This window comes from Oreochromis aureus, linkage group 1 (assembly GCF_013358895.1).
Source record: "Oreochromis aureus strain Israel breed Guangdong linkage group 1, ZZ_aureus, whole genome shotgun sequence".
Lineage (NCBI taxonomy): Eukaryota > Metazoa > Chordata > Actinopteri > Cichliformes > Cichlidae > Oreochromis > Oreochromis aureus.
Genome location: NC_052942.1, coordinates 28504872 through 28617752, shown reverse-complemented (window position 1 = coordinate 28617752; position 112881 = coordinate 28504872). Strand labels below are relative to the sequence as shown.

General features: G+C 38.6%; 7 protein-coding genes and 1 long non-coding RNA gene across 15 annotated transcripts; 3 read left to right on the top strand and 5 right to left on the bottom strand.

The window, feature by feature from the left end:
• Window positions 1–1741: 1741 nt before the first annotated feature.
• On the bottom strand, window positions 1742–5886 carry LOC116313257. 2 transcript variants are annotated; one of them, XR_005613028.1, is made up of 4 exons: window positions 5827–5886; window positions 5283–5431; window positions 4793–5179; window positions 1742–3031 (listed from the first exon to the last, which is right to left on the bottom strand). It is a non-coding gene; the product is annotated as an uncharacterized LOC116313257 (long non-coding RNA). The 2 variants fall into 2 exon arrangements; XR_005613027.1 differs by lacking the exon at window positions 5827–5886 and having other exon boundaries at window positions 5283–5624.
• An 8360-nt stretch (window positions 5887–14246) lies between these two features.
• LOC116313258 lies at window positions 14247–18860 on the bottom strand. 3 transcript variants are annotated; one of them, XM_031730877.2, is made up of 10 exons: window positions 18722–18860; window positions 18566–18633; window positions 18337–18460; window positions 17691–17839; window positions 17439–17581; window positions 17190–17355; window positions 16347–16440; window positions 16156–16243; window positions 15341–15414; window positions 14247–15248 (listed from the first exon to the last, which is right to left on the bottom strand). In XM_031730877.2, exons 1-10 carry the CDS (start codon window positions 18733–18735, stop codon window positions 14432–14434), a joined length of 1737 nt encoding a protein of 578 aa, XP_031586737.2. In that variant the 5' UTR covers window positions 18736–18860; the 3' UTR covers window positions 14247–14431. The 3 variants fall into 3 exon arrangements, with proteins under 3 accessions (XP_031586737.2, XP_039467907.1, XP_031586738.2); XM_039611973.1 differs by having other exon boundaries at window positions 16165–16243; XM_031730878.2 differs by having other exon boundaries at window positions 18346–18460.
• Window positions 18861–21977: 3117 nt separating this feature from the next.
• On the top strand, window positions 21978–25901 carry si:zfos-1056e6.1 (uncharacterized protein LOC107988029 homolog). The gene is made up of 9 exons (XM_039609698.1): window positions 21978–22150; window positions 22906–22973; window positions 23315–23362; window positions 23500–23564; window positions 23638–23675; window positions 24284–24363; window positions 24511–24573; window positions 24870–24920; window positions 25403–25901. Exons 1-9 carry the CDS (start codon window positions 22075–22077, stop codon window positions 25454–25456), a joined length of 543 nt encoding a protein of 180 aa, XP_039465632.1. The 5' UTR covers window positions 21978–22074; the 3' UTR covers window positions 25457–25901.
• A 735-nt stretch (window positions 25902–26636) lies between these two features.
• ddias (DNA damage-induced apoptosis suppressor) lies at window positions 26637–32587 on the top strand. Its single transcript, XM_031730879.2, has 5 exons — window positions 26637–26993; window positions 27198–27359; window positions 27868–27976; window positions 28438–28751; window positions 29003–32587. Exons 1-5 carry the CDS (start codon window positions 26872–26874, stop codon window positions 30675–30677), a joined length of 2382 nt encoding a protein of 793 aa, XP_031586739.1. The 5' UTR covers window positions 26637–26871; the 3' UTR covers window positions 30678–32587.
• A 2335-nt stretch (window positions 32588–34922) lies between these two features.
• LOC116313298 (zinc finger and BTB domain-containing protein 43-like) lies at window positions 34923–37429 on the top strand. Its single transcript, XM_031730928.2, has 4 exons — window positions 34923–34978; window positions 35820–35959; window positions 36110–37104; window positions 37377–37429. The coding sequence occupies exons 1-4, from the start codon at window positions 34973–34975 to the stop codon at window positions 37394–37396; spliced, it is 1161 nt and encodes a 386-aa protein (XP_031586788.2). The 5' UTR covers window positions 34923–34972; the 3' UTR covers window positions 37397–37429.
• Window positions 37430–40820: 3391 nt separating this feature from the next.
• LOC116313261 (membrane-spanning 4-domains subfamily A member 15-like) lies at window positions 40821–45673 on the bottom strand. 3 transcript variants are annotated; one of them, XR_005613019.1, is made up of 8 exons: window positions 45573–45673; window positions 44775–44897; window positions 44512–44625; window positions 44247–44303; window positions 43146–43301; window positions 42657–42770; window positions 41948–42530; window positions 40821–41809 (listed from the first exon to the last, which is right to left on the bottom strand). XR_005613019.1 is itself a non-coding variant. In XM_031730880.2 (7 exons), the coding sequence occupies exons 2-7, from the start codon at window positions 44895–44897 to the stop codon at window positions 42483–42485; spliced, it is 612 nt and encodes a 203-aa protein (XP_031586740.1). In that variant the 5' UTR covers window positions 45573–45673; the 3' UTR covers window positions 40821–42482. The 3 variants fall into 3 exon arrangements, 1 of the variants encoding a protein (XP_031586740.1); XR_005613021.1 differs by having other exon boundaries at window positions 40821–42530; window positions 43146–43390; XM_031730880.2 differs by having other exon boundaries at window positions 40821–42530.
• An 891-nt stretch (window positions 45674–46564) lies between these two features.
• Window positions 46565–64367, bottom strand: lpin1a (lipin 1a). Of its 3 annotated transcripts, none has more exons than XM_031730881.2 (23): window positions 64204–64367; window positions 61444–61644; window positions 60971–61066; window positions 57478–57574; window positions 57165–57390; window positions 55621–55695; window positions 55301–55393; window positions 55028–55142; window positions 54236–54410; window positions 53985–54131; window positions 53789–53882; window positions 53115–53311; window positions 52695–52788; window positions 52473–52542; window positions 51209–51301; window positions 50996–51060; window positions 50752–50890; window positions 50346–50494; window positions 50124–50210; window positions 49861–50013; window positions 49504–49618; window positions 49304–49407; window positions 46565–49182 (listed from the first exon to the last, which is right to left on the bottom strand). In XM_031730881.2, the coding sequence occupies exons 2-23, from the start codon at window positions 61633–61635 to the stop codon at window positions 49011–49013; spliced, it is 2748 nt and encodes a 915-aa protein (XP_031586741.1). In that variant the 5' UTR covers window positions 61636–61644; window positions 64204–64367; the 3' UTR covers window positions 46565–49010. The 3 variants fall into 3 exon arrangements, with proteins under 3 accessions (XP_031586741.1, XP_039467872.1, XP_039467878.1); XM_039611938.1 differs by having other exon boundaries at window positions 55028–55139; XM_039611944.1 differs by lacking the exon at window positions 55301–55393.
• Window positions 64368–69916: 5549 nt separating this feature from the next.
• greb1 (growth regulating estrogen receptor binding 1) lies at window positions 69917–93160 on the bottom strand. The gene is made up of 34 exons (XM_031730883.2): window positions 93006–93160; window positions 86599–86759; window positions 86343–86432; window positions 85734–85910; window positions 85390–85572; window positions 83802–83915; window positions 83359–83481; window positions 82262–82423; window positions 81996–82118; window positions 79988–80173; window positions 79721–79857; window positions 79198–79474; window positions 78986–79114; window positions 78709–78906; window positions 78421–78618; window positions 78104–78287; window positions 77766–77949; window positions 77516–77652; window positions 77047–77398; window positions 76812–76927; window positions 76396–76601; window positions 75714–76266; window positions 75383–75539; window positions 75188–75290; window positions 74865–75020; window positions 74570–74706; window positions 74313–74474; window positions 73485–73689; window positions 72805–72967; window positions 72571–72689; window positions 71826–72058; window positions 71465–71665; window positions 71208–71346; window positions 69917–70834 (listed from the first exon to the last, which is right to left on the bottom strand). Exons 2-34 carry the CDS (start codon window positions 86750–86752, stop codon window positions 70671–70673), a joined length of 5922 nt encoding a protein of 1973 aa, XP_031586743.1. The 5' UTR covers window positions 86753–86759; window positions 93006–93160; the 3' UTR covers window positions 69917–70670.
• Between the last annotated feature and the right edge of the window lie 19721 nt (window positions 93161–112881).

Here is a 112881-nt window from a genome sequence, read left to right as displayed (position 1 = left end):
TTCCTTTAGTTATATGAAGCATGCAAGTGACGTTCTGAAAAAGAGCCTCACACCATGATATGCAGTGCCTTTTGACCTCCAATGTTTGTAGTATGGGATCCAAAGAGTTTAATTTTTTGGTCTCATCTGGCCAGATTATATGCTTCGAGTATTTCACAGGCTTATCTAAATGTTGTTCCTTAAAATTGAAAAAATGCTTCAACATGCTTTTTCTTTAGCAATAGTCTTGTGTGGTGAACGTGCACACAGGCCATGGCAGTTGAGTGCATTACTTATAGTTTTCTTTGAAACCATTGTACCTCCTGGTTCCAGGTCTTTCTGTAGCTCTCCACCAGTGGCTTTTGGCTCTTTGACAACTCTTTTGATAATTTGTTTCACTCGATCTCTTAAATCTTGCAGGGAGCACTTGGTCATGGCTGGTTTATGGTGAAGTGATGTTCTTTCCACTTCTGAATTATGGCCCCAACAATGTTCACTGGAACCATGAGTAGTTTTGAAATTCTTCTGTAACCATTGTTTGTATCCTTTGTAGGTTTGTTTTGCAATAATAGGGTTGCGAAGGTCGTGAGAGCGCTCACCATGTTTACTCATCATGTTTACCCATGATGCTTTTTGTGTGACAGTGTTAATGAGAAACCTTTTTATAGACTATATGTTTGGACTGAACCAGCTGATCTTAATTTGTACTAAGTCGGAGTATTGCTTTCTAACTACTGATAGATTTCAGCTGGCGTTATGAAATTCCATGCTTTTTTTTGCTTGCACCTCTCGTTCTTCCTGTGTTGAATACTTTTTCCCTTCGTTATTTGTCATCATTACACATAACATTATGTGTGTTGGATTGGATGGGCTGCCTCTCTCACTCTCTCTCTCTCTACATATATATATAAGGAGAAATCTTTAAAATGAAATGAACATGATGTACAGAATTTAAATAGAGGTATTTAGTGGTTAGACTCTGATGGCGCGTCTCAGCTGAACGGTATCCCAGTGGTGATAGGGATTACATCAGGACCACCTGGGGTTTAGACACTGGTGGGCGAGAGTACTAGTACTACTAGTACTAGTAGCTAACTAAAATACTTGATGATGTGATGGTAGGTGCTAAACTTTGCCAAGATGGATCAGACAGAAAAAAAGTTTTAGTTTTATTTTTCTGATTCATTTATTAGACCAGATGTAATGTTGACAAGAATTTGTGATCACATTTAAAAGGGAACACTTTTCAACTTCAGATGTACGGTTCGCACAAAGGATATCTACTCTACTGCATCATTTTGTACACTTTTAGTCAATATATTTATGACTGTCATAAAATAAAATGTAACATTTTGTTTTGATGGGATCTTTATTTGAAAAAAGAAAACAACAACCAAAATACATATTAATAGACGTGTTATAATGCTCCCTGTGCTCCCTTTCTTTCTTTCTTTTTTAACTGAATGCACTCTCAGTGACGTTTCCTTGTTTGAAGACCAAATACATCTTGTACTGTTCTTGTCCAAGAGTTGACCTGAGTTAAACTGGAAGTGTTTTGGTAGTGTGGTGCAGTTTGGATAACACATTAACTGTTGTGTTGAACTGTCAGTAAAAAGGACCATAAAGATCTAGTCTAAGAGTATACTGCCCATGATTGCAAAGATATATATAACAATCAATTATTTTAAATTTAAGACTGTATGTCTTTGGACTGTTCATTAAGCAACTATGGCTTTAAGAGAAGGATCCAAGATGCAGGCACTGTCTTTGATGCAATTGAGCTTTATTAACAGGAGGTGAAAACAAGCAAAAGCGAGGATGGCGAGGACAGAACTAAGAAATAACCTGAACTGGGAAAACTAGTGAACTAGTGAACAAACCTGAAACCATAACATGCATAACATGCAGGGAGAAACACAGGATGATGAGCAGACGGACCGACAACGAGCAAAGGCAAACACACACTTATCTATACACGGAGGGAAACAAGGAATGGCAAACATGAGGGAGACACGGCTGAACCTAATTAACATGACGAAACAGGGAGGGCGGAAAACTGAATACAGTGACACCAGACATGGACCTTTAAAATAAAACAGGAAATACACAGACTGAACTTACAGACACAGACTCAGAGACACGAAACAGAGAGAGCACAGAGTACAGGGACCAGAGTGACATGAGGAGCAAAGGAATCCAAAACCTACGAACTAGAAATACAAAACAGAAACCAAAACACTAGTAAACACGAACCAAGAAGAAACCACAGACTAATAAAAAATAATAATACAAAATCAAAACACCTGTTCACATACCCAGAACCCTGACAGCAACCCTGCAAACTGTGATTTTGCATTTATCTCAGATTACAAAGTGTTAGCAGGCACCACTGTGACAGAGGAGCATCTTCCATTTTCTAAAAATGTAATGATTCACGGTACACTGGATTAAGCAATATGTTTATGAAAAAGTGTTAGCATAATCTTACTGTATTTGTCCTAAACATTTACATTTTAGGAAGTGGTTTTGTTTATTTCAAATAAAATCAGATGCTTTTTATATGATTTTAGCTTAGCTTGTGTAATTTTACACTACACAGACAGCTTAATTTTCAAAGATGCTTCTGTCATAACAGCTCTGCATGGCACATGACAAGACAAGAAACAACAACAGCTAGTTATTCTGTAAATTTGACAGTTGATGAAAGATGAAAATTAGTGATTATAAGGTGCAAGTCTGTGTTTGCTTTGCTCTTCTGTGCAAATATTTTTAAGGTGATTCTTTCACATTAAACATGAAGCAGCGATTCATCGAATGAGTGAGTGTGACACACTTTGACTTTCCTTTAGCATTAGGTGAGTATGGATATTGCAAGTGCTTAGACAACATAAAGAAAGTAAGTTGAAGCATGGCATGGTGGCAGGCGGGCAGGTGCATGAGAGGCAGAACGACGTGCCAGCCACAGCTATATAATCGGGGAACAGAGAGCCGAGGACTTCTCAGATGACACTGATGGCACTGATGAGCCTTTCCCCGGCAGGGGCCATCAAACCTGTCAGTAGACATTGCAGAGAAAAGGATGGTTGGATTGTATTATGGGTGTGGATAATTCAACCTGGTGAACCTGACTGGGCTTAAGAGGCTTTGAGCAATAATGGTGAACTATGATGTAAATGTTTCACATTAACAAGAAACCCATCATTCACATGTAATATTCTTCTTTTGGCTGCCTCATGAAGGGGGCCACAATGGCTCATCTGCCTCCATCTCCTGCTGTTGTTTGAATACTCCTCTCTCATACTAGTCTTCTGCATGTCCTTCTTCACATCATCCACACTTTTCATCTCCATATTACACATTCTTTGTCCAACATATAACCTCCTTTCACTATCGCTCCCCTAAACATGCCTAAACCATCTCAGCCTTGCTGCTCAAATTTTGTCTCCAAAAAACTTATATCAAAGAAGTATTTTTTATTGGCACACTTTATGTATAAAATAATAAGGGTGTGATATCTTGTTGTATCTTTTAACATATACAGCATAAAAAGTAACGAGAAGATGTGTTGTAAACTTCCACTTACAATTTAATTGGTGGTAAATGTTGAGAAAGAAAGTGTTGCAATGTGGCATAATTATGCTAGGCTGTGGTTGCTCCTGTACAAATAAACAAAAAAGTTTCAGTTATTTTTCTCCCTTTTTCATATATTATATTATCTGTTGTTACACTGTGAATGTGTTCCTTTACTTTTTTTAAAGCGTAGCCTGAAACATATGAAAAAGAGTCCCACAAATTTAGGAGGGGAATTTAAAGGAGCTCAGTTTTTGTTTGTGATTTGTCCGGTGCTGTAATATATATAAAGAATACACACTGCAGTCAGAAGTTTGGACATACCTTTTCATTTATTTGTTTATTTTTTTACTACTTTCTACATTGTAGATACATACTGAAGACATCAAAGATATGAAGAAAGATATATGGAATTATGTAGCAAAGAAAAAATAAATAAATAACTTTAAATATGTTTTATATTTTAGATTCCTCAATGGAGCCACCTTTTACTTTGTTGGCAGTGCTGCAAACCCTTGGCCTTTCTCTCAACGAGCTTCATGATGTAGTCACCTGAAATGGTTTTCACTCTACAGGTGTGGCTTTAGGGTTCATTTGTGGAATTTCTTGCCTTCTTAAAAGGGTTGAGAACATCAGTTGTGCTGTGCAACAGTTAATGGTTAACTATTGGATATATTTGAAAGGTCATAAAAAAGTCAATCTGTTAAGAAAGTGTTAGGAAATTGTTGGGAGAGGGGAAAGTATTTTAAAAATAGTTTTGGGTGGGTTGGGGATGATAGAGCTGGAGCATTTAAAGTATATGACAAAGAATTTAGTCAGACATTATTGTTGCCTTTAAGGCCTTCATGGACATGGAAATACATTAAGGTAAATAGATCATTATATATTAAGAATATTAAGAAGAGGAAATTTACAACAGATATTTGTCAAGAAATTTATAATAGATTGGAGAACAAGTACAGTGACTATTACAGATGTATACAGATGGATCGAAAGATCCAAAAACTAGTGTGGTAAAATTAAAGTTAAATAAATAAATAATGTTTGTTTAGCTTTAATGTTACAATCTAAGGAGCTCATCTCCACTTTTCTCTGGAGACAGCAGCTTTCATGAAAGTTAGTTTGAGAGTTAATATTAAAACTCATATTATTTTTCAGCTGAATGTGTAATAGAAATGTAATTCGGGCCTCTTAACACAGTTAAGAAATACAGAATTTACAACTGAAAAAAGACAATACTTACCAGTTTGAAATTCCCACTCTTTGCTACTGTCACTGAACTTGCCACTCAGACTAAAGAAGCTTTTCACGCTGACCACATATGTTGAACTGGGATCCAGGTCTTGACCTTCATAGTAATTTAGTCCATCAGCTGTGGTAACTGGTTTGAAAATTTCAGATGTCTAGTATGGAGGTACAAAAATGAGTTTAACAGCTGCCCATGTTTACATCTCCAGAACAAATAGTTACTGTGGCATTGTTCCTACTTTTTTGGTTTCTCCTTTTTTATAGTAAGTCATCTGAGCAGTCATGTAATTGTTTATAAATCCCACCATGTTTGACGTCCACTTGACTTCAAAATTCCCTTCGGATTCAGTGACTGATTTGATTGTTGGAGTTTTTGGTTTTACTGTACAGAAACAGAAACAAGAGCATTAAAGTGAATGTTTGTTCCACCTGTCTCTCTAGCAGATGCAGAGTTATGGGCTGTAGTTTAAAAGAAGTCAACGTACAGCTCTCTGTGACACCGAAAACTTTTGACTCCATGATGTTGCCATCTTTCCAGATAGATGCTGTGTGAGTTTCTCCAAGCACGAGTATCAGTCAAAAGGAGCAACAACATTGTCCAGTGCCACACTGTTGTAAAATGCAATTCTTCTGACTGCAGGAAATAATAATACAAAATGTTTAAAACAAATGATATTTATGACTGACTGTCCAAAGACATACAATTTGTGGGGATAGGTTAATTGGATAATCCAAATTGCCACTAGGTGCAGAGATGGGCAGTAAGTAATCCGATTACTTTTTTCAAGTAACGAGTAATGTAAGGGATTACCATTGCAAAAACGGTAATTAGATTACCGTTACTTTCCCGTAGGAACGCTGCGTTACTGCGTTACTAAAACCGTGAGTTTTTTGCGAGAATGTCTCATGACAGTGACGAAAGCGAGTGCGACGTTCGTGACAACAGCTGTCTGCAGATCAACAATGGATAATATATCAAGTACGGGAGAGAGTATGAGCGTGCAGCGTTTAAAGCGTGGAAGTACTGACCTTATTTTGAGTTTGATTCCATAAAAAGTGACAAAAACATTAGCGTCTGTTGTGCGTGGGAAGAAAACTTCTTTTTACAGCGAAAAAAACCCCTTAACTTCCAAGCAAGCGCCGAGTGCGCTACGACTGTAATGTGAAATTCATAGAGAAACTCGCGGATTCTTCCACTGACCGCTGCAGCACACCTGCACCAGGGTAAACCTCCGCCTACCCCAGTCCTGCTTTACAGGTGAAAATAGAGCAACTAGCCTTTGACTTTATTTATTTTCTGCTGTGTTTTACTTGCATCTATTTGAAAGAGTGAGTGTAAACACAAAAAATATTTTATTTTATGTGCTGGAATGTGCAGAAAATAGGTTTAAATGTTAAACAAATTTCTTCCAGTCAGAGAATGTTGCATATAATTTAATTTTTGCTTGATGCACAAAGTTAAAAGATTAAAACTAATAAAACAAGTTTTAAAAAGAGAGTTTTCCATTTGATTACATTTTGTATGATGGATTATGCAGAAAAAGTAGAATTGGGCTGAAAGATCTATCACTTTATCACCTATTCAGGTTGTAAATTGTGTTTTTAAAAAGTAACTAAGTAACTAAGTAATTAATTACTTTTGAAAATAAGTAATCAGTAAAGTAACGGGATTACTTTTGGGGGGAAGTAATCAGTAATTAGTTACTGATTACTTTTTTCAAGTAACTTGACCAACACTGACTAGGTGTGAATGTGAGTGTGAATGGTTGTCTGTCCCTGTGTGTTGGCCCTGCGACAGACTGGCGACCTGTCCAGGGTGTACCCCGCCTCTCGCCCTATGACAGCTGGGATAGGCTCCAGCGCCCCCCGCGACCCTGGAAAGGATAAGCGGAAGCGAATGGATGGATGATATTTATGACATCTTATGCTGATTAAGCTAATATTACATTTTTATGTACAGCATTTTCACCCAATGCCTCCATCCCACATACCCGTCTACACTCTGGAGAGTCAAACTGTACTCAGTGCATTTTTGTAGCTCCAGCTGACACAACATCAATTCGCCAAAGTCGTTGGTACAGTCAAGACTGAAGTCAGTTGTCTGATTGTTTCCTGCACGAAACATAAACTATAAATTGTGGCTCCTTAAGAATTTGCATATAGAATAATCCATTACAGCATTTGTTCACTGTAATGTACATACCAGAGAGAACTGCCGCAGTCGCGATGTGTGCTAAAAGAAGCACGATAACAGAGATCCTGATGCAGACTTGTCTGGAAAAGAAAAGGGGAAACGCAAAAGGAGATCTTTTCTTTCAACAAACATGACAGATTCAGGAGGAAAGACAACTTCAAGTTATTCGGGTTACCTATTTGAATCCATTATGAGACGACTTAGTGCATTTTTTCTGCTATGGAAAACACTCAGCTACGGTCTATATCCTGGGAATGCGAATGCTGCTTACGCCCAAGTCTCACAGTCTCCCGAGTCTTCCTGTTATGGGAGCGATAGAAGGATATATTGCGTCACATTAGAGGAAGTCAGTCCTACTCACATTTCTTTAGGAAGATAGAACCGTGTGCATAAAGCCCACAGTAGTAGCCAGGGTGGGGGAAGTAGACTCAAAACAACTACTGAAATCCCAGTGTATGTATAGAGTGAGAAATTGGGTATGCATTACCTGACACAGCCGTATTGAGTAGGCTTAATAAGATCTATTTAATACTTCAACAAAAGTATTATCACCTTTGTTGGTAATACTTTTGGTGTCTGGTGTCGGTGTCTTGTGTGGCCCGTTGTTCCACACAAACACTCTTCAAATCATGAAGTTCTGTGGGCCTCTTTGATGAACTCTGAGCTTTCCACTGATTGTAAGTTGGATTCAGGTCAGGTGATTGGCTGGGCTATTCTAGCAGATTTATTTTCTTTTTCTTGTTATATATATATCTATATAGCCTATATATATTGATGTACAGAATTTAAACCTGGCAAACTTGACTAACTTAAGAGGCCTTGAGCGATAATGTAAATGTTTAGAAAGAAACCCATCATTGACATTTAATATTCTTCTCTATCGCTCCCCAACACATGCCTAAACCATCTCAGCCTTGCTGCTCAAATTTCGTCCCCAAAACACTTATATCCAGTAAGTATTTTTTTTACTGGCATACTTTATGCACAAAATAATAAGTGTGTGATATCTTGTTGCATCTTACAGCAGAGATATACAGCATATACAGCAGAAAAAGTGACGAGAAGATGTGTTGTAAACTTCCTTTCACAATTTAGATTGGTGGTAAATGTTGAGAAAGAAAGTGTTGCAAGAGTTGTAGATCTTGTTCATGTGGCATAATCATGCTAGGCTGTGGTTGCTGCTGTACAAAAAAAGAAAAAAGATTCAGTTATTGTCTCCCCTTTTGATAAGCTTGAAAGTATAACATACCCATGCACTGGCTCCTAAAACCACAACTTCATACAATTCTTTCTTTTGAAATATTTATTAATGTAAAACAAAAGATGTGAGTCAACATTTTTAAAATATCTTAACATAATTTTTTTGGAAAACTTAATTTATCTTATTTTTAATAAGTTCTATTAGTTGTATTATTATCAGAATTAGTTAATAATAGAATTAGCATTTTGTGATAGTGTTTATTGATTGTCCGAATGATGCAGGGGAATAAGCTGTTTGTGAGCCTGGAAGTGTGGGACCTGATCTACCTGAGGCATCGACCAGAGGGTCAAACAGGTGGTAAGCGGGGTTCAAGGAGTCACCTGTGATGGCTCTGCACTGAGAGAGGAAAATTGGTGGCAAAGGGCAGCCAGTGATTAATTACTCTCCACGCAGCCTTCCTGTTCTCGGTAGTGGCCCCTGTGTACCAAACACCCAGCCAATAGGAGAGCAGTAGAAAACCAGCAGCAGCTTCTGGTCCAGGTTAGTCTTCCTCGGAGGAAGTGCAGACGCTGTTGGGCCTTCTTTAGGTGGCTCACATGAGGACCGCCCCAGGAAAGGAAGAGCAAGAGTCACCTCTGCTGCTGAGGATAATTCATGCAAGTCACCAGCCTCAGAAATCATTCCGAAAGTTAACAGATTACTAGGGACTATTAAGAAAAAGCAACAAGCAGAAGAGATTTGTTTGAGCCAAGAAACGCAAGGAATGGATATTAGACTAATGGAAATCTGTTCTTTGGTCTGATGAGTCCACCCGCCTTGTCTTCGCATGACACAGAAAAGGTGAACGTGGGTCTCTACATACATGGTTCCCACTGTGAAGCATGCAGGTGAGTGCATTTTCCTCTGTGCTGTGTGAGGCTGGAGGTTGACCTATTCTGAACAGCTCATGAGCAGATATACAATGGTTAATTTAAAAAGACAATGGAAAAAATACATGTACATGTACATAAATGATATTTTTGAGGTTTCTCAAGTACTTAAACTCATACTGTTCGCAGATGACACCAACATATTTTTCAGCAGCGATGATTACACTGATCTTGTAATGACCGTAAACAGGGAGCTAAAATTAATAAAAAAATGGATGGATATAAATAAATTATCATTAAATATAAGTAAAACTAAAGCAATGTTTTTTGGTAATTTAAAATATAATATAGAATTACCAATCATCATTGAAGGTGTACCAATTGATAATGTGAGTGAAAACAAATTTTTGGGAGTCGTAATTGATAACAAAATTTCATGGAAACCCCACGTCAGACACATAAAAACCAAAATTTCCAGAAGCCTCGCAGTTTTGAACAAAGTGAAACCATACCTTGATAAAGATGCACTTCGTACTCTGTACTGTACCCTGGTTCTTCCATATTTCACATATTGTGTGGAAGTGTGGGGAAACACATATAAAAATACAACTAATCCATTAGTCACAGTACAGAAACGAGCACTGCGTATTATTCACAAGGCTGGTTATCTAGATCATACTCACAAACTCTTTCTTCAGGCAAAGTTACTTAAATTCCAGGATCTGATTAATTACAATACATCCATAATCTTATACAAAGCCTTTAATAAACTTCTACCTGCAAATTTACAATCTATATTTGAAATTCGAGAAAGAGGTTATAATGTGAGAGGCTTCGAAAAATTCAAATTACCCAGAATTCGAACAACCCGTAAAGGTTTTTTGTGTGTCTGTATGTGGTGAAAATCTGGAACAGTCTGAGTTTACAACTGAAACAATGCAAAAATATTCATAGATTTAAATTCCTCTACAAGCAGTTGGTCTGGTCACAGTATACTCAATAATGGTGTTAGTGTGCTCTGTAATGTCTTTTCTCTTACCATTGCTGGTATATATTCAAAAAAAAAAAAAAAAAAAAAAAAAAGTGTATGTATGTACATATATGTCCATGTGTGTGTAGATATATATGTATGTATGTATATGTATGATGCTTTGCAACGATGGGCGTAGCTGTGGGAAGCTTATTGTTTTTGTTGATGAGTGAGTATAGGGGTGGGATTTAATAAGTTTTCTTCGTCCCACTCCTTTTCAGGTAATTTTTGTTTGTTTTTTTTTGTTTTGTGCACTTTATGTTCAACATATGTATTTTGTTGTGCCTGAAATGAACAAATAAATGAAATGAAATGAATGAAAATTATGTGTTTAGAATGATAGTTATTCCATTGTAAATATCTACATCCCTCCTAAGTTTTGAAAAATCCTAAAAAGTATAATCTAGATTTTCTATGACATCAATGCTCAAAATTTCACTTGACAATCTAGAATAAATGAATATAGAAATATTTTTCACTGTAAAAAAGTTAAATATGAAATCAGAATTTACTCTAGTTCAAAGATCTTATGTGCACTTGAAATTTGAATTTCTCATCACACTAAGTCATAGACTGCTGTTTATTCTTTATTAAGACATAACTTTTAACCACCTGAGGCAAGAGCCTTCTACAGCCATCAAACTCTGCATATACTCAACACTATGATGTCAAAAACAAATGTCTGTTTATAAACGTATTACAATGAAGTCGGAGTTCTCAGTGTAATACTGTAATACTGATCTTGCCCACAGCCCACAACAATTTTTTGTTTTTGTGCCGGTGCCTCTAAGGCGATACCGAGTTTCGCCAGTAGGTGGCAGTAGCGACTCAGACAAACGAGTGACTGGCAACGTAATCCCTTACAAAAGTAACGCAGGCCAGTTATGGTAATAGAAGCCTTCAGTAACAAAGAACTGCTGTTTTGCTGTATTTCAGGTAAGAGCAGTATGCGAGCACTATATACATTTATATAAACTCGATACGTATTTCAAGCAACATGTTTAGAATGTAATTCCTGTTTATAAGGCGTTTAATGTGAGAAATTCCAAGTATGGGACATAATTCAGGTTATCCGTGATCACTAACGTGTGGGTGCGCTAGCTAAATGATGTTAGTCTCCTGCATTAGACTTTGTAACGTGTTGTTCCTTTAGAAATATGCTAAAAAGCAATTAGCTGGTTTCAGTGAAAGTATAAGAAACGTTGTTGTAAGTCACCCAGTACATCTAATGTTGTGTGTTGTTTATTGGTTTATTGTCTCTCAGTTACTCTGTTTACTAAGGGCTGATTACTAAAGGGCCATTACACATAGGCTACGTTCACACTGCAGGTCTTAATGCTCAATTCCGATTTTTTTTTTATCAAATCCGATTTTTTTGTCTGCTTGTTCACACTACAAATAAAATGCGACAGCAAACGCGCTCTAGCGTGAACGCTCAAAGCGGCCCGCATGCGCAAAAGAAGACGTCACACACAACGCGCTCTGTTTAGACCCAGAGCAAACAATATTGTTTGACTGATGGCCCTTAATATAAAGACTTCGGACTTTACGTTTCCCAATTTTTGCTTTAAGTTATTTTGTTATTTACATAATATTGTAAATAACCTAATAATGATCCTTATTGCAGTTTTAGAGAGGAGCGGTGCTTCAAAGGATAGTTGCAGATTTCTGTCAGAATCTGCAGATTATACAGTACAAATAAAATGTTCACGTTGTCTTCCCAACAGTTTCACTGACATCTACACTGGATGGCCAGGAAGCGTTCACGATGTCTTCTCCGGCGCTGATAATTGGCGTGTGTCCTGTGTCAGTGACGTAAAAGAGGGATTTAATGCGACATGACCGTTCAAACAGCAGTCGCTTTCTAAAACATCGGTTATGTATCGGATTCAGTACCACATACGAAAGTGACCCACATCGGATTTGAAAATATCGGATTTGTGCCGTTCACACTGTCATACCATGATCGGATATGGGTCGCATAGGGTAAAAAAAAAAATCGGATTTGATGCGCTTTCGCCTGCAGTGTGAACGTAGCCTTTATCTCTTCCTAAAAGTAACACAGGCCAGTTATGATAATAGAAGCCAACTGTAACACCTAACTGCTGTTTTGCTGTGTTTCAGAGCAATAAACCTCAATGTGCACCTGGATGAACCTTCAGCGTGTAACAGTAACATAAAGTTATTCTGGGTTGTGATCAACTTGTAAGTGATTTATGAGTCGGTTATGAGACTAATTAACCCCTACTAAATCTACTATTATATGCTATTGTTTATTATTAGTACATTTTCTATATACTACACCATACCAATAGGAAAAACTCTGGGCCAGACAAAAACAAACAAATGCTTCTGGCATGCTCACCCACTGCAGGTGAGTCTATTTTGGTCATGCGATTTCATACAAATTCACAGTGCAGAGGCGACAGTGTCTGCTCATGCTGAGACCACAATATAGAGGCGGAACCTGATAGACATCCAGCCTCCAATTAACACTGAACGAAGCCAACATTAAATATCTGAATTAAACAACATGAACAGAAAAGAGCTACATCATCAGGAGTATTGACTAAGTACTGAAAAGTTTATAATTTACTATTTGTATGACTCAGTGTAGCTGCAACTGTATTTTGTTTTTCATTACTATATGCACATTAGTCAAGCTTTCAGATATGTGACCCCCTCCATTGTCATTAAAAGGATTACATTCTTCTTTGTTGTTTTTTTGCTACTGGTTTTGTGCTCACATTTTTTAACGAATTTGATTTGAAGTACCAATCTCTAAAGTGAGCCACTGAATTGGGATCCAAGTTACAAATGATATGCCATGATGCTTGAAGAATTTGATATTAAATTGTTTGTACAGACTGTACAAAGTAACTGAATGCAGCATACTGTAGCTCATTAAAAGTCTTCAGCAATGTCTGTTTGAAGCAAACACATCTCAGAGTAATTCACTTCACTTTTTTTTACTCAGGAAAAGCAAAGAGATTAAAACGGTTCTCATTAAAGCTCACTAGTTCAACATTTGTGACAAATTCAACATATTTTGGTCTTATCGGTATTTATACCTTCAAGTAATACATTTCATATATCCATTCGCTTCCGCTTATCCTGTTCAGGGTTGCTGGAGCTTATCCCAGCTGTCATAGGACTACACCCCGGACAAGTTGCCAGTCTAACACACAGACAGACAACCATTCACACTCACGGGCAATTTAGATTAATCAGTTAACCAATCCCCACAAACTGCTTGTCTTTGGAGTACCCGGAGGGAACCCACGCAAACACAGAGAGAACATGCACACAGAACTCCACATAGAAAAACATTGGAATTGAACTCAGGACCTTCTTGTTGTACAGCAACAGTACCAACCACCGTGCCATCGTGCTGCCTCGTTTCAAATGTGTTATTTACAATTAAGTGAAGACAAAACAAAAGACAATAACTTGAATTTTGGATATAAAACAACATGACAAATAAAACTTTTTTCCTAAACATTTGTTGAAAACAAACACTTAATAAATTACGGTTATAATTATAGTCATATAATATCTGAAAATTCTTCAGCAATCTTTCTTTGAAACAAACAGCTCAGGGTAATTCACTTTGATTGAAAAGCATTCTAATGGCAACATGTACATCACTTATACCCTAAATATCACAGTTTGTTTTTATTTGAGATCGTACGCCATAACTGGAACCCCATTTCAAACCTACACAACAACCTTCCACGTAACTGATGTGCACTTCCCGAGAAAAATAACTACTGTTCAGTCGACACATACCACAACGACTTGAATGGTGTGGAAGGCTGTGGTGTAGGGATAAATGGAGTTTCTAGTTCCAGCGTCATGTATGATGTAGATTTATCGCAGAAGTCCAAATAGAGCTTAAGATTTACCCTCTGGTGAATGCATCCAGAAACTTGCCCAAGGATATATTGGCATGCAGACTGAAGTAGCCAAGGATTAAACCAGTAACCTTACATTAGTAGATGACCTGCTCTACCTCCTGAGCTACAACCACCCCTCAAATCCACCGGTTAGGTTAAACTCAGTCAGACCTTAAAGGGCCGGGTCTCCCTGGCAAAAGAGATCTTTAATCTCAATGGGACTAAAGTGTAAAATCAAAGTTAAATAAATAAAATAATGTTTGTTATGAGCACAATTTAAATATGTTGAACTTAAGTGTTCTCACAGTGCAAATCTTTGGCTTACTATATAGAATAATTTCCAAATGACAGCAGGATCATATTCTTTAAGAAACAGTTATCATGAGATCATTTTCATGCATCCATGTATAAGAATGAACTAAAGCTGAAGTTATGGTCATAATACTACACACTTTGATAGCCACTTTCTGTGATTATTGGCACAGAGCAGTTAGTAGATGTAAAGCAAAAGGTTGGTACTTGGAGTTCAGAGACACGCTGCCCATCCTGAACTGGAACAACTGGGCTTAAGATGCTTTCAGGGCTCTTTCTAAGTGACTCCTCCTCCAACTTGTCCAAATGTTCCTTATGCTCAGTATTTCTGTGCTCTAAAAGCGAAACATCAGGCTCCCTCACCAGACTTGGAATTTCCTGATAGTCGTCATCCACTGCAAGAACACTGTGTGACCCTATGGGCACACATATGGGGACCTCTTGATAGGACATGGCTGTTGATAGAAGAGGTGAAACCGCTGATGGTGAAATACCACTTAGTTGTGCAGGAACTTGACAAGCTGGTACCTGGTGATCCGGACATCTCTCCATGCCACTGTTACTGGGATGGTAATTAGAGTCACAAAGCATTTCAGCCGTCCCCTGGGTCTTTAACTTGTCTGTCATAGTCTGATGTAAACAGCCAGGAATGAGGAAGGAATAGGTTTTATTTTCAAATGCAGATACTCCAGGACCCGTTTCAGACAATAATTCACTTCCTTGTGTATTGTTTGACTGTGCCGGGAGACTGGTGCTCACTGGTAATATTGGGCAAATATTTGGGAATATTTTACACAGCTCATTCTTAGCAGCTTTAGCAATAGAAGGTTCTCCATTCACAGCAACGGGGCTTTCAGTATTTGTATAACTGAGATCAGAGGAGCCCGTGCTGATCCCACTGCTTTGCTGAAGGCTTCCACAGCTTGTGTCTGTCAGTGACATCTTCGACCTGAATACAAAGAACAATTACTGAAACTGCCAGATATAAAGCCTCAAGGAAATGTCTTGTAATGGTGATGCATCAATGCAGTCAATACTAACCCCAGTTCACTGTCATCTGGAATAAGGGTCTCAACACATATGGGGGTGGTAATGAAGTCTTCAAGTTTCAAGACCTAAGCAAAAGGGACGAACGGTCTTAAACATTTCAGTTAAAGGAGAAAAATCTTTTGGAACTTTGGTATGTTTCTCAAAGTGCCTTTTGTACTCCTTAAGATATCATTCCTGGTTGACTTAGTTTGCCCTGTTATTGGGACAATGGGATTTAGTGACGGATTTTACCGTAGAAAAACCCTGTTAAACTGCTACTTTGCCTATAGAGGGATAACTGGTTTGTCTGTTTACAGAGCAGTTAAAACATGTCCTGTTGTATTTTTTAAAAATGCAGAGCTGGATTCTGATTTCAGCACAAGTAGTTTTTAAATTACATTGTGCACAATTTCTGTTCAATCCTAGCGTTTGTGAAGGCCATTTGACTCCAGGGCTGATTATGCCATGAACAATGAAAATTAAATATAGTGTCACTTAAGACAGACCACAATTTCAAGTTCAGCTGTAGTCCCTGCAGATCAGCTGATTTTTACTGCCAGTCTTCATCAGCTGATGGCTAAGCAGATACATGTCTATTCTAATCGCCAAATGTTGTTTATTAGATGCATTAGATTTTCTTTTGACTATAACAGTCCTGATAAAACTGCTATTTATAGACCAAATGTAAATCCAATTATGGCAAATTATGAAAAAGTGATGCAATATAATGATTTAATGAAAATCACCAAAAGATTTTAAATTGTTAATAATTATTAATAATAAAGTAAATGAATGCAACCATTGGAGTTAGAAGTTTTTGACCTCACCTGTCTCACCTTCTGCTCACTTGGATTAATATTAAGAAAAGAGGGATTTGTAGCTTTCGGAACTGCATCGTAATATATTTTTCTCAACCTAAAAGGAAATATAGGAAAAAAATGACAACCCCATTCAAGTATTTAGGGGAAATATGCACTGACCAAGGCACAAGAAAAACTTGTTAATCTACATGACTCACTTTGCATAACAGCCATATTTAGCAACGCTGAGGATGACTGCAGCAATGCTGAGGGTGATGATGATAACCAACATCAGGTTGTGGTGGGAAGGACCTGTGAAATAACATGTATGAAATAAGTTTAATAATTGCAGTGTTTGTACAGATGTTATACAGGAGAGAGATATAGTAGGATAAAGTGCATAACATATGCTTATATGTCTGCTAACAGACTTGTATTATGTGTTAGATGTGTTGTGTTGATGACATCGTGTGTCACTACTTAATGCTATATAATTCCCAAACAGTTTCTTCAAATTGCCTCAAAAGGATTGTTTTTAGTTATTTATTTATACCAATGATAGTGTCCCATTGCATTTGTTTATACTCTATGCACCCTCCAAAATGTAAGTTACAAAGATAAAATATACATTTTTAAAAAAGTCTTCATACTGTATCTTATGCTATACACGGTATGAATGTTCAGATCGATACTACTTAAAACAGGACATAGCATCATAATTTATTGATTTATTGTTGCTTTGTTGTTCAGGAGATTAAAAAAGAGAAATTAAAACTGTGCATATTATACATACAAACTATTTATCTCTTTCCTTTTGAGGTTTTCACAGATCCTCTATATTCGAATACACTTCTAAATTCACTTTTAATGTTACAATCTAAGGAGCTCATTTTCACTTTTCTCTGGAGACAACGGCTTACATTAAAGTTAATTTGAGAGTTAATATTAAAACTCATATTATTTTTCAGCTGAATGTGTAATAGAAATATAATTAGGGCCTCTTAACACAGTTAAGAAATACAGAATTTACTGTTTCACAACTGAAAAAAGACAATACTTACCAGTTTCAAATTCCCACTCTTCGCTACTGTCACTGAACTTGTCACTCAGACTTAAGAAGCTTTTCACGCTGACCACATATGCTGAACTTGGATCAAGGTCTTGACCTTTTATTACATAGTAATTTAGTCCATCAGTTGTGGTAACTGGTTTGAAATGTTCAGATGTCTAGTAAGGAGGAACAAAATGAGTTTAACAGTTGTCCATGTTTACATCTCCAGAACAAATAGTTACTGTGGCATTGTTCCTACCTTTTCTGTTTCTCCTTTTTTATAGTAAGTCAGCTCAGCTGTCATGTAATCGTTTAGAAATCCCGTTATGTTTGACGTCCACCTGACTTCAAAATTCCCTTCGGATTCAGTGACTGATTTGATTTCTGGAGTTTTTGGTTTTACTGTACAGAAACAGAAACAAGAGCATTAAAGGGAATGTTTGTTCACCTCCAGAGAGTCTTTCTGGCAGATGCAGAGTTATGGGCAATAATTTGAAAGAAGCCAACGTACTGCTCTCTGTGACATTGATAGCTTTTGACTCCATGATGTTGCCATCTTTCCAGACTTTTGCTGTGAGAATTTCTCCTAACACACGCATCAGTTTGAAGGAGCAGCAACACTTTCCAATGCCACACTGTTGTACAGTGCAGTTCTCCTCACTGGGGAGCAGAAGATAATATGCAAAACACTTTAATTAAACATTTATATACCAACGCATATTTACACTGTCAGCCACAGCATTGAAACCACATACAGGTGAAGAGAGTAACAAGTAATGACTATCACATTAAATGCAGTGTTCTGATGAGAAACCTTGGATTCCAGTTACACCCAATTAATCATCTTTGGATCATGCTAACCTCCAGCTACAACAACACCACATTTTTATGCTTACAAAAATCCAAATATCCAAATTTAACTGAGAATCCACTCAGTGTGCCAAAGCAATTCCGGTCCACATACAGCCGACCCAGGAACCCCCACACAGGACCCGATCTTACAGTCCTTGTCCCGGGTAGATACCCTCAGATAGATCGTGTCCATACCCGGACACGTCGGAGCCAGTAGCAAAAGGAGCACCCAGTCAAAGTAAGACCGTTCGTTTTAATGCCATGGCTGATCGGTGTAATATTAAAATCATCGATTAAAAACACACCTAGCATACCCGGCTGGGAGAGTCATGCTGTACTCAGTGCAGTTTTGCAGCTCCAGCTGACACTGCATCAGCTGGTCAAAGTCGTAGGTACATTCAAGATTGAAGCTAGTTGTCGGATTCTTTCCTGAACGAAACATATTATACAAATACATTAATTATGAGTGCTAACACAGACTATCTAATTACATTATTATTATTTATTTATTTATTTTTACTGTAATCCACATACCAGGAAGTACGGTCCCAGTCATGTATCCAAAAAGAAACACGGTATAAGAGATCCAGTTGCAAACTCGTCTGGAAGAAAAACCCACAAATGAGATCTTTTCTTTTAAGAAACCTGACGGATTCGTGAAGAAAGTCAAATTCACGTCATCTGGATTACCTGTTTGAATCCATTTCGTTCGCGTATTTTCATAGAAAGTGGTCTGCTGGGCTCCAGCCTCTATCCATTCGCACAGTGTGCCGCTTACGTCCGAGTCTCACAGTCTTGCTGATGTGAAAGCTGTTGCAGCATGTATTGCACCACTCATTTAGGGGAAGTTAGACTCACTGACTTTTCTTTGGAAGGACAGTACCGTGCGTATAAAACCGGGGGAGGGGGAGTAGACTTACTGTAAAACACTGCAAAATCCCAGTTTGGCAGTAGAGTGGGAATATGGAAAATTATGGAATTAAAACGATGGAATCGTTTAAGTTAAGCATATTTTTTCTCTCTCTTTTTTCTGTTGCACATTCTCGACAGGAACTAACATTACCCAGTATATTTTGCCAGGTCACTAACGGTCACTGACTGTCCTCATCTGTTTTATATCACATTTATTCTGAAAGTCTCTAACCTCTTATGTGTCATACTGAACCTAAACGTGAAATTATACAGCTTTCATGGAAAAATTTTAGGCCTACTATTGCACATAATAAATAATGCTTTTATTCTTTCGTAGAATTGCGATATGGCATTCTTGCACAAGGGTCGTTTTTATTATATGGAGAACATGAGAAGAACAAATAAATCATGTATAAATTATTTGGAAAAAAGTTACGATAAATACTTTATGATTATTTGTGACAAACAAGACAACAAACACAAAGGATTCTATATTATTCTTAAGGATATTTCTAATTGGCAAATTACTGCTGCAGTTTTGCAGTTTGATTAAAAAAAAATACAGTTCACATTTTCAACATTTTTTGTACAATCAATAGCCATGACATGACATAACTTTTTATATACACTTATTTTAGGTTCAAAACATAACACACAATTACAATAAACCTTAGACCTATACCAGGCATATTTTAATGAATGTATACCTATGTATAGTTGATCAGTGTTCTTTGATCAGTGGGTTTTGGTCAGTGATTGTTGATCAATGGTCATGGGAATTTGCATAATTATGATTAAGGAACTGACCTCACAGCCCATTGTTCCTTCAGTGGGCTGGTTTCAGTCATTATGCAAATGTACTGTTTATAAAGGTTGGGGAAACCTGCAGTCAGCTGAGACTGAAGAAGTCACTTGGATGAGTGACGAAATGTTTCTCCCACAAAACACTACGTCCAGATGAACAGATTCAACTTTTGGAGAGTGTAGCACTAATTTTCATTCACTGATGATGTAAAAGGTGAGGAACATGTTTTAGTCATGTTGACAGGAGGTTTATATGTCCCCTTTCATCTTCTTCCACAAAGTGGAATGTATATAAGGCAAGTTGTGATGTTTAACATGAAGGATTCTCAGAGGAATTTCCTTGTTGGAAGACAAACTGCCATTGCTCAGGTGCAGGAGTCAAATCTGAGTTGTGTCGGATGTATTTTGGTTATATAAATGTATTGCGGGTTACACTTTAAGCTTTTCCTCTGTATGTGTCTCAGAGTAATTTTCGGATCTCTGCCAACTTAGAACATCTGGGCAGTGTGCTCCCTGACTTCAAATATGTTATTGGCAATCCACACTCATGTACCCACGCCCAACACTGAGCCTACTGGTTTCTATACATATCAGTTTTCCAACAAAATGTTTTGTTTAACTGCCAAAACAGTGATCCTCACTTTTTGTCATGGCCTTATGAGCCAGGATGTTTCCTTGAATTGTCTGAGGTTCATTGAAAACAGGAAGTCAGCATGGAAAACAGTGGGGAAAACGTGTGCTTTTGTGTGTATGTGCAAAGATTATTTCATCACTTATTTGAAGTATATGGAAATTAATTTGTGATATTATCAAAAAAATACAAAGATAGATAATTTAAATAAAAGTGTAAATATTTCATATGACACATCATAAAATATACATGTTTAAATAAAACTTGTTGTGTGAGAAGTAAACTGTTTGCTTTTGTGTGCAGTAAACTGCCCCAACTGTTTAATTACTCAAGAACATCTCTTTAAACAGTCTTTTCTCTTAACATTGAGTTTATTTTCAGATCCAGAATACATTAATTTCACATGAAATCTTTATATGATATTTAAACTTTTTTTGTGGTGATATATGTACACAAGAGGGTCCTAAAAGGGCTTTCTTAATTAATGTCTGATTTTTTTTCTCTGAAAATTAAATAATTAACACAAACAACCAGCTGTGCTGTTAGGTTTCCTGTTGGTTTTGTTTCATAGCTTTTATGTTTTCTCCTCAGACATAAAGTGGCTTGGTGCCAAAAGAAAGAAAAGATAGTCTGACGCACTAACCGATCAACTACTGCAGACATGGTCTGTTAAACACGGAATAATCAGGCTTACGCATTGCAAGAAATCTGTCTGGTCTTGCTAGTGCATAGCCATAGAAGACGTTTTTGTTAGAAATGCAGCCTCCTCAATTTTTCTCTTTAGGTTTTTCAAAACACTAACCAATCCTGCATCAGCTATGGATATTAGATCACAAGACTCAGTTGTGTTGCTAACATTGGACAAGCTGAGTCTTTTTCACATGAAATTGTCTGAGAATCTGGATTGCACAACTAACATGTCGGCTTGGCGCAACAAACAAAACTACAGTTGTTTAGAAAGTTTAATGAAGAAACTAGACAAGCTGGTACTCCTCAAGACAACTAGTCATTTCACACTCACAAATACATTATGATACTATCCTGAGTTTCGAGTTCTTCAAGTTCTTTTCTGGTTCAGATGGTACAGTTCACCTGTTTGTGTTTAAAAAGGACTCTCATGATGATTCCTGATGCCTATCAGTAGGTTGTCAGTTAGTATTTTTACAGGTACTTCTCATATATACACATTTTAGGCAGTGTTCTTTCTAAATCTTGGGTATCTTAAATAATATGACATGTCACATTTATATTTTTTCATCATCTCAGACTTTATAAAGCATATGGTGTTTGAAAGTAATCAAAAGTGTTTCTTTTTTTATTAAATCACCTGTGTATGTAAAATGAAATACCATGTTTATATTTCCTTAAGAGGATATACTATTATTGAAGAGCTGTGGGCAGTTTCCGCACCCATACATTAAATTCTCTGAATAACGTAGGGTGACCACTTAAACAACAGCAGTTTTTCTTTTATTTGCAAAACTTAATAAACTACCATTCTATTTATTTTCACTTTTAAGACTTAACAAATAAGGGTTTCAGCAGCCCTATGTGTCACGTCAAAAGCAAAAAGGTATAAGAATTCTAGCACACTGGCCTGAGGCTGAAGTTCAAGCCTTATTTTGAAGGTCTCTTGCCGGATGTATATTGTATTTTTACACCTGCCGGCTGCTGCTGCTTCAGCTCTCTGACTAAAATGTCTATCGTCTGTTTTGATAAATTACCTCAGGTATCAAAGATCTGGATCGCTCTGAGGCGGCTTGACAAAAAAGGTTCGTGAGTTTGTGTGAGTTTGTCGTCATCTCATCTGCCGTGATTTTTTTTTATTACTAATTGATGTTAGTCTGTGCGTCTGTGTCCATGGCAACCAGCCCCTTTAACAAGTTAGTCTAAATGAGGATTATGTGCTCATATTTTCTTTTTCTTTTTTTCCAGATAATTTAAGTTAAATCCATTAAAAAAAATGTTTACATATTATCTTTGCTTTATCGGGTGATCAGGCAATAGCGTGTTCATAAATAACCCCACCAACCCCCCCAAAGAGCAGGAGCATTTGGCTGGTGACTGTTATTACCATATATTAGACCGCGTGCTCACTTCTAAATTTTTTTTTTTTTTTTTTTTTTTTTTTTTTAAAGAGCCAAAGAGGGAACGAAAATCTGATTATAGGATTACTGGATCCAGCTTTCCCATGACGGCAATAAGCACTTCTGTGTTGAGAGAGATTATAATAAACATGCTAGTTTTTAGATCTGATGCACTGTTAACATATCCAATTAAGTTCAATCCAGTTCAATTTTATTTTATTTATGTAACGTCAAATCACAAAAACAGTTGCCTCAAGGAGCCTACTAACTATGTCCAGTTACTGGCATGTTTTCCACAGCATTACAACATGGCGGCTGTTTTGGCTCATGTTTTTATAAATCATAAGTGAATGCATGATTAACCATTAATAAATGCACTGTTTCCAATTATGTAATGGTAACATTGTAGAAAGTAGACTCTTACATTCACTTTGCTGCAGATGAAAAAGTGGCTACTCTTCGAGAAGTGTCTATTCCCCCAGCTGCTGATGTTACCATCATCGTACAGGTATGCATTCGTCCACCCATTGAGTCAGCCAATCAACTTTAAAACCTCAAAAGTTATACATTTAATTCTCACAAATAAGCATTTAAAGCAGACATTAAATTTAAAGGTTTAAAATAATCACAGCCCTCACAGCATTTGTTGAGATTTGATTAATCTTTTATGTGTAATTATGTAATTGTTCTCTTGTCATTTGGATTTTTTTGCTTTGTTTTTGGTGTTTTGACTTTGACTTTAAATCATTGATTGTTAATATTATTAAGTATAAACATGAATGTGCTCTGTTGTTGTTTACTTATTAAAATATTGCCCATGATATGATATGATATGATATCACTTTTCAGATTGTCAGCAGTGCTTTTGGGCTGAACTGTTCCAGTGTTGTGTTCAAGGTACATGTGTAAAATACAGTCATTTCTCTAAATGTTTAGTGGAAGTGGTCCATGTACCAAAAATTATTAATGAAAAAATTGAAATTTGTTGGAGCTCTTGACAACATAACAAGCTGATAAGTTTCCTCTCTGTGTAGATAAGGAACCATCATGGCCATCTTATCCCTCTGAACAGCTCCATCCCTGCTAACAGCAAGCATGTGTATGTAGTCTTTACATTTAATCACTGCATACTGACAATATATAATCAAGCAGTTATCTATTTTTCTTCACAGACCTTATGTGCTTGAGGTTGCAAAGATCTTTCAGCATGGTAATCCATTTGTTTATCTTTAACAGTCAGTAAATGTTTCTACATTTCATAATCCTGTTAATGGAATAACTAAAGCCAATCAGCTTAGCTTATGGGATATACAAAGGCAATGGAATTATGAACAAACCTTGTATTAAATGTGGTTGATCCCCCTCCCAGCACCTCTATTCTGGAAAAAGTATTTACAATGATTCATTTTCTGTAAAAGAAAAAATAACAGAATATAAAGTATTAGATTTTCTTGTCAAGGGACAACATACAGAAATTTTAGAAGGTATCACAAATGGAATATCCTAAAAACTACTCTTGGTCAGCATCCACATCTATATATCCTGTCAATGGAACCACAACTTTAATAGTAGCAGTGAATGGACTCGTTTTCCTTTATTTTGGATGGGAAACACATGAAACATATAAAACATGAATCAATTTATCATGGCTAAATCATTCTACAAATAGACTCAGAGGCATTAATTTCCTGTTTAGTAAAGATTATTGACTTCTCTGTTTAAATCACTATAAATATACAGAAAGAAAGATTACTACAATGTGTAGTCCTGAGCAAAAAGGCACTTTTTTGATTTCTGTTTGGTTTCATATTACTTCAGTGTGTCCCAAGCCGAGAACCATCCCCATGACTGTGATCAATAAGACTATGAAAACAAGACTACAGACTATTGAAAGAAGGGTAAGTGCAAGTATTCATTAACGAAAATAGACTACAGTTAGTGGTTTGGCAGTAGTCCACCGACTGATCTCTGAATGAATATATTAACGACTTAATAACAGATGCTACTTGTCTGTAAATGATTTTAGATTGCAATTTTAATTATAGATTCAGAGACTGGAAGACCTTCTACCTCAAGTCAAACTCAGGCGTAATGAAAAACTAACCCAGGTATTTAAACTTTCTAAAAGCAGTGAAATCAGTGAGAAATATAGCACAACCTTACTGAAGAGTTTTAGCCTCTTCATCATATCTCTTAACCCATTAAATCCCAAATTTTTCCCTGCTAAATAAGTGCATGCAATTTACTCCTTAGACATCCCCTACACACAATATGTTTAATTTTGTTTTTATGTCATAGGAGGTTAGAACAGCAACAGTTGTTCCCGATGGGATTAAATGGGTTAATATTACAGTGAGTTTTAAAAAAATCAAACACCTGGTCATTATCTTTTTGTCTGTATCAGGAAATTGAATGTCTCAACCAGAAGTTGAGGTTTCTTCATCAGAGAATGCAGGTAAATCAAAAGTAATTACCATCCAACTTCTGCACACAGGGTAGTTAAGTAACTAACTTAAAAAGTGAAAATCACATTCACATAGGATAAGGCAGGGTAAGATATCCTTTGTCAGTATAAGGAGCAGTTGGTATTCACTGTCAAGTATCTGGTGGACCAACTCCAGTTAGAAGCCAGTGCCTTGAACAAGCACAAACTGACATGAGAATTAATCTAGCGTAATTTTTTTTTATTATAAATTAAAATAAAGCAAAATGTGTGTCTTTCTATATAACGCCTGTGTCTATTATGACATTGGGGATTTGTCTATTTATGGTGTGCTTTACCACACATCTGCACTTTAAATAACGGATTGAGATATGCAACACTTTTATTTACTTTTATTTCAAATGCAGTTGAATATAATGAATAATGTGTGTTAGACATATTTGCATTGTTTACGTGTTTTTGTTTTATGTTGGTTCTGCTCTGATTTGTTGCAGGTAGCAAATTCTCACACATGGAAAGGGGTGTTGACCAGAGCCCCTTTGTGGTAAACCGAGAGCGGCATTTCAACTGCAGAGCAACGATTACAATTGCCATCATGGTGCATCATGTTACTATGTACAGCTGGCTTATGATTTGTGTGCCCTATGTTATTGTGTTTCCAACTACTTATATTATTTATGTTAGGATTTCAAACACCTGTAACCATCAATCTAGTCACAGTCCTTAAACATGTCCTTAAAAAGGCCTTAAACATTTAGATTACAGACTCATGTTTGTATTCTCCAGGTTAATGCTGATAGTTCTTTAGTGTACTGCTTTTCTGTCTTCAAATGTAGTGAATATATTCCTGTCACCCTAGTATAAGAGCAATATATCTGTAAGACCTTCACTTACTTGAGTAGCAAACAAGTAGCAAACTCATTTTGACTGGTGAACAACGACTTTGACTGTATACTGTGTGTACCTTGAAATAAATAAAAGAATTGAAGGAAATAAAAATAGTCTGACTGCATTATTTGTTATTTATATTTATTCATTTTGGAACTCTTACGCTCAGGATCTTTGTTGTTGTTTTCTCTTACTGGTTATAAAAAAGACAATGGTTGCAAATGTTGGGCAATTTCCTGCCTTTGTAACAAATGATGCAAGCGCTGAAACCGGTCAGGTCTGTCACACAGTGTTCAGTACTTTTTCTTGTGAAGGGGATTATGCACATCCAATTGTGACATAATATGCAAAGGCTAGGTGGCATCATGGGATTTTATGGAAAACTGTCATTTATTTGTCAATACAAACGCTCAGAAATTGCTCCCTTATTGGTCCCTTTAGGCACTGTGCATTGAACATTTTGATGTTAAAAGTGAGCAGTATAGTTTGTTTTCAGACACTGCTGAATCATCATACTGGACATAACTTCAGTTTACACGTTATCCAAACAAGTCTTAAATGACTGGATTTGAAGAAAAAAATGAATACAGGCACTTCCCTCTGTTTGACAAATTTTCCAATTTCAGACAAAAATAATAGACAAAAAATGTATCTAACAGAAATTAATTTGATTTGTTTTACTAATATGTCTATAACTAAATAAAATACATATCATGAAATAGTTGAAAACATTATTTTATTAAAATTACCGTCGATCCATCAAGAAATGTAGTTTCATGTGATCGTCTTATACAGTAGGCGGCGGTGCATCCTCCAGCTGAGTCACGTACAACATGGAAATGAAGACACGAAGAAGTAGCATTTTGTGTACAGTTAGCAATAGGGCATGTTTGCTATGACGGCATTAAAGTTAGATATTGGCGGGCTTTGCTATGTTTTTCGTACCGTTTGTAATAGTTTTTCGTGCTCAAATCCTTCGGTTACAAAAACAGATCAAATAAACAGTCATGTATTAAGTGGGTAATTAACAAGCGGTTAGCCTGCTATCTGCTGCTGCGTGTCTCAGTTGACTGAAATGTCTTATAGACGGGCACTGGTGGATTGTGCGGTGTTGTTTCTGCAAGATCCCTGTGTGTTTTATCCGTGTTGCAGATGCTGTTTCTCCAGGATTGATGTTGACCAGCAGGACACTACGAGGTAAACACAAAGGTTCAGTTGTAGCCGAGAAACGGTAGCATTGTGAAAATCACTTTAGAAACTGTCTGTGCTGAGAGGACTGTCTCAATTAAAATTGAATGGATTTCTTTTAGAAAATTAAAATATTTTTTATACAGTGTATGTTACCTCTGTTACCTGACAGTATATGGATACTGGTCAATCGTCTCTGTGTACCCACCACAGATGCAGATGCTTCAAGTGTGGTTACAAGTGTCTGAGAGAACAGGTGGATTACAGGTACCGTCTCTCACTGAAGGTGGCCCGGGACGGACGTATATTCGGGATAACAGTATTTGGAAACAGTTTGAAACCATTCTTTGGCATTCATGCAAATGAATTACAAAGGTGAGTACAGAAAACCCAATGCAAGGTCTTATTATCAAGACTGAATAACTGTTAAAATGTTTTCCCAGGTTTAGAAGGAGTATATATTGGGTTAAAGCAGAGGCCATGGACACATATAAGTTGAGGTCATAGTATGTGATGGAGTTGGTGTACTGGTTGTTCTTACTTAGGGTTTACTACACCTCCCTCCGAATATAAGAGGGTGGAGAAAACATTAGAACACTAGTGAGTGCTTTGCAGTTCAGTACAACACCAGGACCACCATCCACAAAAATGTCAGAATTTAAGATTTTTGCCAAGTTTCTATTAACCAAAAAAAAGAAGGAAAGAAATGGCAGTGCTATTGTATTAAATTTAACAGGTGTACCTAATAATATGGAGACAGTGGATACATGCTATTTGTTTTGATTTTAGTGGTATTTTGTCAGTTTCGAATGACTACAACGTGTGAAGAACATCTTCTCTGCTGGTTAAGTGAAGAGCTGTTTGGACTTTGTGTCTTTTATAGATTGGTGGAAAACTTGGACAGACCAGTGGAACAATCTACAAGACTCACATTGCTGGTGAAGGCAGTCGAGGACTGTTTCATTGGCAGACATTTCATTTTTGGTATAAAGGTACATTCGTAAATCACGTGTGTAAAAGTATTATGTGATATGCAAGATCAAAAGTTCTTCAAATACATATGAAGACTTAAAAATACGCATTCAACATTTTAGTCAGTATTGCTGTTTGGAGGTTTTTAGTTTTCTTTTTATATAACTTGAAAATCAGTGACTTCCTGGTCACACAAATCAGCAGAAATTAACTCAAACTCAATAGTCCAGATTTTTTTTATTCCTGCTGTTACTTTAACATAACATAACATAAAAATGATTACAGAAACATGAAAAGCAATACAAACTATGCAACAATTAAATAATAAACTTCTCTCCACATTTCACAATTTTAGTTTCTCAGTTCACCATTAAAGAAAATAAAATTATAGGATCAACATATGTCCAAAATGTGTTCTAATTATGCTTAATTTATTTTTATTTTGAGCTTAGCTGTCTGTGGTATCATCTGTGTTGTTTAGGTGATGGAAGCAGAAAGTGCACTTTGGTTTGGAGGATCTGCTCCAAGTAGCTCCAGCAGTAAAAGTGCAGCACAGTTTGTTGCTACTCAGATGATTCTTCCCAAAGCACCGGGACTGGGAGGATGCACCGTGGTCAGTTATTATCGGATTCTTCTTCAGAAAGCTTTTCAATCTGAACTTGTATCTGCTGATACCAGCAGAATCACCAGTCTTCCAGCAACAACCCCGCTCCTCATTCATGATCATTCTCCAGCTAGCAGCTTTAGTGATGCCACACTATCTGCCTCTCATCTTTTGCCCCGATCACTTCAAAGGTAATGAAATTAAGAAATGATACAATCTTCTGTATTTTGTGTCCAAAAAACCCCTACAAACTAGAGAGTCATGTACTCTTATGTACTATTCTTTTGTAGGGACTACAAAATAACAATAAATGGCTCTGAAAGCCAAAGTAAAAACCACACATATTCTCATATGCTCTTGATATTGACTTCTAAGCATGTGGGTGGAGGTGCTATTACATACAAAAAATGATCATTGATAATAGCTTTTGTTTCCTTCCTAGATCACGTTACAGAGACTGCACCCTTACTCCCACAGCTACATGGCAGCAATCACTTGGACTCGTTACCTCATCAGCAGAGCAGGAAGAAGGCTGCAGTACCCAGGAATGTGGAGATGAAGACAAAAGTCAGGTTGACAAAAACATAACACCATATCTTGCACAGAGGAGCTGCCAGGAAAACCAAAAAGCTGCAAATGACTTGGCACCTTTTTTCTCATTGGAGCACAGTTTTTATGATAGTGCATCATCTGAGAAGGGAGCTGGAAACAGCCCTAGCCTAAAGACTTGGTTAAGTCCGTCCCAGTATTGTCAGAAAACATGCAGCCCCAAAGAAAAGGAGTTTTCTACTGGACAGCTCACCAGAACATTTTCATCAAGCTCATTGGCTTGGAATTATTTGCCTTTCTCTGAAAGTCTGACAGCGTTTTTATGTGAAGCCAATAAAGATTTTGACACTGATAGAGATATGAAGCAAGTTCAGAATGTTCACAGGAAGGAAGTAAAAGCAAGAAATAACCTGGGAAACAGCAGCTTAATAAGTGAAACATCTTCTTGCCAAAGAAATGCACAAATAACAGACAGGCATTTGCAAGCATTGTTGGATGCCACTAATACGCCTGCAACAAATGGATGCGGCTCACATGATTCAGCCAGCCAAGAATGCAAGAACCCTGTTCTGTTTGTCAAAAGGAGTCAAGCTAGAAACATTTATTCCCTTGGGTGTTATCAGGAGGATGACACAGCTGGTTCACTGTCTTTTCAAAAGGAAGAAGAAGAGCAGCTTGAGGGGGATGCCTACAACTGTTCAGCAGATCTGTTTGGTAGCTCAGTCACGACCAATCTTGAAACAGAGAGGTTCACCATGCATGCAGAAGCCGTCGGTGATGGCATCGAAGCTTGCTCACAGTTTTCCAAGGCAGACGAGCATCATCTGATTTATGAAAATGCGAATGTGACACAATCAACACCAGATAAAGTGAAATTAAAAAGAAGTAAATGCAGGGAGAGTTTGATTCCACAAGACGCAAAAGAATTTGACTTTGTCCCTCCCTCTCAGTCCACACCCATAGTAAAAGGAGGCGTTGTATCATACTCATGTGCTGACTTGTACAAAAGTATGACAGGTGAATTCCGTTCACAGCCTGTCAATGAAAAAAGTTTTAATGCGAATTTACATGAAATGGAGAGTAAAAACAATTCTGTTCATAAACTGAATTGTGGTAATGCTCACCAGGCTTGGCAGAGTGAGACGGAATCTGTCAAAGAAAACTTTGTCTGGAGAACTACATCCAGCAGGCACAGCCACAAACTTACCCCCAAAAGAAAATTCTTGAAACCAGTCGAGCATAAAAACAGTCTGCATCCTCTGCAGCACCTTAGGGTGCAGGGAGAGGCTCTAAACCGCATGTCAATCAACTGTAAAACAAGATTTATTGATGTGTCAGAGTGTGATTGTGAGGACAATGAAGCAATTATTCCTCCTACACCTGTGGGTAAAATCCAACAAAGTGTGCCAATCCGAAAAAGAAAGCTGACAGCCAACAACAACAACTTTGGTTCTATAGAGTGTATGCTGACAAAGACAGAAAATCGTGGCCGTGAAGAAGTTAGCGAAGGAATTCACGGGAGCCAGACATGTGACTGCTCTAGAGATCTGTTCTCTGACTCTTTCTGAGACATTGTGTTGCATTGTATTGGAGTATTACTGCTGCTATTTTTACTCTGTGTGAAACAGAAAAAGATGGCTCACATATTAAACACTATAGATAGGAGAGCGATACTGTCTTGACCTTCAAGTTTGCACTTTGACTGAAAGTGTAATAAATTCTCTTCCTTCGCCTTTTTCATCAAATGCTTAGTCTAACTCAATTCCATGTTTTAAATTTTTATGCACTGTTTAGAAAGCGCTTTTAATTGAATGAAATATATAAACATGTTACATTCCCCACCATCATTGCCTGGTCTTATTACGACCTGAGCTTAGCAGCAGTTAAGGTGGGGAAAAATCTCATCAACCACTATGGTTTTTGAAACATGTATAGAATGTGTTTGTATGTCCACATACTTATAGATCCATATTTTTGAAAGCATCACTGTCTTCTTTGAACACATTAAGGCTGTTTTCTAAAGGCTCAAGTGACTAGAAAGCTTGCGCTCACAAGCCTATAAAAAATTATAGCTATTTACTTTAAGATGTTTGTAAGGTTAATATGTAATTAAGTGGGTATTTAATTGCTATCTATTCAAGGACAATTCATTTTTTTAGTGTTTTCATTTGTTTATATTAATACATGCCAATATAAATAAAGATTAAATACTATTGCAAAAGATTATTTATGGAACAAAGGTCCCCAGCTAGTTTAATGCATGCTTCAGACCACGAAAGCCAACAACACTGTCACATCCTGAAAGCTCTCCAGTATAATTTGAATCACACCAGAGTCCTAAGCGGACCTACTGTTCTCCTGGGTTCACACTGCATGCAGTTGTGCCTTTCGAGGGGTGTTTATGTTGGGATGAGTGTGTAAGGTGTCATGCCAGAGAGCCAAGAATAGCAGCAATGACTACAATGTTCTGGGGGTGTGATCAAAATAGAGAGAGGGAGATGAAGATGATGTTACATTGGTAAAACTGGAAGTGGAACAAGTGAACAGCTGGAGCCTTGTACTGCATGTGTTACAGAAACAAGATTGGCATGTAGTCAGCTGGGTACGGCATTATTGTGTCTGTGTGTGAATGCACGTGCCTCTTTGGTTGGTACTTAAAAAAAGAAATGTTATCTTAAAAGAGTATATGTGCACAGCTTAACTGATTTTGGAAAACTCATGTGAATACATGTGACATGTGAATTCGCTGTTCATTTGGTTTCGCAAATGATTATGCGTGGGTGTATCACAAAGTCTTGGTATGCCAGACAGGTGGTTGAGACTGAAATATCTCTAAATCCCATGTACCATGATGTTAGTAATGGCCATGTGACGATACCTATGATCCCACTATATGTTAATCTACTTGATGCAATGGTAGAAAAATGCTTTCGAGGATCTCCTGCTTTTATTATATTTTTTTTTTTCCACTAGCAGCACAGGCCAAATGAGATTATTATAGGAAACAAGTCAGTTTTTGGTTTACTCCCATGCTGCTTAGTTGAGATGTTCTTGGTGTTTGTGATAATCATCAAAGTCCATTATCAGATCAGAATGAAAAAGAACCTGTTATATTAGCTTGGTTTTGATTGTTGTTTTTCTTCTGTTAACCTTGCCAAACGACATATTCAACATTATGCTTTGATGTCCTCCAGCAACCATGGTTAACAGCCAACTAATAATGGCCTAAATTTTCAGTCACGGATGAATTCCAGGATCTGAGCAGTGTATTTTTACAAGGCTTCTTCTTGTGGAGAGATGAAAAACAGACCATGTACTTGGTGTCGAGAGCTTTATGAGTACTTGACAATTTCTTTGTGAAATTTTGCTTTGGTGCCTGTTTTTGGATTAGGTCACAGTGACATCCAGCTACTACTGCAATGCGGTTATTCTGCTATCTGTTGTTAGCTGCTTCATTAATAAAAAAAACCCTAATGTATCCTTTAGTTTCAGTAAGTGTAATTACATGATTTATGCAAATAGGAAGCACAAAATGAATGTTTTCATATTCTGAATGAATGTGGAAGTGCAAATCTGATGATTCAGGACTAGCAAGTATTGAAATTTGCAACTTACTGCACTAGTTTACATAAAATATAGGCTATAAAAATGGGATTGTTTTTGTTTCCATGTAAATTGGTCCTTAGCCTTTTGAGGCTTTATGAGTAAAGCCCCATAACATGACATTGTTCCAAAACCTGCAGCTGTGTCTGTGAGCAAGGGAGACACTGCGTTTGCATGCAGCAGTACAGTACGTGAGCTATGTCACCAAGCACCCAGTGAATGGAAACATTCAAAGCTGCGGTGTGCCAAGCTTAAAGTACGTGTGGTACTCTGGGAGAGAAAGGGGTGCTAGGGGCTGAGGGGCACGGTTACATAATTCAAACAATTATTATATAGGGCAGATGGATTAACTATTAAAATTCTGTTTTTGTTCATACTATGTATATGCTTTTTTTGACGTTCTTTAAAAATGTGGCTGCAGTGAGATGCAGAAATCATGAGACGCAAACACAGAGTCATGCATTAAGAGTCACCTGGCTGGAGTTGTACTATTAATCATACAGTGATGTCATGCACCTCAACCATTAGCCAACTATGAGATACAATACTTTGCTTGATACTTTGCCTGTTCATTGTACCTACACAGCAAAATCTCCAGTGTTAAATTAACACTACAGAGTGTTTATATGTGTCCACACTGTTGAGTGTTAAATATAACACTGTTGAGTGTTAAATGAACACTTTTGACAGTGTTGTATTTTTAAAAGTAACCTAGTCAGTTTTCAAGATTTACAATGACTAACACAGAGCAGTGCTGATTTTCTAACACTGGAATATTTCTAACATTTTGAGTTATTTTCCAGTGTTCAGAAAATCAGCACTGCTCAGTTTTATTCATTGTAAATCTTGAAAACTGACTAGGTTACTTTTAAAAATACAACACTGTCAAAAGTGTTCATTTAACACTCAACAGTGTTATATTTAACACTCAACAGTGTGGACACATATAAACACTCTGTAGTGTTAATTTAACACTGGAGATTTTGCTGTGATACATTGCATTGTGGCACTTGATAAGTAATTAATTACCCCTAGGGATCAATAAAGTTTCTGATTCTGATTCTGATTGATGACTTCACAGTGCGCTACAATACTAAAACTACTAATGTTAAAGCAGAGATTTTTAATACCTGGCAAAATATTCATTTTCCATTTTCTTGTACTTTTATAAACATGTTTTAATGAAACTGATGAAATAAATACAGTAAATATATATATATATTTGGTTTATATGCATGGTATACTTTGAAAAATGAATATAATTTGTAGCATATACAATAACTATGCACTTAATTCTTCATACTTTTAATATTTCATAGCAGCTAAGCATTTTTCAGTCCTTGACCTTCCTGCGACATTAAGGGTTGTAACCACCTTTTTAGTGCCACTGGACTTATTTTTATTATTTACTTTGTGATGCAGTAGCAGTGCTACTGCACAATTTTTAGGTTAAATGTCCTGCTGCCTTGTGGATGGAGGTGTGGCTGTAACATTAGAGAGCTAAAGAGATTAGAAAGGCGTGACAGGCACATGGTGTGGAAGGGTGGAGAAATGGCTTAGTATGGCGTTGTCAACAAAACGTCAGCTGAGGGGGACTGGCTCATAGTCCTGACACTGGAGAAGCTCCCCTCTGTAGAATCAAAGCAAATAGAAAAACTTAAATACGTCACACTTTTCTTTTTTAGTGCAAATCGAATGCTTTTCCCTAACTTTACCATTTCAGCAGAAGACTGGTGGAGACTCAGAGCTAACAGAGTCATTGATGCTTTGATAACAGATTAAAATCAGCTGTGCACTCTGAATGTCCATAGTTCGTTCATTGCAGACTATTTCATAACTGTCCATGACCTCTGACCTCTCAACAAAAATAAAAGCTCCTTAAAATAGTTCCTGCTTCTGTTCAGTTATGGGTATGAGGGACTTGATAGAAGCTTGCACTGTCTTTTGTCTGATGTGAATACAAATACTGGTTCTGATTGCTTTAGTTCTGTGGTATCTTGTTGGCTGCCCGTGGGCTGGTCTCAGTCCTCTCCCCAAAAGAGGCTATGGAGATTCTGACGTTAGATGCTAGCACTCCTTATAAGCACCTGTCCATTCACGTCACGCCATGCTCCCAATATGAAAAGCGTGTGATTGTTTTCCGAATGAGACAGTGTGCGTAGATAGTAAAGTGGTACTATATATCCTGCATACACAGTTCTTTTCTTCATTTCGCTGCAAGCAAGACAGCCGGGATTTGTTATTTTTCTTCCAACATAATATGGAGGTAAGGGATCATTTTTCCTAATGTACATTTGAAATAGTATGTTTGATAAGTTTAATAGTCAAGTATAAGTTTGGAGTTCAGAGTAGATTTTTAGCATTTTTGTTGTATATAAACAAGAAACAAACACATTTATTGACAGCTATATGTATATGAAGTCTGATTTTTTTCTTATGTGCTTAAAGTAGTTGTATAAATCCGGGACACCTTGTAAAGAAATGTCTTATGATTTTAACAGCTTATAGAGTTAAAAGAAAGGCAGTCTGCTTTTATATTCTTCATGTGTGCACGTTTTTTAATTTGGCAAAAATGGGGACATAAAGATTTTAACCAGCACTAGAATAGATGTCCTTACTAAGTTTTAACATCTCTTGGATAGTGCATTTTAGGACAAAATCTATAAAGCCATCAGAGAAAGCACTAAAATATGCTTTTGATAGTGAAATGTTCAGGAAGCGCTCACAGGTTAGTCCTTCTGTTCAAAGTGGCCTAACCTTGCCACTGTTCAGTGATGGGTGATACAATCCAAATCCAATCAATACAAAAATGTAACCCTGTTTATCTGAAGCAAAAAAGATGCTTTGGCAGTGTGAGCAAAATTATGAGATCTATTTATTCTTAGCAGTGACAAACTGCAAGTGATAAACTGACAAAACCTGGTAATTAAGGAAGTGTAATATTACGTGGACAGTGGAATCATCTTATTAGCTTCAATGCACTGATTTTGATTATTTTTTTGTTACCTGGTTAATGCTGTGCCAAGTGTATTTATGAACGTGTTCGTACTAGTACTTGATTTTAATAAGCGAGAATCTATTTTTACTGACTGCTCTGTACTCTCCAGGTGGCACCTTGTGCCCAGGAAGTTGGTAGACATGCAGCATTACTGTTGGCTTATCTGAACTTGCAGAGAAAACAAGGCCAGTTTTGTGACCTTGTGCTCAGACCGGGACAGAACGCAGGTCAACTTTACCCTGCACACAGGTGAGAAAAATAAGCTAATAACAAACAAACACTCCAACATATACATATTATCAAACTGCCCAATGATATCGTGATTATCATAACAGTGTATGTCTTACATGATGTTCACCATTTTAGACCTCACAACAAAACTGCTCTTTGTTCCCCCAGATGTGTGCTGGCAGCCTCTAGTCCAGTGTTGGCATCTGTCTTGTCCTCTGCTGGCGCTTTGGTGGAGCTGCAGGCCAAATGTCTCTCTGACTCTGTATTAACACCTCTTTTGGACTATATTTACACAGGGGATTTGCCCTACAGTTACAGCCAGCAACAGTATTATAGTCTGCTCACAGCTGCCTGCTACCTGCAGATGGATGAACTACAAAACGCTCTGAGGGCTCAACAGCAGACTGAGGTTTGTGCTGCAAATGGCGCAGAGGCTTCTGCTGAAGGTGAAAAGAATTCTTATAGGACAACTGTGAACACCTCCCCTTATATGCCATCAACATGCAGCATTTTTACCTTTAGAAAACCTGAAGAAATGGACAACTTCAGTGAACAAAATATGACAACTTCACCAGAGAGAGATATTCAGTATCAGGATTCAAACAATGTGGAACCGTTTAGTGAAAGTCAGATGCACTCAGCTGCTATGGATTGCAGTACTGATGAAGTAGAAATGGATACAGGTAGAAATAGCAGAGACCACTACAGTGGAAGGGATGTAAGGACTTTAAGCAATCCAAGTGTCCCCTGTGGTATACTTGAAAGAACTGAAAGGAGCACAAATGCAGGACATGCCAGACAAGCAACTTATCTAACGCCACAGCATTTGACTCTAAATGTCGCTAGCATTGCTGAAGTGCATCACACGTCTAAAGTGGACAAAGAGGTGGAAAACGATCGGCTTAATCCAGCTGGCATCTGGCAAAGGTACACAGATGACACTCTGGTGAGGACAGCTGAAAATAGGAAGAGCTCATCCTCATCCCCACATTCATATTGTGGGGCAGTACCTGTCATCTGTCACAGCAGCAGAGCAGCTATCCCCCAGCTGGCAGATGTGTCTCCTGTGTCTCCTTTCCATTCAGCCCTCCAGGATTCAAGCAATTCCAGCAGGTCTCCAGTCTCTTGCTCAGCAAGCATAGAAAATGACAGCACTGTTGAAGGTACTACATCTAAATGCAAACGTCAATATCAAGCACAGAGCCAGGAATACGGCCACAATAAAAAACACACTGTTACAGAAAATCTGAATAATAAGGATAATTTAGATCAATGTGCTTTACAAGATTTATGTAACAAATCCAGCGGAGGTAGATCTGATTATGACAGCAGCAATTCAGATCATTTTATAATGCAGGGCAATGAATGTGTTGACAGAGGATCATCTCACTTTACCAACAATAATGATCAGCATGCTTATTGTGATTCATTTCAGAAAAATACACACAATCTTAGAGAAGATTCAGTGCTGCAGAGTAAGGACTGGAGCCAAGAACTGAAGCATAAAATTGATCTCACATTTGATGATTTCTCCCCCAAACAAAAGCAGTTGGACTTCTTTGAATCCTACAGTGTCAGCAAATTGGCAACAGCAACAGCGGAACCAGGAGATCTGAGAGCTGAAGTTCCACTTATTGCTCATCCTGTGGGGGGCTTAAACACAGGAAATCTAGGTCCAGAGGCAGAGGTGAAAGAGGAACACAGTTACTCTAGTAGAGTTCCAGCTGAAAGTGATATACAGGAGAGCCACTGCAACTATGAACCAAAGAAAAGGTACTTAAACATATACAGAGCTGACACAAGTGCAAACAATGCTCCTTCTAGCCATGATTCAAACTACAGTCCTACAGCTGTGGAAACCAAAGAATACCATGCTGATAGCTTCCCTACATCTCTGCAAACTGAAAAGACCTCAGGCACTGATGTCACAGAATCACATTTGATCTTTACAATGCCTGTGGACAGAAACATGTCTGACACCAGTGTTGACAGTGCTGTGGGTCACTCTTATCATGGACATCTTCGTTATCACTGCCTACAGCATGATGATATGCAAGAGAATGTGCACTTATCACATGGAGGTTCTGATCACAAACACTCCCACTCAAACCACTTTGATGATTCTGATGGTTCAAGTGAGGAAGAAGACTTTGGTGCCTTTGAGAGTCCCCTAAAGCAGCACTACAGCTCAACAGAGACTACAGACCAGTTTCTTCTCCTGGATATTAGCACAAGACCTGCAGAACTGTTAGTATCCTGCAAACACCGATCTGGCACAGAAGAGAAAGGAGATATGTTTGAAACTGGAATCTGGGCACATGATGGAGCAGAAAGGAACGAAAAAACATCTGTAGCATCTGTTGACATGAAAACAGTTACGGCTAGGGCTAAATTTGGAACTGGGAGATTTGATATGGGTGGCACACACTGGGCTGCAAAGACCAATCCTGAGGAAAGAAAAACTGTTGTTCAAAGTAGTCCAGCTGTTGAGACTATTCAAAATTCTTGCGTTGTGTCTGAAGTTTCCAACCTTAAAGAAGGTGAGAACCAAACCATTACCTCGACACACTGTTCACCTCCTGGAGTGTCAGACTCCATGCAACCCTCTGTGTCTTTTTGCATGGCATCTGGCCTTTCAACCAGCATGCCAACCAATAGATCAGCTCATCTGTCATCTCCTGTTCACCACCCTTTCCAGTGCTCTCTATGCGACCGTTCCTTTAGCCAGCGAGGTTCTCTAAATAGACATGTGCGGAGCCACCTTGGTGTAAGGCCTTTCCCCTGCCCCTGCTGCCCTATGACTTTTTCACGCCAATACCGTGTCACAGAGCACATGCGTGTTCATCAGCGATGTACCCCTGGGAATGATTTTCAAAAGCCCTCTGCCTCATCAACTTGAGACTTTGAGGAAAAGCTAGGAAACTGAAATGCATTTTTCATTATAAAATAATGTGTGTTAGGATGACAGTTTTCTTTAGTGTCTTGCAAATATATGTAAGACAGGGAATTTTTTACATAATGTTCTATTTTTAAAATCGGAACTTGCAGCTGAAAGTTAGTCACTATAATGCAGTTAATATAGGCTATTCTAAATAAGCAAAAAAGCAGGAGGCCAAGAAAGTAAAGACAAATAAATGTTGTGGATCTTAATCCTTTAATATGCAGCAGTAGGTAACCCTGTTGATTCACAGCTAGAGCGTCCTAGGTTCAAACCAGGGCAGGGCTCTCCTGTTTGGAGTCTGTGCATTTCATTCGACCCCTGGGATATCTGGTTTCTGTCACCAGCAAAAACAAGTGTTCTTGCGCCCTTGACAAAGGTAATAAAACTGGTAGGATTTGTTTCCCATAATGTGTTTAGTGTAGAGAATTAGTTTTCCTACAGCCATTAAATAAAAGAACCTATTAACTGAACATAGTGCAAAGGCACCATATCAAATGCATAAACAGAGAATGAATCCAATGAAATACATTTTTGAATTTGGTGCCAGCAACACATTAAGAGCAGAGTGAAAGACAAGGCCATGTTGACAGTGATGCATCATCTCTGATATCAGAAAGCCTGTATAAGTATTTGGCAGCTGAGGTAACTAAATGCTGAAGTTTTAAAGGCAATATGTTTTCCATTCTTACCTTAGTGAAAGATTTTAGCCTGTCTTTTATTGTATTTGTTGTATTTCATGTGTTGTGCCAAATTTTCGGATGGTAACAGGTGTGGACTATTGGCAGGCCACTTTGCCAACCTCTTTTAGTACTCTTTAATTGTTGCAATGTGATTTTGACACTCACTTGTTGAAATGAGCCTTTCCTTACAAGGGTATTCCTTTGGATGAGAGGACTTATTCCAAAACCTGTATACTAATCCACTAATACACCTCTATATCATGCAGTACCTTGAAATGTGCATTGATAACAAACCACATGGCCCCACTTCTCTTTACTGCAGATTTTGTTTTTCATATATACATGTGTGCATGTGGGGATGTTCTTTTTTTAATCTTTGCATTTTTTTCCCCTAACATTTGTGAATGCAACAACAAATCTTGTGCATAAATATTCCTGAGCCTATGCAGTTATTTCCAGTACAGAACAATGTTGGTTTTAAATGCAGTTCTGCTTAGCTGCCATGTCACCATTGGCCTTTGTGAATATCTCTGCATACACAGATTTTTCCAGATTTTCTGTATCTTTCAGTGATAATATGTAGCTGTGTCTTAAATAGCAAATACTGTTCTTAAATTGTCTCTTAGAGTTGTGAATTCCTCCATTCCTCTGAAAGATGTGTCCTCTTTTTCTGTTCATTTTATAACCAGTCATGTTGTTTAGTCATCGTCTTCCTCCATGTCACCCTATCCTAGCATTCTCCTGTTACCCCTAAATTTGCATGCCCTCCTTCATTCTTCACCATTTTTTTAAAAAATTGCCCCATTATAACATTTGCTGGCATCAAATTTAAAAGTATACAATTTTTAACAATTGATATATTCCCTTTTTACTATTTTAAGCTAAATATATGATATGACTGATTTGCAAATCAGTACGAAACCCAGAAGCAATTGGCAGGCAGGCACAGAAGCAACCTGGAAAACAAGGTGGCATTTCCCTGCAAACTAAGTGTAGAACAAATGAATATTTTATGTTTATATAGTTGATATTTCACAATAACAATGTGAAAATAACGGCCAAATCTACAGATAATACCATTCTGCAGCTTCCCTCTACTTTATCTGTTCGGCTTGCAGTTTACTGCACTGGCAGCTATTGCATACGCATATCAGTATAAAACACTCTAAAAGTATACTACTGGCACCAAACAACAGACAGATACCAGCTCATGCACAAAGTAGATCATTTAGTATCTAAATAATAATAATAATAATAATAATGATAATAATACATTTTATTTGAAAGCGCCTTTCAAACCACTCAAGGTCACTGTACACAGTAGAATAAAAGCAACATAAAAGCAAGCAGATCTAAACAGATTGACTTTATTAGAGACCAAACCGAGTAAAACTCAATAATGACTTCACATTCACCAGGTAGCCAGAACCATGACATTTCCTCTGTGTGTGTGAGATTTAATTTAAAGATATTACCATGTCAACTATCTGGCTGGTACATTATATTCCAAAGTTGCTTTCATGGCTTTTCACTTCCACAGGTACCAGAGCTGTCTAGCCTAATGCAGAGAGGGAGACACAGAAATATTCTATGCTCTTATTAACTTTGCATGTTCAGCCAGTAAGTAGTCTACTAAGTCTTTGCCATAATGTTGACTTCATTCCATTTAGTGTTGTGATTCTGAATCTCTCTTTTTTACACATGTATTAGTTATATGTCTCACATAGTGTTCCCTGTAAGAGAGGACAGCTTGTTGGGTGTCACAGTGTTTGTGCCAGTGGTGTGAAACATGAGTCAAGGGCAGCTATGAGATTCTGTGCATGTTCTGTCTGGTCTATTCCAAAATATTTCTGTTAGGGACAGTAGGGTGAAAAAGGGTCATATTATTTGGTATCTTACACCTGGTATGAACTATTGGTACCTTTGATAGGTAAATACATATATAAATAAAAGGGCAATGCAATTTATCAGAGGTGCTTTAAGTTCCTAAGATTGTGTTTTCATGTTCTGAAGTTCCCGCCAATTTGAATTTTTTTAAAAAAGGTGGGTTATTAACTTGTGATGCTACAAAAAAAACTATGTAGGACATTTAATTGTGTACTTATGATTAATAAGGACTGCTGTTAATATTTTTTTTGTTATACTAATGTAATAGTTTGGGCTCTATGGCTTTGAAACATTAGCTGTGAGATGAGCAGTCTCCAGGTAAAATCAACCAGATGATCTAAGAACACTGGAACAGTCAAACTGCAAAGTGAGACAAAGAGAAACATTTCTGATAAAAACAGATGTAATTAATTTTGAGATCATTTAACTTTAATATTATAAGAATGTAACATTGCACATTAACTGCATTAAAAGGTTTCATGAAAAATGTTACGATACCTTAAAAATATTTGTGTGTGTCTTTCTTGCAAACATCCTTTCTATCTCCTTTCTGTTTCTTTACTAACATACAAACACACATATATCAGCACACATTACAAACAAATGAAATTAGTAGGGAAATATGAAAAAAGGTGCAACACATGCAATAATGCAATTAGTTAATTGTATTAATTTCATACGGAACCATCAGAATATCTGCTAAAACTCAGCTGAGGAGGTGCCCCAACAGAATTAAATGGCAGTATCTAATTAATTAAGGTAAATTGGACCAGTAAATAAATTTGTAAATAAATTTGATTTATTAAGGATAATATTAGCATGTGACATGGAATATGAACCATACTTGTATGAAACAGAATATTAATTTGTTCCTTATTGATTTATCCAGTTTATGTTAGGCCATACACCATGCAATTTCAAAACGATGTACTGAGTCTGCCCCTTTAGCAAACTAAAACTAAAGGGTTTGTTTATACAGTATATATATTTCTTCTCTTAATTTTTCACACTTCAGACAGTCCTCTTGTGCTTGCTATTCAACTGACGAATCAGGCGATGCAGTAGTCATCACTACAATGGCCTAAAGGAGGAGAAAAAATTATTAGCGTAACTTGACGTTTTGCAACTTTTTAAAACAAATATTGGGGGATAAGTTCCTCGTAGGACATTCCCAACACTAAGCAATGACTGCAGTGTGTCCTCTTACCTGGGTTTTTGTGGATCGCAGGGCAATGCCAGCCAGAGCTGACATTACAATGAAAATAATCGCTACAACAAAAGTGTAGAACACCAAAATTGCTTCCAAAGCCAATCCCATGTGCTAAAAAAAAGTTTGACATTAAAGAAATGAAATACACTGTTACATTGCATTTAACGCTATATTATATTTAATTTAATACATTTAAGAATTTAATAATTTATATTAAATTTAATTTAAAGCTCCAGTCAAAATACATCATGCTGTCCAAAAGATAGGTAAATAACAATAACAATAACAGAGACATAAAACCTGAGGCTGAGTTGGAATGAATTACTCTGTGCTGGAAGTTGGGTGCTTGTACATTGTATAATGGTATATAATGACTTACTATAACAACTAGACTAAATGAAACTTGACCTCTCTTTAGATTTGCAGTCAATGTTTTCAATGGATGGCACCATCAGCATGAAAACAGAAATATGATAAAACAATCACCTGGTAATTTTCCATTGGTTCAGTAAATGAAAAGTTTCCATTATCATAAATGTAATCTAGGTGGTAGGAATATGCTTCTATGTCAGGCAGGATGTGTATTAAAGTCCAGCATGCGACCAGTATGGAGACAATGCTCAGAGATAACGAAATGGTTACCTGCAGACACCAACAGACAAAGATGGGGGTGATACACAGTCATGTGAAAAAAAAAGTTTCCACTGGAGTCTATGCAGTTCTGTGAAAAACTGAGTACACATGAGAACCACTTTTAGCAGCAATAACTTCAAATAAAATGTGAAAAAGAAATCACAACCTCAAGGCACTTTGTAAGGTAAAGAATCTATAGAATCTTTAGCATAAGGGAGAAATCTCCAACAATCAAATGATATGCTCAGAGCAACTTCTTAAGAAAAAATCCCATTATATTGAGGTTAGTAAGCATTTGTTTATGCACAGCTCTCTTAAGGTCCAGCCACAGCATTTCAGCTGGACTGAGTTTTAAACTTTGTCTGGACCATTGCAGCACCTCAAGTATTTTTATTCCCAGTTTCTTTCATATAGCTTTGCTGGTGTCCAAGGTTATGCTGTGAAAAGGCTTTCTAATGGAAACCCTTCCAAACAAACTATTCTTGTTCAAGTCTTTTTCCAGTTGTACTGTCATAAAAGTTAACATTTAACATGCTAACATAGAACTGTAGTATAGTTTGTTTGTTGCGTGATCTGACTTTGGGGTGAATTATATGATGTCCACATAGTGAAGATTGTTGCATCGTGTCTGAATGCTCCAGACCAGCAAACTGCCAAAACATCTACTTTTACAGAGATGCTCAATTAATCAAGTACATTTACAGCACTACATACCCTATTTATTTCTATGGAAGCAGTAAAGGTGTAATTTATATTCATAATTGTTAAGATATTAACAATGTGAAACTATAAATCAAACTACAAATTAAACTATAAATCAGTGTTGATGATAATGCAATATTAAATTCTAAGGCATCAATAAACACTTTTATTTCAAGAACCCTCTTGTTCAATATCTAGTTCTAGTCTAATTTTGCTATAATATAACATTCATGATATTTCAGTAGAACTTACTGTTTTCTTGGTGGTGTTGTGTTCTGCCAAAATGTATGTAATTCCACATATGATTAACTATGACAAGACAGAGAGAAAGACAGATTTATTACACATCCCATGTGTTGGATGGTTGTACAGTGACAGGAAAGCAAACACTGACACTGACATAAAGTGCAATATAAATTCTGAATATTTAATACTTATTAAGTTGTGCTAGAAAAAATATTGAGTCATGTCAAACTTCCCAAGGCACTATTTATTATTCCCTTGTTGAACTACCAACCAGTGTCCCCAGCAGGAAGCCTGGTGGGATGACTGTCCATATATGCATGTGGGAGACTTCCGTGATCGCAACGGATATGATAAAGAAGGATGCACCCAAGATCAGCACAATTGTCTAGGAGAAAACATAAACAACTTTTAGCATGATTTTGTTAGCTATGTTTTATTCTCTGTGGCAATATAAGCCTCAAGTTCTTCTCAAATGTGGAAATGAAACAAAACAACAAACATTCATGGGTATTTGTGTATGTGTCAGTGTCTTACGCCAATAATTTTGGGTTGTCCCTTTAAGAAGTGGTGTAAAGGTTTTGTGCCCCCCACTGAGGCACCTTGAGGATTTCTATTATTCCCACCTGGATCACTCACAGAGAGGAGCTCAGCAGACATCTAACCCATTAACACACAATGGTTCGCAATCATTATTCTCAATCAATTCTTAACAAATGCGTGTATCAAATCTCAGATTTATTATCTGAACACTAAAATAACAATGCTTAACTTAACACAGGAAAAATAAATCATAGTTCCCATGAAGCTCTGGCAGCATGTTTGTAGCTAATGGGATTTCTTCTTATGCCAGCACAATATTTTTTCACTTTTAACCATAATTATACACTACGGCATTCATTTTTAGTTTTATCTTAGGAGATAAAAGCTCCCGGAGCCCATTTAAGCTTGTTGAAAAGCCCAAAAGCCCAGAGATCCAAGTTACAGATGCTGCTGAAATAGCATGGAGTCTGCAACAGATTAGCTACTAGCAACTAACCAACAATAGTCCAATAGACTGGCTGCCTGGTGCTTCAGCTTGTTGTCTGTAACTAAGCAAGTGTAGACAGTAAACACATTCACGACATAAGCAGAAGCACTGTACTATAAACCCTTTATTAAAAAAGCGAAAATCTGCTGTTCCACCAATCCACCGACACCCAAAAGCCTGAGTCCGCTTTAGGCTACAACTGTACTTCATTTTGAAGTGACTGCCTACGAAATCAAGTTTTTTTTTTTTTTTGTTTGTTTTTTACCAAGCAAAGAGAAAGCTAGTAAACAAGAGAAAAAACAGACCGTAGGCAGTTGTGTAGTCAGAGCTGTAATTCAGTGTGGAAGCTTTTCTCACATCTGGGGCAGTTTATGGGTAATCTCTGGACGATCACATCATTTTGAACTTTGTTTTTCGGGAGTGTTTTTCTTTTTTTCTCCCCATTCCTCCAAAGTGTTTACTTACTAGTCAGTTTTATGTACTGAACAATCAGGTGGACATAATGATCATTGTTATTTTTTTAATTTTAAGCACATTAATATTCAAATGTGTAAATATGTGCACATACATGAGAACAGACATACATCTTCCAACAAAAATCTTTTTAACTAATTATAAACACTTTCACTCTGTGCAATGTGCTGAATCGACTGTGGTTCAGTTTGGCAGTCAGAAATGATCGACTCCTTAAAATCGGGTCAAACTTTTCGTCACTCCAGCCAAAGCAGCAGAGAGGACGGGTGAAATGTTTCTGTGTGGGGGCTAAAATGGGGCAGGGCTACAATGAAGAAGTGGACTGTGATGAAATAGCCTGAGAGAGGAAAACACAGGAAGAGCTGATTTCCTGTTTAGCTACATGCTGTTTGGTGTCGTGCCAGACAGAAAAAAAATCTAATTGAACAGCAGAAGTTTGGGAAGGATAAAGTGTTAAAGTGATAAACTGGTAAGGAAGAAAAGGAAATGGATTGGCTGGACTGAATTTTAAAATATAAAACAGATGCGGTTTAATAACAAAAAGATTAAAAAGATTAAACACTTCCTTCCTGTCTGTGGTAGAATAACTTTTATTTTACTGCAGCACACTCATGAGCTCTGCCTCTCAAAATTAGTATATTATAATATAGAACCAAAAACAGTTCAATAAAAGCAAAAGTACAAATTTAAAGAAAGCATTATGAGGAGCCTATAGGCAATGTTGGCTGTTTTTTTCTATTTCTGAGGTTAAAGGAAGAATTAGGAACTTACACAAGAAAACAATCAAGCACTGCATGCAGAGCCAAAAAAGTGTAACACAAAATCAATATTAATTTTAAGTTTATTAAAGATGTGTCCATTGTACAGATTGAATTACAGTGTTAACAATGGCTTGCACTACATACTGGTGGCCTGTTGCTTAGAGCCAAAAACATAACATTTACATGGGAAGCAGCAAAGTAATCATCTAAATCAACACAGAGACAGAGTGAAAACTAGTCAACAGTTTTAATGAATCTTTCACAGAAAGAAATTAGCAATCACCAAATAGGATTTTCTTTAAAAATGCTGGAAGCAAAACTTGAATTTTGACACAATGATCTCATCTCCTTTTTTTCTTCTTTTTCAGAGCAACATACCTCCTCAAAAGATCAGGCGACAACACAACAGTCATTACTTAAGAGCATGCGTTCTGAGCATCTTTTTCCTCTGGCACAAATTACACTGGACTTCCCAAAGACAGTTTTCCGTTAAATAAAAAATTAATTCCTGACTTTCTTTTAAGTTAATCACAGTACACAGAGTATCTGTTATTACAAACAGTGACAGTATAACCAGGTGAATCACAATCAGTCAGATTTGTTTCTGGCATTCTGGTATTTCAGTACAAGACACATGAACATATACTTGTGTACTAAAAATATACTTGTTAATTTCAAACTAAAAATCTAATGAAGTACTCTGGGAATAAATCTTTATGCGATTTAAAACCAGTTAGGCAGTGGAAACATATCTGTTTTTGTGAACAGTTGAGGTTTTATGTTGGTTGCCATTAACGCCTCAAACCAGAGGCAGAACTAAAACAACTGGGTGTTTATTTATCGCTTCAGTGGTGGCGTGATGAAAATGGCAACTCTTAGTTGACTTAAAAAGAGATTTGCCTTGAGGCCTGAAAATGGGTGAGTATTTGAATGAGCACCAGGTATTTTAGACAATATACTGATTCACAAAAACTTTGAAAAAAACTTGTATCATAGTTCATACGGTCAGAAAAAATATTATGTTAACACCATACGCAGTGGTTTTCCCATTTTAAGTAATATAAATTAAAAGAAAGGTTTACATTAGGCATAAAAGTTGTTTAGTGGATGTTATTAGATAAGTGATGAAAATACAAACGTCTGATAACAGACAAAAAAAATCGTATGTACAAACTACAAAAAATAGGCATGTTTCATACAAAAATTTTACAGAATCTGAATACTCTTCCTTTACTTTCCCTCTACAGGACAGATAAGTGCTTTACACGAAGTACACTAACCTGTGCAATATGTCATATTGCATTACAAAACTGAAAATATACTTAGTGTTAAATTAGCTTATGAAGCAATTGCATTGATGGGCATTAGTTATTAGAATAAGTGGAGAGATTCGTATATTACATTGTACGATATCACAGAATTTCCTTTTTTGTACATTTAAAAACAACAGATAGAAACAGACAGAATTTCATTGCATTGTCTTGCACTTGTCTTGAATATAGTCACTGAAGACTATAATATGTGCCATGGCCACATGTTTCACAGTAGCACGGTCAAAAGACCACACACTTAGCTTTACTTTGCAAAGGAGTTTGGCACAGGAGATTTTTGCATACCCTATTTGTGCTATTTTTGCATGCTCTGGATGGTTTTACCATATATAGTCTGCATTTTCTGGTGCAAAATGTCCACTGTACTTGAGGTCAGAAAACAGCCTTTAGCCAAATAGAATCTTATTTAAAGTTGTACTCTAAGTACAACTAATACTGCATGAGCAGAACAGAAACCGCAGCAAAGGACCCATCTAGGATTTCAAAGCTGAACTAAATTGGCAGTTTATGTTTTATTGTCTGCTATATAGGCAATAGTTGAAATAGTTGATTTACTAATTGATATCTTTTGGAATATACATGATGGGTGTAGGTTAAAGGCAAGAATGGTAACCAGTCGAAGGAATCAGTTAGTTCTGCCTTGGTGCCTTTAGAGAACCAACAAACATGTTTTGAGAAACATTTTGTTGCATAACAAAAAAACTAAAGAAATATTGTACTCATGCTGTTCGTAGGGTTTACCTATGTGTATGTATTTGAGTCAGTACACTTGCAAATGTGAGTTAGTTTAATTCCCAAACAGCTGCTGAATTTCATCACAGAATTGTTTCGGTTTTGTTTTTTTTGTTTGTTTGCATTTTTAAATCTCTTTTCTTGCTTTGTTTTTCACTCAGCAGTCTTATTAGCAATTGATCCTAAGGTTGTTATTTTTAGTCCTCTGTTTTTATCTCCGTCTCCCTGACTACTTTTGTTATCACTCCTAAATGTTAGCACAGCTTGTTTCTGTGGGTGTATGGCCGAAAAAAAAACAGTCATTTCCTTTGAATTAGTAGTCAGTTATTTTTCTAAGTATCATCTGTGAGTTAAGGAGCCATCTTGATTTACCATATTAGGAAAAGCTTGATGGCTTCATTCATCTTCACATTTATGCTGCTTCATGCTAGGTTCAGCAGTTTCGTCAGCTCATCTTGGCTGGCTGTGGGTCTTCCTCTCCCTGAATAGTGCCTTCAGGAAGTACTTTGTTCCAGTAATTGCATTGGTCAAAAGCATCAGAGTGAGGGAAGTCTGCTTCCTCACCTTGCATGAGGACCGGAAAGACATGATCCACCATATCACACAAACGGCCATAGCTGAGAGAGAAACACAAGACTTTTGTCATTTTTCCTGTTGGAAGGCAGAATTCAGACATCAAAACATCGCCATGCACATGGCACTGATGAAAATCAAAAAGCAACTAGGCATATAGCTTACGAGGAAATATTTGTTTTGGCATGCTCCTGCACCAGCTCCCCCTTAGGATTGACAGTGAAAATCCTGTTGAGTGGAACGCCCACCTCCTTATAGGAATAGACATCCTGAAATAACACAAACAACCAGCATGTTTTAAAAATCACTGAGGCCAAAATACGAGTGAGTAATCCACACTGCGGATGTCAGCGCAGTATTCTCACCGTAGCTCTGTTGCCAAAAGCAGCGTAGAATGGTTCAGTGTTTGGGTAGAAAAGGTGCTTGATGTCTGTGAGACACTCGATCTTAAACTTCTCGGGCTTCTTCTCAATCACCTCCCTAAACACAGCATAATATTGAACATTCTTTTTTTGTGTCCTCATTGTAAATCTGCCTCAGCTAACTTTTTTTCAAAGGGTACATCTAAGTAATAACCACTAACTTGTCAGAGTAAATACTTTTGCCGTTGTTTAAATATGCAAAACAATAAAATGTACCTGCGACAAAATACTTTAGGTTTTGTGTTAATGGCCAAAAATAATCTAGAGTAGAATTTTTCTACCCCTTGCTGTATATCTGACCTGTGCAAGGCAGAAAAAAGACTGCTTGGGCTGAGCAGCACTGGGCCCATTGGCAGCATGGTTCCCCTTTCATTGACCCAGTGGAGGTAACCTCTTGTCATATCAGCCATGCCAATGGCCCTTGCAGAACAGTACATGAATTTATATCCATTTCTGTAACAAAAAAAAGGAAAGTATGAGAGACAGAAACATAGCATTGTGCTTCACCCCAACATATTGTATTTTAGCTGGAGGAAAATAAGCATGAATAAGACAGCACTCACAGGCTGACTCTGTGGTAGAGCCGTGCAATACCCTGGTGTGTCCAGTCTTTACCCAGTGTAGGGAGGATGTGGCCCAGAGTGTCAGATCTACAGCGTAACATAAGACAAACAAGGTCACAGAATAAAGCTGTCCCTTGAACCCCAGAACTGTGTAAAGTCTGACTCCTGCTGGTAATATGATAGAACTGAACAGGATGTAGGCCACTAAGTGTTATTTCACACCTTGTAATGGTTCCATCTATATCGGAGATGACTATCTTGTCATCCCAGCTCCAAAGATAGATTGTGCCATGACATCGGCAGGTGCCTTGATACTGAGTGGTCACGCTGAACACCACTTCATTAGGACCCTCCTTTAGCTGCAGGCTAGCCTGTAAACACACAGGTGAGGAAGGTTAAGAAGTTTTCTTGAGGTTTTGGACGTATTTCTATTTTCACTTTGCCTCGACTGCTAAGTAATTTAAACTCTGAGATGGTCTTATTAAAGACAATGTATTATTGTTTGTTACTGTACAGATTTCTTCTATATGTAGTGAACCACATGAGCAACATATCTTAAATAAGGTTTAAGATATGTTTGTATTCCTGTTTATGTCAATAAAAGAAAGTGTAGAAACAAACACTGTACCAGCTGCTCTGACGTGAGCCGAAGAGTCTTCTTGTAACAAATGCCACCAGAACTCTCGAGGGGCTCTGACTGAAAGACTCCTGATACCTGACTGGATGATCTGTGGTCTTCATCGCTTGAGGATGATTCATCCTTCAGCCTGAATTATCCAAGACAAAAATACTCATATAAGATTAAACAACTAGGAAAAAATATGTCAATAGGTGTGGAGAGAAAAATACACTGTTTTAAAGTTGAACGTCACCTGTTTACTGGGGCCATTGTTATGGAACTCTCGTCTTGGTCTCCAGCTGCTTCTGTCACTGATTCCTGAGGAACAAAAAGGTCAAAGGTCACATGTATGACCCAAGGAAGAAATCTGACTAATCCTTTCCCCGTTCTTCCTAATGTCCAGTAAATGATATGGTGAATCATAGATAAACAAGTTCACCATCAGCATATCTATCTGTGCACTTACTGACTTATAGTCATTGTTCCTGCTTCTCCACGAGAACCACCAGCGTCCTCCTTTTTTTGGCATCTTGTCCTTCATAATGTTCTCCACCGATGCCTGGAGACAATCATGCATATATAACTCAAAACTGACCGAAAATGTAACTAAAAAACTGACAAAAAAGAGAGAGCACAAGAAAGCACAAAAAACCTAAAAGGCAAAGTAAAATATGACAAACACCACATTTCAAACCACACTAAACTCCAGCTAACTTGCTTGAAAAACAATTAGAATTGAAAACAATAAGCCATGCAAATAGAAAAATAGCAGATGCTAGATTAAATGAAAAGTAATGATGATGTTCATGGTTGGACTCAAGTGAAAATATAGGGAAAAAGAGAGGCTGAAGGAAAGGGTAACAATGATAAAGCAACAAAGCAGGCAGATAAAGTCATGCCCCGACCAACACATAAGCAAAGCCAGAAAACATCATACAGGCTGGGAAGGACTGGAGCCAAACAGACCAGGGAGGCAGTATGAGAAGAAGCCAAAAGCAGAAAACACATAACTCAAACACCAACACTTGGTAAATATAAACATCGGGTGGATGGTGAAAGAAAGAATGTGTTTAAATAAAAGGGAAAAATAAGAAGGGGGACAAAGACATGACATTAATCAAGTGTTAGGTCAATGAATTTACGATAACAGTTCACTGTGATATAGGACCGGCAAATATGCTATAAGCTCTCCCATGCGTCGAGTAATTTTGATCGGTAGCATGTAAGTTTTGTTCACTTGGGATAAATGGAAAAAATTTAAATCTTCACTTAGTTTTGAAATATTGATTATTGAAACAAGGAATGATTGTGAACACATTTTAGTTGGTGTTATCTTGTTGTATTAATGAGAGGTGGCTGGCAAACAACAATAGTGAACCAGAGTGAAAAAAAAACAGATTAAGGAGAATAAATTGTAAAATGCCAGAAATGCTCTGGAGTAAAGGTGGTCCATAACATTGCAATACAACAAACACCATATAACAAGTAACAATAATGAATACAACAGTAGATAGTAGCCAAAGTAATGTAGATTCATCAAAGCAAAGTGTGACTTTACGTATTGTTTCAGACAAAAAGCAAAACTCTTCATTTACACATTTTTATCGATTAAATATAACAAAACGTAATGGTCCGTCTTCACAATTTTTTAGAGGGCAGAGATTTGTGGCATTCATGTCGAATGGAAAGAATCAGAAGTAAATACTTGTGTATCACTGTGGTGGTCTTACCTGTGGCAATGGTTTCTGGTAGACCTGCATGGCCAGCATGACAGGAGCAGCTGTGTTCCAGTTGTAGTACCTACAACAGGTGACAGAGGAAGGTATTATGCACGCCTTCATTCTTAAAGACATCTACTGGCAAAAGATGGCTTACATATTAGCAAAAAAAAAAAAAAAAAGCTTGTATATGTCAGACGCTCATTTCAAATAAAGAGCAGTAGAAGTACATACTTGCTTCCTATCTTGACCACAAGGTTAGGGTCATCAATAATAGAGGGGTTTTCAGAGAACTGTTGGTAGGAAACAGCCTTCTCCATGAATTGCTCTGTAGCAGGAACAGACAGAGGCAAGAACAAATGAGACAAAAAAAAAATAGATCCGACTGATAAGATAGTTTTTTCATATAACTTATTTTTGTCTGTGTGTAATGTTAAAAATCAATTTATTTCTGTTTGAAATATGTAAAACATGAACAGACCTGCAACATTATTTATGAATATTGTTAAAGTTTTCAAATTAAAATATATAATATGTTGTTTTTAATTTCTTTACTAGCACATATAAGCTTTATCTCGACAACTGCAAATATTTCCTGTACATTATTTCACTATTATTATCCAACCTCATTCCCTTGAACATTCTCTGTCCCACCTTTTGTAATCTCCCTGTTATCAGTGAGTCCTCCACACAAAGAGATGGCGACATGAGGTAGATCACACACTTGATCCACCAAACTGTCCACGCCACTGTCCACCCCGCTGCTGCCCACTGACTGTGGGGATTGGTTAGCGCTCCGCACACCCACCATCATCTCAGAGTCCCCCTTCATCGAGCTGCTGCCTCCGTCACTGTGGAGGGAGAAATACACACACATGGATCACACAGTAATTCTTAATTCTATTATGCTATACTATGTAAATAATGGCCTAAAATGTATTTAGTACACTTCAAGTTCTTCAAGGCTAAATTCTGTTTTGGAATTGGAGTTTTCGAAGATCTTGAGAGGAGGAATATCTGTCTTCTCTTAGTTATAAAGAAGCTCAATGGCTGTTACCATGTGGTGACAAAAGTACACCTGAAAAAAGGTCTCCTTCTTTCTCGTAGCCTAGCTACCTCATTAATCTTCCTCATGCTATCAAGTTGAAATAATCTGCTATTATAAACACTTACAGTGAAGTAATAATAACTAGTTATAGAAAAAAAACAAACCTAATGTTATACAAAAATCATCCATAAAGTATTCTTTGCTCTGTGTGTCAGTGGAAAGGAATGCTGTGATCCCTGTTATGGCCACCAGAGGGTGCTACAACACATGCTGTACATACGTTTTAGGAAAGTAGAGAGCAGCTACTTCAGGCTCCAGTTCTGTAATGTCATCCAGGTAAATACCATCAGCACCCAGGTGTTGACTTCTCTTTTCTAGAAGAGACATTTATCAGTGCATAAAAGAGAAAACTCAGAAATTTAGACACACTGAGATCAAGATATCCTTTGTTTACGGGCAGAAAACTCAAACAGTACCTTTCCTCTTGGACGGTGAATCAGTCCTTCTGATGGGACTATTCCTGCTATCTTCCAAATGATCAGGAAGAATTCTCTGAGACACTGAGCATGTTGTCAAACTCTCCATCTGTACACATGACGGCCCAACACTTTCCACTTCTCTTTCTAAAGGAAAAAGCACAGCATTTCTCAAAGCATTTTAATGTGACGCTGTGCAAATTTATCCTGCTTTTAGATATTTGTACATTCAGTGCAAAGTTTTATTCTACCTTGTTCTCCCACAATGTGTCCATTTCTGTTTTCCTCTGTGTCTTTGTCCAGTGGTGGCACTGGACTGCATGGAGTTCCCGTGTCACTGATGGCTCGGAAGTGAGTGCTAGGAGACACCGGTATGGAGACAGCAGCGGCAGAATCCTGCTTCTGGTGGGCGGTCAGGAAAGATGGCTGTAAAAGAAAAACAAACAGTCAGTTCACACAATATTTGCTTTCTCGCATGCATTTTATTAACCCCACCCCTTAGTCATGTTTCCTTATCTCCACTCATATAGGCTGAAGTCTTCACATTACTTTTAAAATAGATATGGCTTTGTTGGTTCTGATCAGCAGGTAGAATCAGTTCAGTTCAGAATCAGCACATTTGTGTGCATTTGTTTGACTTTGGGTGTGCAAACTATGCAGACATACTTTTGTGTAGTCCTCCAAGAAACTAACAGTGTGTAGCCTAATGTTGATGAAGCTGTGTGTCGACTGATACACAAAGTGGATCAGCATGAGTAGTAAAGGGAGCAACTGTGGAGCACAACCCGAAGGCGAGAAGCATGAAAAAACAAAAAAAGCAGCACGGGAAGTACAAATAATGGGTGCGGTGGAAAGTTTTCATTGTTTGTACACTTTATTTTACCTTGACTCTTTGCATGTTATAATGCAGTAAACAGCTACAACATGTAGTTATATGTATATATTGTATGTTATGACCATGCAGTTGATTTAAATGCTGCCATACCCAAAAGGCAAAGCCAACAGACACAGGTCACTATGTGATGCCATGTGTGGTTATGTACCTGGGCAGCCTGTGGTAACTCCCCCCAGGTCCATAGCATCTCAGGGTTGTCCTTAGATGGATTTGTTAGCTCTGAGTCACTCTTTGGTGTTGAAGACTGTGAATCGTCTGGGCTGCTGGAAAAGTTAAAGTCAAACATTTGTTTTGGATTGTCTGGTACTTCACAGTTTCAAAGTTACAAAGTTGCAAAACGTATCATTCTTTATGCAAATTTTGAAAATTTGTGCATTATTTCATATTCAGTGTTCAGAGAGGGTGGAATCTAAGGTGATACCTAGTAGGAGAAGAGAAGTGAGAGGACTGCTGAGGACAGGAGATGGATAGACCACAGGGCTGAGGAATGGACAGAGTCTTCTTTATCAATTTACTACAGAAAGAATAAAAGACAAAAAGAACAGAAAAAAGAGAAGGGAAGAAAAGAGAGAATGAAAGACAGTGAATTGTGATTACATCTAATTATCATGAGGACAGAAAACATATTAAAATGTGCAATATACTATGAACAGAATAAATAAGGATTTGATGAGAATAGTTTATTAAAAAGTTCAAGTGTGTGTCTGTCAGTGTGACAGACACACACTTACATCCAAATACCTCTGTGAATGAGACCAATCAGTGCTGGGGAGAATGTGGGCATTGGCAGTCGATCCCTGATCACCATACACAGGTCTGATCACAAATACACACATCCAGTGAGATGTCAGTCATGTGCACAAACATTTCATTTCATCATTAGTGCAGACACTGGTATGTACTATGTAAACAGTGTGTCGATGCAAGTCGTATCACATCCAAGAAACTATGGTATGGTCTTTTTATTTGTTGAAAATGAAAACAAAATGTCATAGGCTGTTTGACTGTGACCACATATCACAAACCAGCCAAGGAAATACACCCATTAAGTACAATATGGAGAATAAGCACAGACACTTTTTTTTGCATGTCTTTAAGGGTTTCAGGATCATGTGGCAAACTTCCTAAAAAAGGCTTGGAATGCCTTCAGTAAGGATGACCCCGTGGGCCATTCTTTCAAAGAGACAGTGCGCGCTGTGGGAAATGAACAAATCCTTGGAGCAAGTCCAACAAGCAGAGCTGGTTTCCAAGAGGGCTTCACACATGAACACAAACATGCACAAACCTGCATGCACAGATAATTTTGCTTCTCTTTAAACACTTAAGAAAATTATTTATTTATTAAACAGAAACTAATCTTAATTCCATTTAACACCGGTTAAAGAGAAAATTGGTCCTGGTTTTCAACATAAACACACCCCATTGATTTTTCTGATGCCTTCTCACTGTTTTGAGCTGTGCAGGGCTTGCTTAGACAAATTAAGATCTATCAATGTTTGAATATGAATCTGGTGAAAGCAGGTGGGCTGTTTGTTGTTGCCATTCAAATCTGATGAAACTACACCAACACAGCAGTCCTCATGAAGCACGTGTACTAAATTTTTCAGTGTTATATTCTTCTCTTACTAAGTAATTTTTCAACACATATTTTAATTGGAGATAAAGTATTGGAATTTCAGGAGCGGGACCACACCTCCAAACACGCTCCTTCCGATTCTTATCTATATATGTTCCCCCAGTTCTACAAGCTGTTCATTCTCGTTTATGTGCCCCACCTTCCACCCCCTCTTCAATTCTTTAACTTCTTCACTTCTATTTAGTGCATGGGGATCTGCTACACCCAGGAGCTGCCACCAGGCCCCTTCGAGGCCTTCCCAAAATCGCAGCTCAATTCACGTCCGAGCCATTCACCTTTATCTACTAAAACGCTGTCAAACCTAAAATGAGGACGTGGGCCCAGGTAGTGAATATATACATACGTAATCTGTGATTTAAATGATATAAATACACACCCAGCTTTTAGACAGTTCAAACAACCACTTAAACACATACCATGCATGAAAAATGAAAGCACACACACACAAACACACATAGGTTTTCCACTTAACACAGTTAAGGAATTACTGGCAGTGGTTCATCGGCTTCACATACAACACTGTGACAACCAACAAATGTTTTTTTTCCCTGTTAAATACCAGGCTGGCAGGTATAATAACCTCTCTTTCTTTCTCCCTCTCTGTTTCATACACACAAACATATTCAGACTTTCTCTTGCACGCACACACCTGCTGCTGTCCCCCTCCATTTCCTCATCCGAGCTCAGGTCAATAGTGAACATGTCCTCATCATCTGAGAACTCTTCTTCACTTTCCTCTCTCCTCAGTCCTGCGCCTCCTCCACCTCCCTCTGGCCGTGCCTTTTTCTTTCTCTTTCTCCTCTTCTTGTTCAACCCTCCTTCACTTTGCTGCAGTCCCAGATTCTGAACAGGAAGCGGGCTGCATGGGATGGAGTCTATGTGATGGGAAAGAGTATCATAAAAAACTGTTTAAGAAAATGCAAATTGTCACAAATTCTAACGCTGTTTTCAACGGGGCCTACCATGGTGACGAGAGTTGCCCCTGGCCAGCTGTGACTTCATTAACTCCTGCCCTGTTGACATGATTGGTGATGTTGCCAGGTAGGATGGAACCACTTCCTGTTTCCAGGGAAAGTGAGATAAGGTCTGAAATTACCAAAACTTGACGCAAGTCTTTTCTGCAGTACCATCTCTTGTGTAGACCACAGTATCTATAATAGCTGCTTATACTGACATGAGAAGTGCTTCTACTTTTGTTTTTATTATTATTATTATTGTTGCCTTATTGAGAACTCTTTGTTCATACATTTAATGATGCAATTGTCTTCTTTGGTTTAAGCCATTTGCTTTGGTTCTGTGACATTTATATCTGGAAATTATCTGGAGATATTAAGAATTATTACACAACAGCAAGTGAAAATTGCCCTCAGAACAGTTGTAATATAAAATAGATTGAGAATCCAATCATGTAGGACAAGATGCAAGAATAAAGTGGAGTATTTTAAGGTCCCATCACTCTCTCTACAGCTGGGGGTGATAAAAAAGCCTTGAGTATAGCAGGTAATGACCAGGCCAAATATGTTTGCTCTCTGACAAAATGTCATATCAGTCCATATTGCAGATAAGAAGATTATTCTATAAGGAAAATGAAATATTGCAACAACAGATATGGTCATTCCCACAGCCAAACAGCCGGCTAAATAATCTGGTGAAAATTTGAGCTCAGATTAGCAAAATCACAGAGATTTGCTCATCAGGGTTGCACTGCCAAGAGGCTGCCAGAAGAATAAACAGAGACAGAGAGAGAGAGAGAGAGAGGGAGGGAGGCGGAGGCATGATAAAGGGATGATCCAAACAGAGCAGACTCACACATGCCTTGCAGTTCACGTGTCACAGCACAGTCCAACACAGCACAATTCATTTAGATTGGAGTGGAAAAGGGATAGTACTGAGAATGTGCACTGCACAGATCTACTCTGAGCTCTATCCTCAGAGTGAAATATCAGCTCTAAAGTCAGTTTTAGTTCCAGTATTTAAATTGTTTTTGTTTTTTTACTCCAATCTGTGGATATTTCAGTTTCTCACTGAACTATAAGTGTTATTCCCACAAGAGCATTTGTGCACAAATATAAAGTTCTTAAACCACACAAGATCAACTATAAAGCAATTTGTTTATATGCCGCAAAATGCAGTGTAATAAATAAGATTACATTATTTATTACATCTGTGATATTTGCATTAAAGGTTTGTCAAATGCACATGCCATAAAGATAAAGACAGTAATAATTTTCTTTATGTGTCACCCTTTAGGGCACAAAATCATTAAGTTACATCATCAGAGATTTTTCTTTTATCAAAGCACTGGTATTGAATAGGTATTTCTGATGTTGTAGCATAAAGATGAGGATTTTTGGCTCAATTTTTGTGCATTTATTTGATCATGCACAAACCCCTGTAAATGTTACACCTTGAGAAACAGAGGTGAAGTGTGTGCAGAGTGTACATTTGGACTTGAGATGTGACAACTTAGACTGACACAATCTGCACAATCTGCGAGCTATGACCTCTTCGTGTGAGTGGCAAACACACCGTGCTGTGCTACCATTGTGCTATTACCAGCTAGAGGTTTTATGTCCTCGTACTGCTCCTCTTTCATAATATGTACAGTATGTCTCAGTAATTTCTGAGGGCAGTCTGTGTGTAACAGACTATACAGTGTGTGAAATGGCAGATCTATAAATAGGTCTCCGGTGGTTTTCCACTCTCTGGAGAGAGAGTTATGTTAAGGAGAGGATTCGAGTCTAGACCAAAACTACAAGACAAACATGGTCAAACCGAATTTGCAAATAACTCTATGTGGGGCTGAAACTAAAAGCCATTATTTTCTTGTCTGTATTATAGTATTGATTTACTAATAGCTTCTTCTCTATAAGATGGACAGTAAGTAATGGATGCACCATTAGATGGACGTAATCCTTCAGAAAAGGAATTAGAACCTCTCAGATTGCAACATATTCCTTTTCATTCTCGACCAGGGGAAAACGTGAGCTCTTATCGTTGCTCACCACTTCACAAGTAACATTGTGACTGCTGACAGATGTTGTTTGCCACAATAGATCTTCCTTGAAGTACCCCTCAACCTCAAATACTCCCATACTCTCTCCAACCTCCCATGAGACGTTACCTATCGCGTTACAGAATCTGGTTTCAAAACAGAAGGGAATGTTCCCAGATTATGCTGTTTCCTGTGACGTGTATGTGCATGTGCGCTGCAAATACTTCTCTGTAACACGGCGTATTACAGATACATAAAAAGCTAAAATCTGACAGATAAATTCAGCTTCAGGGGATTGAGGCAAACCAGTGGGTAAAGTCTATGGTTGAATAATGTGAGGCGTTTCTATTACAGATGCTCCAATTTATCAGTTGAACATTGTGTCTGTTGCCATTTGCCTGGAAGCAAATAAAATGGTGTCTGGCACCGGCAGTGGTCAATGTCTGTCTGTCCTCGCATGACACATTTGTACTGCGTAAATGTTCATAAGAGCTTTTAGACTTTAAAAACAAATTTCTTTGTTTCCCTGGCTGAAATGGGAAGAAAATGACAAAGTGTTGCCTGCTCCGGGCTAATTGTTGGAAGTAAGAAAACACCCTGTATAACATGTACAATGTAGCTCCATTACAGGTCCAAAACAACACAAAACACCTTTAGGCAAATGTTGCTGTGAATTGACACTATATGAATCAGTCATTCATTCCATTCAAATGTCTTTTTCTCCACCCACATATCAAAATTAGACAGTGACAGACTGTCGACTGTGTGTTTAGTGTTTTTATGGAGAGCAGTCTGACTGACCAGTGTTTGTCTCTGCTTTCTGCTTTCTGCTTGTCATGATGGTTTATTTCTGGGAAGCTAAACTCGTGTTTGCCAAGAAGATGCCACAGGAGGACAGAAGCACTTGTTGTGCCTTGTTATTGAGCCTAGTGTTTTCTGTTGATCTGCTAAAATGTTTATCTGCTTATCTAAAAACAACTTGATAAGGTCAATGCTTGGATTTTTTCCCCCAAGTATGACAACACTAGGATACTTTATATACACGTATAAATAAAAAATGTACTAAATTCATAGAAAACCTCATAATATTAAGAAATTTTGAAGTATATTTTACGCTCCTTAAAGCTGTGTGGTAAAACTGACACTGCAAGTGAGTCAAGATACATCTTTTTTCTTACTCTGGGCTTGTCAGGGCAGGAAGAGTAGACATTAAAACTTGGCAATTAAAGTAACAACAACGTGTAGTTGCAGATTAATCAGTGAGTGGTAAAACCACTGAGAATCGCTACTACCTAAGAGGGCAAATAATAATGTAGCTCCGTTGGAGCACAGCGATAAATCAAGCACTTCTTGTATATTAGTTCAGGCTTTATGACCTTCATATCTGCGAGTAATGTTCTGTGCTATTCTTGTGTGTGTTTACTGATTCAGGAGTAATGACTCTGTCAATCACTACTCACCATTTTGTTCTCAGTCTCTTTAACAAAGAAAGCCTCTCCATTTTCTCCCAGCTTCATGTGTAAGCTCACTGGCTCTCCATTAACTTCTATGTCCACCTGCAGAACAGAACAGAAAAAGAATTGATTAAGACTAATGCCTTGGACTTCATCAGCATTTCCTGACAACCTCCAGACTGGGATGTTGAGAAGACCAATGCAGTACCTTTAGGCTATAAAAAAAATAATAATAATCTGTTATATGTTATCATTAAGATACTGACTCATGAGTTTTAGTGATTGTAGTCCTGTTTTAATGATATAATGCACTGTTTTAGTTTGAGTATTTTTTTTCAAAAAACATACTATAGCACTGCACAAATGAATGCAGATGAAATTTATTTATTTATTTATATATTAAAATTTACATTTAGCTGTTGTGAAATATAAAATAGATTTTTAACAAGTGCAGGTTAGAGAGCGCTCTATGATCTCACCACTTTCTCACGTGACCGCAGCACACCCATCTTGCCAAAGCGGACGTGAAACGGAGAGCACTGTAAGGAGCCATCTGGCTGCCGGACCACAATGACATCTATACACCCAGACAGTGTTGCAGGGTTGAGCCCTCTGTACAGCTCCTTGACCTGCACAAACACCTGCCCCGCCAGTTGACCCACATAATTCATGGTTTGCAACTGGGAGAGAGAGCGTGAGAGAAGAAATATAGGAGATTATTCATCTGTTTTAGTCACGTTTCATGTCTTTAACGTCAAAACACAATGCAAGGCCATCTCGTTACATAATTACACATTAAGACACATTATTGATGTACTGAGTCCAGTTTGTGCCCACTCATGCCAGCTAACTGCACAATCTTAAGTGGTTTCTGGCAGGTTGCTGATACCTTAAACGAAGACAGCTTCATCATTCTTTTCTCTACTCTTGTGGTGCTTCTGAGTGCAGGGTATGCTTGTGGGTGTGACCAAAGTTGGTATATGAGAGCATTCTGCTTTTCAAAAAAGACAGAATGAGGGGGTGCGCTTCAGCATTATAAACTCTGAAGCGCATTTTCCTTTCTGTAGTGCAAATATACAGTCCATCAGGGATGTCTGGCATTATTATAGTACGGCAAACATGCTCTTGTGAGCGCGTCACAGACAGGGAAATGCCTTCAGTGTCCTCCAAGATTTCTGGTTGTGAGTAATGGAGAAAGGAACAGCAACCCATCTGTTATGAACTGAACAGCCTTATTAATTTTTTATGAATAAACAAGTTGATATTTCATGAGGCTTCTTCTGTTGTATTGTATGTTGCATTGTTGTATGTTCTATGTCTTTGCAATGTACAACCTAATGGCCCTACAGCTATGATGGCTTATTAATAGTAGCCACTATGTAATAGTCAATGTTAATTGTAACCAGATATTTCTAGAGAGAATGTTTAAAAATATATGAATCCCCTTTTGGTGAGAGGCATACAGAAACAAGAGGGAGAGCGGGAAAAGGTTACGAAAGGGTGGTGAGGCCAGGTGTAACGTGGGTATAAACACATTCAAGAAAATTGTAACCACCTGTCACCTGCCTGTGCTGACTAAGATAGTGTCACATACACAAACATTACAGCACGCCCAGTCGGCAGATGGCTTCGTGCTTCAGCAAACTGTGCAAGAATGCTGATGATGAGGATGATTCATTAACACGCATCAATTATTGAACATCACAGATTGGGGATCTTTTGTTCTGATGGCCTAGCTTTATTCTACTGCTCATCAAAGCCACATGAGTCAATCATCACACCCTTGGTCTAACCAGGCCACAACAATAATAACACAACACACCACAACACTGTTATTAGAATAACGACTACACGCTGTGTACCTTTCCTTCTTTTTTCTGCTTCTGCAGAGGAGTGTTGTAGAAAGCGGCTTAACTTCAGTGATATCTGTATATTGTACAAAGTAACCCATAATGCTGTTCATGGAAATAAAAATGATTAATATGTGTCCTAAATGTTTATTCAAGATTCTTTCTTTTAACATGGAAAGAAAATAATAGGGCGGAATAGAAACTGTAGTGATAGTTATCGAACATACTTTGCAAATGAACAAATTTGAATATAACCTCATGGGAGAAAATACGTTCTTTTTGCTTTGGTAGTTTGTTTCAACATGTCAGTCTCTATGGTGTAATTTCGAGCATTACAAATGGGATTGGCAATAATTATTTGATCCCTTGACCCAACTCTGACTCTCTGGACCTCTTGTCCATTTATTTTCAACACCATGAATGTGAGTCCATCAATGTTCATGCCACAGACCTGACATCACGGTAAACAGACATTTCTCTCCGTTACTCTATCGCTCTCTCTCTCCCTCACACACACACACGCGCGCGCGCGCACACGGCCAAAGCCATGCCCAGTCCTCCAGGACGTTTCTGTCAAAGAGCCAATCACAGTGCGCCTCAATTACGTAATAACCTATCACGAGTCAACCCAAGGGGTCATTATGTGTCATTAAATGGACATGCAGCACAAGAAACAAAACAGTTAGGCTACAAGAACCTGATCTCAGTCACTGCTGTTCTTTTTCGGATAAGTGAGCAGCAACGCTCACAGTGTGTGACATACAGTCTGCTGAGGCTTATTTATAAACATAAAACATCAGTGGTCTCTCACCACAGGAAAGACAGTGTGGCCACCAAACACGGACAGGATAGCTGAGAGGTAATAGAGAGATTGAGGGATTTACAGACAGATGATAATGTGAAGGATTATCCAATTAAATCAATTTAATGTGACTGGAGCAGTCAGACACCGGGATTATTGTCTGTAACAAATGATAGCTAAATAAAACAAAAAAAGGAGGGGGGGGGGGTCTATATATTAGACACTTTACTAAATCACTATACCGTCTGAAAACGCACACCACGAAATAAAACCATAGATGCATATACAATACATATATACAAATATATAAACAAATACTGTCACAAATATTGTGGATATTTCTCTTATACAGGATGTGAAGAGAAGCTGCATCAGTACGGGATTGATAATTACGTCGTAGTATCCCGTGTGGCCTCTGTGGCGACATGTAAACATCTGCACACGGGATGAGGCTCTGCAGTCTGCATCGGGGCTCTGTCTTCATTCAAACAGCCCAAGCAATATATAACACTTGTACTTCAAGAATACCTAAACCCCATGAAATGTCTCTCACAGCATGCTACAGAAGCAATGTCATCTTTGCTTACATTATTTATGGACGTCGCTCTTCCCTCCAGAATATTTCTTCCTTCCGAATTTTCCACTAAGGGTCCTCTACTGTTTCACAGTGTTAAGTGTCAGCGCTCAGTACAAACATCATCGGTAATATTCACACTCATACAGCTTTGTTGACATCTGATCGTGGCTTCTGTGCTCGACGCTGATATGCGTTTTAAATCGTATGCCGCGTTCACGTTACCTTGGAACTCGGACGCATGAATCGGGAGTGACGTCACTCCCGATTCAGCGGGTTCCAGTATTAAAGTCTGGAAAACACTAAAAACAGGATTTGTTTTTACTTCTTAGCAAGGTACAGTCTTTTATGCACCACTAATAATACTGGAAAATACTTTTACTGTTTTTTTTTTAAACACATTTGTGCACAGAAGCTGCTCAGTGCTCCGCCTATGGCTTATTTAGCGAGCACGACAGTGCAGATTACAAGTTTTATAGTTTTATTTATGACACTTCGGATTGTTAACTCGATGTTAATGGGGTTATTCCGACTTCTCCAGTTGGAAGTCAGAGCTGACGGATCGTTCCAGACGAAAAATATGACTGCAAACTCGGAAATTCACACTTTCAAATTACTCTGGAACGCACCACGTGGATTAAATATTCCTCCCTCCACCACAGAGCTGCAACCTCGGATTGATCGATTGGCTGAGCACCGATGACGCCACACAATGTTTGCTGAACAGTTCCCTGAAAAAATCAGTTATGACTATATTATTGTTTTGTCTCTGCTTGTGTTTACTGTTCACGCTTTCTAATTCTTGCATTATACTTTAATACTTCTTAAAAAAAGAAATTACATGCAACAACTTTATTAATACATTCATTTTAAATCTTATCATAAGCCCCTATAAAGGTAATTAATTATGTTGAAAAGGGACCATTTGACCTCAAAACTCGTTGAAAATATTTCTATTTTATTAATTCTCACAAATGCGCAACTGAATTATAAATTTCAAAATTATATACTAATGTAATTAAATAGTACCTCTAATAATTATATATAGATAGCGTACTATATCACTTACTATATCTATATATAGATAAATGAATATATAAAATATGTAAATGCTATATGTTAGTGTAAATTCACCTGGACTTCTTGTTTTCAGTGAGAAAAGGATTGTCTAAAAACAATGCATACATAGCTGACAGTTTTTAACAACTTTATTTTAATAAATGACTGAATATCCTTTGGTAACTTAAAAAGTTTGAAAACCATTACATTTAATTAAAATTACATTAATTACATTTTACATGTGATACAGCATCCTTCTTTGGAAACAGGGAGGATTATCTGAGACATTAAATAAGAATTAAGTTCTTCAGCAGTGATGACATTAATGTATTTCATGTTTTAGTTGATTGAAACGTCACATTCTACATATAATACAGTACATAGTAGAGTATTGACTGTAACATCATGGGAAATCTCAAATTACTTAGATATGGCATTATGAAATCACACTGTATTCATTTCTACTGAAATCTACCCAAGAGAAAAGGAAAAGAACCTTGTTCTAATTCTGAAGACATGCAAGTCTGGTATGAGCAGCCAAGGAGACAAGAATAGCACTGACATTCAGGCAGCTTGAAGGCATCAGCATTGTGCAATGTACTGACTGTATCTCAGTGGTCAAAAGTCTACCCATCTGACTGGAGAAATGAAACCTGTAAGTGCAGTTGCAGTTTATCTATCTAATACATTGCTAAGAAAAAAAATTAAAGGAACACACAAAAATCAGAGTGAAAAATTGATGCAGCAGTAGGCTAATTGATTTTGCCAAAATTTTTTAGCATCTATTTAAAATAGTCCTCAGGTTGTTTGGCCTCCGTATGCCTGAAAGTGTTGGGGCTTCTAATGAGACAATGGCTGGACCAGGGTATCACTGAGCTCCTAGACAGTCTGAGGTGCAGCCTAGCAGTGTAAGATGGACTGAAACAGGTCCCAGAGTTTTATTGGATTTAGGTTGGGCGAGCGTGGGGGCCAACCAATGACACCAATTCCTTCATCCTCCAGGAACTGCCTACATACTCTCCGCACATGAGGTGGGACATTGTCATGCACCAGGAGGAACAGAGGAGCCACTTTACCACTGTAGGGTCTGACAATGGGTCCAAGGATTTCATCCTAATACCTAACGCTTGTCAGGGTGCTGTTGCCTAGCCTGTAGAGATCTGTGTGTCTCTCCATGGCTGTGCCATCCTGGTCATGGTGAGTGATTTTGCATGCAGCATGATATTCTCTACAGCTTCTCCAGACCCTCCAGACGTTTGTCACATGTGTTCAGGATGAACCTGCTCTTATCTGTGAAAGTATTGAAAGTGATAGTATTCTATGGCCTCATGGTCCTGGCAGTGAGCACAGGGCCGACTGGAGGATGTTGGGCCCTCAGGCCACTCATATGAAGTCTGTTTCTGATTGTTTGGTCAGAGACATTCACACCAGTGGCCTGCTGGAGGTCATTTTGTAGCTCTGGCAGTGTTCATCTTGTTCCTCCTTGCACAAAGGTCCAAATACTGGTCCTATTGATGGGTTAAGGACCTTCTACAGCCCTCTACAGCTCACCTTACTGCCTGCCTCCTGGACTTTCGACCATTCTCTTGACCATGTTTGGAGGCACAGCAAACCTCCAGGCAATGGCACATATCGATGCATCATCCTAGAGGAGTTGGACTACCTATACAAACTCTGTAGGGTCCAGGTATCACCTCATGCTACCAGTAGTTACACTGACCCTAGCCGAATGCAAAACTAGTCAAAACATTCAGAAAAGATATACAAGGCACCATACATCACAAACTGTGTTGCACTGTGTAATCTGACACATTCTATCAGAACCAGCATTAATGATGATGATGAGATAATCAGTGTTATTTGCTTTACCTGTCAGTGGTCATAATGTTATGCTTGACTGGTGTATATACTTTATTCCAACAATATAAAGCAGCAGGTTTTAAATTTTGACTGAATACTTGTAATGTTGTTGTTTTTTTCATAATTTTGGCAAAATGCTCTTATTCACTTTCGTGACTTGACTTGATGAAAAAACTGATAACTCCCATGTCTATAGTCCTCTGTCAGATGTTCCTAACTATAATCTATAATCTGATAAAGATACATATATATATGGTGCCCTGAGTCGAGTCTGTACTCAGAGTTCTCATTTTAGAAAAACAAACGCAAAAGTTTCGACATAAAGTCTCCCCGAACTGGGTCTCATGGCTTTTTCTTGTTACTCGGTGTTTCTAAGAACCAGCCCAACTCCCATCCAACTGCCCCCACCCCTGCTTGTTCTAGACCTCTGTGTGTGTTTGTGTGTGTATGTGGTCCGCATGAAACTGCAATCCCACGTGATACAGTTCATGACTCTGTGGATCAAATTCTGCTGTCATTACAAACATACTTTGCAGCGCCTTGCTGTGGAGCACTTTATCATGGTGTCACACACACATACATTGCGCCAGCTAGGGGGGAGCAAGGAAACACGTGTTGGGTTTTCTAAGAACTGGAGCATTCAACATGCAGGAAAACATAGCCAACTAGAGTGGGAGAGGGAGAGGGAGAGGAGGAGACTGGAAGAATACGGAGCAGACAATACAGAGAATCTGGAGAATACTGATATTTGTAACTGCTGTGTGTGGATATATGACAGAAAGAAATAATTGTAGAGATGTGATGGTTTATTTACTGCAGTGTGTGAGGTCATCAGTGGGTCAGGTGCTCACCAAGGCTAAATGTATAATAATAGTGATTTGCAATAAAAATAAGTACCATAATATCTAGTGTGAAAGATAGACATTTGCATTTTTATGTGTGAAGGGAATAAAAGAGAAAGCTGAGGCAGGTTTTAGTGTAATCTAAGGAATTTCATTAATTAGACTGTGGCCATGTGGTTTTCGTGCATATGTGTGCAGGTTAATATTTGCCTTGTTCAGCCACAAACTGTATGTGACTGTGCATGTATGTACATGCTAAGTGTTTCATCTCAGTGTGTTTACAGTACATGTGTGTGTGTGGGGGTGGGTGGTTGCTGGCCGATAAGCTTTCAATTGCTCCAGTGATTGCCTTGCAGTGTTACATATCAGACACGTGAGAGTGCTTGTGAACGACTGAAGGGAGGTGGGTCGTTTCCTGAGGCAGGGGTTGCCTGATCTCTCACAGGCACTCCCCCTTTGGGCCATAATGCAATCTTTTCATCACCACGGAGATGGGGGTGGTGTTTGGGGGGGTTGGGCTGCTCTAGCCAATGGTAATGCTGCCTGGGCCACACACCACAGACCTGCTGGGTCTGTGTCCACTGCAGTACTACAGTGCATGCTACAGGGCTTTAGAGAAATCTGATTAGAGTGGATTCCAAAGCCAGACGTGAATGGTTAAAGCCACTGCCGCCAATCCTGTATAAACAACACTAACATACAGCATGTTGGAGCAGCATGAGCATGAAACACTGACTGCAACACCTTGCAAACCACCATAGAGAGTTTCTGGGTAATCAATAACAATCAATACCAATAACAACTAACTATAGATTAAGTTCAGGAAGATGTTAAAGGTACAAAAGAAAAAATGTGGGGTCAAAGCACTGCTGTGAAACAGCATCACTGACTGATGTGTTATATACCTTTATAACACATGTGGGCTTGCGGTCATGTGTGGAGATATCAGCTGTTAATCTGACATGTGATTTGACTGCACACACAGATAAGAGTTCATCAACTCTATCTACAAAACCAGCAGACATGCAGAAAATGCTGTGTAAAGCATACACATCCTACACTTCCTCCATCTGCACACAGTGCTCCTCTTTTTAACAATTTTCTTCTTTAGTCCCTCTGAAATTTTTCTGTCTTTACATTTGATATTAGCAATTTCTGTCCCATATGTGGACACTCCAGACCCATTTCTTCACTGGTTGTAGTGTTTTGGGTCCCTTTTTATTTTATTGATTTAATATCAATTAAGTTTATAGTACGAGCCTGAACTTATGTTATTCTGCCTGCCTCATGCATCCGTGCAGTATATATTTAGTTTTGTTACCCAGGACCAGCTGCCATTGGGGCTTTCATCCTCACTGTGGCTGGTGAAGTCTTCCTCTTCCATGAGATAAATGGCTGCTTCTCAATGAAATGTTCTTCAAGGAGTCTCCAGAAATCTGGAAATATTCCTTACATGTAACAGAAAAAAAATCAATAACGAAGCAGTTAAGTCCTCTTAGATGGCTGATATGTCAAAAAGCTGTGTAGTAGTTACTGATTATTTTAAAGCCATATTTTATGAAAACTTCGTCTTCTGGTATGAAAACACTATCTTCATGACAGTGAAAAAGCACTTCGTAGTGTATCTGGATGAGTCCTTAGACGGTAATGTGTACTGCTGTTTTGAGTGGGCTGCTACTGCTTGGGCAGCAAGTGTTTTGGACTAAAATTATCAACAAGCGTTTTCTGGGAATGGAGTACTTGGGAGGAAATCTGAGAGCATCCACTGCTGCTGTACTATCCTGCTGCTTCAGGTGCTGATCTGATACCACATGACAGCAAAATTATATAGGACTAAAATGTCACCTAGATAGGCTTTAAAATCTTTGTACTTGAAGTATGCACTGGACCAGAGATAGACATACAACATAGCTATTAAAGTTTGCTTTTTGTATAGAGTGAGCCTTTATGTCTCAGGTTTTACATTCAAACACACAGACACAAGTTATTTAAAATGTCTGTACATTTATACAGTTAAAAGCATACAAAATTGTACATACAAAATACAGTCAATTAATGTTTCTTATACAAGTAGAAACAAAATAATCACACAGCCTTCTGGAGCACAAAAAATGCCCTGCATCCGATATAAACAGCTCAGAATTCTTATTCTTGCACACACCGAAACAAATGTATTTTTTACATGATAACAATCTGATGAAATATAATTCAAAATATTTTATATGTAAGAACATACAAGCAAAACAAGCATCTACAAAAATAACCCTACAAAAATATCGACAGAAGCCAGCTATCATGTCACACAAACGACTGCCTCCACGTTCCTTAAAGCTCTCCGTGTTTCCTGCACCTGCAAAGAAGTCTAAACACTGACATTTCATTGAGTAATTCTAAACAACTAAATCTGCAAACAGATATCACAAAAATCAAAAGTAGTAATGTGAGTTACGGAGGCTAGCAACTTTGTTTGAAGGATAAAAATGCCTCTTTCCTGTGCACGTACATTCCCCAGACATCTCAGACAATCAGTATATCTTGCTGAGAACATAAATGTATTTCCAAAACACGAACATTAAACAATTTCATGGAGCAGCACATAAAGCTTAAAAAAACAAAACAAAAAACAGAACAAAAAAATCCCTTTCCTGTTTTTGTTCTGTTTGACAATTAGTAATTTCAGTCGTGTCTACGACAAGCCCAAAGTGCACATCTGCTTCAGTTATATGTGTTTTCCAGTCAGAAAGAAGAGTGGCCGGTCCTCTTTGGCATTGGCAGTCTGGAACTCATCACTGAGCCTAAACCGCCACTCTTCTTCCAGCTCCAACCTGCCCACCGTCTCCCTCAGCGAGCTACGATCTGCGCTGATGACACACAGAGTTGCACCTAAAGCAAGCAGAGAGGAGGGAAAGCGACACTCTTTAACAACAGTGACACAGAGCAAGAAATAATTATCAGACACAACAACGAGAGCATGGCTTCACCTTTTTGAAGTAGTTGCCTGATCTTGATTTTTTTTCTGTGATCAATATAAAGTGTTAGCTACTGACTAATTTGCTCATATTTTGTGGGACTTAATGTAATTTATAACAGTTCTAGCTTTATTGGTATTTGTTTACTTAAGTAGAAGTGAAGAAGGTTGCTGGTCTGATATTCAGAATGATATCAATAATCTGCTCCACACTGCTTTGACTTCTTCTTAAATGAGTCACCTGTAAAAGACACATGCTTATTGTCTATATTTGGTCTGCTGCTGCACCTTTAAGGAAGGTGAACTTCTTGAGGAACCCGGGAGTCACAAAGGAGTCTGCAAAACAAAGGAGGAGTCCGCTGAACAGCAACCCTGCTGTACTGATGTTCACAGAATGAGGTCTGGAACTCACAAAACACACTGTCACCTACAGGAAGGAAGAAGATTAGAGTCTTTATGAAGTGTATGTTGAAATATGATATATCATGATTTTTAAAACCATGTCTACATGTATGTGTAGATGTGGAGTGTGTGTGTCTGTATACCTCAGGTCCCAGGTTAAGGTAGCAGTCCACAGACAGTACAGGGTGTGTGTAGTTCTTGGTGCTGAGTGGAAACAGTTTATGGCTGTTGTGCTGGAGATATTTTTCCAGAAGGAGCTGAGCTGGTGTAGCCAAGAAAAGGTGCTTACTGTCTGGGGCACAGATGTACTGTGAGGGGCTCACAGAGGTGGGAACATCTGTCATCTGGAGACAACATTTTTTGCTTATTAACAATAGCTTGTGAAATTAATAATTTTTTTTATGTAACTGCAGAATGACAAGGAAAAAAATATCAATCGCTATCTGTTGCCCAGTTACGCAGATTGCTAGTTTATGTTTTGATTTTGCTGACTGTGGAAGATACCTTTGTCTTGATAATGAATGTTCTGTATCCTCCAATGGCGATCTGCTTCTTCATGACACTGAAGTTGTTGAACCTGCAGACAAGAAGCCCGGCACTGTGCAGCCTCAGAGTGAAATCGACGTCATGACAGGTGAAGCGGTTCTGGTCGTACTGGACATTCTGACTCCGGTCAACATTTAGGAGGAAGAAGTCATGAAGATGACCTCGAGAGAAGGGTTCCCGCAGTACATTACCTGGTTTAACACAAAGGAAAAAAAGTTAGCGTAAATATTAATTTAAGGCACAAACAAGTTATTTTAAATAGTTGCTTTTTATGCTAAAAAATAATCTCTGATTAGCAAGTTTGTTTGCTGGATGAAGTTAGAAAAATGCTGGAAAATAATGGAAGCAACTGTGATTTGTTTTCTTATATACAATCTTATACAAAAGTTATATAAAGTTGGGTGCACTCGTTGTGCTTTTTACCTCTTCAATATCTTTTTTCACTTTATTTTCAGTTGTTTAAGAGAGACCAAGAACCTGTAACGTACTGCAATTTACCAGATATTATAAAATTTAATAATTTATTAAGAAAATAATATTTTTCAATGAAGAAAAATTAATTTTTGCTTGTATATAATGTCAGTTATAGTGCTTAGAAAAAAAAAAAGAAATAGCCAAAAATCAGTATCAGCTGGTCATAGAAAAAAATCTGAAAAAAAAATATTGCAGTGGTTGCATCTCTACTGCTATGGTCACCACTGACCTGTCAGTCCACGGCTGCTCCACTTCCTGATGCCACATAGACCATAGTGGGATAGGTCTGGACAGGCCTCCATGTGCTGTAGTACCTGTTTCAGTGACACAGCGTGCTCTACTGGGCCACTAAGGAAAACAGAAATCAAACACTGGTTGTGTTAAATCAAACCAGAAACCAACAAACAACAAGTCCTTTAACTCATACGATGAATTATGTTGTAAGTAATTTGTCACTATGTACTTGCGTGCTTCCAGGTCTAATGTGTTCCACATAACACAGGAGTCATCAGCCAGGATGATGAAAGGCCAGACATCACCAGCTGGACCCCCTCCCTCCAAACGTCGGCTGCGTTCCAGCTCCAGGTTGTGATAGGAAAGCTCTTTAATCAGGAAGTGAGCAGCACCTGCGAGTTGGTTTAAAAACTTTAAAACTTGGGTTGACTGTAGCTGAGAACAGCACGTCATCTAATACTTGGAGGGTTGGTGGTTCAATCCCTGGCTGCTCCAGTCTGCATGCTAAGGTATTCTTGGGTAAGATAGCAACCCCAAGTTGCTCGCCATGCATCCATATGAATGCTAGATTAAGAGCACTTAGGCCTAGAAAAAAAGGGCTTGTGTGAAGCTGTGTCAATGGGTGAATGAGGCAAGTCGCATAAAGTGCTTTAAGTGCTCAAGCTGAGTAGAAAACAGCTATATAAGAATAAGTCCACCAATGGTGATGAAGAAGATACTTTTGACTACTGCCTTGTTCCATAAGAAGTCCTCACAGTTGATTGATCTGCATCATAGATTTTACACAGCATGGGCCTCCTCATCCAGGATAAAACTCTCACATTTATTTTGGCTAAATTAACTGTCGACCCTCCAGACTATGGAAGACTATGGATAACAGTTTACTTATTACTAACATTAGTAAAATACCTATTCCAGCCCCATTGAAGACAGTGGGCAGCACCAGCATGATGTGGTTGGGCCAGTACTTTTTGTAGACTGCCATCTCATATTCTTTGACCACCAGGATATGTAGATGAGAGGCTCCATCCATGGCGTGGTACAGGTTAAACAGACCGTGCTCATGACGGCCGGTGGTTGGGGTGAAGATTGGACTCTTGATGCAGTCTGGGCTCTGGGAAAGTAGGGGAAAAATAAATTAAATAAAAATAATGCTATTAAAAAGAAAATTGTTATTTTTAACATGAATTTTATTAATAAAAATCTGTATTACTATGTCGAAAAATAAGTTAAAACAATGCATGCAGGCTATACTAACAGCTTCCTCAGGATACGCCAGGATTTTATTAAAAAAAAAAGAAGATTATATTGAATTTAAACTCTATTTGAAGTCCAGGTAATGGTCACAGATCAGAGCATTTCTGACTGATGCAAGAAAAAAATCTTGTAATTTCAAACAATACTTTCTCAAACCAGAATCTTTTGTTTACATAATTTTGTGAAAACAAATAAGAACTGCTGGGCTGTTGGGACAATTTTAGCTATTGCTAAGCCAATTGCACCACCTAGTGGAACCACCTGGGTGTTGCACTGTGGCAAACCCCACAAATCGAAATGGTCAACAAAAACAGCGGATGAAAATGTTCATGGAAGCAGACAAGGCAAAGAATTCCTTTTAAATCTTGACACACAAAACTTCTACTTCTCTATTATAATTGCCGCCTTTTTCTTGATGTGAGGTGAACAGAAAGGGGAACATTTATTTTCAATGATCAAGTTAAATGATCAAGAACATACCCAGTCAGAAGTGAGCGGCAGCCGCATGCTCTCCAGTTGGCCTCCAGGTTGGCTGAAGCTGAAGTAGTGTTCTTTAGACTTTGGGATGATGAAGTAGAGCTGGATCTCTTCCCCAAGCAGTAGATGAGTGAATGTGAAAGCATGCAGTGTTGACTCGCACATCTAAATTATGATTAGAGACAACTGTCATGTTTACATTTCAAAGATAGTTTGAGTGGGATTTTTTAACTCTGTCTGCTTGCATGTACTGTCCTGACCTGGTATCTAGAGTTGAAGCCCAGGTATTGATGACACTGTTCGCAGTGATGATACGTGTTGTAGGCTGCATACTTAGACAACTTTATCCTAGCTGTCCGCCGACGTAGGTACACATCTTCCTTTCGCACAGGATTTCCTGGAGAACAAACAACCAAAGGCAGATAAGGACCAAAAAACAAAATACAAAAGTAACAGGTAGCACAGCGACAGGTGATATTCATACTATGCACATATAGTTTTGGCTTTGTGTTAATATATTGATAAATAGATCAAGTTTTTTCCGGCTTTACTTACCTTCAGAATTGGATTTATATCCAGGGCAGTATATGGTGCTGATGTCATCATATTTGGAGTCGTGGATGGTGTAGTCGAAAGGCATCGTCCTCACAATCTCTGGGTTGGGCCAGGGAGCACTGGCTGGATGGTACTGCACTCCCTCTGTCTGGGAATCTGAACACATAACATTTACAAATGAATACATTGAAAACAGGTTTATGTACAATCTGTACTGATTATTTAATAAATACTGACAGATACGATTTTATGATCCAAACAGCGGCAAAAACAGCAATATTAAGAATCTAAAAACTGGTGAATGCTACAGCAAATGCACTGACTGCAGTTGATGTCTTCTTCATCGTAGATATCCACCTCCATCAGTCTGATCAGCATGCGCGACAGAATGCCCAGGAAGTGCAGGTATGCTCCTGTCTTACCCACCTGACGTCAGAAAACAACAAAGGTAAAATAATGTAAATATAAGGTACAACATATGCTCGAGTTTGAATGAAACAAATAAAAACAGAAATCACCTGTGGGGGGCCACTGAGCAGCAACCTGCGAGGGTGGAAGTTGTCACTTCGGCCTTCTGTGCGATTGCTGCTGTCCATGTGGTACGAGCGAGGGACCGTCCACTGACGATAATAAAGTGACTGCTCTGTACATGTCATCATTTTACTCAGCAAAGGCCTGGACACAAAATACAAGATTGATCACTATTTTTGACCCCCAAAATGTCACTGTGGAATATTTTTTAGACTCTTTTCCACTTTGAGTATCACTGTTCTATATGCTTAATGTTCATATGAAAAACATGGAAATATACGCGCATATGTGTTATAAATTGTTGTATATGTCCCCTACCTGAAGCTGCTTGCCCATGCAACAGACATGTGTGGCAGGAATGAAGTACATCGTGGAAGCCCGCTGCTGTCACTTGCAGTAATGACGTTGTAGAGGGCATGAGGCAGGAGCACAGAAGGTGGCCGACTCGCTCCTCGTGCCCAGGAGCAGCTCGGATGAGGCGAGGAAGCTCGTGGAGAGGACGAGCCGGATGATGTTGATTTAGAGCGTATTTGCATTTGGGAAAGTAACGGTTGTTGAGGGGGTATTTGAAGGTAAGGTTGAGGATTTGTTTGAGATAACAGCTGAATTTGAGTCTGGGACTGCAGCTGGGAGATCTGCTGAGACTGCGAATAACATGGAGCATAAGGTTGCGTTTGGGACTCTGGTGCAGTTTGAGGACATGGAAAAGACTGAGAGGAGAATTGTGGCTGAAGTTGAGTCTGTGATTGTGAGGAAGATTGTATGGCATCCAAGGCCACTTTCTCAACATTTGGAGAGGTGGTGCTTTGAGCAGGGTTGAGATCCAGAGCTCCACTATCTGGGCATGCCTGGAGTGGCTGGCTGGGCTCCCCTAGAAATACCAGGCAGAAGAAAAGATATAGCACTTTTGCTTTAAATAAAACAGCATTTATCATTTTGTCAAACAAAATGAGTTTATCTATCTCTTTAGATATGAAATATAGATTTTGTGAAATCTTACCATTATCTTGTCCTTCCTCCTCTTCATTGTCAGTACTACTGAGTTTTTCAGCATCGCTTTCGAGCAGGTCACTTCCTGATCCAAGGTTTTGTGGTGGTCGTGACTCTTTCTTCACTAGATAAGCAGCCAGTCCCAACTCTTGTTCAAGCGTGGTACGCTGCAGGTATGAGCAGCTTATCACTCGAAGGTCACAGTACTTTAGCGACCTGTTGAAAGAATGACCTCTCTGCTTAAAAATGCTCAAAATGACAACTATGACAGCTTTTTTTGGCTGTGATGCAAGAAAATGTGGGGTTATACCTTTTTAATCTGTTAAGGCCAAAACAGGAAGTAACACTAACACTATTACGAGAACAAAGGTGAATATTGTCATGTCAAAAATCAGGGAGCGATGAATAAAATTCAAGTGAGCATACCTGGGAAGTGACTCTCCTAATGGCTCAGCCCCTGAAAGGATCAGGATGCAAGGAAGGGCTTCCAGCTCCAGGTAGGTACGAGGAACCCAGTCAGCATCCTGGATCTTCAACCATTTCTACATGAAACAGAAGGACAAATCAGACTACATGCAGCTTTCGATGTACCTGAGAATTTTTTGTAGTTCTCTGCTGGTGAAATCATCTATAATATATTTCTGAAGAATTACTACCCCACCTTGATCTGATCTGTAAAGGACTGTCCAATATTCAGATCCTGTTTGGGATTCCCCAGTATGATTTCGAAATTCTCCTCCAGACCCAGCTGCTTCCTCACTCTGGACAGCCGTTGGTGGGCCCACGCTGCCAGAGCCAAAGAGGGGATTCGCACAAGTACCATGTGACCATGATGGGCTGGACACTGCTGTGCAGCATTGACCAGTGACTGTACAATTTCCATGGTCTCCACTGAAGTGTGTTTTTGGAGATTGTGGGAACGGTTGAACCTTCCTGACACAGCCATCAGAGCAACACAGTAGTGCTGGATCAAAACTGTGGTCCGGATCACAGCACTGTGCAGCTTTGGAAACCTGGAAATCAGAGACAGAAATAACATAAAGCCTTCTTGCTGTATTCTTGATATCATTTTAAACTCTTTTTTTAATCATACAGTGTTTATGTTGATTTAACACATGTGAGTGCACAACCTTTCTTCCAAGGTAGCTGCCATGCTTTCAAATGAGGGATCATAACGCATCAGAGGCAGGCTGCTCCCTGAATGAGTCGACTCCAAAAGCTCTGACACACCAAAGTACCGTGTCCTCTCATGATACAGGTCCACATCCTGTATACACGCAGCCAACAGATTTAGCAACTTGTATGAACATATAGGCATTGCTAGTCTAAAAATGTTCCCCTCAAAAGAGAATATCAATCACACGGAAAATTGAATCTTACATTACTAAATGCAGACGGCCAGTGGATCTCGTTGTAGGGACTGATGCGGGTGCATTGTGTCTGAAGAGCAAAGGGAAACGAAGTGACGTGTAGAATCAGGATGTTTGTAGCATCTTTGACTTGTCGGGAGTTTAACAGTTGGTCCACAAGACCCAAACCACTATCTGAGCTGCTGTAGGTTGCACTGAGAGTGTTAAAGAGGGACAAAAGGGAAGAGATCCAAAGAGACTGAGTAAACACACTTGATTTGCTCTTGTTGTACCAGTTCTGATACTGATAAAACAATGACAACTGAAAACAATAATCATCACATTTTTCTTTTTACTTTGCATACAAACCTGCTAATATCCCAGTGGGCATGGTCGTGGACCAGGATGTAAAGTGTGTACGAGTTACTGTATGCTTCCCGGATCAGGCTGTCAATACGTGCCTGAGCGCTGTGGTCCATCTTGACCACATAACGTTCAGCCTCTCTGTGAGACACACATGCCTGGTCTAAACTGCCAAGCTCCTGCAGAACACCTGACAAATACAGGGCAACATCAAATATGTATAGGAACAAACACGTTCATTCAGATTCTTTTGATTGCATTTTTTTTTTAAATAAAAGAAGAACCACGAACACGATTGCTGGCAAAAGACATATGTGACTAACCAGAGCTCCAGAGGTGGAGAATAGTCTGCTGAAATGTAACCTCAGAGGGCGGGACAAGGATGAGGAAGCTGACCCTGTCAAAGGAGCCAAGGTCTAGGTTCTGTGTGCTGGAGTCGGCTATAGCACAAACATGGGACAACAGCTTTCTAGCCACTGCCAGCTGGATGGGACGCACCTCTCGCCAATCAACAGAGTATTCTACACAAATACAAAAACAAATTTTAGGCCATGTCACTTGACTCTGATGTATCCACTTACTGTATCCACTTTAAGTCATGTGTGCTTTACCTGAACAGGTGTCTTTGGTACTTGAAGCTGTGTCTTTTGGGCTGTCTTTTGAAAGGTGTGTATGGGGGTCCTTTGGACTGTGTGTGACTCTGGGACTTTTATTACTCCTCTCCTCAGCTGATTCTTGGCTGCTGGATAAGGGAGATGGCTCATTGCTGTCCAGAATGGCATTGTCCAGAAGGGAATCTATATCACCATCTGCAAAACATAAAGCCGCACAACAAGTTAGGAAACAATCACTATAACAGAGTAACAGGTCACAGATAGAGAGACACACCTTGTCCGAGGGAATTGCAGTAGTGGATGAGTTCTTGTGCAACACCAGTGGAGAGCTGATGGGCAATTTCTTTCAGACCCTGACTGGGAGAGAACATACTCTCTGCCAAGGCACGACACTGGTGCTTACCTACAATACAAGCACACAAAGACGATAAGGACCACATTTTTCACATACAGAATAAAGGCATATACTAAAAATACCGATCCCACCTGTAACTACCACACAGGACTGTGTTTCCTGTCCTGGTGCAGTGACAATGATGACCACATAGTTGGTGTTTTCAAGCCGTCCTTCCATTAACCTGCTGAAAGTTAGCTGGAGGCCTTGAGCCAAAGATCCTACATCCTTCCCCAACACTACCACGCCCTCGCCGTAAGATGATGCAGCCAGCTGGGCAAGCCAGGGAAGCTGGTTGGGGGTCAAGGGTTGTGGGCTTTGTGAGGGCAAAGACAGATACTGGGGGAGCCCAGGCAATACAGGGGGGATCTGGAGACAGAGTAAGGCGGAAACTTTGTTAATTTATTGTCATTATCTTTTCTGTAATCTTTTTTCTCAAATATTGTGCATGAAAAGGTTATTAATATTTGCTTCACTGTACTAAACAGCTGAAAGGAAAGCTGTGGTGTTGTGAAGTGTTTAAAAAGCCCTGTAGATATGTACCTTAAAGTCTCCTTAATTCAAATGTATAACTATAAAATTATTTGTTTATTTTTATTTTTTGCTGCGTCTGACCTCTATGCCATAGTGCCTCCCTGGGGTTCCAGTTGTTTGAGGTTGCTGGTACTGTCTGATCTCACTGAGGTGGGACTCCCTCCAGGATCTCATGAATATTTGTTCCAAGTCCTCAACCAGAGGCACCTGGTCAGACCCTGGAAATAGAGGTGAGAAACAAAACTTGACATTTATTCATTTAAAACAGTTTAGCAAGTAAAAAAGCCACAGTTTTGATGAACTACTTACTACAACAGTGTGTTTCTGAAATAAAGATTGTATACTTACCAAGCTGAACAAGGTAATAGACAGTGAGCAGAATCTGCATCTCAGTGGACAGTGGTTGAATGGGTGATGGCCCATAGTGCTGGTAGACTCTGGGCAGTGTTTGTGAGCTCAGATAACAGCTCTGAAGTAGAGAACTGACAAGTACATCACTTACACTGCCAGTCAGCTGAGGAAGAGGGCCATGACCTGCACACATAAAAAAGTGCACAGATAAAATAAAGGAAAATATAGACATAACGGAGAATGAGGGAGAATGAAACTTAAATGGAAATAGGATGGGAAAAATGTAATTCAGTTTTATTTAGATACAATTCACAACAGTTGTCTCAGGTTGCTTCATATTGTAGTGAAAAACCCAACAATATTAGAAAGAAACGTCAACACACAACCCCCTATGAGCAATCACAGTAGGAAGGAAAAACTCCTTTTTAACAAGAAGTAATCTCTAGCAGAAAAAGTCTCAGGGAGGGGCAGCTGTCCACCGCAACCGGTTGGGGGATAAAGAGAAGGGCTCAGACAGAGACAGGACAAAAGACACACTAAGACAGAGAGCCAGGGTATAATCTGTGAATGGTTAAATACAGTAGTGGTGTATAAACACAAAGAGGGTTAAAAAAAAGATGAGTGAAGTGCTGGGAAGTCCCCCAGCACCCAAAGCTTATTGCAGCATAACTAAGGGATGGTTCAGGGTCACTTGATCCAGCCCGAACTATAAGTTTTATCAAAAAGGAAAGTTTTAAGACCCATCTTAAAAGTAGAGAGGGGATCAACTGAAGATGTTTCAGGGTGTTTTTAGAGCAACCTGATAATCATGAATTACAATAGCCCTACACAGAAGTAATGAATGCATGAAGAAAGATTTTTAGGGTCGAGTACAGTAACTTCAGTTTTGTAATAATTTAAAATGAGTGAAATATAGGTCATATGGGTCTTCATATCTTAAAGGCTTGTATGTATGTAAAATAGTAAGCATTTCCTGAAGTAATACATTAACAGACAAATGCAAATGAATAAAGTTGTTGGTGCAAAAAAGGCAAAAACTGAATGCAAGAAAAAAGGAAAAAATAGAGATAGGTGACCTATGTATTTGCATTTTTCTTCAGTTATCACAATGACGTCTGTAAGCTGGTTTAGGCAGGCACCTCGTACTCTTTGGCCTCACACAGACTAAACTGGGCCAATTTATCGATTTACATTGCAGATTTTCTCACCTCTACCTCGGGCATTTCAATACTGGTGCTGTCCTGTATCAAAGCCTGTTATTTCAACTAATCTACTGCTCCAGCACCCACAAGAAGGCTCCAGCTGTTGATTCGTCCTACATAACTCGCAACCTCAGTCTTACTTTTTGGCAGACTGGAAGACTTGGATGGAAATACTGTGATGGAAGGAAACAAATATTTAAAAAACACAACAGATGGTAAGATGCTGGCTGGCGTGGTGAAAGGCAGATAGGTAAAATTTAGTGAAAACACAAAGTTAAGTTTACAGAAAACAAAAAGGGGCTAAAAGGGTGGAGGGGAGGCTGACCAACACCATCAGGTGTTGGCTGGGCTCTGATCCATGAGGAGGGGCAAGCTAAACTAGCCTTTGACTAAAAAACTCACGTGCAAGAAAAGCTGAGTTCAGCTGAATGGAAAATTATGATGAAATACAAGCTGGATGTGGACTCTGTCACAAATCCAAATAATCTTGTGAAACCTAACAGCATGTTCTCTTACTCAAGTGTAACACATTCCTAATTCATGAGTCCATGAGGACCTGCTTGGGTCTGAGTGACATTGATTACATCATCAGAGGCAAGCTCCTTGCAGACATCTGCATGTCCTCCAGTTTATTGTGACACTGCAGTAACTACACTACAAGGACACCAGCAGATCATTTTATCCAGGCAGACTAAAATAAATAATATAAGAACTACTACACATTCATAGCATCCACAGTTGACCAAGTGTGAGCACAATCCCAGCGTTAGTAAGGCAGAGTAGCTCTCACTCGAATTTCTAACCTTTGAAAATGACAGGTTGCAGTCTGCAGGTTTGCAGCAGCTGATCCGGAACTATTACTGGCACCTCTGGGGGAGAAAGTGGTGTTGAGATCCACTGCGATGAACCCTGCTGGGCTGTAGTCTCTGCATACAGAAGGAAAACAAGGAAAATACAAATATTTAGACAGAAAAACACACAAACAGATCATACAACACACAACTGTCTTGTTGATACATTTATAGAGTCATAGTAAAAGTAAAATACAGTCTATTTTTCCTGATTGTACCTGCTCTGGAGCCGTTGGTGGCGACAGAGGACACTGATAATGTTGATGAGGCCAATGAAGATGGTGGCGTCTTCGCGGTGCTCTCTGGCAGATTGCTGGTAGATGATTCAGGTGACCAGCCCTTGTGCCTCTTTTTGGGGGGCCCAGTATTTAGATGTACCCCTGAAAGATGAATAGAAATAAAAATAAAAAGAGCTTGACACACTCAATTGGAATATAATTACATTTAAATCTATAAATTGCACCACTTTCTCATTTTTTCCAGATGCACAAACTCTACTTCTCCGACATGTTTTGACAGTTAATTTGTTAAATTAGATTTTTTTTCTACAACTCAGGTTGTTTTAGGATTGATTTTCTGTAAAACATCGAGTAATCTTGGTCAGTGCCACGTGATACAAACCAACAGAACATATACTCTGTGATTTTTGTTAATCCAACAACAACAAAAAAAAGAATTGGATCTTAGTCATGCATCAACCTGTCTTTTCCTCTACAGTTTCTGTTGTAATACTGTAATATGGGGGACACATAAAAGGCCCACTTGTTAAAAGGACCATGAAAAAACAACACTGACAGGAAGGAAGCTTTTCAATAAGAGAGAAAGCAGGAAAAAGAAGATGAGACGGGGTATTTTACAGCCTTGGTTTATGGAGGTGACAGACTGAAGCAGAGGGAGGGCGAAAGGCAGAAAGACAGACAGAAGAAAAAGGGGATGTAGAAGTTTAGTGCCTGAAGTGCTGGCAAATGAAAGCAGGGAAAACAAAAGACATCCCTCTGCAGACAATGCAGCTGGCTTGCTTCTGTATAGCAGGGGTGTTATAACACACACACTCACACAGTGTTTTGACTGATGGAGGTAGGAGCTCTGCTTTGAGAGGTGAGAGGAAACCCTTGGGAGGGGCTCAATGACAATAGACACAAAACTCACCGTGTTTACATGCACACAGAAGCCAAGAAATCAGATTAAAACAGCAAATTAAAAAATTCTGCAGCACATTACATAAGCTGTGTATGCAACTACTTTATGAGATATTAGATTAGCCTTTAAAACAACATGGAATAAACTGCAGAAGTCACCGGAGTGCACGGTGTACCTGTAGCTGAGGGTCTTCCAGGCCCTGACTGATTTAAAGGTGGATGAGTATTGGAGGGAACAGCCTGGTTGTCATTTATCAGATTGTGGGAGACGTCAGCTGTTTGTGGCTCTGCGTGTGAAGCTGCCATTAGCAGAGACATACAACAAAGTTTAATCAAAATAATCAACAGTAATGACTGAAAACTTTTCATTGAAACTATTTCTGTAATAATTGCATTCACTCTTTACTTTAGCCTATTTAAGCAAAATACAGATTGTCTGTTTACAAATTTTTGATGTGCCAATAACCCTGAGCAGCCTTGTGTGTAAATAAGACTTGCACCCTGGATATGATTAAATTAAATCTTTTTTAATACAAACAAAAAACGATGACAAAAAAACAAAAAGGAACCCAAGAATCAACTTGTCGTTCCTGGAGCTTATCTCTGTATTGTTTGTTACCTGAGTGGCTGCCGGGCGTGTGTGATGGCTGACTCAATGCTAGATTTGGTGGCTGTTGATCTGGTGTCGATTGGCCTTCTGAGAGGGTGGGTCCCAACTGTCTCATCCTGCCATCTGATATAGAAAAAATATCACCACTGAGACAGAAATGCAGCAACAAGATGCTGTAACGGCTAGCTTTAAATGTTTGTATGCATCAGTGTGCAGGTGTGCGAGGTTCATGGGAAGACAAAGTGTTCCAGTCATGGTCTGAAAGTTCAGCAAAGTTATCAATACGGCATAATAATAAAGGCATCCTTCTTAAAACTCAGCTCAGGGAGGAAGGCATACTAATAAGCAGTCAGTGAGAGTTACAAGCACATCAGAAAACCATGTAGCAGAAGAGATTAAAAACAGTATCGAGTAAAAACGCAACAGTCTGGGAGACTTTTGTGGGGGATGAGTGAAGATAACTTACTAAACCAGCCAAACACATGAACTTCCTTCACTGGGTTTAACCAAGGTTGGATTATTATTAAACAATACGCAAATAGGAAAAGAGCTTCATCCATGAGCACAACATATATATTCCACACTTCTTAATATCAACACTCCTTCGTGCTTTGAAAACGAGCATTAAGAGATTACTTGACTGGTAATATTGCAGCAATACATACCCCAAGCTCTGATTTTTGTTTTAAAATAAGTCTCACATTTCACTCCTAAACTTCGGGATTAACAAATCACGAAAAAACACAAACGCTTTCACTTCATTAAAGTTCATCAGTAAACTATTATGCCTCTGACTACAGTCTACGCTCTCCAGTATGACCTTTCACTTGTCCTTATGGCTTTGCTACTTATTCACTTGGTTGGGAATACATGAGCCAAAGATTCTACACAATGGATAATTATTTTGAATATGATTTGCTTGTAGATGTTAAATGAATAAAAAAAACAACCCAATGCTGTATATGTACATGACTAAGCTACAGCATTAGCTGTTAGAGTTTGGTCATTGTTTACACTAAAACAAGCATTGGGTGTTTAGTCCTAACAATGCTAACTGAAATATGCAGAGAAAGATTTTCAAAATAAAATCAGACCTTGAGACCTTCTCGTACAGTTAATCAATTTGTCAATAAAACCATCTTTTAGTGGCAATGTTTTTCATTCCCTGTCTTTAAATTGAGCGGAGTAGTAAAAAAACACATATCAAGAGCAATTTTATTTATTCAATGGACTACTACCTGTTTAAAAATAAATACAAAAGACTGACAAAAAGACGAAAGACCACAAATTAAAACAGCAGAGAGCACCTTTTATCTTTACTGCATCATGATGCTATTTAACAGTCCACTTTTTTTCCTGAGCACTTGTTATGTTTAAGAGGGGATAGGGCTCATCTCTGAACTGCTGGAAAATGGTAAACTATATTTCAAGGCAGATGTAGGTTCTGCCCTGTGCTTTATGTTTTTCTTTATGTGAATCCTATTTAATGCAGTGACCTACAGTGTTTAGTCAGTACAATTAATCAAATCGGTGTTTGTGCTACAATCAGAAAGTCAACTTAACTATCTAACTACATTAACATGTGTGCACCTCTTACCATTTCCCCTCCAACAGATGGGAGCCCCTTTGACGAGCAAGCCCTGGCTGTTTCGGTACAGATAGTACTTCAAGTGCTTCTGTTTCTTGGGCTGGGTGTGGAGCTTCAGGTTAATGTGATTGGAGAACTCTGTGAAATAGCGGAAACCTTTCTCTCCACAGCCCATACAGTTTCCTGAGAAACCTGTTGGGGCACCAAAAAAAAAAAAAGATTACAATAAAAAGTATTTTTTGCGCATCCCTACATTCACACAGGCTGAATGGCACAAATGCACTGTTCATTTTCCTCTTTTAGCTGATTTTTTGCTAACAGCACCAATTTCCTGTTTCAGTCTTCTCCCTCACCCAACAGTGCGTAACGACCCCGTTCGTCTGGCAGGAAGCGGCGGTCCACAGCGCAGACCAGCAGGTTCTCAGGAAGAGAAGGAGACTTTACTCCAACCAACATGAACCCAGGGGGTACATCCAAGGGATCAGAAGCAAGGGAGGACAAGCGAAGGTCCCTGCCCGCTTGACAAAAGCCTGTGGAGTTGAAAATCAGGATAGAAAAGTGATTTTCAGTAAATGAATAGGCAGTCATTGACAGTCCAGGGTGTAACCTGCGCTTCATCCGATGACAGCTGGAACAGATTCTGCCGCCACACATCCCTTAATTGGATAAGTGGTCAAGTAAATGAATAAATGGGTAGTACATTTTTATGGTATTTAATTTTATTAAAGAGTAAATACAAAATGAGACACCAAAGAAAGCTCAACTCAAGAGTAGGTACAAATCCTGATTTTTTTCTCCATTACTTCACCCATCATGTACAACGCATTCACAGAGGAGGTAAACCCTAAAAGGTACATCACCTTGTCACTGTTCCAGCTCCGAATCCTATTTATAGTCACTATCTTGCACATGTATTCCTGAGACTGTATGTTTATTGGTTTTATATGTGTATGTATACAAACCGTCAGTGGTGCAGCATCCCTCAGGTGGGGGCTTCATCTGGTAGGGTATCGGAGGACTATTAGACTCTGAGCCATCTTCATCGTCTTCATCTGTTTAGCATGTTTGAAGCACAACCAAAATCTTTACATTTTCAGCATAAACAACATGACAAGAAAATAAAATCTAAAGAAACTGAGATTCAGCTGAACATCAGAAAGTCATCAAACCCTCGTGTTGTTCAAAATATCATTTCTCATGACCATCCATAAAACCCACCGTCACGTGCCAGTGGCTGCTCTGTCTCGAGGTATAACTGTGAGAAGACAGGTCGGGGTATTATGGTGTTCGACCTCAGTGATGCCTCAATGGAGTTATGGAGGACCTCCTCAAAACGTGTGGTCCGCAGCTGGCCTGCATAAGAGTTCCCCATTGGTGTCCTGTAAAAACAAAGTGACCTTACCTTGTGATGAACAGCACAGGACAATTTTTCCATGCTAATGGTAGTTTTTTTTAGTTACTTTAGAAAAGGAAACTGCAGGATGGGAAAAAGACCACATGGAAGTTCTGTGATGTTTGTGGTTTCTATGGAAGATCATTATCAGGATGTCCTAAAAACTCGCTGAAAAGTCTTCAGCTAATCCAAAATGCTGCAGCAAGAGTACTGACAGGGACTAGAAAGAGAGAGCATATTTCTCCTGTATTGGCTTCCCTTCATTGGCTTCCTGTTAAATCCAGAATTGAATTCAAAATCCTGCTCCTCACATACAAGGTCTTAAATAATCAGGCCCCATCTTATCTTAATGACCTTGTAGTGCCATATCACCCTATTAGAGCACTTCGCTCTCGCTCTGCAGGCCTACTTGTTGTTCCTAGAGTATTTAAAAGTAGAATGGGAGGGAGAGCCTTCAGTTTTCAGGCCCCTCTTCTGTGGCACCAGCTTCCAGTTTGGATTCGGGAGACAGACACTATCTCTACTTTCAAGATTAGGCTTAAAACTTTCCTTTTTGCTAAAGCATATAGTTAGGGCTGGACCAGGTGACCCTGAATCCTCCCTTAGTTGTGCTGCAATAGACGTAGGCTGCCGGGGATTCCCATGATGCATTGAGTTTTTCCTTTCCAGTCACCTTTCTCACTCACTATGTGTTAATAGACCTCTCTGCATCGAATCATATCTGTTATTAATCTCTGTCTCTCTTCCACAGCATGTCTTTATCCTGTTTTCCTTCTTTCACCCCAACCGGTCGCAGCAGATGGCCGCCTCCTGAGCCTGGTTCTGCCGGAGGTTTCTTCCTGTTAAAGGGAGTTTTTCCTTCCCACTGTCGCCAAAGTGCTTGCTCATAGGGGGTCATATGATTGTTGGGTTTTTCTCTGTATGTATTATTGTGCGATCTACTGTACAATATAAAGCGCCTTGAGGCGACTTCTGTTGTGATTTGGCACTATATAAATAAAATTGAATTGAATTGAATATGGAAGATGATTTCAGAGGAACAGGATTTCAAGACTTCTTAAAAAAATAGCTATATTACATTTTTATCTTTGGTCCAGGAACATGTTTCAAGCACATACAAAGCCTACAAAGGTGACATTCAAGTCTTATTTATCATAAATAGTTAAAAGGCCTCCTTTTAAGATATAATTGATTTTAATGCCCTATGATATCATGATTAAATTTATTCTTTAACACTGTTGAGTAACACACACACACACAATAAAAATAATCAGAAACACATCTAGTCACAAAGAAACACAGGGAGAAACACACACACACGCGCGCGTGCGCGCACACACACACACACACGTCTAAACAGTGGTTACTGGTGGATGGAATCTGTCCAGACAGCATGATATAAAATCAGCTGCACTGACAGAGTCAGGGCACCCTGACCTAGACGCTACTCCCTCCCTCTGTTTTTCTCCTTTCAGCTCAAGTGCATCTCTCTCTCTCTGCTCTCTCCCTGCTTCGTTTCGCTTCTCTACTCTAAAACAGATAAGACTGTTTTTCTTTTTTTTAATGTCAATTACATAATAATACAAAATGTAATAAAACACTGAGTATTTTCAAAAAAGACTTCTGTCAGAACCAAATGTGCTTCAGAGAGAACGAACTGATTCAACACAGAGGGAGAAAAAACAACAAGAAAAAAACAAGGCTGAACAGTAAACACCAACTTAATCCCCCTTCTCTAAACCTCTGAGTGCTCATATACTAGCTGCTACAAGCACAGACACACACAAGCTGCACATTACTGACTGGCAAACCTGGGTACACGAGCCAGCAAATAGTCAGAAACCTGAAGGGTAGATTAATTCTTTTTAAAAAGGCTTGCATGTCAGATTACAGCCTTAAAGCTGAGTAAGTACCTTACACTGTAGTTCTCTAAACCATGAGGCTTATGTACAAAATCTTAAAAGCCAAAATATGACATCCAGTTTTAAATATCATGGTATACGGATTAATGAATAACAGATGTTAGTTTTCTGTCTCAGTTTTCTGTAATTTCGGCTTAAACAAATCGTCTTTAACTTACACTGACATGAACTACCATACCATATAATAAAAACTGCTGTAATTATTTACTTAACTGACCTTTAAAGAGTTTAATATCTTCCCAAAAATTAAACCTGGTTAAACTTTTCCCTAAACATCTATCTATCTGTTAATGGGACAAGTCTTCTCTTGATTTCAGCTTTATTTTTTCATCTTGAAACACTTGTTGGAAAGAGACACACGCGTCCTCTCTCACACATTTCCCATACACATACCTTACCAGTCAACCTTCTGCTTCCACACTTTCATATGTAAAGAAGCAGAGCCGGCTTTTAATGCCTTGCACCGTCTTGTAGAGAGCAGAAGACAAAAAGCCCTGTCATAACACAGTCGGGACTGAGAGGAAGTAATCACACCTTCTACCAAAGTGCAGTCTGATCTTTTTACAACCACAGAAAGAGACAGCGGGGAGGGAAATGGAAGGGAAAGCAGATTAAAGCAGAGAGGTGCACTCCACCTTTTACTGAATCTTAACCAAAATCCTAAACTTCAAATAGGCAAATGCTGTCAGTCCAAGGAAACTGAATTGGCTTTCCCTTGAGCTGTGTGGTGTGGTTTTGTAGCTACTTGTTAATAAAAAGTGGTTCCTTGTGCTATTACTTCAAAGAGAGATTTTCTTCACATATTGTTATGGGACACTCCGATTTAAAAAGACTCAAAGCATACAAAGCACTGACAGTAATCTTCTTCTGGGACTTGTATTGTTCAATAAAAATGCCCCCATCTTTAATCTCTAGCTGCACATCTAAGGAGCAAGACATGCAGATTATTTACTTAAGTAAAAGTGCCAACACAATGCAAAATCTTGCTAAGCATTAGCAGCAACATTATTGCAGCATTAATGCATTTTACTGTTGTAGATGCTTTTGTTTCAGACACTTTTGATCATGTGACATACTTTTCAGTATAGCAGTGCATCACATGCTAGAAGATCATTGTATGTTTGTAAAAAGAGATCCAAATATCTCTAAACAGTCCCCTTTTTATCAGCTCAGAAACATTTTGTTGTCACGATTTTGTGACAATGCAGTTTACAGTTAATGCAAATGGGGTTTAACATAGTTTTTATATAAAAAGAATAAAAACATTTCCAGATGGGATAAAGAAACGTGAAATTTGAAGCTGCTTCTGTCATGTACTCGAGTATGAGTGTAAAATATCTAGGTAAAGGACAAATAGTCTAGTGCTAGTGCTATAGTTACATTCTATTATATTACTTCTGTACTCTTACTGTTATAGGTCCTAAATTAATTCTTTTTACTACATGTTACGAGCAAAACCCAGAGATCACTTACACATGAAGGAAGACATGCAGCCGAGATGACAGAAATTATCTCTAAACTAAAACTTTTAAGGAAGCTTTGTTGATCTTTTCTCCTCCCATCTCCCCCACCTTCCTCTCTCCTTGGCATGGAAGTGGGAGATCCTTTCATGTCTCCACCCCCCCCACCACCACCCTTCCCTTCTTCTCTTTCTGCCTCTGTTTCACCCTGGGGAGAGAGGCACTATTGTGGTGGTTTATGACCTCTTGGACCCTGTTCCCACTGCTGGCTTCAAACACAGCACCTCACACATACAAACCTGCAGTTAGGATCCTCCCAAAGCCCTGAGCACCACGCAATCCACACACTGCACTTTGCCACCAGTACATTTATATTGAGAACTTCAACACTTGTAAATAAATGGATGTAGCTGCCTTTAAATAACAAATGAAGAAGATGAGCTCTATTTGTTTATTTTTATTTTTTTAATTAAAAACAACAACAACACACATCTCATGAGTTCCTACTTGCTAATATATGCAAACTTTCATACACATGCTGACTTTTGAGGGCATGGATGAATTTGATTGAGAGACGTCTCATGACCGTGAGGTCAAAGGGGAGTTCAGATAACAATGTTTAGCTAAGGCTTTGATGTGGCTTATACTTCTTATACACATGTGCACAAACATGCACAGTCACACACACATACACACACACACGCACATGTAGGCACTCACGCATGCTCTCTCATAGGCTCTAGCTCAGCTGACACAAAAGGCTTGTCTTGAGGGGTGAAAGGTCATCCCGGGGAGGTCAGATAAGAACCCCAGGCTCTTTCTCCGTTGGCCAGGCGCACATACCAGCCACACACAAACACATGCAGTAGCTTTTCTTTCTTTATGTTCAGTCAGACATGAGGGGTTGCAGTCTCCACAGACTGCAAATATACAGCCATAAATCTTTGACTTCAGAGGACATTACATCAATATACATTAACTTTCTGAAGACTCTAAATTCAACTTTTAATTGCTAACTGGAACCTAACTTTGAAACATGTCCTCAGCTTTCTATTTAATGATTTACCTCATGGATTTTTAAAAATGTGTTCCTAGAAGGAAGTCATAGCCCATGTTTAGATTCCTGTAAGAAAAAATACCTGAGCCACACACATAGGATATCACTACATAACAGTTCCTGTTAATGATCCTGTTAACACTGTTGGTCATATACATATATTCAGCTAATTGTGCATGTGACTGTGTGAGAGAGATAAGACGATGAGGCAAAGGAATGTCGAGCACTGTCAGCTGCTCAGTACAGCATGTCTTTCGGCACCAAACAACAGAAATAGAAAAGAAAAAAACCTCCAGCTTTGCAGATGCTCTGTGAGCACTGAGCCAAAGCCTGCCACATATGTAATGGGAAGTCAATAATACACACACAAAAACACACAAGCGGACCTTTAGATAGGTCCATAACTGACCGCTGACCCATAGTAAATGCTTTCATTCACACTTTGCTCAACTGACACTGAATCGATGGTAAGGGAGCCAACTGGCCAACTGGTCAGGCAACTCTTCAGCCAGCCATTCAAGCAGCCATCCACACATTGCACTGGGAAGGCACTCAGCTCAGCCAACCCTTCACCTTTGCCAACACAAAGATATCCAATCACTGAAACTCTATAAGCAATTTTTCACTGATGTTTCTTTCTAAACATGCCTACATGTACATTAATTTTAAATTAAAACACAACACAAACAAGAATGCTGTATATCTGTTACAGGACATTGCATCTGACAACATACAGTACACAATACATCTGTTGGAGTTTGTGCAGAAAAATAAATAGCTGGAAGGGACTACAAAGCTCCAACTCCCTGAATTTTCAGTGTCTGCTACGCCTGCTGCTTCGCTATCTCACTCAGCGTCCTTGAGCAGTTTTTGTTTCTTCTGCTCTCTCTATCATGCATGACTCCAGGGAAACTTGTGTTGTCTACATGCATGCAAAATCAGTATGAACCTGCACCTTGCGATTTAAAACATTTTAGCTGCAGGATGGCTTACAAAGTGACTAAAATCCCATTCCCCAAATAATATTTGTGTCATTTATTCTGTATCAAACCTGAGTTTAGCTACACATTACACCTAACATGAAATAAATTTTCATGACACAAAAAATATTGATGTAAAGGCTGTAACGACTGTGTTTAAGGACCTAAAAGAAGATAAACAATAGGCAATTTTCAAGACAGCACATGGTCTGTTGACACATCTAGATAGATAATAAACAAAGTAACATAACAGGAGTTTAAATGTCTCAACAAGTAGGCATCATTATTAATTCATCTGACAAACTGCAGCCCAAATAAAATTATTTTATTAGTCAAATTGACATTTCGAAGATATCAAATTAAATTAAGACGTGAGTTTGGAAAATGAGGTCAGACCTTATGAGAAACTTTTTCATTACATTGGTACAGTAGGAGAAGGGGACAAACTATCTGCACTAGCAAACAAAACTAAATCCTAAAATTTGCTGCCCCAGCTTTTATAGGATGCAACCATGAATACGAAATCAAATAAGATATGGATCTATGATTAAGCTGCCAACCCAAATCCTATATTACACAGACAGCTGTCTCACTATTAAATAAATACAAATGTAAAAGGTTAAAGGCACATACACCACGGGGGTTTCAAGCAAACAGTCACGACACAGCGCCACAGCTCATACCCACTCTGTTATTACAGCATCATCTACAACCGAGCTGGCAGAGAATGTTTTTCATCAGCAAGAAACCCAAAAAGATAATGTGTCTACAGAAATAACACCAAAAAATAAACTGGCTACTGAGCGCACTTACCTCTACGGTTCAGCGAGAAAAATCGAGCAACTACTCTTCAAGAAAAGCTTGCAAGCTGATCTGGTGTTGTGTCACCATGTCTCCGGTGCGAGACCTACAGCGGGACTGGGGATCGCGCGTGTCATCACCTCTGATCCTCCGCATGGAAAGGTCCCCCCTCCCCCTCCCTCCTCAACAATGGTACAGTCCGACTGCGAGCGCTTGCCTTTTTCTTTCTTTCTTTTTTTCCTAATTCATGTTCATGACTTCAAAAGCCACAAGATATCATTGCTCTGTTACTGTATTATTATTATTATACGGAGCGGACAACAGTAAAGCTGTGGGAATTTTTTTTTTGCATAAGTTATTTATCACACAATGAGCTCCCCTGAAAAAAAGAAAATGGTTCAAAATGTTTAGATGGGAATTTTTCCCCCTCGTTCTCTCTTTCTCCTAGCTAGCGATTAAATAATTAGTCAGCCTTGTAAAAATTTCGACAACCAATGAATCCAGTTGAGCACGAAAAATCGTCTCTCCTGTATTAGGAAGAATTTAGTGGACCAATGACTGTGCCAACAAGAACACAAAAAACAAGTAGGTGCATTTCTGTTATAGGTACTGGTATTTATTTGATGCTTCAAGACTCTTTAATTCACCAACAATATCAACGTTTGACATCTTAATGAGTCACGTTACTTTGATTATTAACGTCAGTTTTCATGACATGGTGCTGCAATTTACGCGACATGCCAGTTAAAACATGGTCACTGGGACACAGTCAAAATTACATTTTCTCAAGAATATGTATGCTGTTTTAGAGGTTAGGATAAAAAACGTCATTAGGCTCCCAAAAATTACTGCATTTATATTGTTTTTTGAGATTCACTGTCATTCTCATAGAATTTTACACTAAACACTCCGCAAAACCCTTAACGGTGTCTCAGATAAATTCACTAAAAGAAGTCTTTCAGGGGTTCAGCATCTTGCTCATCAAAACTTTAATGTGGAGGCCTGGGGATCGAACCACCTACCTTCTGATTAGTAATTTAACCGCTCCTGAGCTATTGCAAAAAATAAGCTTCCCCAATAAATAACGTACCATTAACAGTTGGTAAAAAATGCACAAATGCAAAAGTGTACAACTTACACCTAACTTTAATTTTCTTACAGTTCGGCTATTGAACACTAACGTTTGAGGCTCACACAGCAGTCATTTGATAGATCTCTGTCGCCCTCTAGTGGACTAAAAATGAGCTTATAGTGTGAAGCATGAGAGGACCCAGGAATACTGCTAATAATGCACGTTAATCAAAGATGATTGTAACTGTGTTTTTTAAACATACTCATATTTATCTCAAAATAAAAAAATAAAATAAAAACCACATCGTACAGCCAGGGAATGAAACAAATGAGGCAGATTTTAAATTTCCTGCATAAATGTAAATATTAGTCATCTTTAAACAAGCAATATCAAACAAGTGAAGTTTAAGTGAGATATGCAGCACGATATGCAGGAAAAAAATAAAAATGAACTCTCCCCTGAGAGTAAAAAAAGAAAGCTGCGCATCACGTGACCACTCTCTTTGCTTCCATCAACATGGGTAGTAGTGTCCATGTGGGAAAAGCGTATGCCAAACTAGGGAGAGCCACAAGACAAAACCCACCTACACAGCAGCACAAATACTAATTTCTCATTCATCATTATTCCCCCACCATATTCCCCTCTGACACATCAAGTCTCGGCGCTTAAGAAGTAAAACTTCATGTGACAGAAGTAATATTTTTATTTGTCTCATAAGGATAACTTTGTTAGTCCCATAGAACCCATTTAAGGAGCACAGTCGCAGCAAATGCAGCTGTGGCTGTGTTATGCTGTAGATAGGAGCTTGAATCAGTCCTTAGGGTGCTGCTGCATTGGGGAGTCATTTTTGTTTCTATGTTTTGCACATAATTTCTATTGGTAACAGCTTAGAGGCAGGTCTTATGTAAATAATTCTAAAAACAATAAAAAATCTAAAAGTTAACAAATATTTGTATATTTCAAGTGCAAATGCAAACGTTATGCATTCTTCATGTGACAAATAAATCTAGATCATATCATACCTCAATTACTTTTGTGAAATATTAATTTATCATTTGGTATAACAGATGAATACAGATGAAATAAATGCCATATTACACACCAACCTCAAAATCAAAGTCAGTGGTGTGATTCATTTGCTAAAATAATGTCCAGGGATACTTAAAAAAATCCAGATATTTGTAAAAGACATAAAAATTTTCCCATGTTATCCTCCCTGCTGATTACAGCTTATATTTTATCACAGGGATTCTCATACTTCATCCTTTCTACTACCCCAACTGGGCAGTGCCAATCTGTACAGTGGCATAACCATGCCACGCCAACACAACATCCCCTGATGGGAGAACAGGTGTTGGACAGGGTCCAGTGGAGCAGAGCGAAGTGGGCTGCCATGATATATCAGATGAACCGGCCAGCACCGACTCCTCTGGCCCCAGGGAGGGGGACCCGGCCATTTATTAAGTGTGTGTCTGTGTGTTTGTGTGTAGAGGTCCTGTGAGGGCAGCAGCGGTGCAACAATGAAACCCAACAAAAATGATTGGGACCCAAGCTGCTACAGGGAACCAGGCTGAGCTGGGGAAGCCCTTAAGAAAAACTATAAAGGCTTCCTTCAAGCAATTAATAATTTTATAAGACAAAAAGGAGACATTTTATTGATAGTAAAAGAGAAGAAGTCACATTAAAAGGCTGCAGACTTTCTGTCAGCACTGTCTGACAGATACACGGCAAATTATGCTTTAATATTAACTCTGTAAATGAAAAATCCAAATTCAGTTGATTTTGTTTTCTTTTTTAATTTTGGGTGGCCTTAAAACAGACTCCCCACTAACTTGTACTTTGTGACTCAGACCTTAAGAAACTGGTTTATTGGGTTTTTGAGATCAGTTTCTCAAGTCCCTTTACTGCTAATTTTACAGCCAAAATGACACTCGGTATGATGATTTGCTAAGTCGCTGTGGAGCCATATTGGCCTAGGCAAGGCTTGTAGTTCCTGTTAATGGGTTGAATATAATATTTTATGTCCCGTTGCTATAGCCACGGTGCTTAACTTGTGATGTAAAAATAGTCAGGCCCATTCATTTTAGTATAAATACTTCACTTCGCTCCACAGACTGAGCTGTATGTAAAACATGTCTATTTGAATGTGCCCTAGCAGAGGGAAAAGGTATTGCTACTTTACACATAATGACGGCCCAGGTCGTTTGGTTGAGAATAATGGTGGTTTCGCTGTAAAGCATATCACTCTCATTAGGTTTTTACACACTGGTCGTGCCTAACTGGAGATGCACTTGTCTGGATACACACACACATACATGCTTGCATGCACACATAGACTACACCCTCACAAACACACACACACACACACACTCATATCCATCTCTAAAGTCATTAAATCCCTTTGAAAAGAGGCCTCATTTGAGAGAAGCAATAAAATTTTTAATCATTTTATTACCAAAAGAGTATTTAACAAGTGGGTAATGAAACGCCAAAGGCAGGTTAGCTGAGTTTAACCTTCATAGAGGAAGCCATGTATCACATGCTGCCCCCAGGCATGGTGGGACAGAAATGTCATCCTCCATTATCCACCATACCTGAAGTGTGGCTTTGCGCGGCTGGCAGGCAGGCGTCTCGCTCTGCAAGGCAAGGCTGACGGGAAATTAGGGGGAATTCAATTAATGGACGTTTTTTACGCACCAGGGAGAGGGCACAGCTGCACACACACCTTAATGCGTGATGCACACATAGTGTAAGAAAGGTAACACACTTGCGAATGCACATACACATATCTCCAAGCATATCCTACATGTCCCGCACAGTGAGGGGCAGCTGATGGGACAGGAGGAGCAGGAGAAAAGCATGTTCTTTCCCCAGTTACCGGTCACCATCTCTCTTTGGAGCTCTCGTCACTTTGTCACATCTACTTTCTTAACTTTTTGTCTTCTTTCCTCTGCATGTATGAAGTCAGCTGTGTTGAGTCTTGCATTCTCTCAGTCTTCTTCAGGATAGTATAGCAGGGTCGCTCCATCGCTTTCCCTCAGTGGGTCAGTTAAGGAGAAAATGAGGCAGAGGGGGACACTTACTGTCTGTCACCATAAAAGAACCATACCTACTTACCTGCTCCCAATAGCTCATATAAAACACTGTTAAACTGCGGTGCAGGGTAAATTGTGGCTTTGTGTGCACGCCCACTTCCAAGAGTGCATGTGAAAGAGAATGAGAGTATGGCAGGAGAACAAAAAAGGGAGGGACACATCATTCAGTAAATGCACCTGTTCAAGAATCTTAGTTATTTATTTATTATTTTCCTGAAAAGCAATCATCAACCAAGTTTTTAAGGGAGGGGAAACACACCAGCCACCTCTGGAAGAACCAAATATAGCTCCTTACATTACATCTTCCAATTCATTTGACATGCAGGAATAATTTATGGTTGATAACAAAAATACTCTATTTTCAATAACAAGCTTCTGTGGTACTTAGAGGGACTGGCCCCCAAAGTTAATTGAAAAGTGTCCTGGCCCTCATTTGCATAAGAAACACATTTAAAGGTGAAAAATTATAAATAAATATGCGGCCACCTGTGAAATATGGCTTTTGGCCTGCTGGTCATTTATAACTTTGCCTTTAATTACGTGACAGGCTGGGGTTCTGCAGCTGTAATGAGAGGCTGGAGTGATGGAGAGGAGTGTGGGAGAGACAGAGGGCTATAGGTCATTTAGTGTATGAACAGACAAACATGCATGCAGAAGCACACAGATGGACAGACAAGCATGCACGTTGAAAGACTGAAACTATATAGAGACACTCCCACATGGCTTTCGATACACATAGGTAAACAAAGAATATACACAGAGTCGGAGTCAAAATGCAATTTTAATAATATCGGGATTCCCGTGCGCCCTGCGACAGACTGGCGACCTGTCCAGGGTGTACCCCGCCTCTCGCCCTATGACAGCTGGGATAGGCTCCAGCGCCCCCCGCGACCCTGAAAAGGATGAGCGGAAGCGAATGGATGGATGGATGGATGGGATTCCCATGCATTATATTTTGAAGACTTGTAATCGAAATCAGTATGTAGCACAACTTGCACCTTTTGATGACAAGTCTAGCATCCTGATCAGTGGAGATACTATCCATCCCAGTAATCAGGACGCATCAGCTCCTTAATGCTCCCTAATGCTTGATATTTTGACATTTGCCATCCCGGGAAACAAAGTTAAAACGGGCTGCTGATCATTTTCCTCATACATCCACAGTTAGGGCAGCATTACGGTACAGTGTTTGGCACTGTTGCCTCATAGGAAGAAAGTCCTGGGTTCAAATGCACCGGCCAGCTGGCGCCTGCTTATGTGAAGTGCGCATATTCTCATGCTCATTTTTCTGTGTGGCGTTTGCTTGCTCTCTCTCTGCCTGTGTTTCCATGTGTCAACACAGTGATGCTAAGACACACAAAAACAAAACCTGTGACAAATACCTGTGGCATTTCTGCATACTCAACAAAAAGCAAAAAAGACTGACTACATGAAGTCAAAGTAAGAAACTGAGAAATAAATAAAACACACCTGTACACAAATAATGCTACAATTCCTTTGTTGAAAATTTAATACATTCTTTTTATTTTTTCTTTAATATGCATTTTTTTTTTTTTCATTTCTTGGAATGTAGCGCAGTAAGTGTAATGATTTTCTAATTCAATACCTGGTGAAGGCCTTTTAACAAAGCGTTAGAAATGTATCCTGGATAGGTTGTATTTGCAGACTCTAGCAAATTTCAGACAAACATATTAAATGACCAGTTAAAACTAGCTATGACAAAAGTGAGGCAGGGAGAGACAGACATGCATTACAGATCATCATTCCATATGTAGACAAAAGACTGGGTGGTGGCTATGCAGCGTGTGGCACTTCTGTCAGTCTCTCCTCACTCCCTCACCTCCTCTCTCCCTCCCTCCTTCTCCTTTATGCATAAAGAAAACAGCTTGCATTGCCCTGCAGGTACTACCAGAGCGCCGCGCCGCCGCGCACTGCCTTCACTTTCACCTTCACTCCTTCTCTGCGGTCACTTCCCGGTAGAGCTTGCGCTGCAGCAGCAGCACTTCCTGGGGTGTTCTTTCTCTCTCTCCCCTTATCTCCAGCCCCCCCAATCTCTTAATAGCAGTAGAGAGAGGAGGAATGAGGGAAGGAGTCATAAGCATGCCCCGCCCCAGCTCAGTAAGTCCTATTATAAGTAGAAGAAGGCGATATTTCACCATTTCACCCTCCAGAAATATTACAAGATAGACAAGCAAGCAGGGGCTAATCCCTCGGATGAAATTAGTGGTGGAGGGGTTAGCAGCAGGATGGACGGATGATAGAGGAGGGGGGAGGGTTCTGGGGTGGGTAGCTGAGCCCAGCTAGAGGCAACTCGTCCATAGGGATAATTACAAGATGCTCCTGGGGTCTGTCTGTCTGTCTGTGGGCTCTATTGGGCTGGCCTTCATTTTTGATGGCTCTATTTTCAACACAGGGGGTGTGGGGGACTTGCTCTCTCTCCCTCACTCTGTGCGCGTGGGTTGCCCTTTCTTTCTGTGTCTCCAGTGCTTCAAATACATAGTAAAAGCTATTAAGATTGAAATTGTTCTAGGGGCAGTGAGCGAAGGAGGGAGAGAGAGGACACACTCAAACCCCACAATGGACTGTTTAATAATGGTGTGTATGTATGTGTGTGTGTGTGTGTGGGTAGAGGTGGCAGGTCCCGTGGTATTTTCTTTTATTCCAAGCTACATTTATCTCAAATTTATAATAGCAAGCTTGAAATTGTGACCATAACGCCTCATTTAAAACTTAGCATCAGATTTATTCCTCAACTTCAGTTTATCTGACTTTTCTAGTTTTTATTTAGTTATCAACCAGTCTAGTGGGAGAATACCTTGTATTTTTTTAACATTTATTTATTACTGATCATTTCTAAATAAAATTTAGAACACAAATGAGAAAAAAAAAGTGATTAAAATTTTCCTACATTGCAGGTAAAAGTGAGCAGATCTCCCTCACTCCCTCTTTGGTCAGTGGTTGGGAGGTGAGTGTGGCAGCAGAAAGCTTTGACCAGCACACTGACCTCTCTCTAGGGAAACAATGACTTTGAAAATGCTGGAACACACATGTACGCTTCCTCTCTCTCTCGCACACACACATACACACAGTCACGCACACACAAAATGAAGAATGGATTGGGCAAACTCATTCATCACTTTCGCAAATATAACAGGCTATTGTAAGAGCTCGCAAAACAGGAGACAAAAGCCAAAACAGTTGCACTTTACTCTGACACATTACCCACCTACTGTGCACACATTTGCAGGCACAGATCTGCATGGATATACATTTCAGTGCATTTACTAAAAATTAAAAACTTTTATCTGAATTTTGGTCATAATACAGATGAGCAACTTTAAAAGAAATAAAATTTTATCACTTTCACATGTACTTGATGTACCACTACTTTACCAACACCTCATAAAAAAACACTTTCAGTATTTTCTTCTCCTATAGCAACCCAACCTGGGACCGATTGACTGGAAAACTTTATGTTTTATTGGAGCATAATTCTCTGAAAAAAATGGCCCTTTTAATGTATTCATTTTAAAAATATTAATAAATGCTGCCTGTCATTTCTCAGTGGATATTCCTCTCGAGCATGTTGCTGAGTCTAAAGAAATGTTTGTCTCTAAAGAACTGGTGAGTGAGACTTGCGCAGCAGCTGAGGTGTTCAGTATTGGACCTGTAGATGGAGCTCTGCACCAGGAAATGATACAGAACTGTGGTGGAATGTGGACCATAGCGCAGAATAAGAGTATGTGTGCGCGCGTGTGTGTGAGGGAGAGAGAGCGGGAGAAAAGGGAAAATAGAACAAGAAAGATGGAAAGCGTGTATGTATGTGGGTGTGTGTGTTATAAAAAGAAGAAGAGGGGAGTAGAGAGAGAGAGAAGTGTACAGTACCTGATGTTACAGAATAGTCTAATGACCGTCCTTCTTTGTCTTTGAGCCGGCAGACAGAGTCATCCAGCACATTCAGCACCAGAATAGCTACAGAACAACCACGCATAAAGTGAAGTTATAAACAAAAAAGAGCACACTAGATCATCGAGAGAGACAGGGCCAGGATGACATTTCCTTCTGATAACTGCATCCTCTCACATAATTCACAGAATCGCCCGCATGCCTGGACTGGAAACTCCTCTGGGTTCAATTAGTTATGAAAACTATTGTTTCGAGCCTAAACTTCTATTAAGAAAATGGAACAAGCTGATTATTTAATGCTTGAATAGGTTTACATCTTAAATGACAGAAAACGGGCTTACAAATAAAAGCAAAACAGGAAAAAAAAGAAGAAACATACATTCCATCACACATGTAAATTATAATTGAGGGTAAATGTAACTGTAATTACAATTAGGGTTTTGTTTTATATTTCTAGTTGAGGTTGTTATTTCCCAAACAATAAGAAAAAAATATTTTACTTAAACAACAACATAATGGGATTTTTTCCTCTCGGTAATCAGAGTGTAATTAGAAATAAAATGGTTAGTGATATCTCGCAGTAAGGAAGACATACAGAATAGACTGTGTATATTTGTTATATTATCATCACATCTATGTGAAGAGAAACATTTATTCAAGGTCAGATGAATAACTGACCCAGTGGTTAAGCAGCTGCCACATTTTGTCACATACAGTTACACTGTAATTACACTGTGATTACAGAATCTAAGCAGCAACAAACGCAGACATAGAGCGATTTGATTCTTTGTCAGGTTGAGACACGAGCAGTAAGCGCAATTTTCTTTTTTCAGATCATCTGCAAAAAAATTACATATCCTAAGCTAGTTCCTCTTTATAATAACGCGCATCTTGTGGATAAGCGCTTGAATAATTCCTGCCTCAATCTAAGAGCCACTGAGTGACACATATGTCATATTGTTTCCATCCACCTTTTGCATGAAGGCGTTTCAGGGTAAAATCTGTTTATTCGGTGTTAGTGGCAATGACATTAATCTGACAGGGATTCCAGTCTAAAAATAGAAACACAGATGTGACCAAAAGACACATTCAGTGCTGCGGTCTTCACTGCGCGTCGCAAAAGCGTGTATGTATAGCCAAATGAAAAGTGGTGATATACAACAAAGTGACAAAAAGAAAAAGCAGATAGCAGATTTTTTTTTTTAGGTCAAATCCAGATTATTATTATTAACTGGAGAAGTATTCAACAAATCAATTTAAAATAGTAAAAACATATTCAAGTAAATTTAAAATAAGTTTGCCTAGTTTGTAGATTTTGTATTTTTTAATCTTCTATTTTGTTTGTTTGTTGTTTAAACAATTATTATCATTACTATTATTATTAATCTACCTTGCATTTTTTTTCAGTAATTCTCATTCAAATGATTTGAAGGCTCAGATGTCAGGCTGACAATCCATGTGCAAATCGCAGGGAAAAAACCAAAACAATTAAATGCTTCAGAATTTGGTTTCAATAAAATATCCAGGAAATGATCAATGTCACATATTTTGCCTTTTCAGCATTTAGCTACTGATTAAATATTGCAGGAGATTTTTGGGCCATATGCTGTAATTTAACAGAAACTGCAGATGCACGTTTACATATGTTGGATCCTGCTCTGAATATAAAAAAGGTGTCCTTGACAGTGACTCAGCCCCTCTGTATTGATGCTTTCTATCATTATTTAATTGAACTTTTCTAAGATATAGTGTTGCGCTAACCCAGATGAGGTTTCAGATATGGAGAGAGGTAAAAGTCAAACTCTTGTTTTCTATCGCAGCTTTTCATAAGCTGTTGATTAAACGCGGGACAATGTTCCAGCTTTTCTTTAAACCATCCAGATTGTTTTTAATATATTTATATACTTTATATCATGTGGATAACAGCATTTAATTTTGTGATGTTGTGTGTGTTGACCAAACAGACATGTAGCTTTTAAAGGAATCGGGGAACTTTTGCATTTTAATCTCTCCCTCTTGTAGTGTTACTTCTTTTATTTGCAGCCACAGGGGAGGTCAGAGAGAAAGGGTAACTATATACTGACATGTATGGGAACCACTCAGCGTCCAGTATACTGCATATGCTATCATTTTAGCTTTAATCGTTTTTCCTAAACAGTGTTTTCCCTAAACATACACACTTTATATTCAACAAAGTGTGATGGCTTTTTGGAGTGCAATGAAAAGGTCACAAAGGTGTTGATGTCATTCATTAATAAAGCATTCGATTTAGACATGCCAACAAAAATGTGCTGTAATTTGTTTCATCGTTTTTTTATAGTTCAGACAGGCTTTGACTTAGCCATCATCACCTTTATACACCCTCAAGGTGTCTCTCACATATAAGGACACGCACACGCACACACACACACACACACACACACACACACTAGTGCCTCTTTAGCGCTCACCATTTCACTGTTCCGCATGTCCCACTCAGCAGTGTATGAAAATAAAGACAGCGCCCTTGCCAAAGACACACCAGTGTTGCGAGTCAGCCTTGTTTTTTCTTTCAAGTTTCCTGATTGGATTCTTTGTCACTGCATGAGGAGTTTGTCAAATGAGTCGTGACAGAACTCGGAAAAACAATTCATAAACGTGTATTTTTAAAACCATATTTAATGCTAAACTGTTAATATTAAAAATAAATTATTAGTAGTATCTAGTGTTAGTATCAACGTAAGTACTTTAAATGCTGACATATACATTTAAAATAAAAAAAGAAAATTACAAATAATAATAAAAAACTAGACATTATACTGTTCTTTCTTTAAATTGCCCAAAATTATTTTTATGCTACATTTATTTCTATCAAGTGTTTTTTAATTATTGTCTTAATTAAAACACATAACGTATTTCACCCAGTGAAAATCCCAGTTTTGCTTATATTTCCATGTTTCTAAATTCCATGTTCCCATAAACAATGCTATAAATGACATGTCTCAAGAATACATGAGGGCAGGGGAGGGACACACTCTTTTTCTCTCTTCCTGTCTGTCCAAGTGCTCTGACTTTGGTTTTTGCATGATAGTTCCTAACGGTTAAAACTAATGAATTGACCAGCCTCGGGGAGGTATATATAAACCTATTAGCTTTAATAAAGTCTGAAGGTATAAAATTACTCTCTGAGGTATTTCACTATACACTTAGTACTCTCTCCAAGCTAATAATATCAGCTTCTCTTTCAAGTACATTGTCGTGGTCTTTGATTGCATTCTGGGGGTCTGTATGCACAATTATTTTCAATTTAACCACTTAGATGACAGAGACGGGAGCAGAAAAGTGTGTGGGGAGATGTGTTGTCTATATTTATCCTCAGAGACAACTCCAGAGTGTTGAGAGACAGAGACGGATATGAGAGATTGAAAAACAGAAATTAAAAGGAAATTGAGAATAACAGAGTATAAAACAATCAATGAAGAGAGACAACAACAAAAACAGAAGCAGAGAGAAAGACATAGACGTTAGTTGAGTATGTGCACGTGTGCTCATTTGGCACCTAATCCCTAGTTCAATTTCTACCCTTTAAACATGACGAATTACACTCCTGTCCTTACCTAATGCTTTTAACACATCCCTATAAGAGGTCTTAATCATGTGAGATGGGCCCCGATGTTACTGGCTGTACATATGCACATGCATAAATGTCAAATACACATTCACAGACATGCAAAGTGTGTTGGCTGCACATACATACAGCACATAAACAGGAACACACACGCACACCTTCAAATACACACAGATAGGCTGATTAGCCTAGCCCTAGTGCTAGCCACCCCGGATAAGCCACCAGGTGGATAATGTGCTGCTTTAGCGCCTTAATTACGCTATAATCTGTTCAGCGCCTCAACCCCCTGCACAGAAGGACAGAGACATAGTGGGGGAGGTGGGGGTGACTGAGGTGTGGGTTGGTGGGCGGTAGAAGGGGACTAAAAGAGAGGACAAGAGAAGAGTGGGTGGAGGGAGAGAGGGAGCAGTGGGAGAGAATGAAAGGAAAAGGAGCCCTAAGGCACTCCTCTTCTTAACCCCCCCCCCCCCGCATCTCATCTCTAAACTCTCTGCGGTCCTCCTGTGTTCAGCCTGCATGTTTCTCTCAATCCTTCCTTTCCTTTTTTACCCCCTTATATGCTTACTTGTGTCCTAAATTCCTTCAAACACCCCCTCGACACACCCGTTTTGTTGCCTAAAACACTTCAGCTCTCAGAGTTAGTCTCTCTGGCTACCAACACTCATACTGTTCTCCATGCATCTTGAGCCTCTACTTTCTCCTCACCTTCCTCAACCACTCACCCTTCCCTCTTCTGGCTGTTCTCCCTCCATCCACCTCTCTCCTTTGGTTTGTGTGTTTCAGTATCTCAGGTCCTCCTGTACCCTGTACCTGTCACTGTGCGCGGCCCTTTGACAAATCACGTGAAGGACAGACTGAGTTTTGTAGGACGAGACAAAGCTTAAACATATGGCTGCAGTGTCCCCAGGTGCTATGCTGTGTGCTCTAGCAAGTCCCTGTGAGTCCTTATATATAACATTAGCTACCTGTATGTCTACCAGAATAGTACCCTTTCTGTCTGTCCATTTCAGAGTGTTTATCTGCCTAGAAACTTCTGACTGGCTCTCCAAGATGCACACATGATATTAATAATGTAACTAAAAACTAATGAACCACAAACAAAAACTTCAATTTATACAACAATGGGAAGCAATAAATCTCTATATAGAGTTAAACAACTCACCATAGTGAAGCTTTGGGCCTGTCTTTACATGTAGTCCGTCACAGTGTGGAATGATTGATATCAGAAAATACTGACTTTTACATAAAGTCTATTCTGCATTTTACTTTTGTGGTGGAGTATTCAGTATGTGAAACTGACTCATACCTTATCCAGTGAGTGCACCACTTATGCCACATATGTTATACATTGAATTTATTCATAAGTTAGGGTCAGTTGCACATACTAGATAAATTTAAAACTACTGATCTTATTTTTCTTTAGCCAATGGAAAATCAGCATGAAGACTAAAAGCAGTGCAAACCAATGCAATGTAAATGTTTTACTGTTGTTAGTCATATGCTGAAAAAAAGAGTGATTCAAAATCACTGGGTCATATGCATTTGACCTCGTAATATTGTTTTTATCATTGCCGGCTGCTTACTGTTCCTTTTGAAGTGTACACACACACACACACACACACACACACACACTCTCACAAATCACATCAGTTTTGCTAATGAAGATGAAGTGAGATATGAGTGTTTTCTCACCGCTCTCGATGCCAATTAAGTGCCCCATTTAATGCTAATTGGCCACTGAACCTCAATTTGCAGAGTTATTTATTCTTTTGAGCTTTTCTTTCTTCTCATAATGTAAGTCAACACAGGAGAATTACTATCTTTCCTCTGCTCAACCACTGTAAATTTTGCTAAACCTAAATACATAGGATACGCATTCAAGTTTACAGCAGCACTTCACACTTCAGCACACGCTTTAAAGCTGTGCAGCTTTTTCAGAGGTGTGCTGCATGAGTGGTTTAAAAAGTTATAAGGATCCTTTACTACATTTTAATGCTGTAAAAACATGTCAAGACTGAAATTCAAGTTTAAAGCCTAAATTTTTCACAGTCTATTTAATGCATAGTCTTAAATGTCCACCCACTATGCACTGGTACCAAATATATGAAAGTCCAGTCACTATGGTAGAGGGCTGTTATTTGTATTTGCTGATGCTTACAGTTTAGACATGTGAGACTGTCAGCTAATTTTTACCACTTGATCAATTCTTTACAGTTTCTTGGAAATAATAATTGCTTATGAGTGATCTCTAATATTCTGAATATGCATACTTTCTATGTCAAGATGAAATAAAGTCAGTGGATCTTACAACGAATGCCATCACTATCACAGTATAACAGCATATCCTTATTTATAAAATGAGAAGAGAAGAAATGTTTGGGCATGTCCTACAAAGTTTTGAAGTTCTTTCCTTTTTAAACTTTACATGCATTTGCTGGCATGCAGAATAATTTTGGGCTTTGCTCGTCTCTGGGGCAATGGCCTCAGGAGCAGGCAGACCCCCACGGGGTACAGGTGTCAGGCAGGTGTGCACTGTATGTGTGTGAGTTTTAAATGTGTGTGTGTGTCAGTGAGTAATGGCGCTATCAACTGGCCTCCACGATCCATCATGCACGTCCCTGGCCTAGCACCTTTAGGCCCACAGAGCACATGCGCACTCTGATTTAAATGGGCACACACACATGCACGCATACATGCACACACTCACACACCTAAACAAGCAGATGTATTTAAGCATGAAAATATTTAACAAACAATTCTTTTGCTCTGAATCTTTGCCCCCCCATGGACAAACATACACACTGTAAAAAATACTGAATACACAGTTTCTCTCAAATCAAGATTACCTTTTAAGACTGCTGTTAAATGAAAAAGTTGTGAAATCGTATCACAACTGTTTCACAAAAGGTTTGTGGGCCTTTTGCTTTGCAGTTCCTCACATAAAGCTACTGCAAAAAGGCAAACATTTCAAGAGGTTACAGATTTAAATCAGACACTTGCTGCTTTAAAAGGAACTGCTATTAAAAACTCAATTAAACTCCAATCATGAAATGCATCGTATTGTTTGAGTATTAAAAAGGGGCCCATTTTAAATTCTAACAACCCTCCACTTTCTATTATTTATTTTCTGTCTCTTTGGTGTTCTGTCTTTCCATCTAGTTTCTTCTCTTTGTCCAAGCAGTTCATCTGTCGTCTTTCTTCATGTAGCAGAAAATCTTTCTGAACAAATTGCTCTGTTCAGTTATTATCTCAACAGGGGAGGTTGATATTATAATTAACAAAACAATAAAAGTTTATTAATGAACATTAAAATGCAAAATAGCAGGAAGGGAAGACAGTGGGTGCTATCAATCAAAAAGAAGTGACTCCCTTGCTTTTTTGAGTCTTAATTAGCCGTCCATACATTAATGGGTTGAGTGTGTTTGTGAGTGTGTGTTCGGGGGAGGTTACAAAATGACTTTAATTGATCAGTGACCCCAAAGTGGGCTATCATCAAGTTGGAGACTGAAAAATTATTTATAAAAAAGGTGTCAGATTTTCTTTTCACAACAACTAATTATGAAACCAAATGAATGCAGCTTTTACTTTGTTAAAAGCATCATCTTATCAAATGACCACTTTACAATATGAGACTCTGAGTAACCATAGCAACAATACTAATGCTTTATTCTGTTGGTTAAACCAAGTAGCCTGCCTAGTAAGTGGTGGTGATCAGGATTACACATGATGGATAACATTTTCTTCAGTAATCCCAAAAGGTTGATTCTGTTCATCTGGACATAGCGTGTTCAGTGGGAGAAATGTTTCGTCACTTCTTCAGCCATTTTTTTAAGTCACTTGAGTGAGTGACAAAATGTTTCTTCTTTCCTTTTCTCACAGTTAGTATTCATAATCAGTTTATTTAGTTGGTGTCACCAGTTCCATCAGCAAACCACACCAAAGTAGACTGTGCTCACCACAACTAACAGGTAGAAAATCTCCATCATTTTGATGCACACTTATAAGGATCTCAGTTTCTTTACAAAATAAAGCCCACTCACCCCCTTCTTGTATATACGGCCTCTGTGTTAGTCTTTCATTTCAGCCTGTTGTCGATGCGGACACCACTTCTACTCTGCTACTTCTAAGTCCTCCTGTCACAGGATCATCAAGTAGTCCTCCTGCTCAACACTAACACATCAGCCACTGCAGAGTATTTCTATAGGCAAGATAACATGGAATTATACTGATGTTACAACATGGAAAAGAAAAGAAAAATCTGTTGATAGAGTAATATTTAGCCACAGTAGGAGAAGTGTTTTGAAAAAAATGTGATGTAGCAAAAAAAACAAAAAAAAAAACAACCAATAAAATTGTACATAAACACAGAATAAATGTTGAAGTACATTGGCTGGAAAAGTGTCCAGGTTGTACCCCACCTCTCAACTGATAAAAGCTGGAACTGGCTTCATATAATCCATCTGTGGAAATAAGTCAAATTCAGAGTTTTCAGTAACACTCAACAGTAAGGACATATGAAAAAATATTAATTCATGTAAACTTTATGAACAACCAGTGAACCACTAACTAATGAGTGTGAAAATGTCACCTGTTAGCGCTCAAATATAGTATAACTATAACTGCATCCAGACTTCATCTCATCTTATGACGTAGTGACATACATCTAACATGCCAGAATTTCAGCTTACCAATAAGAATTATTTCATTTGAACATAAATTAATATAAACTAAAGGTTCTGAGACCACCCATGGAGGAATTCAAACTTCCCTCCTAAAACTAAACTAATAAAAAAATATGAAAAAAAACCAACCAACCAAAAACAAAAACAAAAAACAAAAAACAAAAACAGATGACCAAGACCTAAATCCAAAAAGGAAAGAAAACACATCCCCACAAAGAAGCAGGTATCATTGGATGCTGAAGAGGTTCTTGGTCTGGAGAAAGAGCCTCATTTAAATAGGTGCAGGTCAATCAATTAATTACATCAACCTGAGAAAGAGAGACGAGATAGTGGAGCAGAAAAGAGGAAGCAAACACAAGGGAAGGTGTGTAACATGCTCCTTCAGGTAACATGGTTATTGAGGTAATATTAGAAGAAAAGTAAATGCATGGATGGAATGGCTGAGAATACTAAATATAGAGCATTTACACATGTTAAACAACAACATTATACAGTATTTTGTCTTCACAAAAACCAAAAATAAACAAACATCAAGGAAGTCCAGAAGTATTATTTAGTTTACATGACCTGTTAGCACATAAATGTCTGTAGACCTGAAATTGCTTGTTAAAAATATATCGTGACACATGATACGTGACACTTCTCAGCTTGTGCATAACGTTTCCATGCATGTGATATTTTATAATAAAATCCATGGCAAATACAGTTAGAGTTATTCAGTACTTCTTAATATTAAAACTGAGCATATGCAAATTTAAGTTTTTGCCTGTGGTCACCAGGATGCCATTACGTTCATGTTTTTAAAAAACATTAATAAAAACTGAAACAGGAAATAATGAAATCATAAAGTACAAATTGATTGATAAAATCACAAAAAGCAATATAGAATAATGCATCTTTGAAATATGACAAAACACATACCTCATCTGTACCCCGCTGGTAGGATGACGGGTGAAGAAACATTCTCATGGACACAATATTATTAATATTTTGGGCCTTTACTGACTCGTGACATTGCCATTTGGTTTAAAGAAGTCAATTTTTTTTAAAAAGCTGTGAGGGTGTAGTTTAACATCACACATCAGTTCGGAGTTGAATTTACAGTATATTAAAAAGCCAACCAACTTAAACCAGTGACAAATTAGGTTGCCCTCCTGAAGCTATATTTAACATACTTTAAACCAATCAGAAGCCATCTCTCTCCTTCCTTCTATATCTTTCATGCATACACATACAGAAATTACTGAGGCACACACTACTACACCCACGTGAACACATACAGTATACAACCCAGCTCGATTTATAATAGTTGGCATGACCATGTGCCCCCTCTCAGGGAGGAACTAAGAGAGTTCAAATCGTGGCCTAATTACGCCCCGCTCCGCTTCGCTCCCTCCGCCCTGTGCTCTCAGAAAGTAGAGCGCACAGCTACAGCGCACACAAAAGCCCAAACACGCACACATGCTCTGCTTTCAGAACAGACAGCCTGTTTCATGCCAAACTCCCCTGTTTCAACAATATGTGTACAATTCTGCACACAGTACTGAAACTATTCCTTTGCTACCTCTGACAAATCTTGCCACATGTGTATATCAATTGCGCACACACACAAACACACACACAGATTTCCTGGGTCAACCTACATTTTTCTTTTAGTGAGACTCAGTCACTGTACTGGGAGTCCATAAAGTGGAAAGTCAGGTGGTTCAGACCTGCATACCCCCAACCCTGCCAAGAAAAAAAAAAAAGGTGCGAGTAATTCTATACATTTATATATTTCAAATATATATATGTAAAAAAACACAAGAGCGAAAATATCTTCAGTTTAATAATAAATAATTTAATAATAAATGTTGAGCCGCTGGGGTAGTGACACTTTAATCTGACTTTTTGATAGTTCAGTAATCAGGGTATGGGGGCATACAACATACAGAGTATGCAAATCAAATGAAGAGGGCCATGTACATTACACAGAAACTCACAGCTCTGCTCTGATGACACACTGATTAATCATAGTTAATAATGGTGAAGGTCACACAAAAACCTGACGACCAGAGATCGTATGTAATACCTGGTTATACATCATACAAATATGGAGAAGGTCAAGATGTAATACTAACAAAGTCACACACTGATAAAAGCCTGGCACCTAGCAGTCATCTCCATATCCTCTTCTCACCTAAACACATAGACCTACTGTTGTCTGAACCTACGTCGGTTTATGCAAACTGCTTCATTATGTTATTGGATGGAGGAATAGTGTATCTTCAGCATAGTCACATGTCCTGCAGGACTTCTGTTGACTCCGAAGCTTGGTTCAAGATAAATAGCCACCTATTTTTCTTCAGTAGTGCTCTTCAGCAGTGCTCTCCAAACTCCTTTGAGAAATGCAGGTTAGTGATCTAGGAATGACCACACAGGCTTCAAGCAGGGAACATCATGATGGTGACAATGATCTGGTGGAGGGCAGCCACTCTTTAAATACCAAGTGCTGATTAGCCAGGGTGCAGGAGAGACAGAACGGGGAAAAAAAAAACCCCGCAGGCAGACCCCTGAGGAAATCTCCCTGGATATGTTCTCCCACATGTCCAGGAATATAAGGGACAAACACTTAATGGATAAAAGTTACTGAATTTAAAGTAACGTTACAGACTACTGATTGAGGGAAAGCTACAGCTAGTATATAGAAACAGATGTCACACAGACATCACTCAGTGGAAAAGTCTTCATGACAAACAAGAAGTGGAGATGTTCCCATTTGTGGGTCTCCAGATTTAAAGCGTTCTTCCTCTTCTACTTAACAAAGCACACACTTCAGCAGTATGGACTGGGTTTATGTTCCATGTTCCTTCATGAGTATCTGGAAAACATGAGCGTGATTGGGGCAACTGGTTGCAGAGGCACATTGAGGCTCCAGGCAAGCGGCTGAAGTATGGCAAGGGAGGGCAATAATTTGCAATAATTTGCATATTATGAACTGGGTTCATAATATGCTATATAAAGATCTATATCTTTATATAGCATATTATGAACCCAGTCCACATTAGGTGATGCAATTAATATTTTCATTAGAAAATAAATGCTTCTAAGTACGGCATTTTGATGAAAGGAGATGAGTATCAGAGTTTTAATTGATGCCCAAAGAGGAATTCATATATATATCGAAATTATAAACATTAGCAAATTTTAGTTGATAAACTTCCACCAGCAGCTTAAAGAAATGGAAATCTACACTGATATACTTTTTAAGGTTTGCTTTTTTAAGTCTTCTGAAAACATTTAAAAATAATTATTTAGTTTTTAATACTGATTGTACCACAGATGTCTGAATTACCTTCCTAACTTCCAGCTTTTTGACAAGCGCCCATGTAAAAAAAAAAATCTGGCTCTCACTAATGTTCTTAACCAAAGAAAAAGTAGTCAAAAAACGGAATCACTTGAGGCGTAAAATGTTCCAGACCTCTTTTAAGACACAAAGCTTTAGTTCAGATCAACTGACTTTGTCTGAAGATTGACAACTTGAAAG

Excerpts from the sequence above, each read along its gene's own strand:
- LOC116313258 (XM_031730877.2), bottom strand. Across the intron at positions 17,582-17,690 it reads TATCAATGTCACAGAGAGCA|TAAAACCAAAAACTCCAGAA; the intron begins GTACGTTGGCTT and ends GTTTCTGTACAG. Across the intron at positions 17,356-17,438 it reads AAAAAGGAGAAACAGAAAAG|ACATCTGAACATTTCAAACC; the intron begins GTAGGAACAATG and ends CCTCCTTACTAG.
- LOC116313261 (XM_031730880.2), bottom strand. The coding sequence starts at position 44,897 with ATGTCTGCTGAGCTCCTCTCTGTGAGTGATCCAGGTGGGAATAATAGA. Across the intron at positions 44,626-44,774 it reads GACAACCCAAAATTATTGGC|ACAATTGTGCTGATCTTGGG; the intron begins GTAAGACACTGA and ends GTTTTCTCCTAG. Across the intron at positions 43,302-44,246 it reads ACAACACCACCAAGAAAACA|GTAACCATTTCGTTATCTCT; the intron begins GTAAGTTCTACT and ends TGGTGTCTGCAG.
- ddias (XM_031730879.2), top strand. The coding sequence starts at position 26,872 with ATGTCTTATAGACGGGCACTGGTGGATTGTGCGGTGTTGTTTCTGCAA. Across the intron at positions 27,360-27,867 it reads CATGCAAATGAATTACAAAG|ATTGGTGGAAAACTTGGACA; the intron begins GTGAGTACAGAA and ends TGTCTTTTATAG. Across the intron at positions 27,977-28,437 it reads ATTTCATTTTTGGTATAAAG|GTGATGGAAGCAGAAAGTGC; the intron begins GTACATTCGTAA and ends TGTGTTGTTTAG.
- greb1 (XM_031730883.2), bottom strand. The coding sequence starts at position 86,752 with ATGGGGAACTCTTATGCAGGCCAGCTGCGGACCACACGTTTTGAGGAG. Across the intron at positions 85,911-86,342 it reads GGGATGCTGCACCACTGACG|GCTTTTGTCAAGCGGGCAGG; the intron begins GTTTGTATACAT and ends TCAACTCCACAG. Across the intron at positions 85,573-85,733 it reads GGGTCGTTACGCACTGTTGG|GTTTCTCAGGAAACTGTATG; the intron begins GTGAGGGAGAAG and ends GTGCCCCAACAG.
- lpin1a (XM_031730881.2), bottom strand. The coding sequence starts at position 61,635 with ATGAATTATGTGGGTCAACTGGCGGGGCAGGTGTTTGTGCAGGTCAAG. Across the intron at positions 57,391-57,477 it reads GGGCAACTCTCGTCACCATG|ACTCCATCCCATGCAGCCCG; the intron begins GTAGGCCCCGTT and ends CCCATCACATAG. Across the intron at positions 52,789-53,114 it reads TAACAGGGAGATTACAAAAG|AGCAATTCATGGAGAAGGCT; the intron begins GTGGGACAGAGA and ends TTCCTGCTACAG.
- si:zfos-1056e6.1 (XM_039609698.1), top strand. The coding sequence starts at position 22,075 with ATGTCTATCGTCTGTTTTGATAAATTACCTCAGGTATCAAAGATCTGG. Across the intron at positions 23,676-24,283 it reads TGCAAAGATCTTTCAGCATG|TGTGTCCCAAGCCGAGAACC; the intron begins GTAATCCATTTG and ends ATATTACTTCAG. Across the intron at positions 24,574-24,869 it reads GTAATGAAAAACTAACCCAG|GAAATTGAATGTCTCAACCA; the intron begins GTATTTAAACTT and ends TGTCTGTATCAG.
- LOC116313298 (XM_031730928.2), top strand. Across the intron at positions 35,960-36,109 it reads CAACTTTACCCTGCACACAG|ATGTGTGCTGGCAGCCTCTA; the intron begins GTGAGAAAAATA and ends TTGTTCCCCCAG. Across the intron at positions 37,105-37,376 it reads AAATGACAGCACTGTTGAAG|AAAAATACACACAATCTTAG; the intron begins GTACTACATCTA and ends GATTCATTTCAG.